The sequence below is a fragment of the Dipodomys merriami genome, unplaced genomic scaffold (genome assembly GCF_024711535.1).
Source record: "Dipodomys merriami isolate MVZ:Mamm:240054 unplaced genomic scaffold, mDipMer1.0.p SCAF_233, whole genome shotgun sequence".
NCBI lineage: Eukaryota > Metazoa > Chordata > Mammalia > Rodentia > Heteromyidae > Dipodomys > Dipodomys merriami.
The window spans coordinates 1,489,848-1,618,468 of record NW_027203749.1 but is presented as its reverse complement, the minus strand read 5'-3'; the positions used below and the strand labels follow the sequence as shown (position 1 = coordinate 1,618,468).

At 37.7% G+C, this 128,621-nt stretch overlaps 2 protein-coding genes across 3 annotated transcripts; one reads left to right on the top strand and one right to left on the bottom strand.

Moving 5' to 3' along the window:
* Positions 1-24,042: 24,042 nt before the first annotated feature.
* On the top strand, positions 24,043-92,302 carry LOC138835266 (lamin tail domain-containing protein 1-like). Of its 2 annotated transcripts, XM_070033836.1 has the most exons (11): positions 24,043-24,185; positions 24,261-24,380; positions 40,273-40,511; positions 49,283-49,451; positions 67,888-68,074; positions 68,775-68,894; positions 70,085-70,302; positions 70,826-70,986; positions 79,436-79,499; positions 81,180-81,234; positions 92,158-92,302. In XM_070033836.1, exons 2-11 carry the CDS (start codon positions 24,301-24,303, stop codon positions 92,227-92,229), a joined length of 1,365 nt encoding a protein of 454 aa, XP_069889937.1. In that variant the 5' UTR covers positions 24,043-24,185; positions 24,261-24,300; the 3' UTR covers positions 92,230-92,302. The 2 variants fall into 2 exon arrangements, with proteins under 2 accessions (XP_069889937.1, XP_069889938.1); XM_070033837.1 differs by lacking the exon at positions 81,180-81,234 and having other exon boundaries at positions 92,158-92,246.
* Positions 92,303-101,409: 9,107 nt separating this feature from the next.
* Positions 101,410-126,763, bottom strand: LOC138835290 (vomeronasal type-2 receptor 116-like). The gene is given in 9 exon segments (XM_070033854.1): positions 101,410-102,335; positions 103,428-103,551; positions 105,450-105,677; positions 106,366-107,172; positions 108,577-108,871; positions 121,117-121,280; positions 121,449-121,522; positions 125,434-125,649; positions 126,676-126,763. Coding segments are annotated over 9 exon segments (2,922 nt in total).
* Positions 126,764-128,621: the final 1,858 nt, after the last annotated feature.

The window sequence follows — 128,621 nt, the reverse complement described above, 5'->3', positions numbered from 1 at the left end:
TCTAGTTTTCTAATTGTGCTTTCTCAATCATTTGACTACATTTTCTTTTTTGTTGCTAGTCAGTCCTGGGTCTTGAACTTAAAGTCTTTGTACAGTTCGTGAGTTTTTGTTGTTTTATTTTTTTCTCAAGGCTAGTGCTTCACCTCTTTTGATTCTGTGGTGGTTAAATGGGAATAATATTCTCCTGACTTCTGCACATTTTTCTAAATTTTACAGTACATCATCTTCCTGCTTGTAAGTCATTATTCTTCTTAATCACAGCTCATTAATACTTTTCTCTTTTAAAAGTTCCAAGATATCATATACTCATCAGAGTGTATTTTGCTTAATAGTTGGGTATTTCCATTCTCACATTCACCTTTCCATATTCCTTGATCTGTTTTATTGGAATAGGCTCCCTCACGCTCTCGATTCCATTCTCTTTCTCTCTCTTTGCTTTCAGTGCTTTTCTTCTTCCTCTGACCTCTCTGCTTTCTCTATATTATTTTAGAATTTCGTGAATGGGTTTTATATGCTACAAAAATATATTTCAATTGTATAGAATAATGTATTGGCTTTATGAAATAATAGCTGACAAAAGTAGAGATTCATAATATGTTACTTTCCCATGGCTGAATATACGTTCACCCTATTCTTGTTTAATCACTATAAAATATAATACATAGAAAATTATATATAAAATCTGATTAGATATAGTTTTTCATTGTTTTGTTTTCAATTGGTGTTATGTCTCTTACTAAGAATTAAATATTACTTTTCTAATATTTTAATTTTATAAGAAATGATTATTCATTAATAACAGACTGAATTATTGGTTTGTATACTATGTTTAAAGAAAAACATAACTATTGAAGACATATGGCCACATAATGGCACACTTTTCTGCTCTCTTCTATGGTTCATTTCACCTTCCTTTCTTCTGACATTTGTATTCTGTTTTTGAAATTTTATTTTTATTATCTTTTATTAATTTTACAAATGTTTTCAATTCATCGTGCCAAGTTATGAATGCAGTGACATTTGATTTCCACTACACGAATGATAATATGCTAACAATGGATTTCTATTGCTTTAGCTTTAAATTGAAATCATTAGCCAAAGAAACCTGGCATAGTGTCTAGTTCCTTTGAAAAACATACTACTTAGCAAATATTCTTCGGTTATTAGTATTTTTAATGAGATGGTCAAAATACTTCAGGTTCTATTAAAGTTTATATTTTATCTTTCTTCTTGATTTAATAATTTCATCAATAAAATTGTACAATCATTGACTAGTAAAACACTGATTATGCATTCAGTAGCAAGCAGTTAAGACTCATCACAACATAAGAAATCCCCAACTATATAAAACTTATCACTGTACAGGTGGACCTGTTGCAACAATGAGAAGTACAAGTTGTCATGTCCAAAACGAGCTTTACAACGTCGGTTGGGGGGGGGGAAGGAGAAGGATTGGGATTGGGGGGGAGGGGGGAGGCTGGGAAGGGATGTGAAGGGTAAACCAAAGGAGGAGCCTGCAATGCTTGGTAAGAAATGTACGCATTATCCTGCCCATGTAATTGTAACCCCTCTGTACAGTATGTTCACAAATAAAATTAAATTAAATTTAAAAAAAAGAAAAAAAAGACTTTGGGGAGAAAAAAAAACTTACCACTGCACTGGTGATAACAACATGTACTGGTGGATCACTGAAATGCTACCTATTCAGGAATCTGAGATCTGAGTGTGTTGTTTTAAGGCCAACCTTGGTAGGAAATCCATGAGACAATTTTCTCCAATCAACCGTTACAGCATCAGAAGTGGAGCTGTTGGTAAAATGGTTAGAGTGCCAGCTTTGAGCAAAAAAAAAGATCAGTACCTATATCCTGAATTCAAACTCCATCACACCTGCCTCCCCCCCACAAAAAAAGACACAGATAAGCACTAAGTTCTATTACATGAAATCCTTAAAACCAAGAATAGGGAAATTAATTAATTCAAAACATACAAAGAGGTTTGTTCATACTTGTTTTTTTAATTTTTTTATTGTAAAGATACTATACAGAGGGTTACAGTTACATGAGTGGGGTAATGAGTACACTTCCTCTTGAACATTGTTACCCCCTCCATTGTTTTCTCCCTATCATCCCCTCCCTCCCTCCCTTCCCCAAGGTTCTTTTTTTTTTTTTTTTTGATTGTGATTAAGTGATTACTTAATTTCCGGAAATTCACAGTATTGTGGAATAATGATGCTCATTTAAAGTCACACGTTCATTCTAACTTTCCTGGAGCAAATTGTCTATCACAGTCTGTAATATATAACGGTGTTCACATGTTATATACCATACACGTGATCAGCAGCATGGGGATATTTAGTAGTGGTTCAACCAGATGAGTGGGAGTTCTTTGTTTCTTAAGTCCTGTTAGTTTTGTCATATCACCTAACATTTTGGATTTATCATCCGCTTATCAGGGAGACCATGTACTGTTTGTCTCTTCGTTCTTGGCTTACCTCGCTCAACATGATTCCTTCTAGCTCCATCCATTTCCCTGCAAATGCCATTATTTTGTCATTTCTAATGGCTGCATAATATTCCATTGTGTATAGATACCACAATTTTTGGATCCATTCATCTGTGGTGGGGCATCTAGGTTGTTTCCATATCCTAGCTATTGTGAACAGTGCTGCAATAAACATGGAGGTGCACGTGTCCTTGTATATTGGTTCCTGTTGTTCAGGGTAGATGCCTAGAAGTGGTATGACTGGGTCGTAAGGGAGGTCAATCTTTAGCTTTCTAAGGACCCTCCAGACTGCTTTCCAAAGTGGTTGTATGAGTGTACATTCCCACCAGCAGTGTAATGGGGTTCCTCTTTCTCCACATCCCCTCCAGCATTTGTCGTTGGCTGATTTGTGGATGTGGGACATTCTGACTGGGGTAAGGTGGTATCTCAGGGTTGTCTTTATTTGCATTTCCTTCACCACCAGGGATGATGAACATTTCCTCATGTGTTTCTTTGCCATTTTTATTTCTTCATTTGAGAAGTCCCTCTTTAGTTCCCTTGCCCATTTAGTAATTGGTTTGTTAGGTTTGGGAGGGATTAGTTTCTTGAGTTACCTGTATATACAGGATGTTAACCCCTTGTCTGATATATTGCTGGTAAATATTTTTTCCCAATTAGTTGGTTGTCTTTCTAGCTTGGTTGCGATAGCTTTATCTGTGCAGAAGCTTTTTATTTTAAGGTAGTCCCATTTGTCGAGTCTCTCTCCAATTTGTTGTGACCCTGGGACTCTGTTCAGGAAGTTCCTTCCTGTGCCTATTAGTTCAAGTGTCTCTCCTACTCTGTCCTGCAGTAGTTTCAGAGATTCAGGTTTAATGTTAAGGTCTTTAATCCATTTTGAGTTGATGTTGGTGCATGGTGATAGGCTGGGGTCCACTTTTAGTTTTCTGCATGTGGCTGCCCAGTTTTCCCAGCACCAGCGGTTGAAGAGGCTGTGTTTCTTCCATTGTATGTCTTTGGCTCCTTTGTTGAATATCAGCTGGCTGTAGGCCTGTGGATTTATTTCTAGATCTTCTATTCTGTTCCATTGGTCTTCGGGTCTGTTTTTGTGCCAGTACCATGCTGTCTTTGTTATTATAGCTCTGTAGTAGAGTTTGAAGTTCGGCATGGATAGCCCTCCCATATTGTCTTTATCCCCTAGAATTGTTTTGGCTATTCTAGGTCTTTTGTTGTTCCATATGAATTTTTGGACTGTTTTCTGTATTTCAGAGATGTACGTCATTGGGATTTTAATAGGAATTGCGTTGAATTTGTATATTAGTTTTGGAAGTATTACCATCTTTACTATATTAAGTCGGCCTATCCAGGAGCATGGGAGGTCTTTCCATTTCCTAGTGTCTTCTGCAATTTCTTTCTTTAACTTTTTATAGTTCTCATTAAATAGTTCTTTTACATCTTTGGTTAGGTTAATTCCTAAATATTTTATTTTTCGGGAGGTTATTGTGAATGGGGTTGCTCCCTTTATTTCCCTCTCTTCCTGTACATTATCAGTGTATAGGAAGGCAACTGATTTTTGTGGGTTTATTTTGTATCCTGCTATTTTGCCAAAGTGATTTATGATTTCTAAGAGTTTGGGGATGGAGTTTTTGGGATCTTGGAGGTATAGTATCATGTCGTCTGCAAAAAGGGATAGTTTAACTTCTTCTTTTCCTATGCGGATCCCTTTAATGTCTTTTTCTTGCCTTATTGCCCTGGCTAAGGGTTCTAGGACTATATTGAAGAGGAGTGGAGACAGTGGGCATCCTTGCCTTGTTCCTGATTTTAGGAAAATTGGTTGTAGCTTTTCCCCATTAAGTATAATATTGGCTATTGGTCTGTCATAAATGGCTTTTATTGTTTTTAGAAATGTTCCTTCTATTCCTATTTTCTCCAGAGCTTTTAGCATGAATGAATGTTGAATTTTGTCAAAGGCCTTTTCTGCATCTGTAGCGATAATCATGTGATTCTTGACCTTGGCTCTGTTGATATGTTGGATTACATTTATTGACTTACGTATGTTAAACCATCCCTGTGTCTCTGGGATGAAGCCTACCTGGTCATAGTGAATTATTTTTTTTATGTGTTTCTGGATTCTGTTAGCTAGAATCTTGTTAAGGATCTTTGCATCTGTGTTCATCAAGGAGATTGGCCTGTAATTCTCCTTTTTGGTTGGGTCTTTGCCTGGTTTGGGGATGAGTGTGATATTGGCTTCGTAGAATGAGTTTGGGATAGCTCCTTCCTTCTCTGTTTCTCTGAAGAGCTTGAGGAGTATGGGTATTAGTTCTTGTTTGAAGGTCTTATAGAATTCTGCTGTGAATCCATCTGGTCCTGGGCTTTTTTTTGTTGGAAGACTTTTGATAGCTTCCTGTATCTCATTATAGGATATTGGCTTATTTAATTGGTTAACTTCTTCTTTGCTCAGTTTGGGCAACTTGTATTTCTCTAAAAATGCATCCATTTCTGCCCGATTTTCTTCCTTTAGAGAGTATAGCTTTTGAAAGTAGTCTGTTAGAATTGTTTGGATATCTTGGGTACGTGTGGTGATGTTTCCCGTGGCATCCCTAATCTTATTAATATGGGTTTCCTCTCTTCTTTTTTAAATTAATCTAGCCATTGGGCCATCAATTTTGTTTATTTTTTCAAAGAACCAGCTTTTTGTTTGGTTTATTTTGGTTATGGTTTTCTGATTTTCTAATTGGTTAATCTCTGCTTTTAATTTGGTTATCTGGCTTCTTCTAGTAGCTTTAGGTCCCATTTTTTCCTGTTTTTCTAGCTGTTTTAATTGCAACATGAGATTATTTACTTGGTCTGTCTCCATTCTCTTGATGTGGGCACTGAGGGCAATAAATTTGCCCCTCAGGACTGCTTTTGCTGTGTCCCACAAGTTTCTTTGTGAGGTGTTTTCATTTTCATTGAGTTGTAGGAAATGCTTTATTTCTTCTCTGATCTCTTCTGTTATCCAGGCATTGTTAAGGAGTGTGCTGTTCAATTTCCATGTATTGGAGAAATTTCTGCGGTATGCTTTGTTATTGAGAGCTAGCTTGATTCCACTGTGGTCAGATAGGATACAGGGGATTATGTCGATCCCTTTGTATTTGCTTAAGTTCCTTGCATGAACTATGATATGGTCTATTTTGGAGAAAGTTCCGTGAGCTGCTGAGAAGAATGTGTACTGTGTTGTTTTAGGGTGAAATACTCGGTAGATGTCAGTTAATTCCGCTTGCAGTATGGCCTCTCTTAATTCGGTAGCTTCTTTGCCAATCCTCTGGTTGGTAGACCTGTCCTTTGGTGAGAGTGGTGTGTTAAAGTCTCCTAGTATTATCGTATTGGGATCTATTTTATTCTGTAAGTTTGAGAGCATTTGTTTGACATATCTGGGTGCACCAATATTTGGGGCATATAAGTTGATGATGGTTATATCCTCCTCTTGGATTGTTCCCTTTATTAATATGTAGTGTCCTTCCTTGTCTTTCTGTACTGATTTTAATGAAAAGTTTATTTTGTCAGATATCAGGATAGCTACACCTGCTTTCTTACTGGGGGCGTTTGATTGGTAGATCCTTTTCCACCCCTTCACTCTGAGTTTGTTTGTATGTTTGGCTGAGAGGTGGGTCTCCTGAAGGCAACAGATGGATGGGTCTTGTTTTCTTATCCAGTCCTCAGTTCGTTTTCTTTTAATTGGCGAATTCAGCCCATTTATATTAAGAGAAAGTATAGAGAGATGCATTGTTGTCCCTGCCATTCCGTTTTCCTAAGTTTTTCTTTTTTCCTTTCCTCCTGTGCTTGCTCAGTTAGACTTTGAGTAACGCCTGTTTGGGGCAGGCCCCAGTTCCTGGCTGCTTTCTTCAGGTTGTGTCCCCCCTCTTAGAATTCTTTGTAATGCTGGCTTAATGTTTATGTATTCATTTAGTTTTTCTTTGCTATTAAAAGTTTTCAGTTCTCCATCAAATGTGAATGCTAGCTTTGCCGGGTAGATCAGTCTGGGTTGGCAGTTATCGGCTCTCAGGGCTCGTATGGTGCTTTCCCAGGCTTTTCTTGCATTCATTGTTTGTGTGGAGAGATCTGCAGTAATTCTTATTTTTTTCCCATTGTAGTATAGCTCCTTCTTCATTTTTGCTGCATGCAGGATTGTTTCCTTATTATTCAGATCTATCATTTTTACTATAATGTGTCTAGAAGTGTTTCTCCTGGGGTCTTGCTTGTTGGGTGTTCGATAAGCTTTTGTGATGTAGTTAAGATGGTCGTTTTTGAGGTGGGGAAAATTTTCATTGATTATATTGTTAAATAGGTGGTGCATTCCCTTGCTCTGGAATTCCTCACCTTCGTCCACTCCAATTATGCGAAGGTTAAATTTTTTAGCATTATCTGTTTGCTCTTGAATATCCCTTTGGTTTAATTTGAGTAATTTTTCCATATCTGTCACTTTTTGGTCCAGTTGGTGTATTCTGTCTTCTGTATCTGACACTCGACCTTCCATTTCATTCACTCTGTTGACAGTGGCTTCTATTGTGGTTTGCATGGAGGAAATGGATCCCTTTATGGATTCAATGTTGGTTCTCAGAGTACTGATCTCACCTCTCAATGAGGTATGCATTACCTCTAATTTGGCGTTTATCTCACTTCTTACTGAGGTTTGTGCAGCTTCTATTTTTGCATGCATCTCTTGTTTGATACCCTGTATCTCTTTGGATAGTTCATCCTTGTGCTCTTTCAATTTCTGATCAATTTCTCGCTTTATTTCTTGAGTCATTGCCTCCAGCAACCCTTGGAAGTAGCCTTTGTCTTCCATTCCTGCTTTGCTCCCACTGGGGCTCTCCCCTGTGTGGCTGCTGGCTTTTGAGGTGAGCTTGCTGTCCTGGGTGGTAGTAAACCTTGTGATTTTTCTCTGTGATTTTCGCATGGAGGTTCAGGAGACTGCTCTTCAATTTTGTTTTGGTGTGTCTGTCTTTGCTTGGTTGCTGATTCTGTATTGGTAGAGAGAGTCTGTGCCTGATCTGGGTTCTGTTGGGAGCCTATTTCCAGCTGCTATTCTGACTTACTTAGGATTCTCAGCTCTCTGCTGTAGATTGCTGGCAGTTCCCGCCTTTGGAAGGGTTGAGCAGCCTAGACTGCTTGTGTTTGCTCCTACGGGTGCTCTTGTGAAGAACAGATGCTCTGGATGCACTCTCCCAAATGCTGGAGTCTGCTATGGGCTCCTGATGTGTTTTTGTTTGTTTGTTTTGGGCTGGTTGTGGGCTTGAACTCTAGGTTTGGGTGCTGTCCCTCAGCTTTTCAGCTCAAGGCTGGCACCCTACCGTTTGAGCCACAGCACCACTTCTGACCCTTTTTGCTTTTGTGATGCTGAGGAATCAGATCCAGGGCCTCATACATCCAAGACTATCACTCTATTGCTGAGCCGCCTTAACAGTCTGAGCTCCTGCTTACTATCAGGTGCTGGCAGCCTGTGTTGCCCAATTCCCAGTCTAGGGTATATGGGTGGAGTTTTGGTGGGGTTTGGGCTTCTCTTGTCCTGGGCCTCCAGGTCTTTTGTTGTCACAGGCGTGCTTCCCCGGGGAGTGTTGTTTCCTGGCTTTCTCCCCTCTGTTGAGGCGTATGCTCAGCTTTTTACTTCAATTGGGAGGAGTTGGTTGTGTTGTTCAGGCGCCGGATCCCCGGGCCTGGTTCTGGCCCCAGCCTGGAGCGCGCTTGTTAGGCCTGTGCTGATGTGTATACCACCTAGGTTATGCAGCCTGGAGCGCACTCGTTAGGCCTGTGCTGATGTGTATACCACCTAGGTTATACAGCCTGGGGGACACAGTTCAAATTTCTTCTACTGTTGGTAGTCTTGACCCAGGGGCGGTGTTCCTGGCTTGGGCATTTAAGCTCCCTTCCAGGGGTGCTCTTGCTCTAGCCTGGCCAGCTGAGTGTGCTCCACGGGCTGGTGGAGCTCTCAAACAGTTCCCAGTTTTAGTGGGTCCTGTGGTCCGGGTGTTGGGGTAGGGAGTCTAGGTCAGGGTCTGGGGATTCCCTCCAGCTCTGGTCTCCCTTGAGGGATACACTTCCCCTGTGGGGTACTCACCCTGGAGCTGGTTGTTTCTGTGTGGTGTAGGTCGTCAGTTGTTGTTGCAATCCGGGCTGGGTTGGGCGGTGGTGGCTCTGTGTGATTCTTTTCTGTCTCTGCCTCTGTCGAAGCTGTCGGGTCAAGAGTGTCCCCGCTCAGACAGCTTCTTCGCGGTACCTCTGGGGCCCGAGTGGCCCCGCCGGGTCGTTGCGATCGTGATCGGGCGGGCGGGTGGGTGGTCTGCAGACAGTTCCCTTTGCGCGCTGCTGGCGGTTCTGTTCATACTTTTAAAGACTCTAAAACCTATAAAACCTATACCTGAGCATAGCAGCGCTGGAAGATGTCCTGGCTATGGACTGCAGGACTCCTAATGTTGTTGCTTGTAGATCACTATGATTCATGCTTACTATTAAGCTGTTGTCAAAGAAAAGACCCTGGAAATGCCAATGCATAACTAGAGCTTTCTAAGCAAACATTGGCTGCTACTTGACCAGTTTTTCAAGGAGAACAACAAGTCAAACCATTTCTATCTGATCAAGACCAACTATCACATACTTAAGAACGTGGTTACCAGGAAATTTGAGCAGAGCACACAATTTTTGCAGTACTTATACCCCTGTTTAATATTGTCTGTTAAAATGAAGAATTCACCATATATAGGTATGTTTGCTGGAGGATACTTGTTGGAAGATAAGAAAACATTCTTTATTAGTCCTCTATTCTTCAAGAAAAGCAATGCAATGCAGTGAAAGTATCATTGTAGTTGCTACCCAAATTAGCAGATAGTAAGGGCTTTAGACACAAAAACAATAAGACGAAGCCATGGCAAAGGATTCAAGGCCATAGCAACTACCTGATGAGGACTGAACAAAAGTAAAAAGTTGCCAAGTAAAAGTAATGTATGCATCATACTTACAATCTGGAAGTAAATCCTACATTCTGACATACTTATTTTGGAACACCATTACACACACTCTTTTGGTCATTCCTAATATCCTTTTAAGTGACAACTGAAAAATCTAATCTCACCTCTTCTGCCTCAATTATTCTACCTAAAAAGAAGGAAAGGTAAAAGGAAATATATGGAGTGTACTTCCTTTCCTTACTCCAACTAGTTACCCTGCCTCTCTAAAAGAAAAACCTCTAACATTGTTTTCTTAGAAGAGAGACTTGAAAATCTGTGTAAAAGTTTGGGAGGAAATATGTTATAATACAGTACTAATCAGGGTCTGGAAAATACATTGTATTCACTAGTCTCCCACATTGTACTTACAGTAAAACTGTAATAAAGATTTATGGAGAACATTTCATTCAGAAGTAGTGATTCCTTGGAATGAACTTAAAACTTTCATGTCCAGTTTAAAACTAGGACAAAAAAATGAACTTATGGTCTAAGTTTAGATGAATAGTTTATATTGAATTGCAAACACAAGGATTTTGAACCTTATGTTTTCTTAAAGGTTGCAGCACACAGACTTAAACATCCCTGATTTTAAATAAAAAGTTTTATACTAAGTAAATAATAAAAAAAAATTCTGTACCATGTGGTCACACTGATATACACAGAAAATTACCTGAATACTGACACTAGGGAAAAAAGGAAATGAATCCAGATTGAATATTTGGGGTTTTGCCTAAGTTCTGCTATAAAATGTAACAGATTAAAACCTTAAAACCTTAAAGCCTTTTATGTAACTTGACTCTGGGATTTGATATCTATGAGGTTCAATATGGCACTTGAACAGCATTTAAAGATCCCTTCATTTGCTTCTTTAGGGAGTACAAGATTGCTAACTACTCTTTTTTTTTTTTTTTTTGAAAATACCATACAGAGGGCGTTACAATTTCATGGGCAAGATAGTGAGCACATTTCTGATCAAGCATTGTTACCTCCTCCTTTGTTTCCCCATACCATCCCTTCCCATCTCCACCCTCCCACCCTCACATCCCCCTACCACCCCCTCACCTTCCCCCCCGCCAAAGTTGTAAAGTTCATTTTTGGACAGAACTTCTTGTACATCTCATTATTGTAATGGGTCCACCTGTAACCCTATTTAAAGTTTGTTTTTTCCCTTCCCCTCAACAAATTATATCCACATCAAATACAGTGAAAGCAGGGATTATACCCTGGGGGAGGTACATACAAAGCAACAAAGAAATCATCTTATAAATATGTTGGAAACAATTGCAAGAAAGAAAAAGAAGATTTGTATCCTTATCTTGAGGTTCATTTCGCCTAACATCAACTTGTCTGACACTTTCTGTTTGTCTCAGACATATACTAGTTATTGCAAATAAGGGAAATCATGGGATCTATATTTCTTTGGGCCTGACTTACTTCACTTAATATATTTTTTCCAAGCCTTTCCCTTTCCTAACAAATGGGGCAATGTCATTCTTTCTGATGGAGGCATAGAATTCCATTTTGTATATATACCACATTTTCTTGATCCATTCATCTACTGAGGGACATTAACACCAAATAGCAAAAATGATCCTTAACAGAAAGAACAGTGCTGGAGGATTATCAATACCAAATTTCAAATTTTACTACAAAGCAAAACAGTTTGGTACTGGCACAAGAAAAGACCTCAGGACCAATGATATAGAATTGAAAACCCAGAAATGAACTTACAGACCTGTAGCCATCTAATCTTCAATAAAGGAGCAAAAAAAAAAAATAGAACGGAAGAAAGACAGCCTCTTCAGTAAATGGTGCTGGCAAAATTGGTTAATCACTTGTAGAAAACTAAAGTTAGATCCTTATATATCACCCTGCACCAGAATCAACTCCAAATGCATTGGATTCAAAGCAGACACTCTGAAAACATTACGTGATGGAATAGGAGAAACCCTAGGTCTCTTTGGTACAGGCTGAAATTTTCTTAATAGAGACCAAAAAACACAACAAATCAAAGAAAGGTTGGAAAATTGGAATTTCATGAAATTGCAGAGCTTCTGCATGGCAAAGGATACAGCTAGCAAGCTCAATAGAAAGCCCACGGATTGGGAGAAGATCTTTACTAGCCATACAATGGACAAGGGTCTCATATCTAAAATATACATGAAACTCGAAAAATTAAATCCCCCAACAAAAAATCTTCAAAGAAACAACTGCCCAATACATGTTTTTTTTCTATCTCAAAGGCTACACAAATTCATTTCTTGGTCATCTCTTCTTTCAATTCAAAAAGAATCCACAGGGGAGTTCCAGGAAGATGGCGGAGGAGAAGCTGGAATCTGAACAAGCTCTCGCATAGAAAGCAGTTTTAGAGTTCCAGTGAACAGTCCTAAGCCAGAGAATCACACCAAGTGTGCCATCACAGGACAGAGACTTAGACAAGAGAGGGGAAGCCAAGACAAGGAGACACATCTGAGCGCCTGCCAGCAGCAGCTGCGGCGGCGGCAGGGTCGCAGCGGCGACCGCAGCCGTGGCCATACCTGAGCGCTCACACAGAGAGTCCGAGACAAAGGAGCCAGACGCAGCGGGCTAGAGGATTCTATTCAACACCAGCAAGAACCGACAAGGAGCAGACATCTTCATCCTGCAGTGTGCAGACCAGAGACGACCCAGGATCCAAGACTCACCGTGAGTAGAAGCCTGACGTCCTCACTCCTTCTCAGGGAGCAGAGGAGGGAAGGCTACCCCTCCCCCCCCCAGCACCGGTGATCTCCATCTTGGATACCGACAAAGCTCGGAGGAGCTGCTAGCTCCAACTCAGGCCTTGGAATAAAACGAGTCATTTAGCAGGTCACAAGAACTTAACGGCGAAGTGACCTGCCAGACTCAGCTCCATCCAGGGAAAAGTCACCCAGCTCAGGCGCCAGCCATTGGAGTGGCTTTCCTCACTGGGTAACCAGAGCCAGAGGCTGCCCCTCCCTCTAGCAGCCTCAACAATCAATTGAAACACAGAAACCCTGAGAATGGCTCCAGGCTGGGCTCTGTGAGTTTTTCACAAAATAGCCCCAGGGAAAAGCTACTGTTTATTGAAAGGCCTCAACTCTACCAGAACCTAGCCTCATCACCCCTCTCTTGTGATTCTCAAAGCAGATCACCCTCCCTTTAAACTAACCTGGGAGGGGGATCTAAAAATCTTGGGTAAAGCAGAGCATTTTTCTGCCTGTTCGAACAAACTGACTTAAGAAACCAAGCAAGCCACAGGACCTCAAGCTGACCAGAGACTCCAACAAGAGGCTGGTTACAGACAAAAGGGAGATACAGGATTCTTCCCACCCCTCCCAAAAAAATCAAAAAAAAAATCAAACAACTTTTTTTTTTCTTTCTTCTTCTTCTTTTTTTTTCTTTCGGTACCTTATATATATAAAAAAAATTTTTTTTCTTTTTCTAAAACTTTTATTAATCTTTAATTTTTGCCTTTTTTTGAAAAAATAATTCTTTTCCAGCAAATTTTTCCCTCTTATAATTTATATTTTAGGAATACGTGAATGTACGTTTTCCTTTCTTTTCTTGTCTTCTTTCTCTTTTTCTTTCTTTCTTAATTATCTTTTTGTTTTTTGTCTAGCTCTACTGAACTTCTGATCTTTTTTTTTCTCCCTTTCTTATCCTTGTCACCTTTTCCTCTCTTTTGCTCTTCTGTATGTGACTTAACTCTTGTCCTGCACATCCTCAGATAAACCCATAGTTAACTAATAGACCCTATCCCACATTGTGTACACACTTAATCCACAAATTTATTACTCAATCCAAAACCTCTGAGACTTAAATTCCTTAATAGCAGTACTACTTCTTTATACCTATATAAGATTTTAAGCATTTTTTTAAGTTTTTCACATCTCCTCTATCTCCCTCCTGTTTTCTCAATATATTCACATGCCTCTCTAAATAGATGGTCTTTCAATCTCCACAACTATATTAACTTTTACGTTTCTTTTTTTTTTCTGGTCTCTTTTCATTTCCCTTTCCCTTTCTTCTTTTTTTTTTCTCTCTCTCTCTACTTGCATCCTACCCAACTTATTTCCTGCATTGAGATTAGGACATAGTTAACTCTCCCTGTGCCTCCCCACACCAATCTATTCCTATTTTTTACTCACATCTCTCCCTAACCCTAAAAATTCCTGGTTTTCCAAATTCTTCTCTGCGGTTCGAAGCCCATTAATATATAGTTGTTTGATGTTGAATAGATGTATCTGTTGAACTAGATTGTATCTGTAGACTATTGACTGTATAAATGCAAACGTTGGTTGATGGTGGCCTTAAGATAGTGTTGTAGCACAAAACTGGTGCTATTTTCATCTCAAATGGGCAGAGTAAGCTGGAAAAACACAAGAAAAATGGCAAATCCGGATATCTCAATTCCCAATCTTGATAATCAGGGGCCAGATCAGATAATGAACAATCCAGAGGAGAGTTCCCAAATAGCTCTACAAACACTGGTGGCAAACATGACAAATGAGAAGTTTGACAACTTACAAAGGACTCTGTATGAGCATGAAAGGGAGAGAGAGGAGGCATCCCAAAAGTTTATACAGGAATATCATAAGCGTGAGGAAGCTACTCAAAAACTGATACAGGATTTGCATGAACAACTTGAGAATACTCAAAGAGAAAAGGAGAACTGACGTGAGCAGGCTGAGAACACTCAAAGAGAACTGCAGGAATCCCACGAATGGGAGGAAAGAGAACTGCAGGAATCCCACAAAGGGGAGGAAGCTAATCAAAGAGTAATTCAGGAATTGAGAGACCAGGTAGAGAATACACAAAGATCACTAAAGGCATTCATGGAATCCATTAACAAAGAGGTGAAGGAAGTCAGGGAGACCACAAAGGGAATGCTGAATGGAACCCAACAGAAGGAATGGGAGTCCAAAGAAACCATAACTAATCAACTAAGTGATTTGAGAACAAACACTGAACACCAAATTAAGGAAGTAAAGAAATTCATACAAGACCTAAAACAGAGCTTCAACAAAGAACTTGAAGCCATCAAAGCTGACCAATTAGAAGGAAAAGAGATAAAAAACAAAGTAGAGAGTCTTGACAGCAGGTTAGACCATGCAGAAGATCAAATCTCAGGGATTGAAGACAGCCTAGATATTATAGAGAAAGAACATACAAACATCCAAGACAAGTCCAAGAAATGTGATAGATCTATCCAACACCTGGAAGACACCATCAGAAGGCCTAATCTAAGGATAATGGGTGTAGAGGAGCACCATAGAAACAGAAGTTAATGGTCTAGGAAATTTGTTTAACAGGATCCTAGCAGAGAACTTCCCAAACATACAAAAAGATAGGCCTATTCAGATACAAGAAGCTTTTAGAACCCCAAATAGACCAGACCAGAATAGGACATCCCACCGTCACATTATCATCCACACAGGATCAACTCAGACCAAGGAAAAGATCCTGAAAGCTGTCAAGGAGGAAAAGGGTAATGACCTATAAAGGGAAACCAATTAGAATCACCTCAGATTTCTCAGCAGAGACAATCAAAGCAAGAAGAGCCTGGAATGATGTATGCCATGCCCTAAAAACAAACAACTATCAACCAAGAATACTGTACCCAGCTAAACTCTCCTTCATAACTGAAGGCCAAATAAAAACCTTCCATAGCAAAGAAAAATTGAAACAATACATTTCCACCAAACCAGCCCTACAAAAGATTCTTAACAATGTCCTACACATAGAAAACCAACAAGACCGCAACAAAGGCCAAGAAACTGCACCCAAACTGAGAATCCAAGAACCATAGGAAGAACCCAGTTTTCACAGCCCCCAAGAAGGTGGATAACATGGCTGGAACTCCCAAATACCTCTCAGTCCTATCTCTTAACGTTAACGGAATGAACTCTCCAATTAAGCAACATAGACTGTCTAGTTGGATTAAAAAACAAGACCCTTCTATCTGCTGCCTGCAGGAGTCACATCTTGCCCGTAAAAACAAACACATTTTCAATGTTAAAGGCTGGAACAAAATCTACCAAGCAAACGGCCCCCATAAACAGGCGGGAGTTGCAATCCTAATATCAGATAAAATAGACTTCAAATTAAAATTTGTGAGAAGAGATAAAGAAGGTCACTACATACTAATTAAAGGATCTCTCCTTCAGGAGGATATTACAATTCTAAATATCTATTTGCCAAACAATGGAGCACCCAAATTTATCAAAGAAACACTACTTTCCCTCAAATCCCATATAGATCCAAAGACATTAATTGTTGGGGATTTTAACTTACCACTCTCCCCACTAGATAGATCAACTCGGCAAAAACTCAACAGAGAAACCCCAGATCTAAACAGCTGCATAGATCAACTAGACTTAACAGACATCTACCGAACATTTCACCCAGCAGCATCAGAATACACGTTTTTCTCAGCAGCACATGGAATGTTTTCCTAAATAGATGACATTTCAGGCCACAAAGCAAACTTGTCTACATTCAGAAACATTGAAGTTATACCTTGCACGCTCTCTGACCACAAGGGAATAAAATTAGAACTCAACACCAAAAGCCACCAAAGAAAGTCCGGTAACATATGGAGGCTGAACAACACACTGCTGAATCAAGAGTGGGTCATGGAAGAGATTAGAAAGGAAATTCAAATGTTCATGCTATTCAACAAAAATGAACACACAAATTACCAGCTCCTCTGGGACACAGCAAAGGCAGTACTCAGAGGCAAGTTTATAGCTCTGAGCTCCTACATCAACAAATTGGAGAGATCTGAAACTAGCAATTTAATGACACATCTAAACCTCCTTGAAAAAGAGCAGCAAGATAAACCCCAATCCAGTAGACGGAAAGAAAGAATCAAAATTAAATCAGAATTAAATGAATTAGAATCCAAAAAAACTATAGAAAGAATCAACAAAACAAAGAGTTGGTTCTTCGAAACACTTAACAAAATTGACAGACCCTTAGCAAATCTTATCAGAAAAAGAAGAGAACACACCCAAATTAAAAAACTCAGAGATGAGAATGGAAACATCACCACGGAAACAACCAAGATTCAGAACATTATAAGGGAATACTTCTCAAAACTTTATGCTAATAAGTTTGAGAACTTGACAGAAATGCACCTTTTCCTAGCAATATTGACATGCCAAAACTAAACCAAGATGAGTTAAACCAGCTTAACAGGCCCATATCAAGCATTGAAATAGAAACAGCAATAAGAGACCTCCCAGCTAAGAAAAGTCTAGGATGAGATGGTTTTACAGCGGAATTTTACAAGGCCTTCAAAGCAGAGCTCACACCAATACTCCTCCAACTCTTCAATGAAATTGAAAGAGAAAGCTAACTCCCGAACACATTCTATGAAGCCATCATAACCCTCATCCCAAAACCAGGCAGGGACTCATCAAAGAAAGAGAACTATAGACCCATTTGTTTGATGAACATTGATGCAAAACTTCTCAACAAAATTTTGGCCAATCGACTTCAACAATTCATCCAAAAAATCATACACCATGATCAAACAGGATTCATTTCAGGGATGCAAAGCTGGTTCAATATATGCAAATCAATTAATATTATTCATCACATCAACAGGAGCAAGAATAAGATAATAAGAATTATCTCAATAGATGCAGAAAAAGCATTCAATAAGATTGAACACCCCTTCATGATGAAGGTTTTGGAAAAATTAGGAATCCATGGAACATTCCTCAATACAATAAAGGCTGCATATGACAAACCTATAGCCAGCATTATACTCAATGGTGAAAAACTAAAGCCATTTCCTCTTAACTCAGGAACAAGACAAGTATGCCCACTCTCTCCACTTCTCTTCAATCTAGTATTAGAATGCCTAGCTACAGCAGTAAGACAAGATGCAGACATAAAGGCGATCCAAATAGGGAAAGAAGAAATAAAACTCTCCCTCTTTGCAGATGTCATGATCTTGTATTTAAAGAATCCCATAGACTCCACTCTCAAATTACTCAAACTGATTCAAAACTTTGGCAAAGTAACAGGTTATAAAATTAACCCCCCCAAAATCAATGGCTTTTCTGTATGCCAACAATGAGAAAAGTGTGGCTGAAATTAGGAAAGCAATTCCATTCCTAATAGCCCCACAAAAAATAAAATACCTAGGAATTAACTATAGAAGTGAAGGACCTCTATGATGAAAACTTTAAAACTTGAAAAAGGAAATCATGACAGAACTTAGGAAGTGGCAAAACTCCCATGCTCCTGGATTGGAAAGATTAACATCGTGAAAATGGCAATACTTCCCAAGGCTATCTACAAATTCAACGCAATACCTATCAAAATTCCAACCTCATTCTTCAAGGAAATAGAAGAGGCAATCCAAAAATTCATATGGAACAATAAAAGACCCCGAATAGCAAAAACGATCCTCAATGGAAAGAACACTGCTGGAGGAATATCAATACCAAACTTCAAACTCTACTATAAAGCCATAGTAATCAAAACAGCTTGGTATTGGCATAAGAACAGACCTCAGGACCAATGGAATAGAATTGAAAACCCAGAAATGAACCTACAGACCTATAGCCATCTAATCTTCCATAAGGGAGCTAAAACAATAGACTGGAAGAAAGACAACCTCTTCAGTAAATGGTGCTGGCAAAATTGGTTAACCACATGTAGAAAACTTAAGCTAGATCCTCATATATCACCCTGCACCAGAATCCACTCCAAATGGATCAAAGACCTTGAACTCAAAGCAGACACTCTGAAAACATTACAGGATGGAATAGGAGAAACCCTAGGTCTCCTTGGCTCAGGCCGAAATTTTCTGAATAGAGACCCGGAAACACAACCAATCAAAGAAAGGTTGGACAAATGGGATTGCATAAGGTTGCAGAGCTTCTGCAGGGCAAAGGACATAGCTAGCAAGATCAATAGAAAGCCCACGGATTGGGAGAAGATCTTTACTAGCCATACAACGGACAAGGGTCTCATATCTAAAATATACTTGGAACTCAAAAAATTAAACCCCCCAACAACAAATCCTCAAAGAAACAACTGCCCAATAAATAAGTGGGCGAAAGTCTTAAAGAGAAACTTCTCTGAAGAAGAAAGAAGGATGGCTAATGGACACATGAAGAAATGTTCAACATCCCTAGCCATAAAAGAAATGCAAATCAAAACAACATTGAGATATCACCTCACTCCATTTAGAACGGCAAAAATCAAGAACTCTAACAACAACAGATGCTGGAGGGGATGTGGACAGAAAGGAACCTTACTTCATTGTTGGTGGGAATGTAAACTTGTTCAACCACTTCGGAAAGCAGTATGGAGGTTCCTCAAAAGACTTCACATAGAACTCCCCTATGACCCAGCAATCCCACTTTTGGGCATTTACCCAAAAGTTTACAAACAAGACCACACTAAAGCTATCAGCACAACTATGTTTATTGCAGCATTATTTACCATAGCTAAGATATGGAACCAACTCAGATGCCCCTCAGTAGATGAATGGATCAAGAAAATGTGGTATATATACACAATCGAATTCTATGCCTCCATCAGAAAGAATGACATTGCCCCATTTGTTAGGAAATGGAAAAACTTGGAAAAAATTATATTAAGTGAAGTAAGCCAGGCCCAAAGAAACATAGGTCCCATGGTTTCCCTTATTTGTAATATCTAGTATATGTATGAGTCAAGCAGTAAAGGTCAGATAATGTGATGTCAGGAAAATGAACCCTTAGATGTGTATTTTAATGTTTTTTTCTTTCATGCATGTGTTTCTAACGCATTTATAAGATTATCTCTTTGTTGCTTTGTATGTCCCTCCCCCACAGTATAACCCCTGCTTTCACTATATTTGATGTCAGTATAACTTGTGGAGGGGATGGGGAAAAACCAGTTGTTTAAGGATACAGGTGGACCTGTTGCAACAATGAGAAGTACAAGTTGTCATTCCAAAACGAGCTTTACAATGTCGGTGCGGGGGGGGGGGCAGAGGGGGGGAAGGAGAAGATTTGGATTGGGGGGAGGGGGGAGGCTGGGAAGGGATGTGAAGGGTAAACAAAGGAGGAGGCTGCAATGCTTGGTAAGAAATGTACGCATTATCCTGCCCACGTAATTGTAACTCCTCTGTACAGTATGTTCACAAATAAAATTAAATTAAATTAAAAAAAAAAAAGAATCCACAAACATTCCCATCTTGTATAATTAACAATTTCTGAAGTGAAGCAATAAGGAGACCAGGGCAGTGGCTATTGGTGTATCCTTTTAAGTAATCTGATAGAGAACAAGACACTTGTTATGGTTGTTCAGGGCATGATCAAAAGTTCCAAAATAAGCTAAAGGGAATGAAAATTGGATGCTACATGAATGAGAAAATCACCATCCATCATAATCACAGTAACGATGTTTACCACTAGTGTTTGTAGAGGTTTTTGGGAACTCTTCTCTGGATTATTCATTATTTCCCTTAGAAAATCTTATCAGAAAAAGTAGAGAACACACCCAAATAAATAAACTCAGAGATGACAATGGAAACATAACCACAGAAACAACTAAGATTCAGAACACTATAAGGAAATACTTCTCAAACCTTTATGCTAATAAGTTTGAGAACTTGGCAGAAATGGACCTTTTCCTAGCAAATATTGATATGCCAAAACTAAACCAAGATGATTTTAAACCATCTTACCAGCATTGAAATAGAAACAGCGATAAGAGACCTCCCATCTAAGAAAAGCCCAGGACCAGATGGTTTTACAGCGGAATTCTACAACGCCTTCAAAGCAGACCTCACACCAATACTCCTACAACTCTTTAATGAAGTTGAAAGAGAAAGTTCACTACTGAACTCATTCTAGGAAGCCATCATAACCCTCATCCCAAAACCAGGTAGGGACTCATTAAAGAAAGAGAACTATAGACTCATTTCTTTGATGAACATTGATGCAAAACTTCTCAACGAAATTTTGGCCATCGACTTCAACAATTCATCCAAAAAATCATACACCATGATCAAGCAGGTTTCATTTCAGGAAGGCAAAGCTGGTTCAATATATGCAAATCAATTAATATAATTCATCACATCAAGAGGAGCAATGATAAGAACCACATGGTTATATCAATAGATGCAGAAAATCATTTGACAAGATCCAACATCCCTTTATAATGAAGGCTCTGGAAAAATTAGGAATCCATGGAACATTCCTCAATACAATAAAGGCCGTATTTGGCAAAACTACAGCCAGCATTATATTTAATGGTGAATAACTAAAGCCATTTCCTTTTAACTCAGGAATGAGACAAGGATTTCCACTCTCTCCACTTCTCTTCAATCTAGTATTAGACTGCCTAGTTACTGCAATAAGAAAAGATGCAAAAATAAAAGGAATCCAAATATGGAAAGAAGAAATATAACTCTTTCTCTTTGCAGATGACATGATCTTATATTTAAAGTATCCCATAGATTCCACTCCCAAATTACTCAAGCTGATTCAAAACTTTGGCAAAGTAGCATGATATAAAATTAACCCTCAATAATCAATGTCTTTTCTGTATGCCAACAATGAGAAAAGTGTGGCTGAAATTAGGAAAGCAATTCTATTCCTAATAGCCCCACAAAAATAAAATACCTAGGAAATAACCTACGAAGTGAAGGACCTCTATGATGAAAACTTTAAAACTTGAAAAAGGAAATCATGACAGAACTTAGGATGTGGCAAAAACTCCCATGCTCCTGGATTGGAAAGATCAACATAGTGAAAATGGCAATACTTCCCAAGGCTATCTAAAAATTCAATGTGATATCTATCAAAATTCCAACCTCATTCTTCAAGGAAATAGAAGAGGCAATCCAAAAATTCATATGGAACAATAAAAGTCCCCGAATAGCAAAAACGATCCTCAATAGAAAGAACAGTGCTGGAGGAACATCAATACCAAATTTCAAACTGTACGACAAAGGCATAATAAACAAAACAGCTTGGTACTGACACAAGAACAGACCTCAGGACCAATGGAATAGAATTGAAAACCCAGAAATGAACCTACAGACCTATAGCCATCTAATCTTCGATAAGTGCTAAAAAATAGAATGTAAGAAAGACAGCCTCTTCAGTAAATGGTACTGGCAAAATTTGTTAACTACTTGTAGAAAAATAACACTAGATCCTTATATATCACCCTGCATCAGAATCAACTCCAAATGGATCAAAGATCTCGGAGTCAAAGCAGACACTCTGAAATCTTACAGGATGGAATAGGAGAAAACCTAGGTCTCCTTGGCACAGTGAAATTTCCTTAATCGAGACCCAAAAGCACAACAAATAAAAGACATGATGGAGAAACGGGACTGCATGAAATTACAGAGCTTGTGTATGGTAAAGGACATAGCTAGCAAGATCAATAGAAAGCCCACAGATTGGCAGAAGATCTTAACTAGCCATACAACGGACAAGTATCTCATATCTAAAATATACATGGAACTCAAAAAATTAAATCCCCCAACAACAAATCCTCAAAGAAACAACTGCCCAATAAATAAGTGGGCTAAAGACTTAAAGAGAAACTTCTCTGAATAGGAAATAAGGATGGCCAATAGACACATGAAGAAACGCTCAACCTCCCTAACCATAAAAGAAATGAAAATCAAAACAACATTGAGATTCCACCTCACCCCAGTTATAATGGCTATAATCAAGAACTCTAATAACAACAGATGCTGGAGGGGATGTGGACAGAAGGGAACCTTACTGCATTGTTGGTGGGAGTGTAAACTTGTTCAATCACTTTGGAAAGCAGTATGGAGGTTCCTCAAAGACTCCACTTAGAGCTTTGCTATAACTCAGCAATCCCACTTTTGGACATTTACCCAAATAATCACAAACAAGGCCACAATAAAGCTACCAGCACGACTAAGTTTATTGCATCATTATTTACCATAGCTAAGATATGGAACCAACCCAGATGCCCCTCAATAGATGAATGGATCAAGAAAATGTGATATATATACACAATAGAATTCTATGCCTCCATCAGAAAGAATGGCATTGCCCCATTTGTTAGGAAATGGAAATATCTGGAAAAACTTAAATAAGTGAAGTAAGCCAGGCCCAAAGAAACTTAAGTCCCATGGTTTCCCTTATTTGTTGTAATAACTAGTATTATGTCTGAGTCAAGCAGTAAAGGTCAGATAAGTTGAAGTTGGGAAATGAACACTAAGATATGTGTTCAAATGTTTTCTTTTTTTCTTACAGCTGATTGTTTCTGACACATTTATAAGATTATTTCTTTGTTGCTTTGTATGTCCCTTCCCCTTGTATGACCCCTGCTTTGACTGTATTTGATGTCGGTATAATTTTTGGACGGGAAGGGAAAAAACATCGTTTAAATAGGGATACAGGTGGATCCATTGCAACAATGAGATGTACAAGTCGTTAGGTGGAAAAACGAACTTTACAATTTTGGTGTGGGGGGGGCGGGATTTGGTAGGGGTGGAGGGAAAGATGGGAAAGGATGGGAAGGGGAAACAAAGGAGGTGGCTACAATGCTTGATAAGAAATGTACTCATTATCTTACCCATTTAATTGTAACCCCTCTGTACAGTATTTTTACAATAAAAAAATTCTTGGCCATAGTGTATGTAATTAATTTTATTTCATCTCTGATATAGAGCAAAATGGTCATATGTATACTTCCTTCTATCTTGTCCTTTTTGGTGGTATTCTTCTTATATTTTATTTTCCTTACTAAAAGAGTCCCCTAATTCATTATCATCATATCTAAATATTGTTTGTTGTTTCAACATTGAAGCCAATTTCAAATCTAATATATAAGTCATATTTTCATTATTACTTAAATCAAGAATACTTATCCTAAAATCAGTCTCTGGTATTTACAAGTCTCATTAATCTTTGTTGAAGAAATGTACACATTAGTCATAAACATTAATAAGTGGTATTACTGTGTGGAGTCATGTAATTCCATACCTGTGTTTTCATTCTCACCTTATCTTGAAATATCAGATGTAGGACTTAAACACATGGTAGAATCCGAATTCAGTGATTTCTTATCAATCCAGCAGATAGTATAACAAAGGAAAAATTGTTTCCTGCATCTGATTTTTGTTTGACTTCTGGGATTACTTCAAATAAAATGTACTCTAATCTTGCTGCTATAGGATGGTATAAGAGAAATGGGCAGAAGAAGGAAAGAGGGAAAAGAAGTCTAGGGAAGAGAAGAGGCAAGAAGAGTCATGAGATTGGAAAGAAGAAAGAAGAAAGGGAGGAAAAAAGACTAACCAGGATAAAGTCCCACAATTTTAATATACTGATGACACTCAAAAAAAATCATTAAACATTTAGTTGTCAAAACATCTCTGATGAGAGGCACAATTCTCCTAAAAGAAAGATGTGTGGAGCCATATAAGAATCAAAGCAGGTGCAGCATTCACATAAAAACTGTTCTGAGACAAGAACTCTGTAACTATGGAGATATTACCTCACGGTGTTCTAAGAAGGTATCATGGGAAGGGGTGAATGCTGATGTCATAACGGTTACTGCCTTCTCTCAACTATCTTCAGCAACCACTATATACCTTCACTATGGTGTTCTCATCTCAAAAAATATATTTGCTATGTTAGTCCCTACTAATGTTTTTCTGATACAAGTATGGTAAAGAAATCATTGCATCTAGTAAATTGATGATAGCTGAAGTAACAGGTGAGACGATTTTATTAAACTATTCTACCAGAAACTACACTGTAGACATTATTCAATATGATAATCTCTTTACAGAACATAGCAGAACAAAAATATTACATCTCCTCTAGCCAAGATGAAAGACATGGAAGAACCTTTGGGAACATTAGAAAATGAAGCAAACAGTCAGGAAGATAAAGGAGAAGAAAAAGAACTGTAAGAATGGCATGAATGGATATGGTAGAGTCTGAGCTTGGACGGATGATGGTGGAGTGCTTTACCTATTTATTCATAAGTATCCCCTGAAATAGTTAAAGATAGCCCAGATCCAACAACTTTTCTAAAACAGTGAAATTATTTTGGTTATAAGGAACCAGGCACTGTAAGAGGTAAAAATTCATCTACAACCATCACCTCGATATCACATTATAAAGGGAAAGCAAAAGACTAGAAGCACCTTAGAATGTTAAACTAATATGAGGACAAAAACCATACTCATTGAAATTAGATTTTGGAAATGTTGATAAATATATTGTTTGAAATTACAACTTATTTGTATTCTTAATGAAAATCATTCTATCAACTGAGACATTATCATTGGTTCTCTTATACCTACTTAGGAATGAAGTTTGCAGGCCAGGTGCTAGTAAATTACACCTGTAATCCTAGTTACACAGGAGGGTGAGAGCTGAACACAAAGGTCTGGGACATGTTGAGGAAGGAAAGTCCACAAAACTCTTTAACCACCAAAAACACAGGAATGGAGTTGTGGCCCAAGTCATAGAGCTCCAGAAGCATGAGCAAAAATGATAATGGACAATACTCACATGTTAGTTTCAAACACTTGTACTGGTACCATAAAATAAATATTGCTATTGAGTATACAGAATGTAATGTTTGTATTCCATTGAACATATGTGGTCTCATATGCACTAATAACACTAAATCATTCATTTTTTCTTGTTTTAATTTTTTTGGGGGTCCCGTCGTGGGGCCTGAACTCTGGGCCTGGGTGCTGTCCCTCAGCTCTTCAGCTCAAGGCTAGCGCTCTACCACTTGAGCCACAGCGCCTCTTCCAGCTTTTTTCTTTTTGCTTATGTGGTGCTGAGGAATTGAACCCAGGGCCTCAGGCATGCAAGGCAAGCCCTCTACCACTGAGCCACCTTCCCAGCACCCTTGTTTTAATTTTTTTATTGTCAAAGTGATGTATAGAGGGGTTGAAGTTACATAAATAAGTACATTTCTTGTAAAACTTGATACCCTTTCCCTCATTTTTCTCTACTTTTTCTTCTGTCCACCCAACACCCCCAATGGGGTATTGTCTTGTGTATATAGCCATTGAATTGGTCCTCCCTTGTCTTTTTTCTCAACATTCTGTTGTTCCTCCTCTCTTCCCTAATTCAAATAAATGTATATACAATACCAGGGTACCAAAATCAAATACAGTGACAACAGGGAATATACCATTCGGAAGAACATACACAAGGAAAAGAAAATCACATAATACATTAAAAGCAACAACAACAAAGAAAAACCTCTTGTGTCCCTATCTTGGAATTCATTTCATTTAGCATCATTTTCTATGGTCATATGTACATAGCTATTGAATTATACTGCTCATCTGCTAAGATTATCCTAGATGTATACGAATTATTGAAATAAAGGGAAACCATGGGAACTATATTTCTTTGCATCTGGTTTACTTCACTTAATATGATTTTTTCTGAGTCTTTTCATTTCCTTACAATTGTGGCAGTACCATTGTTTCCAATGAAAGCATAAAATTATTCCATTATGTGTGTGTGTGTGTGTGTGTGTGTGTGTGTGTGTTTATATATATATTTCCATTTCCTAACAAATGAGGCAGTGGTGTCATTCCTTCTGGTGGAAGAATAGAATTCCATTACATATATATATATATATATATATATATATATATATATATATATATATATATATATATATATATATATATATATATATATATATGATTTTCTTGATCCATTCATCTACTGGAGATCTGGGTTGGTTCCATATCTCAACTATAGTGCATAGTGCTGCAATAAACATAATTGTGCTGGTAGCTTAGTATGGCCTTGTTTGTGATCATTTGGGTAAATGCTCAAAAGTGTGATTGCTTGGTCATGGGGGAGCTCTATGGGGAGTCTTTTGAGAAATCTCCATACTGCTTTCCAGAGTGGTTGAACAAGTTTACATTCCCACCAACAGGGTGGATTCCCTTTTGTCCACATGCTCTCAAGGATCTGTTGCTAATACATTTCTTGATTATAACTATTCTCAATGGGGTGAGGTGGAAACTCATTGTTGCTCGGATTTGCATTTCTTTTATGACCAGGGAAGTTGAACATTTAATGTATCTATAAGTCTCTAGCCCACTTATTAATGGGTTGGTTTTTTTCTTTGAGGATTCGTTTTTGTTGAATTTAATTTGGGGGTTCTAATTATATTTTAGATGTGATGCCCTGCTCTGTTGTTTAGGTATTGAAGATCTTCTCCCAATCTGTGGGCTTTCTATTGATCTTCCTAGCTATTTCCTTTGCTATGCAGAAGCTCTGCAGTTTCATGCAATTACATTTTTCCAAACCTTCTTCGATTTGTTGTGTTTCTGGGTCTTTATTAAGCAAATTTCACCCTGTGCCACAGAGTCCTACAGGTTTTTCTATTCCTTCTTCTAATGTTTTTCAGGTGTCTGCTTTTACTTCACGATCTTTGATCCATTTGGAGTTTTTCCATATAGATTTTTATAAATATAAGGTTTTTTTTTACTTTTCAAAGTTTTGTAAGTTTAGATTTTTAAAAAATCTCCTGCAGCTGAGAAAGCTGCCTATGCTGCAGAGGGGTGAAGCCAACTCTGTCTGGTTCACCCAATGAAGAAAGTCTCCCCACCCTGGGCAGAGCCTCCACCGCCTGGGAAAAGCAAGTTTCTTCTGGGTTGACCTGAGTCTCAGTGGTCAGGTTTCCTTGCCCTGTTGAAAAATGGCTCCACAATGTCTAGTTATCTACTAGCTGCTCTATTCTGTCAGTGTTCTGTCCAAATTCTGAACTATGCTCATTCATTTGGTTCTCCAGCCTTGGTTTTTTCACTAGAACACTAAAACTGGTTGATATGTGTGTGTGTATTTATATTTGTATTTATATAATGTTGTACACAAGGGTTACAGTTACATAATAGGGTAATGAGCACATTTTGTAGCCAGCATTGTTACCTCCTCCTCTGTTTTTGCCCTACCATTACTTCCCTCCCCACCTCCCCAACTCCCCCCATCCCCACCTCAACTCATGCCAAAAGGAAGGCATAGCATTCAAAATAATCACTTATTTTCCAAAGATAATCCAATTAGTTGGGTGATGGAAGGTAACACTGGCTACATTACCTATGTCTGTTATTAAAATGTTCAAGATTTCCCCAAATTGTGGTTAGCCATTAGATTTTTCTTTTTGTAAGCAAATGTAGAAAGAGTTTATAATTCCAGAATTGTGTTGTGAGTATAATCCTTCTTGGAAAATACATCATCCTTCCTTTATTTTCATCTCTTTTTCCTAACTACAAATTACATGGTGTACGTTCAATACAATGACTGCATTGCTCTCCCGTCTAACTTACATGCATTTGCTTTCCCCTTTAGCCCCCATGTCTCCATTTCCTGGTATGCATGTTGTTTAAGTATACACTAAATATCCTGATGAGATATGCTTTTGGTGTTATTCCCCAAGTATAACATTTATTAGTCAGTTTGTGTGCAAATGCATGAACCCTTTATTTGTTAACATATCTCATTTTATTTTAGATTCAATTTCCACATTCAAGAAGAATCATATGCTGTTTTCCTCTCAGTCTGCCTTACCTCACTTGACATAAATTATTTTAGGCCTATCTATTTCCCTGCAATTGTCATATTATTCTTTATAGTAGATGAGTCAAATTCCATTGTGTATAGGTATCACATTTTCTTGATCCAGATTTCTGTGGTGCAACATTTTGTCTATTTTCATAATTTGGCTATTGTTAATGCAGATATAGTATTTTTAAATAAACTACACAAATATCAACACCCACTGTTCTTCAGAAAGATTTTTCTTTTCCTTTTTCCTTCTTTTTTTGGTCATGGAGCTTGAGCTCTGGGCCTGGAAACAATACCTCAGCTCATAAGCCCAAGGCTAACGCTCTACTACTTGAACCACAGAGCCACTTTGGCTTTTTCTATTTTTGTGGTGCTGAGGAATTGAACCCAGGGCCTCATGTATGTGAGGCAAGCTCTCTACCACTGAACCACCTTCCCAACTTCTAGCTTTCCTGGAATTAACGTTAATTTGGGAATACTATTATTTTGCTTTAGAAAAAATTAAAACTATCACATTGGTGTCTCACACATATAATCCTAGTTATTCAAGAAGCTGAGGTCTGGAGAACCATGTTTAAAAGTTAATTCATACAGAAAACTTTATGACACTCCATCTCCAAAATAACAGGTCAAAAGCATGAATGGGGGCATAATTGAAGTGCAAACAATAGCATGACAATTAAGCACTAGGCCAAGCCAATTTTAGATGCAGTACCAAAACAGAGAGTGAGAAACAGATACAGAGACAGAGACAAAGAAAGAATAAAGAGGAGTTCTGGGAAGATGGCGGAGGAGAAGCTGGAATCTGAACAAGCTCTCGCATAGAAAGCAGTTTTAGAGTTCCAGTGAACAGTCCTAAGCCAGAGAATCACACCAAGTGTGCCATCACAGGACAGAGACTTAGACAAGAGAGGGGAAGCCAAGGCAAAAAGACACATCTGAGCGCTCGCCAGCAGCCGCCGGCGGCAGGGTCGCGGCGGAGAACGCAGCCGGGGCCATAACTGAGCGCTCACACAGAGAGTCCAGGACGAAGGAGCCAGACGCAGCTGGCGAGCGGATTCTACTCAACACCAGCAAGAACCGACAAGGAGCAGACATCTTCATCCTGCAGTGTGCAGACCAGAGATGACCCAGGATCCAAGACTTGGCGTGAGTAGAAGCCCGACGTCCTCACTCCTTCTCAGGGAGCAGAGGAGGGAAGGCCACCCCTCCCCCCCCAGCACCGATGGTCTCCATCTTGGATACCGACAAAGCTCGGAGGAGCTGCTAGCTCCAACTCAGGCCTTGGAATAAAACGAGTCATTTAGCAGGTCACAAGAACTTAACGGCGAAGTGACCTGCCAGACTCAGCTCCATCCAGGGAAAAGTCACCCAGCTCAGACGCCAGCCATTGGAGAGGCTTTCCTCACTGGGTAACCAGAGCCAGAGGCTGCCCCTCCCTCTAGCAGCCTCAACAATCAATTGAAAAACAGAAACCCTGAGAATGGCTCCAGGCTGGGCTCTGTGAGTTTTTTTTTTCACAAAACAGCCCCAGGAAAAAAACTACTGATTGTTGAAAGGCCTCAACTCCACCCAGAACCTAGCCTCACCACTGCATTCCCCTCTTTTGTGATTCTCAAAGCAGATCACCCTCCCAGTAAACTAATCTGGGAGGGGGATCTCAAAATCTTGGGTAAAGCAGAGCATTTTTCTGCCTGTTTGAACAAACTGACTTAAGAAACCAATCAAGCCACAGGACCTCAAGCTGACCAGAGACTTCAACAAGAGGCTGGTTACAGACAAAAGGGAGATACAGGTTTCTTCCCACTCCTCCCCCCCCAAAAAAATCAAAGAACTTTTTTTTTTCTTTCTTCCTTTTCTTTTCTTTTTTTGGTACCTTATATACATATAAATTTTTTTCCTTTTCTAAAAATTTTATTCATCTTTAATTTTTGCCTTTTTTGAAAAAATAATTGTTTTGCAATAACTTTTTTTTCCTCTTATAATTTTTATTTTAGGAATACATGAATGTGCGTTTTCCTTTCTTTTCTTGTCTTCTTTCTCTTTTTCTTTCTTTTTTAACTATCTTTTTGTTTTTTTGTCTAGCTCTACTGAACTTCTGATCTTTTTTCTCCCTTTCTAATCCTTTTCACCTTTTCCTCTCTTTTGATCTTCTGTATGTGACTTAACTCTTGTCCTGCACATCCTCAGATAAACCTGTAGTTAACTAGTAGATCCTATCCCCCATTGTGTACACACTTAATCCACAAATTTATTACTCAATTCAAAACCTCTGAGACTTAAATTCCTTAATAGCAGTACTACCTCTTTATACCTATATAATATTTTAAGCATTTTTTTAAGTTTTTCAATTCTCCTCTATGTCCCTACCCTTCTATTAATATACTCACATTCCTCTCTAAATAGATGGTCTTTTAATCTTCATAATAATATTAATTTTTATGTTTCTATTTTTTTCTGGTCTCTTTTCATTTCCCTTTCCCTTTCTTCTTTTTTTCTCTCTCTCTCCATGCATCCTACCCAACCAATTCCCTGCATTGGGATTAGGACATAGTTAACTCTCCCTGTGCCTACCCACACCAATCTATTCCTATTTTTTACCCACATCTCTCCCTAACCCTAAAAATTCCTGGTTTTCCAAATTCTTCTCTGCGGTTCGAAGCTCATTAACATATAGTTGTTTGATGTTGAATAGATGTATCTGTTGAACTAGATTGTATCTGTAGACTATTGATTGTACAAAAGCAAACTTTGATTGATGGTTGCCTTAAGATAGTGTTCTAGCACAAAACTGGTGCTATTTTCATCTCAAATGAGCAGAGTAAGCTGGAAAAACACAAGAAAAATGGCAAATCCGGATATCTCAATCCCCAATCTTGATAATCAGGGGTCAGAACAGATAATGAATAATCCAGAGGAGAGTTCCCAAATAGCTCTACAAACACTGCTGGCAACCATGATAAATGAGAAGTTTGACAACTTACAAAGGACTCTGTATGAGTGTGAAAGAAGAGAGAGGAGGCATCCCAAAAGCTTATACAGGAATATCATAAGCGTGAGGAAGCTACTCAAAAACTGATACAGGATTTGCGTGAACAACTTGAGAATACAAAAAGAGAAAGGGAGGAATGGCGTGAGCAGGCTGAGAACACTCAAAGAGAACTGCAGGAATCCCATCAACGAGAGGAAAGAGAACTACAGGAATCCCACAAACGGGAGGAAGCTAATCAAAGAGTAATACAGGAATTGAGAGACCAGGTAGAGAATACAAAAAGATCACTAAAGGCATTCATGGAATCCATTAACAAAGAGCTGAAGGAAGTCAGGGAGACCACAAAGGGAATGCTGAATGGAACCCAACAGAAGGAATGGGAGTCCAAAGAAACCATAACTAATCAACTAAGTGATTTGAGAACAAACACTGAACACCAAATTAAGGAAGTAAAGAAATTCATACAAGACCTAAAACAGAGCTTCAACAAAGAACTTGAAGCCATCAGAGCTGACCAATTAGAAGGAAAAGAGATAAAAAACAAAGTAGAGAGTCTTGACAGCAGGTTAGACCATGCAGAAGATCGAATCTCAGGGATTGAAGACAGCCTAGATATTATAGAGAAAGAACATACAAACATCCAAGACAAGTCCAAGAAATATGATAGATCTATCCAACACCTGGAAGACACCATCAGAAGGCCTAATCTAAGGATAATGGGTGTAGAGGAGCACCTAGAAACAGAAGTTAATGGTCTAGGAAATTTGTTTAACAGGATCCTAGCAGAGAACTTCCCAAACATACAAAAAGATAGGCCTATTCAGATACAAGAAGCTTTTAGAACCCCAACTAGACCAGACCAGAATAGGACATCCCACTGTCACATTATAATCCACACAGGATCAACTCAGACCAAGGAAAAGATCCTTAAAGCTGTCAAGGAGAAAAGGGTAATCACCTATAAAGGGAAACCAATTAGAATCACCTCAGATTTCTCAGCAGAGACAATCAAAGCAAGAAGAGCCTGGAATGATGTATGCCATGCCCTAAAAACAACTATCAACCAAGAATACTGTACCCACCTAAATGCTCCTTCATAACTGAAGGCCAAATAAAAACCTTCCATAGCAAAGAAAAATTGAAACAATACATCTCCACCAAACCAGCCCTACAAAAGATTCTTAACAATGTCCTACACATAGAAAACCAACAAGACCGCAACAAAGGCCAAGAAACTGCACCCAAACTGAGAATCCAAGAACCATAGGAAGAACCCAGTTTTTTTAGCCCCCCAAGAAGGTGGAAAACATGGCAGGAACTCCCAAATACCTCTCAGTCCTATCTCTTAACATTAACGAATGAACTCTCCAATTAAGCAACATAGACTGTCTAGTTGGATTAAAAAACAAGACCCTTCTATCTGCTGCCTGCAGGAGTCACATCTTGCCCGTAAAAACAAACACATTTTCAATGTTAAAGGCTGGAACAAAATCTACCAAGTAAACGGCCCCCATAAACAGGAGGGAGTTGCAATCCTAATATCAGATAAGATAGACTTCAAATTAAAATTTGTGAGAAGAGATAAAGAAGGTCACTACATACTAATTAAAGGATCTCTCCTTCAGGAGGATATTACAATTCTAAATATCTATTTGCCAAACAATGGAGCACCCAAATTTATCAAAGAAACACTACTTTCCCTCAAATCCCATACAGATCCAAAGACATTAATTGTTGGGGATTTTAACACACCACTCTCCCACTAGATAGATCAACTCGGCAAAAACTCAACAGAGAAACCGCAGATCTAAACAGCTGCATAGATCAACTAGACTTAACAGACATCTACCGAACATTTCACCCAGCAGCATCAGAATACACGTTTTTCTCAGCAGCACATGGAACGTTTTCCAAAATAGATGACATTTCAGGCCACAAAACAAACTTTTCTAAATTCAGAAACATTGAAATTATACCTTACATCCTCTCTGACCATAAGGGAATAAAATTAGAACTCAACACCAAAAGCCACCAAAGAAAGTCTGGCATCACATGGAGGCTGAACAACACACTGCTGAATCATGAGTGGGTCATGGAAGAGATTAGAAAGGAAATTCAAATGTTCATGCTATTCAACAAAAATGAACACACAAATTACCAGCTTCTCTGGGACACAGCAAAGGCAGTACTCAGAGGCAAGTTTATAGCTCTGAGCTCCTACATCAACAAATTGGAGAGATCTGAAACTAGCAATTTAATGACACATCTAAACCTCCTTGAAAAAGAGCAGCAAGATAAACCCCAATCCAGTAGACGGAAAGAAATAATCAAAATTAAATCAGAATTAAATGAATTAGAATCCAAAAAAACTACAGAAATTATCAACAAAACAAAGAGTTGGTTCTTCGAAAAACTTAACAAAATTGACAGACCCTTAGCAAATCTTATCAGAAAAAGAAGAGAACACACCCAAATTAAAAAACTCAGAGATGAGAATGGAAACATCACCACGGACACAACCAAGATTCAAAACATTACAAGGGAATATTTCTCAAAACTTTATGCTAATAAGTTTGAGAACTTGACAGAAATGGACCTTTTCCTAGCAAATATTGACATGCCAAAACTAAACCATGATAAGTTAAACTATCTTAACAGGCCCATATCAAGCACTGAAATAGAAACAGCAATAAGAGACCTCCCAGCTAAGAAAAGTCCAGGACCAGATGGCTTTACAGCAGAATTTTACAAGGCCTTCAAAGCAGAGCTCACACCAATACTCCTCCAACTCTTCAATGAAATTGAAAGAGAAAGCTTACTACCGAACACATTCTATGAAGCCATCATAACCCTCATCCCAAAATCAGGCAGGAACTCATCAAAGAAAGAGAACTATAGATCCATTTCTTTGATGAATATTGATGCAAAACTTCTCAACAAAATTTTGGCCAATCGACTTCAACAATTCATCCAAAAATCATACACCACGATCAAACAGGATTCATTTTCAGGGATGCAAAGCTGGTTCAATATACACAAATCAATTAATATTATTCATCACATCAACAGGAGCAAGAATAATAACCACATGGTTATCTCAATAGATGCAGAAAAAGCATTCGACAAGATCCAACACCCTTTCATGATGAAGGTTTTGGAAAAATTAGGAATCCATGGAACATTCCTCAATACAATAAAGGCTGTATATGTCAAACCTACAGCCAGCATTATACTCAATGGTGAAAAACTAAAGCCATTTCCTCTTAACTCAGGAACAAGACAAGGATGCCCACTCTCTCCACTTCTCTTCAATCTAGTATTAGAATGCCTGGCTACAGCAATAAGACAAGATGCAGACATAAAGGGGATCCAAATAGGGAAAGAAGAAATAAAACTCTCCCTCTTTGCAGATGACATGATCTTGTATTTAAAGAATCCCATAGACTCCACTCCCAAATTACTCAAGCTGATTTAAAACTTTGGCAAAGTAGCAGGTTATAAAATTAACCCCCAAAAATCAATGGCTTTTCTGTATGCCAACAATGAGAAAAGTGTGGCTGAAATTAGGAAAGCAACTCCATTTGTAATAGCCACACAAAAAAAAATACCTAGGAATTAACTTAACTAAAGAAGTGAAGGGCCTCTATGATGAAAACTTTAAAATCTTAAAAAAGGAAATTAACACAGAACTAAAAAAATGGCAAAACCTCCCATGCTCCTGGATTGGAAAGGTTAACATCGTGAAAATGGCAATACTTCCCAAGGCTATCTACAAATTCAACGCAATACTTATCAAAATTCCAACCTCATTCTTCAAGGAAATAGAAGAGGCAATCCAAAAATTCATATGGAACACTAAAAGACCCCGAATAGCAAAAACGCTCCTCAATGGAAAGAACACTGCTGGAGGAATATCAATACCAAACTTCAAACTCTACTATAAAGCCATAGTAATCAAAACAGCTTGGTATTGGCATAAGAACAGACCTCAGGACCAATGGAATAGAATTGAAAACCCAGAAATGAACCTACAGACCTATAGCCATCTAATCTTCGATAAGGGAGCTAAAACAATAGAATGGAAGAAAGACAGCCTCTTCAGTAAATGGTGCTGGCAAAATTGGTTAGATCCTTATATATCACCCTGCACCAGAATCAACTCCAAATGGATCAAAGACCTTGAACTCAAAGCAGACACTCTGAAAACATTACAGGATGGAATAGGAGAAACCTTAGGTCTCCTTGGCTCAGGCCAAAATTTTTTGAATAGAGACCCGAAAACACAATAAATCAAAGAAAGGTTGGACAAATGGGATTGCATAAAGTTGCAGAGCTTCTGCATGGCAAACGACATAGCTAGCAAGATCAATAGAAAGCCCACCGATTGGGAGAAGATGTTACTAGCCATACAACAGACAAGGATCTCATATCTAAAATATACTTGGAACTCAAAAAATCAAACCCCCAACAACAAATCCTCAAAGAAACAACTCCCCAATAAATAAGTGGGTGAAAGACTTAAAGAGAAACTTCTCTGAAGAAGAAAGAAGGATGGCCAATAAACACATGAAGAAATGTTCAACATCCCTAGCCATAAAAGAAATGCAAATCAAAACAACATTGAGATACCACCTCACCCCAGTTAGAACAGCAAAAATCAAGAACTCTAACAACAACAGATGCTGGAGGGGATGTGGACAGAAAGGAACCTTACTTCATTGTTGGTGGGAATGTAAACTTGTTCAACCACTTTGGCAAGCGGTATGGTGATTCCTCAAAAGACTTCACATAGAACTCCCCTATGACCCAGCAATCCCACTTTTGGGCATTTACCCAAATGTTTACAAACAAGACCACACTAAAGCTACCAGCACAACTATGTTTATTGCAGCATTATTTACCATAGCTAAGATATGGAACCAATCCAGATGCCCCTCAGTAGATGAATGGATCAAGAAAATGTGGTATATATACACAATGGAATTCTATGCTGCCATCAGAAAGAATGACATTGGCCCATTTGTGTGGAAATGGAAAAACTTGGAAAAAATTATATTAAGTGAAGTAAGCCAGGCCCAAAGAAACATAGGTCCCATGGTTTCCCTTATTTGCAATATCTAGTATATGTATGAGTCAAGCGGAAAAGGTCAGATAATGTGATGTCAGGAAAATGAACCCTTAGATATGTATTTTAATGTTTTTTTCTTTCATGCATGTGTTTCTAATGCATTTATAAGATTATCTCTTTGTTGCTTTGTATGTCCCTCCCCCACAGTATAACCCCTGCTTTCACTATATTTGATGTCAGTATAACTTGAGGAGGAGATGGGGAAAAACCAGTTGTTTAAAGATACAGGTGGACCTGTTGCAACAATGAGAAGTAGAAGTTGTCAAAACGAGCTTTACAACGTCAGTGCAGGGGGGGGGGGAGGAGGAAGGAGAAGGATTGGGATTGGGGGGAGGGGGGAGGCTGGGAAGGGATGTGAAGGGTAAACAAAAGGAGGAGGCTGCAATGCTTGGTAAGAAATGTACTCATTATCTTGCCCATGTAGTTGTAACCCGTCTGTACAGTATCTTCACAAGTAAAATAAAAAAATGCAAAATATATAAAAAAAAAGAAAGAAAGAATAAAAGGAAGTAAAAAAGAAAGGAAGGAGGGAGGAAGAGAAGGAAAAAACTAAGAACTTAGAAAATGAGCATATAGTTGCTACAAAGGCTGAATCCTGTGGATCATAGTTCCAATCCATCATAGACAGGAAAATCTTTGATTCTCTTACCTGCAATTAAAACTAAAAAGCAGGAAGTAAAGGTGTGGCACAAACCTTATCATGCCAAACTTAAGTGGAGAAATCTAAAGGAATGTACCCAAGCTCTAATTTCAAGTCTTGGTAATTGTACATCAAGGAAAAATTAAGTGAATGAGCATATTGAAAAAGATATATCCCAATGCAAATGTGACAGATTTAAAGAATGTTAAAGATAAAATCATTTTCAGTAGTTATCCTTTATTTTTTGTCAGTTATGGGACTTGAACACTGGCCCTGAGTTCTGTCTCTCAGCTCTTCAGCTCAAGACGAACACTCTATCACTTGAGTCACAGCGCCACTTTCAGTTTTCTGGTGGCTTTTTGGCAAAGAGTTTCACGGCTTTTTCTGCCCAGGCTGGCTTTGAACTGCAATCCTCAGAGCTCAGCCTCCTTAGTAGCTGGGATCACAGGCGTGAGCCACCCGAATCTGGCTTCAGTACTTATCCTTGATAGTGAGACAAGCATCTCATTGGACCCAATCTTGTTGATTCAACCTCTGGGTTGAATAGAGAGGGAATTCTCATAATTTGACCATCTGCCTCTGTTGTCATATCCTTTGAGTGCCTTCAGGTGTTAGAACTTCTGACAAATATGAGCGTATGGAGGGTCAGCTGAATGGCAAGTGCCCTAGCTTAACTAGGCACTGGGATATGAAATATAATGCTTACCATCATTTAATATTTTTCTTTCAATTTGGATGAGATGGCTCTGGATTCTGAGATGTACATTAAGGAAATTAAAGTGTTCTCCTGATAAAAGTTTCTAATCAAGGAACTCCCACATTGAAGATCAGAATAGTTGAGAACATGTCTTAGCAAACACAGATGGTGAGGATGATAACAACAAAATAGAGAAGTGGGAAGCTCCAAACCCAAATAACCCACAGAAAATCTAACAAGAAAATAAATGTAACTTAAAGACTGGTTGAAATAACTTTTCCTATTGTGCTAATCAGACCTCTGTTCCTGGAATGATTAGCTGAGATAAATGGATTCAAGGAGAAATGACATTTTGGCTTACAATTTCAGAGATGTCAGTCAATAGTCAGCTGTTAGATGAATGAAATAGGATTATGGAGGAAGAGTGTATTGGAGAGAATATTCATCTTATGGGAGCCAGGAATTAAATAGAGGAAAAAGAAAGAGGAGGGTCCAGGTATTACCTCCAAAGTCACGCCCTCAGTGATCTCTTTCACTCAACTAATTATTCTCTTCTGACATTCCACCATATCCCAATAGTCTGCTCAGATTTTGAAGCCACCAACTTATTGAATCATTAAACCCAAGCCTTCATCATCTGATGATCTCTGAAAATGCTTTCAAGGACAACTAAGAGGTGGACAGTGTTACTTACCTAAGATGTCTGCCAATGCAATCAAGTTGATAATCAAGAGTAACAAGCAGGGCTGGGAAGTTGGCTCAGTGGTAGAGTGCTTGTCTCGCATGCATAAGGCCCTGGGTTTGATTCCTCACCGCCACATAAGCAGAAAAAAGTCAGAAAATGGTGCTATGGCTCAAGTGATAGGGTGATAGCTTTGAACTGAAGAGCTGAGGGACAGTGCCCAGGCCGAGTTCAAGCTTCACAATTGACAAAAAAACAAAACAAAACAAAACAAAACAGTAAGCAACATATATGTATATTGGGAAATACTTCAAAATAGATAATTTACAGCATCAAATATCGAACTCCTATAAATAGGATAGCTTTGTCAATGGTTCCCATAAAGGAGATTGTTGAACTGGGTGTATGCCCAGGTCTTCATAGTAATGAATAACCTGTGTTTTCTGCTAAAATAAGCATTAAAGTCCCCGCCTCTCTCTCTCTCTCTCTCTCTCTCTCTCTCTCTCTCTCTCTCTCTCTCTCTCTCTCTATCTCTCTCTCTCTCTCTCTCTCTCACAAACACACACACACACACACACACACACACACACACACACACACACACATACACACACAGACATTGCTTTGAGATTCCTGGGAAAAATATAAATGACTCATAAAATGTGGTCATTAAAACCCCTTCCATGAGAATCAAAGTTCACACACACATACACACACAAATCAACAGTTGTGTAAAGATTATCCATGGGACTAATAATATGGGATCATCAAAAGGCCTTCCATCTTATGAGAGTATTTTTTAACTAATTGTATTGCAGTTACTTGTAATTCAAGTGATTTCATGAGGAATTAAGTGTTTTTATATGTATAAAGAAGAATGATAGAAAAATAATGTCATTGGCAAAATTCAGTTAATTTATTCCCTGAGAAGTCTATTTTTTCAAAATTATGCATTCTTTCTAATATACACTTACACACAGAGATACATACATAGGGACATACATATGTACTAACACACATGCTGTGTGTATTTTCAAGCAGATGTTGAGTATAGAATTGTTGATATTGGAAGATTCATTAAGCAGAGATAGAAACTAAATAATAAATTATAGTGGGCAATGGCACAGAAAAAAAGGAATGATATGTTTTTCATGTTATTGTAAAGAATAAAATTAAGTGGTCAAAGTAGAAAGTGATTTGTGTCAATGTTGCAGTAAAGTTAATATATGTGTTTGTGTATAAAATATATGATATTCTATATAATATATTAAAATATGTATTATATAAGTTATTATATATATTAAATCATTCAGAACAAATTGGTGAAATCTGAGGTTGCTACCATTGACATGATTACTTCATTTTTCTACGTTTATGTGTTTGCAAAACTATCTATATTAAGAACTTGATTTTTTCTTTGGTATGGGGGCTTGTGTTGAGACTTAAATGCAGGAACTGGACATTGTCCTTTTGCATTTTCTCTCAAGGCTACTACTTGAACCCCAACTCAAAATTGCTTTTTGCTGATTAATTACAGATGGAAGATGGCTGGGCATCAGTAGTTGATGCTGGTAATCCTAAATACTCAGGAGACTGAGACCTGGAAAATTGTAGTTTGAAGTTTTTCAGGCAGGAAATCTCATGAAACTCTTCAGTTTAGCACAAAAACAAAACAAGACACACAAAAATGCTGGAAGTAAAGCTGAGACTCAAGTAATAAAATACTTACCTTCAGCAAAATTGCCCAAGAACAGTGGCCATGCCCTGATTGTAAACACCAAAACTGGCACAAAGAAGAGGGTTGAGTGTACATTTTTGTCTGGGTCAGCTTTGGATTGACACCCTGAGATGTCATTTTCCTGAGTACCTGGGATTATAGGTATGAACCACTGGCACCTAGGCAAAATTTTTGTTTTTTTTTAGGTAAAGGAAATAAATAAATACTAACAAACTGATGCCATCATTCTTTATCCAGCTTGTGAAATTAGGATTGTTAAATATTTTGATTTGGGAGAAAGAAGAACCATCAGAAATAAAATAAATATTCCTGTTGTAATCATATCTGTTTTGACTTTCAAATTTTATGTTCATAATTTTTGTCTACAGAACAGAAGACAAACATACTACTTTCCTATCAAGGCAGTCATCCTCACTATATTCTGTCCCAGAATTGTCAGATTCAGATGGTATGAAATTGCTATTATCAGGGTCAATATTCCTTGATAGGATTCGAGGTTACTACCTGTCCTCTTCCCCTCAGAGAAGTGGAATGAGTATATCATCAGAGGAACCAAGGACATCTAAATCTACTGACATGACCTGCTCCAGAGCAGACAAAGATATGGGTAAATATGTAACAAATATTTTAGTCCATTTTTAAAGCATTTCTTTTGTTGTTTTAGAGGTGATATACAGTGGGGTTACCTTTATATATATCAGGTAATAAGTATATTTTCATTCTTTTTGCCTAGTATCATCTCTTTACTCATTCTCTTATTCCCTCCCTCTCATCTCTGCCCATAAGTTGCTTCATTCACTGTCATCAATGTCCAGTGCAGCCAGTAGGCTCCACTGATTAATTTTTAACCTGTTTTCTGATGATGCTGTGCTCTCCCCCAACCTTCCCTAAGATGTGCAAAGGTATACACTATATATGAGGTAAGGAATACAAAGTCTCCTGAAAATGAAAAGGCAAATTAAGAAAAAGTCCCTAGTTTCCTTATCTTTAGAGTTCATTTCAGTGTGTGTATTATTCTATATACATTTGAAGAGGTGCTTGAGTATTAGAACTTGGTGATTATCTCCTAAGACTATCCTCTTTTGTTGTCAATGTATAATTTGTATATAATTTGTATAATTTGTAATATTCTGTTATGTCTTAAATCTGACTTCTGCAAATTGGGGAGAGCATTGCCATTTTTCTCTCTGATCTTGGCTTACTTCACTCAACAAGAGTTTTTCTAGTTCCATCCACTTCCTTATGAATGGCATTATTTTATCCATTCTATTGGCTGTGTGAAATTCCATTGTATATAGGTACCCCACTTTTTGGATCCATTCATCTATTCTGGGGTAACTGTGTTGTTTCCATATCTTGACTATTGTGAATAGTGTAACAAAGAACATGGCTGTGCAGTTGTCTTTATCATATCCTGGCTCATGATATTTAGGGATAATGCCCAGGAATGGTATGCCTGGGCCGTAGGGTAGGTCTATGTATAATTTTTTGAGGAATTCCAAACTGCTTTCCAGAGTGACTGTATCAGTTTTTATTCCTACCAGCAGTGCAGTAGTTGTCTGAATTCATAATATTGGCCGGTCTAACTCTAGTGAGGAGGTATCTCAGGGTTATTCTGATTTACATTTCCTTTACAGCTAGGGATGATGAACATTTCCTCATGTGTTTCTTTGCCATTCTTACCTCTTCTTCTGAGAAGCCTCTCAGCTCCCATGCCCTTTTAATGATTGCTTTATTAGGTCTGGAAGGGGTTAGTTTCTTCAGCTCCCTGTGTACATTGGATATTAGACCATTGTCTGATATATTGTTGGTGTATTCCCAGTTGTTTGGCTGTCTTTCTAGTTTGGTAGTTATGTCTTTAGCTGTGCAGAAACTTTTTATTTTAATTTAGTCTCATTTGTTGAATCTCTTTCCGATCTGTTCTGCAAATAGAATCTGGGACACTATTCAGGAACTTCTTGCCTGTGCCTATAAGTTCTAATGTCTTTCCTAGTTTGTCTTGCATTAGTTTTGGAGTTTCATGTCTGATGATGAGGTCTTTAATCCATTTTCAGTTTGATATCAGTACATGGTGATTTTCAGTGATCCCTTTGTAGCTGAAAGTAGCTGCCCAGTTTTCCCAATACCAATAGTTGAAGAGGCTGTTTTTATCCACTCTATGTCTTTGGTTCATGTCGAATATCAGATGACCATAAATATTGTGGTTTTCTTTCTGGTCTTCTAGTTTATTACATTGATCTTGGTATATATTGTTGTGTCAATAAAACTTGTTTCTGTTATTATGGCTCTATACTAGAGCTTGAAATCTGGTATTGTAATACCATCTGCATTTCTTATTTTGCCTGGGATTGCTTTATCTATTCTAGGTCTTTTGCTGTTCCATAGGAATTTTTGGACTGTTTTCTCTATTCTAGTATAGAATCTCATTGGGATTTTGACAGGGATTGTAATGACTTTATATATTATTTTTGGCAGGTTAGCCATTTTCATAATATCACTTTTACCTATCTTTGAACATGGAAGGTCTTTCCATTTCTTTGTGACCTCTCTAATTTCTTTCTTTAGATTTTTATAGTTTTCACATTATAGGTCTTTTATATCTTTGTTAAGGTTTATTTCTAGATTTTTTGAGGCTATGGCAAATGATTTCATGATTCTCCTTTCTGTTTGTAATTTGTTGGCATGTAGAAAGGCTGCTGATTTTTGTGTGTTAATTTTGTATCCTGCTACTTGTCCCAAGTTGCTGATTAGTTCTAGGATTTTGGGAATAGACTTTTTTCAGTCCGGCAGGTATAAGATCATGCCATCTACAAATAGGATTAGTTTAATTTCTTTCCCTGCCTTATCTTGCCTTATTACCCTGGCTAATAATTCCAGAATTCTATTGAAGAGGGGTAGAGAGAGTGGGCATACTTACCATGCTACTGATTTTAGGGAAAATGGTTTCACCTTTGCTCCATTTAGTATGATGCTGGCTGTTGGTCTGGCTTATTTGGCTTTTATTATTTTAAAGAATGTTCCTTGTAGTCCTAGTATGAATGGATGTCTTATTTTGTAGGAGGCTTTTTCTACATCTATTGAAATGTTCATGTGGTTCTTAACCTCGGCTCTGTTGACATGGTGAATTACATTTATTGATGTGTATATGTCAAATCAGGCGTGCATCTGTGGAGAAGTCTACTTGATCATAATGTATGATTTTTAAAAATGTGTTTCTTGATTCTGTTGACTAATATTTTTGTGAGAAGGTTTGCATATGTGTTCATCAGAGAATTGATCTGTATTTCTCTTTTTTGTACGATCCTTATCTGGTTTTGGAATGAATGTGATATTGGCTTCATAGAATGAGTTTGGGATACTTCACTCTACTTCTGTTTCACAGAAAAGCTTGAGGAAAACTGTTATTAGTTCCTCTTAAAAGTCTTTTAGAATTCCATGGCCAATCCATCTGGGCCTGGGCTTTTCCTAGTTAGAAGACTTCTGATTACTTACTCCTTCACATTGTATGTTATTGGTGTTAGTTGATTTATATATTCCTGGTTCAGTTCAGGCAGAATCTATGTTTTTAGAAATTCATTCATTATGCTAATTGTTCCTTCTTTAGTGAGAACATATTTTGGAAGTAGTTCTTTATAATCATTTGGATTTCTTGGATGTTTGTGGTATTTTTTCCTGTGACAGCCCTGAGGTGTGTTATGTTTCCAGCCACTTCCTTATTTTCCTGTATTTTTTCTAGCCTCTTGATCTAGTGTTTTTTCTGATGTGTTTCCTTGATTTTGATTGTTTCTTCAGATTGTATTCTCTTCTTTAGTATTCTTTGTCGTGAAAGATTTTAGTTTCACCATCAAATGTAAACTATAGATTCGCTGGGTCTACCAATTTGGACTGGCAGTTGATCTTCAGGACTTGGAAAATAGCATTTCAGGCTTTTCTTGCATTGAGAGTTTGTGTGGAGAGGTCTTCAGTGATTCTGATTTTCTTTCCATTGAAATATAGCTTGCTCTTTGATTCTGCATCATTTAAAATAAATTCCTCGCTATTCAAGTCTAAAGTTTTTTCAGTTCCCAAAGTGTTAATTTAATCTTTTAATGATATGTATACTGTGTCTATATTTGTCTGAATCATTTTTTAAAAAGTATTGAAATTTTTTCTTTGTTCTTTTATAAATTAGTTTTATATCTCGAACTTTACTTCATTGATCAATTTTGTCATCATTTCTTCAGTGGTTCTTTTGTCCTCCATTTCTTCTTCACTCTCACTGGAGTTCTTTACTGGATTGCTGTTGTTTGTATGTTGTATTTACTTTATTCTCTTGGTTGTCCATGAATCTTTTAATTTTTTGTTTTTATTTATGCATTTGGATTCAGGGATTGTCATGACCCTGGCCCAATCTTGGCCTATAAGTGCCCAACACTTGGCAGCCTTTTGTTGGCTTGGGCTTGTTCATGCTGGGTAGGTTAATCCACATTGGTCTCCAACTTGTGCCTTTGTGAGCATGCAGCCCCAGGCTAGTTGAAAGGAGCCCAGTCCACTATGCAGTGGGGTATAGAAAAGTTAGGTTTGGCCCCTGAAATAGAACTTGGCTTCAGAAGGGCTGGGTTCCCCACAGGAGCACAGGATACACTTTGTGCCATGGTCCCTGGTTGATTCTTATCCCACAAGTGGCCAGCACTTGATCTGATATCTTGGCACCTGTGTGAGTGTTTTGGCTCTTGACAGGATGTGCTCCATCAATTTCCAGTAGTCACACACAACTTGCAGTTCTTGACAGGGGCCAGGGGATAGGTGCCAGTGTATGCAACTTGTTTTGCAACTAACAACAGGAAGAGTGCTCTGTCAGTGGCTGGCACATACCTGAAATTCCCGGCCTCCACCAGCCACTGAGCTCTACAACCTTCTTTTATGGAAGGCTAGGAATGGATACTTACTCTGGGATGAAGTGATCCCTGCAGGTATGTGGACTTTAGTTCTCAGACCTGCCTACTCATTCTTCCAATAGTCAGAGCTGTGGGTGACAAAGGGTCATAGTGCTCATCAAATATGAGTTTCTGTGACCTCCCACTGGAAGCCAACAGGTGAAGAAGGGCCTGGCCTCTTTGTCCAATTCAAGTATGGTATTCCTTCTTGGGTGGAATGAGAGGAGTCTGGGTAAAGCTCTGTGGGCCACTGTCAGGGCTGTTCTCTTGTGGGGATGAGAGGTACCAAGCAGGGTACTTACTGATCCTGGAACTCGTTGTGAAATAACTAGAGGTGCTTTTTGGCAGATCTCTGTATATTTGCACTGCAGGTTGCTGGTTGGAGATTGTGTCCCAGCTTGCTGTGTTTTACTGCATTGGTCGTGGGCTGAGTGGTTTGTTTGTGCTGTCCAGGTCCAGTACTGTGGGACTATTTTGCAGCAGAGTGCATGGTGGTCCTGGAGTCCCAGGCAGCTGTGGCCACGTATGTGGCTTAATAATGTATGTCAATAGATGCATACCCTACAGACAGGAGAATTTATTATTGGTTCCCCAACGGTTCATTTCTCAATGGTCTATGCCATTCGTGCTACTAGGTTTATTTAAATGCATGTGTCCAATACATCAGGAACCAAATTTACATGTCTAGGGTTATCTTAATGGCATGCATTTGGAGCTGTAGAATTGCAATGGAATGAAATTTCCTCCATATGTAGTGTGAATGGTCACTTCTTCTGAATGCATACAGAAAGACTATGCTACAGCTTGAGTTTTTGTGCCTTTAGGAGATCAATGATTGAAATGAGGGATAGACAAACAGATGAGCCATAATTGCACAGGGAAAAGGTGGAAGCAATAAAGAGCACATGAAGAAGAGGAATATGTAAGCAGTCATGTGACTGCTGTCAGCTATACCCCTGGGTCTTTTTGTTCTCCTTTAAGTTGATATGGAATGTTCATGGCTCCAAGAAGCCATCACTGTTCCCAGGAGTGTAAGACCAACACTTTTTCCATTCTCTACAATGTGAAACTTCAGGGGAAATTATTTAGTATCTCTGGATCTCATTTTACTCAACTCCATAGAGGATTAAAATTTCAACTTCATGGCTGGTGCAGTGGTGCATGCCTATATTCCAGCTATTGGATATGCAGAGACTGTACCACAGCAGGAGAAAATATATTGAAATTTCATTTTAAAGAACTTGGTGCACAAATACACAATGGTAATCTCAATTACAATGCCAGCCACAGTGTGGTGTATGGTGCATGAATGTCCTAGGAAAAAAATAGAAATCTCTACCAAAATAAAAGTGCTAGATGTTTACTCAAGGTATAGAATGACTACCTATAAGCAGAAAGACCTGACTTCCAACACCAGTAAGACAAAATTAAAAAGTTATCTTCAAAAGGGTAAGGATGAAGTGAGATGTTTGAAAATTGGGTAACATGGAATAAGAACTGAATACAATAGTTGTGATTAGAAGCAAACTTTAAAACACATTTTTAGAAGAGTCTAGATTTTGGTTCTTTATTTCAATTAGCAATCAACTACTATGTTTCAAAATGTTTGGCAGAAATTCTGCCTAACTCTTGTTATGCCTCCATTTCTCAGACATGTTATAGGAGTTTATATTCTTAATGCCAATCATTTATGTTTAATGTAGCTTCTGGAATTTCACCTAGACTGTACACAGAGTTATCTATGATTTTGTTCTGCTCAAATTACAGGTATATTCTCTCTTTTCTTGTTTGAGTGAGAAATTTTAGTTTACTGTAGAAGCTTCCTAAGTCAACATTGATACTTTGGAATAACAGAAGTTCAAGCTTGAAAAACTGAAAACAAAATTGCTGTACACTAATTAGTGGCTCAATTCTGTAAGTCAGGCTAATAAGGAGGCTAATATCTGAGAATTGTGGCCAACCTGAGCAGAAAAGACTTTGAGAAATATATCTGTAATATAACCACCAAAAATCCAGAAGTGGATTGGCGATTAGTTGGTAGAGTGCGAGACTTAAGCAAAAAGCCAAATTAAAAGGTGACCCGCCCCTAAAGTTCAAACACTAGAACTAGCAGACATTCACACATACACACAAGTACAAATATAAAATCTATGAAGGATTTTTTATGATTTGGCTCTGTATCCCATCAAAACAAATCTTCCATACCTGATATATATATGATAAAGCTACCAAGTTAAGGGGATAAACAATACCAAGGCTGCTCTTCTCAAGATGATTTCAGATATAACCATCATGTTTATTGCATTTGCTATAAGATATGAATTTTGATTTAATTTTCTCATTCAGTATCTGTAGATTCTGTTTCTGTGGGTAGATGTCTGGGTCCTTGGAGACCTATGGCCATTACTTCATTGCTATGTATTATTCCACATGAACTAAACTTTGTGAGAAAAATTAATTATTTCTTTCTTTTAGGAATACAAGGTTTTCACCCTCACGGTTGACTGCATGTTAGATGTGACATGTTCCCCTTCCTTCATGAATAAGAGGATTAAGTAATACCCTCCTGGAAATGAGCTAAATATCAGTGCTCCCTAAAAAATATGAGAGGAAGCTTTCTTATGAGTTATGGCGTGAACATTCTTGAGGCACTTAGTTCAAACACAGAGCAAGGAATAATAAAAACAAAGACAAAAACTATTATTTCTTTTTATTTATACTGTTGCCCTTGCTTTGGTATTTTTAATTTATGAAAATCTATAGCACGTAATAGATGTTCTTAATCCTCTGATGATTTTTATGAAGTTAATCAAACATTCACCTTGTAATAGCAATTGTAATTTATTGAGTTCAAACTAAATACTAAGTCCACAACTCTGTCATTACTTAATTGTCAGGAAAATTAAATTTTCTAAGGTTCTCACTTGGCTTGATTATGTGTGGTACAACTGCACATCTATCTAAATATAAAATATGAAGTTATTTCAACTACATAATGATTATCCTTTCTAATAATGTAGGCATTATTAGATTAAAAAAGCATGGCTTTACATTCAAAACCATTCAAATCTGTTTTGTATCTAGGTCTTAGCCATAACATTTTCAATTTCAATAATAAAGTTCTTTTTTTACTTTTTTATTTTTTTTATTGTGAGAATACTGTACAGAGGAGTTACAATTACTTGGGCAAGATAATGAATACATTTCTTATCAAGCATTGTTGCCTCCTCATTGTTTCCCCTTCCCACCCCTTCCCATACTCCTCCCCTCCTCCTACCCGATCCTCCCCCCACCCCCCACCAAAGTTGCTAAGTTCGGTTTTTGACATAAAGACTTGTACATCATTGTTGCAATGGATCCACCGGTATCTCTAGTTAAATGATTTGTTTTTTTACATTCCCCTCCACAAATTATACCAATATCAAATACAGTGAAAGTATGGGTTATACTGTGGGGGAGGGACATACAAAGCAACATAGAAATCATCTTATAAATATGATAGAAACAATTGTATGAAAGAAAAAAAACAAAACAAATTTGAATACTTATCTTGGGGTTCATTCCCCTAACATCAGCTTATCTGACCTTTTATACATATACTAGTTATTGCAAATAAGGGACCTATGCAAATGGGACCTATGTTTCTTTGGGCCTGCCTTACTTCACTTTATATAATTTTTTCCTGTATAATAAGAAAAGTTATTTGATAGACAAATTGAAGTCGTATTTTCCCCCAATATTGAAGAATGAACTTAAGGCCTAGGTTCTGTCCCTTAGCTTTTTCAAACCTGGATAGTAGCTATGACTTGAACTACACCTCAACTTCTGGATTTGGGGAATTTAAACGGAGACAAATGTCCTTTAGGATTCCATATCTGAACTGACTTTGAATTTCCATGCTCATATCCCAGATTTCTGAGGAGCTAGAATGAAAGGAATGGGCCACTGATGCTTGAGCAACTGGTGAAAACTTAAAGTCTTTACTTAACTGAAGTACTAACAGGCTATCTGAAGCATCTATCTAGTATCTATCTAGTATCTAAATAAAGTATCAAGGAGTCAAATGTTTAGGTTTTGTGTCATACATGATGAGTGCAGAAAATATAGAACAGACTTTGCATATACCATATCTATGTTTAGCACATGAAAATATTTTACCTACTCAAATCCTCTGCTGAAAGAAATACTTGCATACTCGTATATCTAACAAAAGTGAGCAATCAGTATGCTGAAGTCCTGGAGAATTGAATTAATATGTAAGAATTAAGTTATTTGATAAATATTTCTTTAAGTAATTTTATAGATATTCCTTTCAATTTTCAATTCTAATTGGGCTTGATGATGACCAATGACCATAAATCTTAAAAGAAATATGGACGAGACAAGGAAGAATGGTAATATCCTTGGGGTCTTTTCCTATACTTTTACTCACCTTTTATCATTTGCATCTCTGTTTAATTAGGAATGAGGAACTACTTATCTCCTGAGACAGATGTGACTGGAGAAGGAGAGGATTATTTCTTATCTTTGTTTGGTGATTCAAAAAAAGTTAGTGCACAGTTTATCCAATGCCAGGATCCTAGCAAACAACTTTCTATGATGCTTGAAGAAGTTGGCAGATCTACATCCAGGTATTTATTTTATTTGAATAATGTAGCAGCCTCTACTGAGTTAAAACCAATTAATAATAGAAAATACAGTTCTATTATTTGGATTCATGACTTCTCAAATGCACTAAGCAATTCATTGGAATGTAAATGGTTTATAAGCAAATAAAATTAAACACTGTAGAAAAACAAATAAAAAATTGGTGCCTGGATACTGGAAGATGCTCTGCACTGATGCCTGGCTTGCTTCTGTAATCCTAGTTATGCAGAAGACTCAGATCTGAGGAGAATTGTTCAAAGCCAACAAGAAAATGACCTTCTTATCTACAATTAACCAATATATCAGAAGTTGAGCTGTGGTTAAAGTTGTATATCACTAGCCTTAATATAAAAAGCTTAGGGGCAGTGGTGCCCATATCCTGAGTTCAAGCCCTAGTACTGCCCCACCAAAGTTACTAGAATAATCGAATGATATACATTCTCTACAAATACAATCAACCCAATTATTCATGGACCTATTTATTGTTTGTGAATCCTTCAGATTGACTGATATCTTTTCCTTGTACTAAGCAAAGTGGGAGACATGGGGTTTTACTTTCATGGTACATTTTTATACTGGCAATATCCATTGTAAAAACAAATTGATCATGAAGAATAGTAATACTCAAAGAAAAGAGCTGATTCAGCCAGAACTTTTCTTAAACTTGTTTTCTGAGCAACAGGAATTATAGTTTGGCTTCAGTGGCTCACACTTACAATCCTAGCTCGACCAGAAGACTGATATCTGAGGATCATGGTTCAAAGCCAGCCAAGGCAGGCAAGTCCCTGAGACTCTTACGTCCAGTTAAACACCAAAGATTTGGAAGTGGAGGAATAGTTTGAGTCCTATGGTGCCAATCAAGTACAAAATCTAAAAGACATCATCTAAGCCTCAAATTAAAGCACCATGACATACACACACACACAGACACACACAGACACACACACACACACACACACACACACACACATACTGTGACATATTACAAACAAAACACATTGATGAAAGGTGTGAGATAGCTTAATGAATTTAGCATTCACACTTAATTATCAGGTAAGAAGTTTGTTTTTTCTTCTCCTAATGTTAGATTTTTTTTTTGGTCGGTCATGGGGCTTGAACTCTGGGCATGGACACTGTCCCTCAGCTCTTCAGCTAAAGGCTAGGGCTCTACCACTTGAGCCACAGCACCACTTCTAGCTTTTCTGCTTATATGGTGCGGAGGAATTCAACCCAGTGCCTTATGCATGCAAGAAAACCACTCTACCACTGAGCCATCTTCCCACCCTAATGCTAGGTTTGTTAAAATCTATCTCTCATATCCAATTGGCATTATAATTTAAACAGAGAAAATAAATGTGTTTGTAACCATTTCCAAACATGATTTTAAAGTAAAGATAAAAAGAATTATACCAGGTAGCTTCATTCACACCTACTATGTTAAAATGGTGACTTGTTTTAGGCAAAAGTATTAGAACGTATGGGATCATGATTTTAAATATTTTCAGTCAGTTCAAGGAAGGTGTTTAGGTGAGGTTTGAGGGACTTAACCATGGTTAAATCACCAAGGTTAAAAAGGGAGTTTGCTTCCTGCTGGGGTTATTCTGGGACTTTTATTTTTAGAATAACATTTATAGTAGACTTAAAAGAATAAATTCCTCTTTGCTATGGTTTAATAATGTCACCTGGAGAAGGACCAATAACTTTTTATATTTTAGGGATTTTATTATCTTTAAGTAGTTGTACAATTAAATATTTTAATTTATCTTTATTATTATTATCATTAAATGGTTGTACAAATGGGTTATAATTCAATGTCAGTTTGTGTGTACAGTAAGTCTTGATCAATGTCATCTCTTCCATCATTCTCCCTCATGCTTCCCAACCCCATCCAGCATCTGTATGTGCATGTGTGTGTGTGTGTGTGTGTGTGTGTGTGTGAATCTTAAACCATTCATCCATTGAATGGCATCTGAGCTGCTTCCATTAGTTGGCTATAGTGAATATGCAGCTAAAAACCTAGTTGTACTACTGATTTTTATCATATTCTAACTTTTAATCTTTTAATAAGCAATGTCAATTCATGAACTTAAAGCATCATGATCAATGTCATCCCTTTCATCATTCTCCACATCATTTCACCATTCTTCACATCACCTCAGGCTACTTGAGCCATAATCAGATACTTTGTGGAATTATTGTGTTCTTTGTTAATATTACGGTTGTTGTAAGGCACAGGCAGGGCTGAGAATCATCTTCCATAGAGCAAAGGGTAGCAGAAAGTAAGGGAGCCAGAAGAAACAAGGTTAGATACAAAGAATTGTTACAAGGTAGCTTCATCAAGAAGTGAAAAGAGACATATAGTAGGTATATCAAAGTGACAGCAAATCTTGAGCTCATGATGAAGAATTTAGACCTTTCTAGAGGCATTGGATGATGAAAAGTTTTTTTCTTGGAGGGACAAAACTGATATGCAGAACATATATTTTAGGAAAATGAATATTACATATGGATGCTGAGGTTTGTTCATGCTTCTTTATGTATCCATGCCTTTTTAATCTTTAAGCAATCTTTCATTCCTGGAATGAACCATATTTGATCATATTGTTTATCAGTTTTATTTTTGAGTCAAAAACTGCTCACTAATGACTCATGTATATAACTGTAGCTCCTCAGGTGACTGATATCTGATGATCATTAGTCAAATACAGCCTCTTCTAGAATTTTGTTTCAAATTTTCCTGATAAGTTTGTGAAGAATATTACTCTTATAGTCTTCTTTTCTTGTAATATATTTTTGTGGTTTACAGAAGGGTAATGCTTACCTTACGGAATGAGATGAAATGTATTTTCTTCTTTCATTACCCAGAAGTGTTTTCCTAGGAAGTATGATATTTTCACTGAAGTATTTTATAGAGTTGATCAGAGAAGCGACCTGATCCTAGATTTTTTTGTAGAAAGACTTTTCAATGATAAATTCTATTTTAAATAAATACAAGTATTCGATGTGATGGTATGTAACTGCAATCCCATTACTAAGGAGGTAGAGTTTAGAAGTATCATGGTTCAAGGGTAGCCAAGGGGAATGTTTGCAAGACTACATCTCAACAAACAAGTCCATCATAAAGGAAGATGTCTATGATCCCATTTATATAGGAAGTAAAATTACTAAAGGAAAATTCTGGGGTGCAGGTTAAGTGTAGAGCACCTGCATAGTAAAGGTGAGGCTTCTCAGTTTGAAATCCATTAGTACTTTACCACCAATTAAATTCAGTAGCATCTATAGTAGTGTCCCTTTCCTTTTGCTTCTGATTTGTTATTTGTACCCTTCTCTCTCTTCCAGGTGGACCTTACTATAGATTTCTCACTGATTCAGAGCTTTTTATTTTTTTTTCATTCATCTCTTCTAATTTTGTTTGCTTGCCTTTATTTCATTGAATTGTTACATATATTCAGGACCTGCAGCTTATTTCATTTGTTTCTGTTTTTCAATTTTATTAAGATAGAAGGCAAGATAGGTGAATTGATACTCTTCTCTCTTTTGGTGTAAATACTTGCTGTTATCTCTCAGTTATCTCATCCTATATAATTTGAAATGCATTCGTACTTAGTTCAAATTGTTTTGTTTTTTTTATCCTTGGTGAATTTGGAAATGTTTGTACCCAAATACTGTACTGAATATCTAGTATGATGGTTATTCAAATATCTTGTCATTATTACATCCAGTGTTATTTTCAATTTGATTAATGAATTTTCTTGGTATGACCTGAATTCTTTTAAATTTACTGGTACTTGTGTTTTAAGAAAAGAGCTTTTTTAAAATTTTAAATGTTATCTCTATCTGCTGAGCAGGCTAGCCTCACACATGTAATGTTCCTGCATTTGCTTCCCACATTTTAGGATTATATATGTGTGCTAACAACTTCTTCAAAGCACATTTTATACTCATGATATTGTTTGGGCGAAATTTCTGAGTGTCCTTCAAAAAAATGTGTATTTTGCTGTTGTTGAATGAAATGATTCAAAATTTCTATGCTGGATGATTGTACCATGAAGAATTCTCTGCTTTATTTTCTGTTTATTTTTCTTTTCTTTTTTTTATTGTGAAACTACTGAACAGAGGGGTTACAATTACATGGGAAAGATAATGAGTACATTTCTTGTCAAGCATTATAGCCTCCTCTTTTGTTTCCCCTTCCCATCCCTGCCAATTCTCCCTTCCCCCCACCAAATCCTCCCCCCCCCCACCAAAGTTGTAAAGTTCGTTTATCAACATAAAGACTTGTACATCTCCTTGTTGCAATGGGTCCACCTGTATCCATATTTAAACGGTTTGTTTTTCTCCTTCACCTCCACAAATTATACTGACATCAAATACAATGAAAACAGGGGTTATACCATAGGGGAGGGACATACAAAGCAACAAAGAAATAATCATATAAATGTGTTAGAAACAATCGCATGAAAGAAAAAAAAACATTTGAGTACATATCTTAGGTTCATATCCCTAACATCAACTAATCTGACCTTTTCTGCTTGACTCAGACATTTACTAGTTATTGCAAATAAGGGAAACCATGGGACCTATGTTTCTTTGGGCCTGGCTTACTTTACTTAATATAATTTTTTCAAAGCCTTTCCATTTCCTAACAAATGGGGAGGTGTCATTTTTTCTGATGGAGGCATAGAATTCTATTGTGTAAATATACCACATTTTCTTGATCCATTCATTTACTGAGGGACATCTGGGTTGGTTCCATATTTTAGCTATAGTAAATAATGCTGCAATAAACATAGTCGTGCTGGAAGCTTTAGTGTGGTCTTGTTTGTGAATATTTGGGTAAATCCCCAAAAGTGGGATTGATGGGTCATAGCAAAGCTCCATGTGGAGTCTTTTGAGGAACCTCCATACTTCTTTCCAAAGTGGTTCAACAACTTTAGACTCCCACAAACAATGAAGTAAAATTCCCTTCTGTCCACATCCCCTCCAGTATCTGTTGTTATTAGCGTTCTTGATTTTAGCCATTCTAACTGGGGTGAGGTGATATCTCAATGTTGTTTTGATTTGCAATTCTTTTATGTCTAGGAAAGTTGAGCATTTCTTCATGTGTCTATTAGCCATCTTTCTTTCTTCAGAGAAGTTTCTCTTTAAGTCTTTAGCCCACTTATTTATTGGGCAGTTGTTCCTTTGAGTATGTGTTATTGGGGGATTTAATTTTTAGGGTTCCAAGTGTATTTTAGATATGAGACCCTTGTCCGTTGTATGGCTAGTGAAGATCTTCTCCCAATCTGTGGGCTTTCTATTGATCTTGCTAGCTATGTCCTTTGCCATGCAGAAGCTCCGCAATTTCGTGCAGCCCCATTTGTCTATCGTTTCTTTTATTTGTTGTGTTTCTGGGTCTCTATTAAGAAAAATTCGGCTTGTGTCAAGGAGACCTAAGGTTTCTCCTATTCTATCCTGTAATGTTTTCAGAGTGTCTGTTTGACTCCAAGGTCTTTGAGCCATTTGGAGTTGATTCTGGTGCAGGGTGATATATAAGGATCTAGCTTTAGTTTTCTACAAGTAGTTAACAAATTTTGCCAGCACCATTTACTGAAGAGGCTGTCTTTCTTCCATTCTATTGTTTTAGCTCCCTTATGGAAGATTAGATGGCTATAGGTCTTTAGGTTCATTTCTGGGTTTTCAATTCTATTCCATTGGTCCTGAGGTCTGTTCTTGTGTCAGTACCAAGTTGTTTTGATTACTATGGCTTTGTAGTAAAGTTTGAGATTTGGTATTGATATTCCTACAGCACTGTTTTTTCTGTTGAGCATCATTTTTGCTATTCGGGGACTTTTATTGTTCCATATGAATGTTTGGATTGCCTCTTCTATTTCCTTGAAGAATGAGTTGGAATTTTGATAGATATCGCATTGAATTTGTAGATAGCCTTGGGAAGTATTGCCATTTTCATGATGTTGATCTTTCCAATCCAGGAACATGGGAGTTTTTGCCACTTCCTAAGTTCTGTCATGATTTCCTTTTTCAAGTTTTAAAGTTTTCATCATAGAGGTCCTTCACTTCTATAGTTAATTCCTAGGTATTTTATTTTTTGTGGGGCTATTAGGAATGGAATTGCTTTCCTAATTTCAGCCACACTTTTCTCATTGTTGGCATACAGAAAAGCAATTGATTATTGAGGGTTAATTTATATCCTGCTACTTTGCTAAAGTTTTGGATCAGCTTGAGTAATTTGAGAGTGGAATCTGCTGGATTCTTTAAATATAAGATCATGTTATCTGCAAAGAGGGAGAATTTTATTTCTTCTTCCCTATTTGGATCTCTTTTATGTTTGCATCTTTTCTTATTGCAGTAGCTAGGCATTCTAATACTAGATTGAAGAAAAGTGGAGAGAGTGGACATCCTTGTCTCATTCCTGAGTTAAGAGGAAATGGCTTTAGTTTTTCACCATTAAGTATAATCTGGCTGGAGGTTTGCCTTTATTGTATTGAGGAGTGTTCCATGGTTTCCTAATTTTTCCAAAACTTTCATCATAAAGGGGTGTTGGATCTTGTCAAATGCTTTTTCTGCATCTATTGAGATAACCATGTGGTTCTTATCCTTGCTCCTGTTGATGTGATGAATTATATTAATTGATTTGCGTATATTGAATCAGCTTTGCATCACTGAAATGAATCCTGTTTGATCGTGGTGTATTATTTTTTGGATGAATTGTTGAAATCGATTGGCCAAAATTTTGTTGAGAAGTTTTGCATCAATATTCATCAAAGAAATGGGTCTATAGTTCTCTTTCTTTGATGAGTCCCTGCCTGGTTTTGGGATGAGGGTAATGATGGCTTCCTAGAATGAGTTTGGTAGTGAACGTTCTCTTTCAATTTCATTTAAGAGTTGGAGTAGTATTGGTGTGAGATCTGCTTTGAAGGCCTTGTAGAATTCCGCTGTAAAACCATCTGGTCCTGGGCTTTTCTTATACGAGAGGTCTCTTATTGCTGTTTCTATTTCATTGCTTGATATGAGCCTGGTAAGATGGTTTAAATCATCTAGGATTCGTTTTGGCATGTCAATATTTGCTAGGAAAAGGTCCATTTCTGCCAAGTTCTCAAACTTATTAGCATAAAGGTTTGAGAAGTATTCCCTTATAATGCTCTGAATCTCAGTTGTTTCTGTGGTGATGTTTCCATTCTCATCTCTGAGTTTATTTGTTTTGGTGGATTCTCGTCTTTTTCTGAGAAGATTTGCTTAGGATCTGTCAGTTTTGTTAATTTTTTCGAAGAACCAACTCATTGTTTTGTTGATTCTTTCTTTGGTTTTTTGGATTCTAATTCATTTAATTCTGATTTAATTTTAATTATTTATTTCCATCTACTGGATTAGGGTTTATCTTGCTACTCTTTTTCAAGGAGGTTCAGATGCCTCATTAAATTGTGGGTCTCAGATCTCTCCAATTTGTTGATGTAGGAACTCAGAGCTATAAACTTGCCTCTGAGTACTGCCTTTGCTGTGTCCCAGAAGAGCTGATAATTTGTGTGTTCATTTTTGTTGAATATCATGAACATTTGAATTTCCTTTCTAATCTCTTCCATGACCCACTCATGATTCAGCAGTGTGTTGTTGAGTCTTCATGTGGTACAGGAAATTCTTTGGTGGCTTTTGGTGTTGAAATCTAATTTTCTTCCCTTGTGGTCTGAGAGAATGCAAGGTATAAGTTCAATGTTTCTGAATTTGGACAAATTTGCTTTGTGGCCTAAAATGTGGTCTATTTTAGAAAATGTTCCATGTGCTGCTGAGAAAAACGTGTATTCTGATGCTACTGGTTGAAATATTAGGTAGATATCTGTTAAATCTAGTTGATCTATGCAGTTGTTTCGATCTGTGGTTTCTCTGTTGAGTTTTTGCTGAGTTGATCTATCTAGTGGGGAACGTGGTGTGTTAAAGTCCCCAACAAGGGCTGGGAAGGTGGCTCAGTGGTAGAGTGCTTGCCTTGCATGCCTGAGGCACTGGGTTCGATTCCTCAGCACCACATAACCAAAAAAATTTAAAAAAAAATAAAGTCCGCAACAATTAATGTCTTTGATCTATAATCTATGTGGCATTTGAGGGAAAGTAGTGTTTCTTCGATAAATTTGGGTGCTCAGATATTTGGCAAATAGATATTTAGAATTGTAATATCCTCCTGAAAGAGAGATTTCCTTAATTAGTATGTAGTGACCTTCCTTATCTCTTCTCACACATTTTAATTTGAAGTCTATTTTACCTGAGATTAGGATTGCAACTGCCGCCTGTTTATGGGGGCATTTGCTTGACAGATTTTTCCAGCCTTTCACTTTCAAAATGTGTTTGTTTTTATGGGCAAGATGTGACTCTTGCTCTTGAAGGCAGCAAATAGAAGAATCTTGCTTTTTAATCCAACTAGACAGTCTCTGTCACTTAATTGGAGAGTTAAGTCTGTTAAAGTTGAGAGATAGGACTGAGAAGTATTTGGGAGTTCCTGCCATTTTATCCACCTTCTTGGGGGCTGTGGCAAATGGCTTCTTCCTATGGTTCTTGGATTCTCAGTTTGGGTGTGGTTTCTTGGCGTTTATTGTGGTCTTGTTCATTTTCTATGTGTAGGAGATCTTTAAGAATCCTTTGTAGGGCTGGTGTGGTGGAGATATATTGTTTCTATTTTTCTTTGTTATGGATGGTTTTTATTTGACCTTCGGTTATGAAGGAGAGTTTAGCTGGGTACAGTATTCTTGGTTGATAGTTGTTTGTCTTTAGGGCATGGCATACATCATTCCAGGCTCTTCTTGCTTTGATTGTCTCTGCTGAGAAATCTGAGGTGATTCTAATTCGTTTCCCTTTATAGATGATTGATCTTTTTTCCTTGACAGCTTTAAAGATGTTTTCCTTGGTCTGAATAGAGCCTGTGCGAATTATAACCTGTTGGCGGGATATCCTGTTCTGGATGGTCTATTTGGAGTTCTAAAGCTTCTTGTATCTGAATAGGCCTATCTTTTTGCATGTTTGGGAAGTTCTCTGCTAGGATCCTCTGAAACAAATTTCCTAGACCATTAACTTCTGTTTGTAGGTGCTCCTCTACACCCATTATCCTCAGAGTAGGCCTTCTGATGGTGTCTTCCAAGTGTTGAATAGATCTATCATATTTCTTGGACTTGTCTTGGATGGTAGTATGTTCTTTCTCTATAATATCTAGGCTGTCTTCAATCCCTGACATTCTTCTGCGTGGTCTAACCTACAGTCAAGATTTTCTACTTTAGTGGTATATATACACAATGGAATTCTATGCCTCCATCAGAAAGAACGACATTTCCCCATTTGTTAGGAAATGGAAAGGCTTGGAAAAAATTATATTAAGTGAAGTAAGCCAGGCCCAAAGAAACATAGGTCCCATGGTTTCCCTTATTTGCAATATCTAGTATAGGTATGAGTCAAGCGGAAAAGATCAGATAATGTGATGTTAGGAAAACGAACCCTTAAATATGTATTTTAATGTTTTCGTTTCTTTCAAGCATGTGTTTCTAACGCATTTATAAGATTATTTCTTTGTTGCTTTGTATGTCCCTCCCCCACAGTGTAACCCCCGCTTTCACTTTATTTGATGTCAGTATAACATGTGGAGGAGAGGGGGACAAACAAGTCGTTTAAGGATTCAGGTGGACCTGTTGTAACAAGGAGAATTACAAAATGTCATGTCAAAGCAAGCTTTACAATGTCGGAGTGGGGGGGGAGGGGGGTATGATTGGGTGGGGGGGAGGGGGGAGGCTGGGAAGGGAGGTGAAGGGTAAACAAAGGAGGAGGCTGCAATGCTTGGTAAGAAATGTATGCATTATCCTGCCAATGTAATTGTAACCCCTCTGTACAGTATGTTCTCAAATAAAATAAAATTAAAAAAAAAAAGATTTTCTACTTTGTTTTTTATTTCTTTTCCTTCTAATTGGTCAGCTTTGATGGCTTCAAATTCTTTGTTGGAGCTTTGTTTTAGATCTTGTATGAACTTCTTTACTTCCTTAAAATGGTGTTCAGTGTGTATTCTCAAGTCAATTAGTTGATTGGTTATGATTTCCTTGGACGCCCATTCCTTCTGTTGGGTTCCATTCAGCATTCCTTTTGTGGTCTCCCTGTCTTATTTCAGCTCTCTGTTAATGGATTCCATGAATGCCTTTAGTGATTTTTGTGTATTCTCATCCTGCTCTCTTGATTCCTGTATTACTCTTTGATTAGCTTCCTCACATTCACGCAATTCCTGTTGTTCTCTTTGACTGATCTCAGCCTGCTCACGCCATTCCTTTATTTTTCTTTGAGTGTTCTCAAGCTGCTCATGCAATTCCTGTATCAATATTTGAGTAGCTTCCTCATGCTCATGATATTCCTGTATTATCCTTTTGTTTGCCTCCTCTCTCTCCCTATCATGCTCATACAGAGTCCTTTGCAGGTTTTCAATCTTTCATTTATCATGTTTACCAGTAGTGTTTGTAGAGGTTTTGGGAACTCTCCCCTGGATTATTCATTATCTGTTCTGACCCCTGATAATCATGAGTGGGAGTTGAGATACCCGGGCTTGCCATTTTTCTTGTGTGTGTGTGTTTTTTTTTTTAATCTTTTTCTGACCATTTGGGATGAAAGTAGCACCAGTTTATGCTAGAACACTATCTTAGGGCAAACATCAACCAAAGACTAGTTGCACAGTCAAAAGTCTGCAGATACAATCTAGTTCAACAGATATATCTATTCAACATCAAACAACTATGTATTAATGGGCTGCGAACCTTAAAGAAGAATTTGCATACCAGAAATTATTAGATTTAAGGAGAGATGTGGGTTAAAAATAGGAATAGAGAGATGTGGAAAGGCAGAGGGACAGTTAACTAAGTCCTAATCTGAAAACGGGAAATATGTTGTATAGAATGAAAGTAGAGAGAGAACAAAAAAGAAGAAAGAGAAAAAAAGACAAGAAAAAATAGAAAAGTAAAAATTAAAAAGTGGAACACTTAATTATTATGAAAACTAACAACGAAAAATTCAGAGAAGAACGTGGATTGAATGAGAGAAGGGAGAGCTAGAAGGGAGACATGAAAAACTTAAAAATAAAAATGCTTAAAATATTTTATAGGTATAAAGAGGTAATACTGCTACTAAGGAATTTAAGTCTAAGAGGTTTTGAATTGAGTAATAAATTTCTGGATTGAGTGTGTACACAATGGAGAATAATGTCTAATAATCCACTATGGGTACATCTGAGGATTAGCAGTACAGCAATTAAGTCACACAAAGAACAAAAGGAGAAAAGATGAAAAGAATGAGAAAGAAAGAAAAAAAGGATCAAAATTTTTGTAGAGCTAAACAAAAACAATTTAAAAAAAGAAAAAAAGGAAAGTAACAAGCATACACAATATATCCCTAAAATAAAAATTACAAGATGAAGAAAAAAAGTTAATAGAAAACAATTTTTTTAAAAAGTAAAAAAGGCAAAAATTAAAAATTAAAAAGTTTTAGAGAAAAATTTTTTTATAAAAGGTACAAAAAAAGAGTTCTTTGATTTTTTTTGGGGGGGATGGGAAGATCCTGTATCTCCCTTGTGTCTGTAACCAGTCTCTTGTTGGAGTCTCTGGTCTGCTTGTGATGTTTGATTTTCCTGTGGCTTGGTTGGTTTCTTACATCAGTTTGTTTGAACTGGCAGAAAAATGCTCTGCTTTACCCAGGATTTTGTGATCCTCCTCCCAGGCTAGTTCAATGGGAGGAGATCTGCTTTGACTATCACAAAAGAGGGAGATGGCTGCTTCCTCTAGTTTGGAGATGCCGAGATGAGGCTAGGTTCTGGGTTGCCTTGAGCCTTTCAGCAAACAGTAGCTTTTCCCTGAGGGGCTAGCTTCTGAGGCACTCATAGAGCCCTTCCTGGAGCCATTCTCAGGGTTTATGTTTACTGAATTTCAATTGATTGTCAAGGCTGCTGTAGGGAGGGGTAGCTTCTGGCTCTGTTTACCCAGTGAAGACAGCCACTCCTGGGGCTGGAAGTCCAGGCTGGGTGACTTTTCCCTGGGTGGAGCTGAGCCTGGCAGGTCAGCTTAGGTTCCTGTGACCTGCTAAATGACTCTAGTTTTCTTCCAAGGCCTGAGTTGGAGCTAGCTGTTCAGCCAGGCCTTTGTCAGTATCAAGGATGGAGATCCCCGGTAGTGGGGGGGGGGGGCTGGTGGCCTTCTCTCCTCTGCTCTCTGAGAAGGAGTGAGGATGTCAGGCTTCTACTCACACTGGAGTCTTCGTTCCTGGGTTGTTTCTGGTCTGCAAACTGCAGGATGATGATGTCTGCTCCTTGTCAGTTCTTGCTGGTGTTGAATAGAATCTGTTCACCTGCCACATCTGGCACCTTTGTCCCCGGACTCTCTGTGTTACAGGTATGGCGGCTATGGCCACCACTGCTGCTGGTAAGTGCTCAGAGCTGTCTCCTTGCCTGGATTTTCCCCTCTCTGGCCTAATTCTGTGTCCTGTGATGGCACACTTGGTGTGATTATCTGGTTTAGGACTGTTCACTGGAACACCAAAACTGCTTTCTATGTGAGAGTTTGTTTAGCCTCCAGTTTCTCCTCCGCCATCTTCCCAGAACTCCTCTGTGTATTTTTCTGTATCATTTATTGAACAAATGGAATTCAAATCTGCTACCATGGTAGATTTATTGATTTCTCCCTTGAAGTTCAATCAGTTTTGTTGTGTGTTGTTTGTAGCTTCAGTATTATTTGCAACTCTTAGGAATATTATAACCTCCTATTGATTTGATCTTTTCAGCATAATTAAAGGACTTTACTTATCCCTGATAATATTCTTTGATGTAAAATCTTCTACAGATTTTTCTTTAAACTGGTGTTAGTATGGTGAATGTTTTTTCATCCTTTCCTTTCAAACTCCGGGATTTATATGTCATGCAAATTTATACAGAAGACCTGTTCTGTTTGCTAGTCTGATTATCTCTGCCTTAAATTGTGTATTTAATCCATTTACATGTATTATTAATTATTAATAGGATTAGAATTAAGTCCCCATTTTCCTAGTTTCCTTTTTCAGTATTGTTGTTATTCAAATCTCTCTGCCATCTATTTCCTTTTGCATTAAGTAGTACCTATTAATAATTATATTTTACTCCTGGTCAATTAACTAAAACTGCTATTTTATACTTTCTTTGGGGTTTAAATGATACATCTTGCACATATGACAGCCTAACTTCAGGTGATATTTGCCACTTCATATATAGTATAATAAAATTTCAATTGATGTGTCTGTTCCTCTTTTCCTGAAATTTGTCAATTTATATTATTTTCTTTTTGGAGACACTGATATTTGAGTTTAGGCCCTTTTGATTGTTAGTCAGGCACTCAACTACTTAAGTCACATCTCCAGACCTTTTTCACCTTGTTTTTAAAATAAATTCTCAGCTTTTGTGTAGGCAGGTCTAGACAGAGAGCTCTCATAATTATATTTGCTTCATATTTGGGGTGATAGAAAGACACCTCTGTGCCCAGCTTTTCACTGGTGGAGATGAAGTCTCATAAACTTTTTGTCCATGGTGGATTTGAACCACCATCCTCCCATTCTACCTCTTCCAAGAAGCTAGTATTATAGGTGTGAACATCTGTGATTGATTTCACAGATTTTTCTGTTTGATATAAATTCTATTCTCCATTGTTACTTTTGTCTAGACACACTTAAATATAAATTTAACTAAGAAAAATATCTTTTACTATTGTATTTACACAGCTATGTATTCTGTGTTCTGTGCATCCTCCCTGAAGATGTAATTTGCTCTCAGCATTGTTATTCTATCTTTTATCTGAGCTTGCCTTAATATTTTTTTTTCTATTTATGGGTCCTGGACTTGAACTCAGGGCCTGCTTCCTGTACTTTTGCAATTGTAATAATTGTAAAATAATCATGACTAACTATATTATTATGACTAAATGCAATATAATTTATGTGGATAATTATATATCATTAAATATATACAATTTAATAAAATATATTTTATATTAGTGAAACCTACCAAAAAGCTGTTTGAAAATGGGCAAGTATTTGGGGAGGAAAGGGAATATGATATGGACGGTGAATTTGTTCAATAAGCAATGGAGTGAAGGTATGAAAATATAACAATATTATTTCTCTCTTATTACAAATATATGGTAAATCAAACAGTATAAATTAATCAGAAAAAATCCATTCAGAATCCCCCAATATCTAGGAAATACTTGACCATGGAGGTGAAAGACCTACATAGTAGACACTATAAAATCTTACAAAAGGAAATTGAAGAAGACTCTAGGAACTGGAAAGATCACACATACTCATGGATTAACAAAAGCTATTTGTAGATTCAATATAGAAATATAAAAGACTCAGAATAGCTAAATAATACTAGAGGTGTCACAATACAAGATTTTAAATTAAACTACAGAGTTATAGTGACAAAACAGTATGGGAATGGTATGAGAACAACTACAAAGACCAATGGAAATAAATTCACAGAGATGAAGCAATTTGCTTTTACATAAAGTTGCCTAATACACATGTTGGAAGCACAGAAGCCTCTTCAAGAATGTTGATGGGGGGCTGGGAATGTGGCTCAGTGGTACAGCGTTTGCCTTGCATGCATGAGGCCCTGAGTTCAATTCCTCCACACAACATAAGCAAAAAGAAAAAAGCCGGAAGTGGTGCTGTGGCTCAAGTGGTAGAGCGCTAGCCTTGAGCTGAAGAGCTGAAGGACGGCATCCAGGCCCAGAGTTCAGGCTCCACGACTGGACCCTCCCCCCACAAAAAAAGAATGTTGTTGGGAGTGAGTGAAAGGGTGACATGTTCAAAACCAAACATACTCACTATTTGACTTACATAACTATAACCCTGTGTACATCATCTTTAAAATAAAAAGCTTAAAAATGAATGGGAAAACTGAATATCCGTGTATACAATACTGAATCTGGATCCCTGTGTCTTTCCTTATATTAAGATCAATTCAAAGTCAATATAAGTACGTAATATAAAATCTGAAAATTTGATAGTTTTGTTGAAAAGTACAGAAAAATCACCTTCAAAATACTGCTATAGTATAATCAATAACTTACTAGATAGAATTTCAATAGCTCTAACAATAAGAGTGAGGATAAATAGGGTTGATCAAACTAAAAAGCCTTTACAACATGAAGGAAATAGTAAATAAACTGACAAGACAGCTTATAGAATGGAGTAAAATCTGTGCCACCTCTATATCACCCCCAAGGATTCAGAATTATAACAGATAAGAAAATATAAAGGTCTAAATAGACATAGAATTGGTAAAGATTTTAGCAATAGTAGTTAAGGAAATTATTTGTGTGTTCAACATATTACAGGAAACATCACACAGGATATATAGAAATGTGTTTTCTATGAAAAATATACACAAGATTGGGCAATATGTTACAAGTTTCCCCCATGTGACTCTGAGAATGAGAAGAGTCAGGGAAATGAAAGAGAGACCATAATCCCTGAGAGAAAGAATTAAATAGCACTGAGAACCATCAACTGGCAAAAAGGCAATAGAAAAGCTCAGAAAAACAGAAAAGTGACAGAGAGCAGTAGGAAATAGTTTGTAGTTCCAATCCTGTTTTTGGAGGTAAGTGAGCTAATGTCACAACCAAATGGTTAAACAGGCAGCACTGATTCGAAAACATTGGTAGCTCAACATGCAGGATAAACTCACCATTGTGAGGCTTAACTTTCATGTTAGAGTTTAGTATGAAACTACTCTGTCATGACAGGCCTGCATTGAAAAAGCAAGACATTTTATCCCACACTTGTTATGTCAGAGACTTTTAGCTAGGAATATCCTTGTTTGAGCTTAAGCAATTCTGTGGCTTAATCACAGGAAAATTAGGGCCTAAGGAGCCTAGAGTCAGTATGTAGATGAGAAAGAGTCACAAGACTATCTCAGAAAAAAAAAGATAATCAGAATTTGATCTCCAAAAATATTGAATGGAAAAGAGTTGGGGTCATGACACCACTCGCTTAACAATTTTGAGGTTCTATGCTTAATTCATTATTTTATTAGTATGTATAAATATGTATGTCTATGAATACATATTAAACAAAACAAATAAAACAGATGAGAGTAACACTGAAGTCCTTATGGATGAAAATATTTAAAAAACATGAAGAAATAAAATATGTACTAACTACTTTTACAGAAAAAGTAAGAAGAAATAAAACAGCTTTATTATTAGCTTTAGTAGGAGGTAAAGTTGCCTAGTATAACTGGAATTATTTGAGAGAGGGAAATATTTGATATCTTCAAATTATTAGCTATTGTCCTGATTTATGAAATATCTATGTCATACTATATGATATATCTATGATAGCCAATTATTTCAAATTCAATGTCCACAAATGTGCAAATCTAAGAATCACAACCAGACCAAACACAGGAAATTTGAATAAAGTTATTCCATAGCATAACAGAATCAATATTAGTTAGCATCTTTTAAAGCATCATGAGTGAGATAAAAGAGACTATTTAAAGCAAAGGAAGAAATATGTGGTGAAGATAGCAAACTTATTAGAAAAAATGCAAAAAAATATTATACCAAAACCTGTAAAATTCTGAGGAAGGAAAACTCACCAAAGAATTCTATAGCTGCCAGTACTAGTGGCTCATGCCTGTAAATAGCTACTCATGAGACTGAGTTCTAGGGATTAAGATTCAAACCCAAGCTATGTACAGAAGTTCATGAGACTCTCTCCACTAACCACCAAAAAGCTAGAAGTGGACATATGACTCAAATGGTAGAGCCCAAAAGAATTCTATATCCACTGAAAATATGTTTGTAAAACAAAAATGGAATCAAGAGTTTTTTTCTGAGGCACGCAGACACAGGGAAATGAATAGAGATATGTTTGTGATGGGGTAATTGTTTCTGTGAATACTTTTTTTTTTTCTATAGAAGGATAAATGACTCTTAATATTTTCCTAAATTTGATGGAATATTATAAATTGTATATTCTAGAAAAATCTATTCCCTTCCTAAAATCTTCCACTTTCTTAAAGTAAATTAAATATGGCTAGAAATAATTTTCATTTCTTAGGTGATTTTTTTTTTAGCATTTTTGATTTTGGAACTGTGCATAATTTTTTTTGGAAACATAAGAAAGAGATACAGACATAAAGAGGGATAAAGAGATTCGGGCATTATTAGTCAGATGCCCAGTATCAAGTAAAATAGATTGTTATTATTGTTAGAAATACTTTTAAGATGCTGGTTGCAAACTCCATTATGATTTCCACTAGTGGGTTGTAAATTATTCTGTGGGAAATGGAGTTTTGTAAACGAGTAGCCTAATTGCTAGAGTATGCTAAGTTTATCAACCGAAATTCAAAGTGTATCAGGTATGATCCATGGTCCCACTTTCCATAATTATTTGAATCAGAACTATTAATAATCTTTTTAAAATATATTTTATTGTTATTGTAGAGGTGATGTACAGAGTCATTGCAGATACATAAGTCAGGTAATGAGTGCCTTTTTTTGGAACAGTGTCACCCTGTCCCTCATGCTCTCCCAGTCTTTCCCTCCCGTTCCCACCCACAAGTTGTAGAGTTCATTTTCAACATAGTGTATAGTGAGTACCACTGCTGCATTGGTTCATCCTTTGTCCCGCCTTTTCTGTGCCCCCTAGCCCTCCCAAATACAAATAAAGTAACAAATAAGACAAAAGGAAAAGACAACAAAAATAGCAGCAGCAACAACAAGATACACTCTTGTTTCCATTTCTTGGAGTCCATTTCATAAAATATCATTTTATATGATCCGATGCACATACTTATTGAGACTTTGTGATCCACTCCTATGAACAGTCTCCTTTGGTCTCACTGTGTGACTGTATAATGTATCATGTCCCTGTGTATTTTTTTAAACCAGGATTGATTTGTAAAATCCTACTCTTTTTATTTTATTTTATTTTTATTGTGAAAATACTGTACAGAGGGGTTACAATTACATGGGCAAGATAATGAGTACATTTCTTATCAAGCATTGTAGCATCCTTCTTTGATTCCCCTTCCCATTCCTTCCCAACCTCCCTCCACCCCTTCACCTAGTCCTCCTCCCTCCCCACCAAAGTTGTGTATTCAAATGTTTTCTTTCAGGTGATTGTTTCTAACACATTTATAAGATTATTTCTTTGTTTCTTTGTATGTTCCTCCCCCATGGTATAACCCCTGCTTTCACTGTATTTGAGATTGGTATAATTTGTGGAGGGGAAGGGAAAAAACAAAAAATTTAAATAGGGATACAGGTGGATCCATTGCAACAATGAGATGTACAAGTCGTTATGTGGAAAAACGAACTTTACAACTATGAATAATCTTAATATTCACTCTGTTCATATTCATCTCTATGTTTCATATTATAGCTTTCTTGATGAAATTAAAATAGAGGAAGTCAACATCAGAGGTTTATTTGTGAGAATTGTTAACTCTTCCTTTGACAAAGAACTGCAGATTGGAGATTATACGCTTCTGCAAAATATGAATGGGGAATCGATTTCTTCTTACAAATTTCTTCCAAATATCTCACTTCCAGCCAATTCCACAGTAACAGTAAGAGTTATAAATATTTAAAATAAGATGAACAGAATCTCACTTCAATTCATTTACACACTCAGCATATAGTTTAGCTCATAAAGACTCATCACTTGTTGGTCTGTCCATAAGATGCAATTTTATTGTACTTTGTGCTGGTAGAATTGTTGGTACTTTTTTATCTTGTGGAAGTAAATTAATGCTCATAATTTAATGCTTGAAGATTTCCTCATTTAGATATATGGTATCTTTTGCTTTGGTCATTTTAGTATTAAAGTAAAATTCCAAAAAGTAAGCTGAAAATATTTTAAAGAGAGAAGTAAAGGGATTATTTTATCAGAGATCAATTAGTGAGTTGATGGAGTGTTATCTCCAGATATATCTTGTACATTTTATTAGCAATCTTACACAGTGGCTGTTTGCTGTTCCATGGCTTGACCTAATACATCATAAAATCAGTATATTTAAAAAACTCATCTGAAGGTTATAATGGTGGTGCACAGCTGTAGTCTCAGATGCTCACGAGGCTGAGGAAGAAAGATTATTGAGACCAAATGAGCAACCTAATGAGATGCCTTTATGTCTAAAAATGAAAATGCATAAATAAATTGGATTAAGATGTTTTCTCAGAAATACCAAATCATCACAACTTTATGTCATTACAGAGCTAGGCTGACCCCTAATAGCATTTTTAACTTAACGTAATGCTTTTTGAAAGGTATGGGCAGCAGCATCAAAAGCAAAGCACCAGCCACCATCGGACTTTCTTTGGAAAGAACAAAACAAGTTCAAATCAAGTCCAGATTGTACAACAATCTTGTGCAACTCGAAAGGTGAAGTAAGTATCTGATTCTTTACAAAACTCTTTGTAGAATGGCAAGTTCTCTTTACTTTTTTCCTCTTCTTTTCCATTTTGAAAATGTTTGGTAGACTCATCATTTGATGCCTTAACACTCAGGCACATCATCAATACTCACTTCCCAATGTCAAAGTGCCAAGGAAATACCATTTGGCAGTAGTAATTTTGATATTCCATATTTTCAAGAAGATACTACAAATTCCAAATTATATGAGAGGTTTTAGTTGTGAGATTTGACAGAATAATAAAAGTGCTATATATAGACCTCTATTTCTCAAATAATTATGGAGCTCTTTCTGTAAAGATATACTTGTTACTGTCCAAGATCCTAGCACTCCCCTTAATTTATCTCTTAGAATTGAGGATTAGGAAGGTAGAATAAGAAGAAGATAGAAGACAGAGACAGAGAAAGGGGGGGGGGAAGAGAAAAGGAAAGAGGTGTGAAAGACATAGGAGAGACGAAGGGAGGAAGAGGTAGAGAAGAGAAAGACAGAACCTAATTTTTAACAAGGTTCAGAGCAGAGCCACAATGGGCCAACTTATCCATTATGAGGTTTGATTCAAGAAAAAGAATAGACTTAGGAGCCAAAAGGAAAAAGACACAAACCAAAGGAAAGTATATTGAAGAAAGAGCAAGGCTTCTCCAAAGAAAATGAGTTCTGGTGCTTGGGGACCATTGGTCTTTCACTGGTGTCACTTATATAACATTGGTATGTTCACACACTCATTCCCTACACAGAACCTTACCTTCTCCTGAGCTGCTGAGCACTGTTAGTGGATCACCAGCCATCATCTATCCCTATCCTGCCTTATACTAAGGACTGGCTATTTAACATAAAACTAGGATTCTAATAGAGAAGCTTCAAAATCTTAATTTAAAATGACTATACTTTATTCATTACAAAATTAAGTATACTAGAAAATGGTTTGTGTAACTCATTCCTACTTTTTGACTTTATATTTTCACTCTAACTTTCCCTTGGTGTGACAGAATAGACTGGCATGACATGTACATTACTCCATGGAGCCTACCTTGGTTGGGGAATAACCACGCATGCTTTGCATGAGTAGCATTCACCAATAATTAAAAAATTATTTTACAACATCAATATCACTCAAAATTACATAACTCTAACTGTATTTGGTATTGATAAAGCATCTTTATTTAGGCCGTGGCTTGGTATACTCCTATTCATTGGATGCAAGCTTGGGAAAAAGTAGAGACTGACATTGAATTTGACAGATACACAGTCAGTACTCCCACATCCAAACCACACATATTTTGGAGGACAACCTCAGAAAATACAGAAAACAGAGACTATGAAGATGAGTCAGAGAAAAATGCTACAAAATATCATATGGAAACCACACAACTTTTCCTTAGGAGGTAAAGAAAGTATTATTGGTTTGCGTCCTTCCTATGTGATGTGATCTGCTGAATAAATCATATCTATCATAGTTATTACTATTTTGAATACGATTCACATGAGAAGTATAAAAAATTGAGCATTTAAATATTTATTGAATGTAAAGGCTGATGGTCTTCATTAAGACCTCTGGCTACTACATTTTTCCATGGTGCTGCTTTTCTGGGCAAAAAAAAAAAAAAAACCCAGAGAATTGCCAAGGTGAAGCTGTTTCCATGTCTTCATTGGTGCTTAAATCAAGAGAGAAAGATGGATTACCAAGGAGTTTTATTTTGGATAAAGATATGGCTGTGTATGAATCACGGGATTTCATTAATGTTTACACAAATGCTTCCAGTGATGTAAAAGTCTGCCCACCAGCAGAAAAATCTCTGTTCCTTTGGTATGGACATACATGTCCATTCTAATGGAACCATCAATAACATTTCCAATGCATTAAATACATTGGAATTTGGGTTCAAATTCTGTTTTTTTCTTTTACAGAGAAAAGGAAATCCCACCAATTCTTGTCCCAAATCATAGCCCTTGGTGCAGCAGTCCGGATGTGCCTCCACATCCCTATTGTCCTTTGATTGAGTCTTACCACCTGTCCTGTGGAAGAAGAGAACCCAGGTCTCAAGCAACCAGGACTGATCCAGCCCTGGGCAAGTCAAAGGGATACTTTCTCACGGGGGAGTAAGGAATAATGTTGTGTGTGTGTGCGTGTGTGTGTGATGTGTCTGTCTGTTGTTTCTGTGTATTTGTGTGTGTATCTGTGTGTGTGTGTGTGTGTGTGTGTGTGTGTGTGTTTGAGAGAGGGAGAGGTAATGAAAGAGAGACAAAGACAGTGGAGAGAGACAGAGAAACATGTAAAGACAAACAAAGAGGTAGATATGGAGTAGAGAGATAGAAGCACAGAGATAGAGACAAAAAGACAGAGACAAAGACAGAAGAAGAGGGAGACAGAGATGAAGACACACTGAGAAGAACAGGGAGACACAGACAGAGGGGCAGAGAGACATGGAGATGAGACAGAAAGAGGGACAGATAAAAAAATAAATAGAGTGGCAGAAAAAGACAGAGACAGTGATGAGACAGATGGGGCAGGCAGACAGAGACAGGAGTACAGAGAGCTAAAGAAATATGAGACACAACAGAGAGACAGACACAGATGGAGACAAAGAGAAATAAAGAGACAGAAATGGAGAAAGCCAGAGAGAAAGATATAGAGATGGAGAGAGAGAAAGAGAGAAAGAGAAAGAGAGAGATAAGTCTTAAACAATCCTCAGACTCCAGCAAGGTCCTAAAAGCAAGTATTGAAAATCATTCATTTACTTTTTCTCCAATAAACATTCTTCCAGAGTTAGTTTTTAATAAACATGTGTCGAATGAATAAAACATCCAGGTCAGAAGGATTATACATGATTGGAATCTGGTGAGGAAGGAAAACTGTTTCTAAAATGATATGCTGTAACAAATTATCCATCTCTTTCAAATATTCCTGTGTTAATCCCAAATTAACACAGTTTTTAATCAGAAGTTTGCTAAATCTTATAAATCACTCTTGGTGCTATAAATAGTCAAATCAATAGAATTTGATGTCATCAGCTTGGGTTCACTGAAGGGATTTCCAGGAATCAATGACACAGGAAATATATTCTCAGAAAATATGCTTATCCTATGATATTGAAATTTATACCTCCTTGGACTTCTCCTCAGACTGAATAGAAAGTAATCACTTGGAGAGGAACATAGTGAAATAGTATTCTCTCCCCAGGCTTTGATAAAACGCTGATCAATACTAGTACAAAATTTTGGAATACAAGAATATCATTATTACCCCTTGTATTTGAAAGGCGTCACTTTTCTCTTCTTTTGTTTTCCAAACATTCAGTCTGTAATTTGGTGATATTTTTAGAGGACATTTTTATGAAGTCAAGTGAAAACATCATTCATGTATGTGTCAGCTAAAATGTTTCTTAATGTACAGATAAAGTATATGAAGATATATCTGGATATGGCATGTCACATCTGTAACCCCATCTACTCAGGAAACCGAGAACTGAAGATCCTGGCTCAAAGCCAGCCCCAACAGAAAAGTTCATGAGAATTTTGGTTTGGGGGGCCAGTCCAGGGGCTTGAACTCAGGACCTGTGCACTATCCCTGTGATTTTTCACTCAAAACTGGTACTCTCCCACGTGTGTCACAGCTCCATTTATAATGTTTTGGTGATTGATTGGAAAATAGAGTCTTATGGACTTTCCTGTTGGGGCTCACTTTGAATCATTAACATCAGAACTCAGACTCTTGAGTAGCTAAGACTATGGGCATGATCCATTAGTGCATAGCCCTGAGACACATCTCTAATTAACCACAAAAAGACTTGAAGTGGAGAAATAGACCAAAATGTAGAGTGGAAACCTTGAGCAAAGAGCTAAAATAGAGCATGAGGCTTTGTGTAGGTACTATGCCCCAGACCTTCACAGAGAAAGAAAAAAAGAATTCTATAATAATATTCTTAATAATAAAATAATTAGTTGATATTATATCTGTTTAAAATTCACTTATCATTATTCTAAAGGTAATACCCAGAAGGGTTTTGGTTACATATGCCAGAGAAAGAGTACGTATTTTTACAAAATGTCACCACTTCCCTCACACCCTCCCAGTTTTTCCCTTCCATCCCCACCCACTAATGGTATGTTCATTATCAAAATACGGTATAGTGAGCATCACTGTTGCATTGTTCAACATTTTTTTATCGGTCGTGGGGCTTGAACTCTGGGCTTTGGCACTGTCCCTCAGCTCTTCAGCTCAAGGAGAATGCTCTACCACTTGAGCTACAGCGCCACTTCGGTTTTCTAGTGATTTATTGGAGATAAGAGTCTCACAGACTTTCCTGCTGGGCTGGCTTGAACCAAGATGCTCAGATCTCAGCCTCCTGAGTAGCTAGGATTACAGGCTTGAGCCATTGGCTCAACATTTGTCCCACCAATTCTGTGTCCCCCTTACCTTCTCAAACACACTAACAAACAAGATAAAGGGAATTAAAACATAAACAACAATGAAGGAAAAACAAACAAAACAACAGGAACAAAAAAACCATTTCTCTCATCTTCCTGAAGTTCATTTTGATAACTATTATTTTATATTGTAAGATCCACATAGCTATTTCATCTATGTGATCCTCCCCTGAGCATATTCTCTTTTGGTTTCACTGTGTGTGAATAACTAGAGATCTGTATAATTTAGGATGCCCCAGTATATATATTTTCCCTTTTTCATCCAGTGAGCTTACTTGTAGAGTCTTAGGCATATACAATTACCACAAATGAAGGAAATCAAGCAACCTGTATTTATTTGGGTCTGGCTTACTTCACTTAACATTATTTTTCCAAGCATTCAACTTTTTATTTTTATTGTCAAGGTGATGTACAGAGGGGTTATAAGGTAATAAGTATTTTTCTTGTCAAACTTTTTACCTCTTCCCTAATTTTTCTCCTACTTATGAATGGTAGGAAATCATTCCTGATAGATGCATAGAATTCCATTGTGTATGTATACAATATTTTTAGATCCCTTCTTCCACTGAGGGACATCTGGGTTGATTATAGAAGCTGGCTATGGGAATAAGGCTGCATGAATATGATTGTGCTTGTGGCTTTAGTGTGGTCTGGTTTGTGGTCAAGCATATAAATGCCCAGGAGTAGGATTGATAGGTCATAAGAAAGCTCTTTTGAGGAACCTCCATCCAGCTTTCCAGAGTAGTTAATGAAATTACAGGATAGTTGTGTTCCTTTTTGGCCACTTCCCCTCCAGCCTTTTTTCTTGTTTGTTTCATTGATAATGACCATTGTAACTGGGGTGAGTTAGAATCTTAGGATTATTTTCATTTAATGTCTTGTACAGCCATAGATGTCGTCTCTTCATGTGTTTATTGCCCATTCTTCTTCTGATATGTCTCTCTTTTAGTCTTTAGTCCATTTATTTTTTCGATTGTTGTTTCTTTGATGATATGTTTTTGGGAGGTTTAGTTTTTTTGAACTTCAAATATATTTTGGGTGTTAGGGTCTTGTCTGATGTTTGCCTGGCAAACCTCCTCTCCATTCTGTGAATTTTCTATAAATATTGCTATCTGTGTCCTTTATCATGCAGAAACTTTTCAATTTGATTCAGTCCAATTTATACAGTCTTTCTTTGATTTTTTTCTGTGATTCTGGATCTTTACTTAAGAAGTTTTGACCCATGTTTACGAGCCCTAGTGTTTCTCCTACCACTTCCTATAATATTTTCATGGTATCTGGCTTTACATTAAGGTATTTGGTACAATTTGAATTGACTCTACTATATTGCACAAAGCAGTTTACAAATCCATGCAGTACCCACAAAATCCAGATAACTTTCTTCAATGAAATAGAAAAAGCAATCCACAAATACATTTGGAATAACAAAAGACCCTTACAGGCAAAATCAATCAATACCAGGGGAAGAATGTGTTGGAGGGATATCTATACCAAACTTCAAACAATATTATGAAATCATAGTAAAAAAAAAGCTTGGTACTTGAACAAAAATAGGACCAATGGAACAGAATAGAAGACCCAGATATGAACTCCCAAACTTATAGCCACCTAAAATTTGATATAAAAGCACAGGTTGGAAGAAAAAGAGCCTCTTCAACAAATGGTGCTGGCAAAATTGGTTATGCAAATGCAGAAACTAAACTAGATCATTATTCAATGTTTGGTTCCAATGTGTTGTTCTTTCCTTTTTATTTCATCTTATACATTAGCACATACTTGCATATAACTATATATGCATATTATACATCATTTTTCATTTAATTTTTTATTGTAAAGGTGATATATAGAGAGGTTATTGTCACAAAAATCAGGTAGAGGGTACATTTCTTTTTGAACAATGTCACCCCTTCCTTTGCTTTCTCCAAGTTTTTACCTCCCATCTCCCTCATGTATTACACAGTTCATTTTCAACATGAGGTCTAGTGTGTATCTCTGGTACATTTGTACAATAAATGGAAACTAGAAGTCTTTTGTTGTTTATTACTCCTTTTTTTTTTTTTTTACTGGTTTTGTTTTCTTTACCTTTCTTGTAGGGTAGTCTTCTTCTATTTGGGGGAGCTTAAGGGAGTGCATAGAACCTTATTTATCAACCTGAACCAGGATTCAATTCTAAATGCATCAATGGTTGGATCATTTATTTCAGCACATTTCAGCATTTTTGTACTAAGATTTGAACCCAGGGCTTTAAATTTGATAGGTAGCACTTTATTACTTGAGCCAACCACATCCCCAGGTTCCCCCCTCAATATTTCCAGACAAGAGGTATAGATTGCTGTAAGGTTACAAACGATTATAATATATTTTCACAAATAATTGAAAAAACACTGCTTCCGAAAGTTAATATTCATATTAATATACTAGATGCTAAGCATTTCACCTTGATTCACCCAAGAAATTGACACCAACTGCAGAAATTCAAATGCATAAGCATACTAGGCTATGAGTCAGTAGCTCATATCTATGATCCTAGCTACTCAGGAGGCTGAGATATGAGTATTGCTCATACTACAAAGCCAACCTGTGCAACAGAGTCCATAAGACTTTTAGCTGCAATGAACCATCACCTAAAGCTGGAAGTGAAGGTCTGATCCCAATGGTAGCACACTAGCTTGAGCAAAAATGCACAGGTACAGTTAGTTATGAGGCCCTGAATCCAAGATCCAGGACTAGCACTATTACTACTATTACTACTACTACTACTGTTGCTACTAATGAGAAAGAGAAGAATAAGAAAGAAAACAAAAATTACTACTGTGTATATATGCCCATGATTGAAGTTTAAGAATTTATAGATGGAATTTTCTGTAAATGGATTTTTAGCCCTTAATGAGATTGTGTTTCCTGAGAAAGAACCTGTCAGAGTTCAATTTAAACCTTCATTCTCAGTGAAATTGGAAAGACAGATGCAAAACATTAGTAAAGTCCATATCGTGCCAACATGAAATAAATAGAATGCTTCTGGAAAATAAGAAGTGAGAAACTACATTCATCCAACTAAAGACTGAAAATATTGTGGGAAAGAATTCATCTCTATTAAATTAGGAGATTTTTTTTTGGGTCCAGTCGTGAGGCCTGAGCTCTGGGGCTGGGCACGGTCCCTCAGCTCTTCAGCTCAAGGCTAGCACTCTACCACCTGAGTCACAGCGCCACTTCCGGCTTTTTTCTTTTTGCTTATATGGTGCTGAGGAATCGAACCCAGGGCCTCAGGCATGCAAGGCAAGCGCTCTACCACTGAGCCACCTTCCCAGCCCTAAATTAGGATATTTTCTTCTGTCATTTTCCCTTATACATTACAACTGTTGTATACACAGCATTTATGTTGTCATTACATATTTCATAAGTACACTAGAGATGACCTAAAGTACACAGGAGGATGCTGTACATTATAGGCAAATGTTATTACTTGAATATCTTGGGGGGAGCTGATCCCCATCCAGGACACCCAAGAGACTCAGCAGAAATGACAGGTCAGTCAGCATTGCTTCTTTACCAATATTTATTTATTTTTTTGGTCAGTCGTGGGGCTTGAACTCTGGGTTTAGGCGCTGTCCCTGCACTCTTCAGCTCAAGGTGAACACTCTACCGCTTGAGCAACAGCACCACTTCCGGTTTTCTAGTGGTTTATTGGAGATAAGGGTCTCGTGGACTTTCCTGCCCGGCCTGGCTTTGAACCGCTATCCTCAGATCTCAGCCTCCTGAGTAACTAGGATTACAAGCTTGAGCCACGGGCACCTGGGGTATGCCAATACTTCTATGTTTCCATTCTGAGTTAGCCTGAGTCCTGCCCTGCCCTTCTCCAGCTTCTGTGCCTTTGGGAGATGTGTAAACACAAAAAGCATTTGAGAGCTTGGTAGGAAGATCAAATTATACTCTAAATTTCTGCATTAATCAATTGTAATCACAATTTCTCTTCCAGATGGCTGTTTTCTTCTCAGGATTTTGTCTTAATTTTGTCTTGACAAATAATTTCTTTTCTTTTATAATGATTCACTGAAAACTTGGGATTAATCAAATACCACTTTCAAGTTTTGGTTCAATTACTGGTGTTGACCTAAATGATATGGATTTCCTTTCTAAACCAAAGAAACTCCTCAGGGTGCTGAATTAATGTAATATAAATATAAATAATGCATTTTTTTCAAGGAACCAATTTTTGTTTTGTTGTTTTTGATGTAATTTTAAATCTGAAATTCATTTATTTCTGATATAATTTTACTATTTCTCTCTGTATTGGTTTTGAGTTTGACTAGTTCCCATTTTCAAACACGTTGAAGTGCATCAATGGAGTATTGAGTTAAGATTTCCTCCACTTGTTGATGTGGGCACTCAAAGTTATGAATTTTCCGCAGTGTTCCAGAGGACCTGGTATTTTTTTGTGTTCATTTATATTAATTTACATAAACATTTGAATTTCTTATTTTCATTTCTTCAATGAACCATTGATCATTCAGTAATGTGATCTTTAGTTTCTGTGTTAGCTCTAATTTTATTCTGTTTTGGTCTGAACAGTATACAGGGAATATATTATTTTAACTTGCATGGACTTGCTTTGTGACTTAGGATATTATTTATTTTGGAGAACCTAACATGCAATGCTAAGAAGAATATATATTCTGACACTGATGGGTGAAATATTCTATTGATGCCTAGTAAATCTAGCTGGTCATTATCCACAGACTTGAGAAAGGAACCATTTGGTCAAAGGGCAGTGCAGATTTTGAAGTGATGACACTAATCAACTTGTATTGTACATGTAAATCCCTTTGTTAAAAGACAAAAAAATAATATAAGTAAATAAGGGAAACTGGAGTTTGGAAGAGGTAATGAAAATGTTGAAAGGGGTGACAGTGATCAAGATGCATTGTACTCATAAACTGCTTTGGTGAATGCCAAATTCTTTCTACAATGATCTTATATTTTTGCAATTTTTAAATTGTGATTATGTGATTACATAATTTTACATATTTCACAGTATTGTGGTATAGTGATACTTTGTTAAAGTCACAAACACATTCTAACCTTCATGGGGCAAATTGTCTTTTTCATGGACGACAAAGTTTATGAGTTCTATGAGCTTTGATGATGTAGTCATTTCTTCCAAATCGGGTGATATGTGCATTCCTTTCTTTTTGCTTAGTGTCAGATGTTCCCTCTTTCCCACTGATTCCCTCCCTCCCATCACTGCCATTGAATTGCTTAGTTCATTTTAATCCATGTCCAGTGAAGCTGATGGGTCCTGCTGTATGTTTCCCCATGTTCCCCTCTAGTTCTGTGTCCTCTTCCTAGTATCCCTCCGATGTACACATATATACCATATATGTGGTCAATGGCGAAGGGTCATTTAGTGATGATTCGACAAGATGAGTGGGGGTCCTTTGTTTCTCGAGTCTTGTTTACTTTTTCATACCACCTTGTGTCTTGGATTTAACATCCACTTATCAGGGAGACCATGTGCTATTTGTCTCTTTCCTCTTGGCTTACTTACCTCACTTAACACGATTTCTTCTAGTTCCATTAATTTCACTGCAAATGCCATTATTTTGTCCTTTCAAATGGCTGCATAACATCCCATTGTATATAGATACCACAATTTTTGGATCCATTCATCTGTAGTGGGGCATCTGGGTTGTTTCCATATCCTGGCTATTGTGAACCATGCTGCAATAAACATGGAGGTGAAAGTGACCTTGTTTCCTTGTTCCTGTTGTTCAGGATAGATGCCTAGGAGTGGTATGGCTGGGTCATGGGGGGGGGTGTCAATATTTAGTTTTCTGAGGACCCTCCAGATTGCTTTCCAAAGTAGTTTTATAAATGTACATTTCCATGAGTACTGTAATAGAGTTTCTCTTTCTCCATGTCCCCTCTAGCATTTGTTGTTGACTGACAGGATGTGGGCCATTCTCAGGGTTGTCTTTATTTGAATTTCCTTTACAACCAGGGATTTAAAAAATTTTTAAAAATATTTTAAAAAATCAATGCTTGGAATAATAGACTGACATTCAACCTGTTGTTCTCCTTATTCTTTTTCAGGGACCAAGGGAAAAAAGAAATCTAAGTCACAAAAAGGAATAGTCAATAAACCCAATCTTTCAAAGTAAGCACCAGTATTGATAATTGTGCCTTTCTATGGGAAAATAACAAATAAATTTCCAAAATACCTTTAAAAAAAAAAAACTAGACTTTGAGTTTAACATCTCGCTTACTAGGCAGTGATCTACCAACTGAAGTACCCACCAGCCCTTTGTACTTTCGTTGTTTGTTATATTGTGCCTCAGATTTTTGCCCAAGACAAGCCTTGGGTTACAGTCCTACTGCCTATAGTTCTCAGTAGCTGGGATCATTATTTGAATCACCATAGCTAGTTTGTGTACTGAGATGGAATATCCTGAACGTTTTGTTCAGGCTGACCTATAATTGCAGTCATCCCAATCTCTACCCTCCTAACACAAGTGTCTTTAAAAGCCATAAGTATGTTGTGTGGTGCTACCACCACTTAAACACAAACTTTTAGTTTTCTGGATACTGTAGACAGATTATTTTGTTTTTTTCTGTAGCCTGATGATCTCTTTTTATAATTCCATCTGCTCTGTGATTTTCTCTGGTTTCCAAACGTCTGGATTTCTTGTCTATCCCTATGCTGCTTATACTCATTATTTTCTTTTCCTAAAGGATAAATAGTTCTTTTTTTGTCAGTTGTGTCCCTCAGCTCTTCAGCTCAAGGCTAGCGCTCTACCACTTGAGCCACAGCACCACTTCTGGCTTTTTCTGTTTATGTAGTTCTGAGGAATCAAACCCAGGGCCTCATGCATGCAAGGCAAGCACTCTACCACTGAGACACCTCCCCAGCCCAGAATAAATACTTCTTTTTGTTTTTGTGTGCCGATTTTGTGGCTTGATCCTCAGAGTCTGAGCGCCATCTCTTAGGTATTCTACAACCTGATTCACATCCAGGTTTGTGTTTGCTACTTGGAGATAATAGTTTTGTAGGCTTTCGTGCCTGGGATGGATTTGCATTGAGTCCCACATCTCAGTCTTGTGATTATCAAGAAATACTGGCATGAGACATCAGCAACTAGCAAGCATGTCTACTGTTTTATAGACTCACTCTTCTTTCACATTATATCACAATGCAATTATAATGTCACATAGCACTTATACCATCATATCACTGAATCTCCAACTTCATACAAATGTGATGGCTATACCTTCCCTGTTCAAAGATTTCTCCAATGCTTCCTCATGGGGCACTGATTGGTACTGGACAGCAATGTACTACCCCATTTCAGTTTAAATGAGTAAGTGAACGCTGCAAATATTTTAAAATGACCGCAAAACACACTAAGATATTTTCACAGGAAAGAACTGAAGAATCCAGACTGATTTAATTTCAACTTCCAGACACTTTGAAACTGTCTCAATGAGAATATAATTCCTGTGATTTCCTCTGCCTCTACCATTATGTCATCAAAATTCAAGATTCTACACTCTGTAGACCAATTATCTTCTATTCTCTATAAGCCAAAGCAAATTCTGGGTACTAATCCTGTAATGATAAACCTTGAATACAAGATTTCACACTTTTACCATTTGTGCAATGCCCTGTAATCTTTATGTGTTTACTTTTAAGGTAGAGACTCACACTAATTTTTCTCTGGTGGCCACAGAGTTCATTCATCCTTCTTCCACCTCCTTAGTATCTGAAAACATAGATGTGTGCTATTAGCCAGATTGTTCCGGATACAGGCTCTCATGCAATCCTGTTAAACTTCCCCAGGAAAGTCTCAATTTTAGCCTTCCTACTTCTGCTTCTTGAGGAGCTGAGATTGCAGGTATGTACCACCAAGCCCAGCTAGGCACTATATCCAGTTCTGAGGCTTGAACTCAGGCACTAGGCATTGTCCCTAAGCTTTGTGTGTGTGTGTGTGTGTGTGTGTGTGTGTGTGTGTGTGATGATTCTGGGGTTAGAATTCAACCTTTTCATTGCCCTTAGATTTTTCTACTCTAGTCTAGGGCTCTACCACAGCTCCACTTATAGCTTTATGGTGGATAATTGGAGTAAAAATTCTTATGGATTTTTCACAGGTTGTTGTCAGTCATTATTTAATTATAAACAAATATGATGGGTAGACTGGTTTGTTTGATTTTTTTGGGGGGGGGTCCGGTCGTGGGGCCTGAACTCTGGGCCTGGGCGCTGTCCCTCAGCTCTTCAGCTCAAGGCTAGCGCTCTACCACTTGAGCCACAGTGCCACTTCCGGCTTTTTTCTTTTTGCTTATGTGGTGCTGAGGAATCGAACCCAGGGCCTCTGGCATGCAAGGCAAGCACTCTACCACTGAGCCACCTTCCCAGCCCAGTTTGTTTGATTTTTGAGAATTGTTCCGTGTGTGTGTGTGTGTGTGTGTGTGTGTGTGTGTGTGTGTGTGTGTGTGTGTGTGTGTGTGTGTGTGATTCTGGGGTTGGAATTCAACCTTTTCATTGCCCTTAGATTTTTCTACTCTAGTCTAGGGCTCTACCACAGCTCAACTTACAGCTTTATGCTGGATAATTGGAAACAGTAGTCTAACATTCTTTTCCAGCTTGGGTTGGCCCCAGACCACAACCTTCCAATCTCAAATTCTTGAATAGCTAGGATTAGAAGCTTGAGCTACCATCACCCTGGTTGCAAATGTATTTCTAATGTTGTTGTGTGTATAATAAAATAATTTAACAAAAATCTTGACACCAGGGTAGGAAGGTGGTTCAATGTTAGAGTGCTTGCCTTGCATGCATGAGGCACTGGGTTCGATTCCTCAGCACCACATAAGCAGAAAAAACCAGAAGTGGCACTGTGGCTCAAGTGGTAGAGCAGGTGCTAGCCTTGAGCTGAAGACATGAGATACAACACTCAGGCCCAGAATTCAGACCCCACAACTGACAAAAAAGGCTTGATGTCATTCATAATCTTTCTCATGAGAGCCAGTGGAAGATTATTTGGAAGTTTGATCCTTTTCAGTCTACACAGTCCTGTAAAACTCTATGCCTTTCTGGATGCCTTATATTTATCTTCTCATATGGTTGTATTTACAACTGACCTCAGCATACCCCTATAATATTTTTGAAGTCTTCACTAGTAGCAAAATTTGATGCAATTTCTTCAAGAACCCATGCTGAAAGACTTATTTATTCCATTCAGCTTATGAGTCTGGCTTGTCTGTTCAGAGACAAAATATCATTTTTTGTTTTCATTTCATAATCGTTGGGAATTTATAACAGAGGGTACCTGCATTGAAATTCATGGCTTTCACAGTAGCTTGCCTAAGCATATGGAATAGGTAGAGCTGAAGTATCTGCAGCGTTTGCTGAAGTAAGTTTGTCTCAAAGAGATAACTCACCTAAAGTCACTGAGATGGTAAGTGTCAGAAAGAAGACTAGAAACTGAGGTTAATATCAATGCTATCCCAAAGCCACTCTGCCAATTAAACTGTAAGACTGTCTAATTATTCCTCTCTCACTTTCAATAGGAGATAAAAACTCCTTGTGTTTAAAAGTGGGACTCTTAAAAGGATATTTTTTTTCAGAATCCCAATACTGACAGCAAAAGAAGCAATTCAAAGTTCAGTCTCAGATGTCTCTGCTAATTGTATTTCTTTGCAACAAAGTATTAAAATCTTGTAGTAGGATGATTCATAGCTCTTGGTTGCATCATTAAATACTTTCCTGAAAAAGTGTTGGAGTTCTATTGTGTGATATGGGCAGTGTGGTTGAATGTTATCACATAATACAGCAGAAACAGAACTTTTGACAAGTTGTGGGTTATATACAAGTTATCTTACTTGGCCCTGAAAAATCAGGTAATATATTTCTACGCTGATGACCACCCACTATGAAATCTCAAACTCCCCTTCAAGATGATGTGTTTACTTAGAAACTTGGGAAAGTACCAAATTATGCTAATGCCAGATATTAAATTCACATGTAATAGGAGTTTTTACATATAGAAAGCACTCCCACTAATTGGATGACAGTCCTTTGGAGTGCCAGTGGCTCACACCTATAATCCTAGCTACTAATGAAGCCATATTCTAAGGATCACAGTTCAAATGCCGATTGGGAACATAAGACAGTCCACGATACTGTGATCCTCCAATTCACTACCATAAAAATCAGCTGAAAGTTGTGGCTTAAGTGATAGAGCACTACCTTTTAGCAAAAAGGGTCAGTACAGTGCTCAGGCACACACAAAGACAATTCTAATGCAGTATTGATGAGTCCATTCTGAGAACCACAACATAACCACATAGTGTTGCTCTCTTTTCCTGTTGTTGATTGTGGGGCTTGAACTCTGGGCATGAGTGCTGTCCCTGTACTCTTCAGCTCTTGAGCCACTGAGACACTTCATTACTTGAGCCACTGAGACACTTCTGGTTTTCTGGTGGTTAATTGGAGATAAGAATCTTATGGACTTGAGACGGCGAAAGATGGCGGAGGAGAAGCTGGAATCTGAACAAGCTCTCTCATAGAAAGCAGTTTTAGAGTTCCAGTGAACAGTCCTAAGCCAGAGAATCACACCAAGTGTGCCATCACAGGACAGAGAGTTAGACAAGAGAGGGAAGCCAAGACAACAAGACACATCTGAGCGCCTGCCAGCAGCCGCCGCGACGGCGGCAGGGCCGCGGTGGCGACCGCAGCCATACCTGAGCTCGCACACAGAGAGTCCAGGACGAAGGAGCCAGACGCAGCAGACGAGTGGATTCTACTCAACACCAGCAAGAACCGACAAGGAGCAGACATCTTCATCCTGCAGTTTGCAGACCAGAGACGACCCAGGATCCAAGACTCGGCGTGAGTACAAGCCCGACGTCCTCACTCCTCAGGGAGCAGAGGAGGGAAGGCCACCCCTCCCCCCCCAGCACCGGTGATCTCCATCTTGGATAACGACAAAGCTCAGAGGAACTGCTAGCTCCAACTCAGGCCTTGGAATAAAATGAGTCATTTAGCAGGTCACAAGAACTTAACGGCGAAGTGACCTGCCAGACTCAGCTCCATCCAGGGAAAAGTCACCCAGCTCAGGCACCAGCCCATTGGAGTGGCTTTCCTCACTGGGTAACCAGAGCCAGAGGCTGCCCCTCCCTCTAGCAGCCTCAACAATCAATTGAAAATCAGTAACCCTGAGAATGGCTCCAGGCTGGGTTCTGTGAGTTTTTTTTTTTTTTTCTTCACAAAATAGCCCCACGGAAAAGCTACTGATTGTTGAAAGGCCTCAACTCTACCCAGAACCTAGCCTCACCACTGCATCCCCCTCTTTTGTGACTCTCAAAGCAGATCTGCCTCCCATTAAACTAATCTGGGAGGGGGATCTCAAAATATTGGGTAAAGCAGAGTATTTTTCTGCCTGTTCGAACAAACTGACTTAAGAAACCAATCAAGCCACAGGACCTCAAGCTGACCAGAGACTCCAACAAGAGGCTGGTTACAGACAAAAGGGAGATACAGGATTCTTCCCACCCCTCCCAAAAAAAAAAAATCAAAGAACTTTTTTCTTTTTTTTTTTTTCTTTTCGTTCTTTTTTTTTTTTTGGTACTTTATATATATATATGAATTTTTTTCCTTTTCTAAAAATTTTATTAATCTTTAATTTTTGCCTTTTTTGAAAAAATAATTGTTTTCCAGTAACTTTTTTTCCTCTTATAATTTTTATTTTAGGAATACGTGAATGTGTGGTTTCCTTTCTTTTCTTGTCTTCTTTCTCTTTCTCTTTCTTTCTTAACTATCTTTTTGGTGTTTGACTGGCTCTACTGAACTTCTGATCTTTTTTTCTCCCTTTATTATCCTGTTCACCTATTCCTCTCTCTTGATCTTCTTTATGTGACTTAACTCTTGTCCTGCACATCCTCAGATAAACCCGTAGTTAACTAGTAGACCCTATCCCCCATTGTGTACACACTTAATCCACAAATTTATTACTCAATTCAAAACCTCTGAGACTTAAATTCCTTAATAGCAGTACTACCTCTTTATACCTATATAAGATTTTAAGCATTTTTTTAAGTTTTTCACTTCTCCTCTATGTCCCTTCCCTTTTCTTAATATACTCACATTCCTCTCTAAATAGATGGTCTTTTAATCTCCATAATAATATTAATTTTTACATTTCTATTTTTTTCTGGTCTCTTTTCATTTCACTTTCCCTTCTTTTTCTCTCTCTCTCTACTTGCATCCTACCCAACCTATTTCCTGCATTGGGATTAGGACATAGTTAACTCTCCCTGTGCCCCCCCTACACCAATCTATTCCTATTTTTTACCCACATCTCTCCCTAACCCTAATAATTTCTGGTCTTCCAAATTCTTCTCTGCGATTCGAAGCCCATTAACATATAGTTGTTTGATGTTGAATAGATGTATCTGTTGAACTAGATTGTATCTGTAGACTATTGACTGTACAAAAGCAAACTTTGATTGATGGTTGCCTTAAGATAGTGTTCTAGCACAAAACTGGTGCTATTTTCATCTCAAATGGGCAGAGTAAGCTGGAAAAACACAAGAAAAATGGCAAATCCGGATATCTCAATTCCCAATCTTGATAATCAGGGGTCAGAACAGATAATGAATAATCCAGAGGAGAGTTCCGAAATAGCTCTACAAACACTGGTGGCAAACATGATAAATGAGAAGTTTGACAACTTACAAAGGACTCGGTATGAGCGTGAAAGGGAGAAAGAGGAAGCATCCCAAAAGCTTATACAGGAATATCATAAGCGTGAGGAAGCTACTCAAAAACTGATACAGGATTTGCGTGAACAACTTGAGAATACAAAAAGAGAAAGGGAGGAATGGCGTGAGCAGGCTGAGAACACTCAAAGAGAACTGCAGGAATCCCACGAACGAGAAGAAAAGAGAACTACAGGAATCCCACGAAGGGGAGGAAGCTAATCAAAGAGTAATACAGGAATTGAGAGACCAGGTAGAGAATACACAAAGATCACTAAAGGCATTCATGGAATCCATTAACAAAGAGCTGAAGGAAGTCAGGGAGACCACAAAGGGAATGCTGAATGGAACCCAACAGAAGGAATGGGAGTCCAAAGAAACCATAACCAATCAACTAAGTGATTTGAGAACAAACACTGAACACCAAATTAAGGAAGTAAAGAAATTCATACAAGACCTAAAACAGAGCTTCAACAAAGAACTTGAAGCCATCAAAGCTGACCAACTAGAAGGAAAAGAGATTAAAAAAACAAAGTAGAGAGTCGTGACAGCAGGTTAGACCATGCAGAAGATTGAATCTCAGGGATTGAAGACAGCCTAGACATTATAGAGAAAGAACATACAACCATCCAAGACAAGTCCAAGAAATATGATAGATCTATCCAACACCAGGAAGACACCATCAGAAGGCCTAATCTAAGGATAATGGGGGTAGAGGAGCACCTAGAAACAGAAGTTAATGGTCTAGGAAATTTGTTTAACCGGATCCTAGCAGAGAATTTCCCAAACAAACAAAAGATAGGCCTATTCAGATACAAGAAGCTTTTAGAACCCCAAATAGACCAGACCAGATTAGGACATCCCACTGTCACATTATAATCCACACAGGATCAACTCAGACCAAGGAAAAGATCCTTAAAGCTGTCAAGGAGAAAAGGGTAATCACCTATAAAGGGAAACCAATTAGAATCACCTCAGATTTCTCAGCAGAGACAATCAAAGCAAGAAGAGCCTGGAATGATGTATGCCATGCCCTAAAAACAAACAACTATCAACCAAGAATACTGTACCCAGCTACACTCTCCTTCATAACTGAAGGCCAAATAAAAACCTTCCGTAGCAAAGAAAAATTGAAACAATACATCTCCACCAAACCAGCCCTACAAAAGATTCTTAAAGATGTCCTACACATAAAAAACCAACAAGACCGCAACAAAGGCCAAGAAACTGCACCCAAACTGAGAATCCAAGAACCATAGGAAGAACCCAGTTCTTGCAGCCACCAAGAAGGTGGATAACATGGCAAGAACTCCCAAATACCTCTCAGTCCTATCTCTTAACATTAACGGACTGAACTCTCCAATTAAGCGACACAGACTGTGTAGTTGGATTAAAAAACAAGACCCTTCTATCTGCTGCCTGCAGGAGTCACATCTTGCCCGTAAAAACCAACACATTTTCAATGTTAAAGGCTGGAACAAAATCTACCAAGCAAACGGCCCCCATAAACAGGCGGGAGTTGCAATCCTAATATCAGATAAAATAGACTTCAAATTAAAATTTGTGAGAAGAGATAAAGAAGGTCACTACATACTAATTAAAGGATCTCTCCTTCAGGAGGATATTACAATTCTAAATACCTATTCGCCAAACAATGGAGCACCCAAATTTATCAAAGAAACACTAGTTTCCCTCAAATCCCATATAGATCCAAAGACATTAATTGTTGGGGATTTTAACACACCACTCTCCCCACTAGATAGATCAACTCGGCAAAAACTCAACAGAGAAACCCCAGATCTAAACAGCTGCATAGATCAACTAGACTTAACAGACATCTACCGAACATTTCACCCAGCAGCATCAGAATACACGTTTTTCTCAGCAGCACATGGAACATTCTCTAAAATAGACCACATTTTAGGCCACAAAGCAAACTTGTCTAAATTCGGAAACATTGAAGTTATACCTTGCATCCTCTGACCTCAAGGGAATAAAATTAGAACTCAACAGCAAAAGCAACCAAAGAAAGTCCGGCATCACAATGAGGCTGAACAACACACTGCTGAATCAAGAGTGGGTCATGAAACAGATTAGAATGGAAATTAAAATGTTCATGCTATTCAACAAAAATGAACACACAAATTACCAGCTCCTCTGGGACACAGCAAAGGCAGTACTCAGAGGCAAGTTTATAGCTCTGAGCTCCTACATCAACAAATTGGAGAGATTGGAAACTAACAATTTAATGACACATCTAAACCTCCTTGAAAAAGAGCAGCAAGATAAACCCCAATCCAGTAGACGGAAAGAAATAATCAAAATTAAATCAGAATTAAATGAATGAGAATCCAAAAAAAAACTATAGAAAGAATCAACAAAACAAAGAGTTGGTTCTTCGAAAAACTTAACAAAATTGACAGACCCTTAGCAAATCTTATCAGAAAAAGAAAACAAACCCAAATTAATAAACTCAGAGATGAGAATGGAAACATCACCACGGAAACAACCAAGATTCTGAACATTATAAGGGAATACTTCTCAAAACTTTATGCTAATAAGTTTGAGAACTTGACAGAAATGGACCTTTTCCTAGCAAATATTGACATGCCAAAACTAAACCAAGATGAGTTAAACTATCTTAACAGGCCCATACCAAGCATTGAAATAGAAACAGCAATAAGAGACCTCCCAGCTAAGAAAAGTCCAGGACCAGATGGTTTTACAGCGGAATTTTACAAGGCCTTCAAAGCAGAGCTCACACCAATCCTCCTCCAACTCTTCAATGAAATTGAAAGAGAAATCTCACTACCGAACACATTCTATGAAGCCATCATAACCCTCATCCCAAAACCAGGCAGGGACTCATCAAAGAAAGAGAACTATAGACCCATTTCTTTGATGAATATTGATGCAAAACTTCTCAACAAAATTTTGGCCAATCGATTTCAACAATTCATCCAAAAAATCATACACCACGATCAAACAGGATTCATTTCAGGGATGCAATGCTGGTTCAATATACACAAATCAATTAATATTATTCATCACATCAACAGGAGCAAGAATAAGAACCACATGGTTATCTCAATAGATGCAGAAAAAGCATTCGACAAGATCCAACACCCCTTCATGATGAAGGTTTTGGAAAAATTAGGAATCCATGGAACATTCAATACAATAAAGGCTGTATATGACAAACCTACAGCCAGCATTATACTCAATGGTGAAAAACTAAAGCCATTTCCTCTTAACTCAGGAACAAGACAAGGATGCCCACTCTCTCCACTTCTCTTCAATCTAGTATTAGAATGCCTAGCAACAGCAATAAGACAAGATGCAGACATAAAGGGGATCCAAATAGGGAAAGAAGAAATAAAGCTCTCCCTCTTTGCAGATGACCTTATCTTATATTTAAAGAATCCCATAGACTCCACTCCCAAATTACTCAAGCTGATTCAAAACTTTGGCAAAGTAGCAGGTTATAAAATTAACCCCCCAAAATCAATGGCTTTTCTGTATGCCAACAATGAGAAAAGTGTGGCTGAAATTAGGAAAGCAACTCCATTTGTAATAGCCCCACAAAAAATAAAATACCTAGGAATCAACTTAACTAAAGAAGTGAAGGACCTCTATGATGAAATCTTTAAAATCTTGAAAAAGGAAATCAACACAGAACTAAAAAAATGGCAAAGCCTCCCATGCTCCTGGATTGGAAAGATTAACATCGTGAAAATGGCAATACTTCCCAAGGCTATCTACAAATTCAACGCAATACCTATCAAAATTCCAACCTCATTCTTCAAGGAAATAGAAGAGGCAATCCAAAAATTCATATGGAACAATAAAAGACCCCGAATAGCAAAAACGCTCCTCAACGGAAAGAACACTGCTGTAGGAATATCAATACCAAATTTCAAACTCTACTATAAAACCATAGTAATCAAAACAGCTTGGTATTGGCATAAGAACAGACCTCAGGACCAATGGAATAGAATTGAAAACCCAGAAATGAACCTACAGACCTATAGCCATCTAATTTTTCGATAAGGGAGCTAAAACAATAGAATGGAAGAAAGACAGCCTCTTCAGTAAATGGTGCTGGCAAAAGTGGTTAACTACATGTAGAAAACTAAAGTTAGATCCTTATATATCACCCTGCACCAGAATCAACTGCAAATGGATCAAAGACCTTGAAGTCAAAGCAGACACTCTGAAAACATTACAGGATGGAATAGGAGAAACCCTAGGTCTCCTTGGCTCAGGCCGAAATTTTCTGAATAGAGACCCGGAAACACAACAAATCAAAGAAAGGTTGGACAAATGGGACTGCATAAAGTTGCAGAGCTTCTGCAGGGCAAATGACATAGCTAGCAAGATCAATAGAAAGCCCACTGATTGGGAGAAGATCTTTACTAACCATACAACGGACAAGGGTCTCATATCTAAAATATACTTGGAACTCAAAAAATTAAACCCCCCAACAACAAATCCTCAAAGAAACAACTGCCCAATAAACAAGTGGGGGAAAGACTTAAAGAGAAACTTCTCTGAAGAAGAAAGAAGGATGGCCAATAGACTCATGAAGAAATGTTCAACATCCCTAGCCATAAAAGAAATGTAAATCAAAACAACATTGAGATACCACCTCTCTCCAGTTAGAACGGCAAAAATCAAGAACTCTAACAACAACAGATGCTGGAGGGGATGTGGACAGAAAGGAATCTTGCTTCATTGTTGGTGGGAATGTATACTTGTTCAACCACTTTGGAAAGCAGTATGGAGGTTCCTGAAAAGACTTCACATAGAACTCCCTTATGACCCAGCAATCCCACTTTTGGGCATTTACCCAAATGTTTACAAACAAGACCACACTAAAGCTACCAGCACAACTATGTTTATTGCAGCATTATTTACCATAGCTAAGATCTGGAACCAACCCAGATGCCCCTCAGTAGATGAATGGATCAAGAAAATGTGGTATATATACACAATGGAATTCTATGCCTCCATCAGAAAGAATGACATTGCCCCATTTGTTAGGAAATGGAAAAACTTGGAAAAAATTATATTAAGTGAAGTAAGCCAGGCCCAAAGAAACATAAGTCCCATGGTTTCCCTTATTTGCAATATCTAGTATATGTATGAGTCAAGCGGAAAAGGTCAGATAATGTGATGTCAGGAAAATGAACCCTTAGACATGTATTTTAATGTTTTTTCTTACATGCATGTGTTTCTAACGCATTTATAAGATTATCTCTTTGTTGCTTTGTATGTCCCTCCCCCACAGTATAACCCCTTCTTTCACTATATTTGATGTCAGTATAACTTGTGGAGGAGAGGGGGATAAAACAGTTGTTTAAGGATACAGGTGGACCTGATGCAACAACGAGAAGTATAAGTTGTCATGTCCAAAATGAGCTTTACAACGTCGGTTGGGGGGGGGGAAGGAGGGGAAGGAGAAGGGTTGGGATTAGGGGGGAGGTGGGAGGCTGGGAAGGGATGTGAAGGGTAAACCAAAGGAGGAGGCTGCAATGCTTGGTAAGAAATGTACGCATTATCCTGCCCATGTAATTGTAACCCCTCTGTACAGTATGTTCACAAATAAAATTTTAAAAAAAAAGAATCTTATGGACTTTCCTGCTCAGGCTGGCTGTGAACTCTGACCCTCAGATTTCAGTCCCCTGAGTAGCTTGAATTATAGGCATGAGCCACCAGTGCCAGGCACATTGTTACCCTTCTCATGGTGCATACTGGAAAGTCCAATAGGAGGCTTGCTTCTAGCCCCTAAGCAAGTTCATGGGGATCCTGACCAAAACCTTACATAAAATTTACTACCAAATCCAGTTTTTACAAATAATTAGTTGGGATTTAGTAGTCAAGAAACAGGAAGTTAATAATAATAATAATAATAATAATAATAATAATAATAATATTATTATTACTATTATTGGTTTTGTGGTTGATCTTACATAACTATAGGTTGAACTTTGGGCTTTGCACTTGCTTCAAAATCATTTTACCCCTTTATCCATACCTTCAACCTCTTTGCTTTTATTTTTCAGGTAAGACCTCTCGATTTTTCTCCAGGACAAGCTTTGGACAATAATCTTACTACTTCTATGTCTCCTACATAACTGTGATTACAAGTGGGCACCAGCACACCCAGCCCTACATTTAATACTCTTTACTGTAATACCCTAGTAAAATGTAATTATTACATTTTTCCTGTGAAAGTATCAATGTTTTCTCTACACACTCAATCACATATTCTTTTAGTCTCTGCACTAACGCTTTGTTCAAGTCAGCCTGCAAAACAATGTATAAACATCCAGATTTCTTTAGTGAGATGAAACTTCATGTGTATTTTCTTTTCACAGTTGTCTTCAAAGTTTCTTGCCTTCCCTGTTCTTGTCTGCCAGTTTCGCCCTTCAGGTGAAATCATTCAGTTGTATGGAACAGTGAATACACCTGTAGCCTATACTCCCCATCATTCTGTTGAAAGACTACACTTTGAAAATGCCAAAAGCCTGAGTGAATTCCTCCATAGAGGAGCTTAGGACACTAACTTCTCCAGCCGTTGTGTCATCTGATGTAATTTCTATAGTGATCTCACAGTTGTCATACACAGAACGCCAAGCTTTCAATATGTTTGGTTTCCTTTCTAAGAAGATCATCTGCTTTATTTAAATATGAGATATCTCTTAGATTGCATAAGCCAACTAGATGATTCTCAACTACCAACAAGGTTGACATGGGCAATATGAGCATGGCCTGGGTTAGTAAACTATATCATAACTATTTTGATGTTCATATTCAAGAGCAGAAATAATATTAAAAATCAGCTGGTGAAATAGATAGGTCATTTAGGAATAAATAATTCTCTATCATTAAACCGTCCTTCAAACATTTACCCAAAACAGTGCATACATGACAACGGTAACAAAAGAAATAAAAAGGTCCTCCCTTGTGACTGCTCTACCATATCTGCTAATTTTGGATTTTGAGATTAGTTGGAATGGAAAAATTTCAAATAAATGACATTTTGATTACAATCACCATAATTCCAGTCTGAATTATATATTTCCACTTAGGCTCTTTTAAAAAGTATTATATTTTATTATATGTGTGTGTATACATTTATTTGTATAAGGATAATAATATCCAAGTCTAGAGTAAGCAGGCAGTCTTCATGTCTCAGCCATCCATCATCACTCAGCAGAGATAACTAATAGCAAAAAAGAAAAATCTTTTCTGAAACTTTACTGTATATTACAATTAAATATAGTCACCCTCCTATGCAGAAGGACACCAAAATTTAATTCTCTGACCTCAGTATGACCTCAGTATGACCAACTTTTCTCTGTCCTTCCCACTTCACTCCAGAGTTTCTGGTAACCATTCACACATCTTTCTGAGCACCCAGTTTCACCCAAGTGAAAACTATTTGGTATTTTTCATTCTGTGAAATGAAAAGGTTTGCATAGGAGGGTGACTGTATTTAATTTTAATATATAGTAGTCTCAAGAAAGCCTTTTTTGCTGTTAGTTATCTCTGTTGAGTGATGAAGGCTAGCTGAGACATGCAAGACATCCTGCAGGTGGGCTTTCCAAAGGAGACCACGTATTTTGTATAAACCACTGTTGCATGTGCTGAGGAATAATAATGGGACACACACACACACACACACACACACACACACACACACACACACATTGCATATTCCTGGTCATAGGCACTTTTACTACTTATTATTTCAGCTCCTATCTCCTCATTTTACTTAGGGACTTTGATATGCACACAAAACAATTTCTTTACTCTTGAGACAGTTTATTAAGTGAATCACACTTTATTATTGCTTCTCTGTGAACTCATTTGTTTGAGAATTTAATTTCCTCACATCTGACTACACATTTGAGTTAAAATCTTCTGTGAAACATAATGGTGATAAGCCTGTGTTGGGTATGCACGATGGATTCCCCATAGTCGTCTTGGTTAGGCACAAAACCACTTTTACTTCCAGAAAATGTAGTCTTCATTAATTGGTATTCAGACATCCCTTGTAATAACAGAGATTGATACATATTTTGGTTTTAGGATGTTTTTCCAAAAAACTCAAAATGTCATTTTAAACTGGAAGAAGAGGATAGCAAAATGGAGACACCCAGAAGTTTCATCACTATAAATCTGAAGCAAAGCATCAGATGCAGGACTTCAAGAATATCATAGAAAGACAAGAGAAAAATTTAGACAGAGTTCCACCAAAACCCAGAAATATCTTCATATAGATTTTTAGATGAAATGATAGTCACCAATATAGGATGCTAGGAGTAAGAGTGAGAAATAGGGAGAATCCTTCCAGTTGGGTTTCAGACTAAAGAATTAAAAAAAAACCCTGGCATAGATATTCAGGAGGCTGAGTCTAAGTATTTTGATTCAAAGATACCCTGGCAGGAAACTCTGTACAACTCTTCAATTAATCATCAAACGCCAGAAATGAAAGTGTGGCTCAAGTACAGTGCTTGCCTTGAGCTTTGAGGTACAGTGCCCTAGCCCCGAGTTCAAGATCCAAGGCGACAACTATTCCTCCCTCCCTCCCTTCTTCTCTCCCTCTCTCCTTCACTTTCTCCTCTCCTCCCTCTCTCCCTCTCTCCCTCCCCCTTCTGGACTATTCCACTTATAATTTTCTCAGAAATACTCGTATGGAGTAACTTTGACATCTATTACAATTATCCTAACATCTAGAAAATCTTCACCTACTGACTTGCTGTACTCTAAGAAATGGTTAACTCAAGAAAAATATGTATTAAATATTTATTTGAATTCATAAAACCTGACCAACGTATTCATTTTTTTAATATTATTTTATCTTATTTGAGAACATACTGTACAGAGGGGCTATAATTACATGGGCAGGATAATGCATACATTTCTTACCAAGCATTGCAGCCTCCTCCTTTGTTTACCCTTCACCTCCCTTCCCAGCCTCCCCCCTCCCCCCACCCAATTATACCCCCCCACCGACATTGTAAAGTTGGTTTTGACATGACATTTTGTACTTCTCATTGTTAACTAATACATTTTTTCATATTTGCTTGAGATTTTTCTATCTGATAAAATACTGCTGCTTTTTTAGCAGATTCTTTTGATATCGATTACCATTTACATTTTTGTGAGTTCATACCTCTCCTGCTATGTTTCAGATCACACTCAGAGCCTAGTGGTTGTTAATCAAATCCTCCACCACTTGAAACATGAAATTTCACATTAAATTTGCCCAGGCTATTCTCAAATGAAGATATTTCTTTTGCCTGTGTCCACAATAAGATGGCGTTAAAGCATAAACTATCACCTATTTATTCATATGTCATACAGTACTAGAGTTAGAACTCAGTACCTCCTGCTGTCTTTTCAAGGATTCTACCCCTTGAGCCACACAAAATTTGTATGCTTGAGGTTATTTGAGCTATGTTTGTACCTCAATATTCTTAATTATATCCAGGTATCTTCAAAAGAGGTGCATACCAATACGTTTGCCTTTTAATTGAGGTGGAATTTTTTAAACTTTTGCACATGAGGACCTCAAGCATGAAGCTCCTATTCTCTAGCCCCCAACTAACTAATAATATAGATATACTCCCTGACCTACTAAGTCACCTACTTTGCCCTACGTTTTGGTAGAAAAAATGGTAGATATCCCATTGCCTACAATCTATGGCCCAGTCCTGACCAAGTTTTCAATGGAGCCCTACATAGTTTCCTGATTTGCCACCACATTTTCCCCAGCTAAATACTTGTTCTGATGCAAATGGTTGGCCATCTCTAATGCTTCCTGGAGACCAGTTCCTTCTCAATATTTCAGATGATTATTCAGAGTATAATATCACATGCTACATATCAATTACTCCTTACCACAGAGCTTTCCACAGGCTATTCTATATCATATGGGAACAAATCAGGAATATCAAGGAGGGCCTTATAGAAAACTTGGTCAAGACTGAGTCTTTGCTAGAAGGATATGAGAGAACTACCATATTTTAAGCAGCACAAAGGAAGGAGGAAGTAATCCAAACATCCCAGGAAGAGGGCTGAGGGAAAGCAGATACATAGGGAAAAACTAACTAGTGTAATGTGAACTAGGCATGGTATTGGTGTCCACTTTTAAAATGGGTCTTCAACACGGTCTAATTAGTGTCATTTGTGCATTTCCATAAAAAAATTAACTTTTAGCGATATATAGTTACATGTCACTGATTCAAAGATTCATTGAGCACCAATATTCAATATTCGTTCATCACAATGGTTGCTTATAATGCACACACACACACACACACACACACACACACACACACACACACACACACACACATCAATAAAATTTGTGGATTCCTTTTCCCTTACGCATGTCTTCAATAAGTATTCTGCCCATAGTTGGGCAGAATAAGTATACTGCCCATCAGTTCCGCCAGAATCCACCTAAAATGGATACTCCATATTTTTGTGTATTCTCTCCCATCTCAATCCTTTGGCTTTTCAGAGAGCTCCCACTTGACCATTCTGTGTTCACAGGAAGACCACCAACTTACTGCTGGATTATGGCATATGACCTAAACCCCCTTCTGAATGAAATAAGTTTTACCCTACAGGAGTATTTTTTAAAATGTAGTGGACAGACAACACAGACATTCTATCATGAAGTCAGTAAAAACCTGTCTAGCATGTGTGCCACGGCATAAATATCCTTTCCACGTCCAATTGGATAACTTTCAGGTAGAAAAATCACCACAGTTCTCCAATGATTAGTAACAGCTGAAGGACTGCAAAAGATGGATGACTCCGATATGGAGCAGAAGGAAAGAAGACAATTATGTACAAGAAAAAGAACCTTACCAAGTAGAGTAAAAGGACAAATATGGACTATATCTGGTGTACCACGTTTCAAATTTGGTCAGGATTCCATTGTTGCTCATTGGCTCCAGTATGTCTTCTTTTTGCTAACAAGTCTAAGAGATGAGAAGAGCAGGAAGGTTTCCCAGTCAGGGCCATTAGGGACATTTGTTGAGACACAGACAAGTTCAGAAGTGGACTTGAACACAGTGAAATGACCATGGGTTCATGTTACTCAGCACAGCAAACAGTGAATTTGTAAAAAGCAGGCCTTCATCCACATGTTAGGATATAGAAACAGATATTCCCAGTCAGTGTTCATAGTCTTGTGCAGTGAAGTTAACCTGAAACCCTGGTGTGAAGCCTTGAAACCAGTCCAGAACTATTACTTTCAAATTGCTCAGCACCCCAAGCACCCCAAACTTAGTTGCTTTGTTAAATTCAAGCAGGAAACAGCAACAGCATAGTATTTAGAAGCAGATATTTGCAGGGAGCTTCCATCAACATACTAGGTCAAAGATATCAAAATGCTTCTTAGGAAGACTTGAAGCCAATGAAATGTTGTTATGTTCCTATGGTTCAGAACCTCAAACCCAGTGTGTGTGAAAGAGTTCATTCAGCTAAGAACAACCATTCAATATTTAGAGGCTGATATTTCCAATCAGGTTTCATAAACATGTCTGGTCAAAGAAACCTGAATCCTAGTTCTGAGACCTTGAACACAGTGAAATTATTGTAGTTTCAACTTACTCGGCAAGTCAAAGTGAGTGAATGTTTAAAAGCTCCACCAGTCACCATCCAACTTTTAGAATTTAATGGCAGATATTCCCAATCAGAGCCCATAATTCAATGGGGTAAGGAAACCTGAAAGTTTGGTATAAAGCCTTGCAGCCAGTCCAGGGTTCTTAGGTTCAAATTGTTCCCCACCTCAAACTGCGATGCTTTGCAAAAATTCAAGCAGGTAACAGCAACCGTGTAGTATTGAGAAGCAGATATTTCTAGGGAGCTGCCATTGGCATACTGGTTCAAAAAAACCCCGATTTCTTCCTTGGAATAAATAAAATGGGTAGTCATGGAAAGAGAGCATCACGTAAGTATTCAGATAGAGAAGTTTATTTACTAATCTGCTGCTGCGTGGTGCATGGGTGGAGGTGCACAGGCCAAAGAAGGGAACTGTGTTTAAGTAGGGAAGGCCAGATGAGGGATGGTGTGTCCACACTGGATGCTGATGTGACCTCAGGGCCTGGGACCCTCCCCTGGTCTGAAGATAAGCGAGACTAGGTTTGGCCCAGAATGTGACCTTGGAGGGGAAAGTGACTGGGTCCAGGTGTGCCAGTTACCTAGGTGACAATGATACTGGGTGGAAAGTTAATCAAGATGTGGGGATACCAGGCTTGCATGGACCTAGACCGGGGCAGACCTTACATTCCAGTCTTTTGATAATTATGAAACAGGGTGTAGATTCTCTGGCTAATTCCTGCTGGCAAGGAGCACAGCATTAGGTGTAAAAGATAGAGATCTGCAGCCCCCCCCACCATTGAAGAAGGCATCAGGCAGTAGCTGTCCCTTGGTGGTAGTCTTTGAATGAAGTCTGGAAGAAATCTCATGAGTAAGGGGCTGGGCAAAAAAAAATTAGAGAGCACACACATGACAACAAGGTAAGAATGTAAGTTCCTGTGAAGTTAGAATGTAAACAGGTATGGATATTAGATGGTTAAGTTTCTTATTTCTATTGACCACCTGGCTCTAGTTAATTTTGAAAGGGCAGGCATAAGGTGGTTGATATGGCATCATCTCTTCTTACTCCTCTTCATGGTTCCTTGTTTCCTGGACTGGCTGAGTCCCAGGTGTCTAGGTGCATGTTGTTAGGATGGCTTTTCCCAGTTGGCATCTCTCTTGTCAGTTACAGGGTTTGCAAAACCTGGGCACTGTCCCTGAGCACTTCTGCTTACGGCTAGTGCTCTACCACTTTGAGTCACAGTGCCATTTGCAGCATTTGGCTGGTTAATTGGAGATAATTGTCTCTTGACCCATGCTTCCATGCTGGCTCTTCTTTGCTGGTTAAGTGGGAGATGGAGTCTCAGAAGAATTTATCTGCCTAGGTTGACCTTGAGCTGCAAACCTCAGACCTAACAAGTCTTTGCCACAAAAACCTTTCTTATTTCCAATTACAATAACAATGAGACAAACAGAAATAATGAGCACAGCTTATCAGTAACTCGTTAAGAATTGACCAACAAATATTTTTCACTTCAATTACTTTCTCTTTCTCCATTTCTTCCAACCCCCTACTCTGAATCACATAGCTACTCCTTGTATTTTAGTTGTCATTATGGTCAGTATTCACTACTTTAAAACATGCATTTATCCATTACTATCATTAGATAACACAAAGGTCCCTTGTACCTTAAATTAATGAAAAACCTACTTGATCATTTTTCGACCTTCTGGGAAAGGTTTGAGTGGATTACCAAGAGAAAAAGTCAGCTATGAGTATTTTTTAAAGTATATGCTAGTGTTAGAATTAACGGAATTTTCTAATAATTTGACATAGTTGCCAAATTATTTTGCAGTTCAATGGCCAGTCCAGGAAAAAGCGCTTTGTAGAAGTAATGTAAGCTATGGAAACAACCTTTGTGTAAATTTTACCCCCAAAATTGCCAGCAAAATTACATTTATCCAGTTACTTTATACCGGATATCCTCAAAGCTGTTCATCACCAATTTCTTCTAATTGACCTTTTTATTCATGACACATTCTTTGGAACTGCTCTCATGATGCTAAACAGGGGGTTAAATATGGATTTCAACAATTGTCATTGTTATCTAAAATGAATACTAGTGAATAAAATGTGATCAAAGCTAACTACCTATGTGGCTAAAAATGAATACAGGGAATCCAAAGGATGTTTTCCTCAGTTGTTTTATTTATTTGACTTTAAAACACTTCCAAAATGGTTTATGAACATAGGTGTCATCACTAGAATAAGTAGCTTCCAGAGGCAACTTCGTCGAAAGACAGTATTTAGATATATTTAACATAAGCATGCTGGGTATGGAGGGCTCCATCTGTAATCCTACCACTCCTAAGGCTGGAGATGAGCATGGTGTACATAGTTACATTGTCCCTAACCCATCTCAAATAAACCAAACCCAAATCACAAAATGACAATAAAAATAAAGGAATAAAAACCCAGAAAATCACGAGTGTATAAGGTTTCTTACTCTAGAAAAAACTCAAAGATAACTTTTTGTCTAACACACTATTTGGTATAGGTTTACTATTGGTATGGAAACATTTTGGGCTTACAATCACTGTTTTCTTTCATTCTTCCCCAACACACAATTTACATTATTGTTATGATAGAGGTGTGGTTTACCTTTACATATGTCCAGAAATGAGTGCAATTCCTTTCACATAGAGTCATCTCTTCCCTCATTCTCTCCCATCTAGTTCCACAGATAAATTTCATTAATGTCCAGCAAGCCAGTGTGACCAACATTTCCCTTTTTCACCTTTCACTGTCTCACAAATACAAACTGATACACAGATACTCAGTAATTTAAGTACTATTTAAGATAGACTAGGAATCAAAGATTTGATGCTCAAATATTAGGTGAGAAAAAAGGTGTTACATATTCATATATATATTATATAATATATATTGTGCTATATATACATGTTATATGTATAATATATAATATATTAAATATGATATATGACATATATTATATATATTATTGGTCCCCATTTATTGCTTTCTGTTGAGTAACAGGTTGCCATCAAATTATCATTGCATAATTATAACTGAAATAAACAAGGAACAAACTTGGAATTTAGAATTCCTTGGCCCATTGTTCTTAGCAGCTTCTGTTTTCCACAACTTGGCCAACTCAGATAGGCTTCACAATATTTGTAAAGTAATTACACAAAAATAACTTGAAAATTATACCCAGCCACGGATAAGCAACCTATTATGATTCTCTGCATTCCTTAGCTGTTACTTCATAAAGACAATACAACTGAGTTGTATTTTGTAGCTTATTAAACCAATTCTTAAAATTCTAAAACTAGGCTTTAAGATCAAGACCCAGGATTAGCAACATAAAATAATTTTTTAGGCAAACTATTAAGAAAGCACAATTCAAAAACTAGTAGCAGTTAAAATATATTAGTGGAATTCTAATATATTTTAAGTGTAAGCATGAAAATAAGTGCATGGATAAGTGCAGTGTAGCCATGAAAATCCAAAGATATTGGAACAAAATTCAAATGTAGGTGGCTAAAAATTGTGACTGTACTATCACATGAGAAATGAGTGAGACTCACTTATTCATCAAATTGATTCTAACAATATAAATTAATATCTGATAGAAAAAGAAATGTAGAGTTTATTTGACCTTCTATGTATTTAATCATACATGTAAGTTTCATCTTGAGGGTTTATTTCCTCTGGTACATGTTTTGTCCCGAAAACCATGCAGGAAATTTCTATCTGGCCTTAACAATATGATGTAGCACTTGGGAGCAAAAATGCAGCCCAGCAGCCCTGCACTGGAAGCCAAGATGGAGAAAACCTCTGTAGCCACCATGACTTTTCCTTTGGCACTGTGGTAGACAGGCAGGAAAGTGAACCAGATACTACAGAACACCAGCATGCTGAAGGTCAGGAACTTGGCTTCATTGAACGCGTCAGGAAGGTTCCTGGCCAGGAAAGCACCAATGAAGCTGGCCAGGGCCAGAAAAAACAGGTATCCTAAGACACAATAGAAAGCAGTGAGGGAGCCCTTGTTACACAGGATGATAATGTGGCCATGTTCAGAGTGTACATCTGTGTCAATGAAGGGAGGTGAAGTCCTCAGTCAAAGTACACAGAATGTCACCTGAATCAGAGTACAGATGGGAATGATGAAGTTAGGAGCCCCTGATAGCAGTAACCACCTCATTCTTCTCCCTGGATAAGTGACCTTGAAGGCCAGAACCACAGTTGCAGTTTTGGCTAAGACAGCAGAAACAGCTACTGTGAATACAACTCCAAATGTGGTTTGCTGTAGAATGCAGGTGGCTGTGTTTGGACGGCCAATAAAGAGCAAGGAACAGAGAAAACAGAAGAAGAGGGAGATGAGCAGGATGTAGCTGAGAACTTGGTTATTAGCTTTAACAATGGGGGTGTTCTGATGTTTCACAAAGACTCCAAGAACAACTGCTGTGAGTGTACATAAACATAAAGCCATGCAGGCCAAGGCAATCCCGAAGGGCTCTCCATAAGCCAGGAAACTTACAGCTCTTTGGAGGCACTGGTTTCTCTCTGTGTTGGCATACTGATGATCTGCGCACTTCATACAATGCTCCACATCTGGTGAGGAATTCAAATAATCTTTTCAGTACTTAAAAGCAAATTAGAAAATCCCTACATAGAGAAAATTATAACATGTCAATACTTATTAGCATAAGAACAAAAATTCCCAAGTATTACCAGATATGTTCAGTATCATATTATATCTTCACCATATTCCCATATACTTTCCCACTTTCTCTTCTTTTATCCAGTCCTAGGACTTGCTTTGATGGCCTGCAAACTGTCCCTGAGCTTTCTTTGCTCAAGGCTAGCACTCTGTCACTTGAGCCACAGTGCCCCTTCTGGCTCTTTCTATTTATGTGATACTGAGGAATTGAACCCAGGACTTCATGCATGCTAGACAATCTCTCTATGTCTAATCTACATTCACAATAACTTCATCTTTACGTGTCTATAACACATATTATTCCTTACCATTTCTATTATCCCTAAATTTTTTCCAGACCTCTTCATGTTGCCATAGCTCTTCTCAGTCTTGTCACCACTCAAACACTTCATCGAAAAGTGTGCATCACAGGGTTTGTACTTCCCTCCATGTCTCTGGACAATATAAATAAAAGCCCTATATCCCTTCCTTGAAGTTGTCATATTGTCTGTCCCACTTGCTTGTAATGCAGGGGGCACCATAAAATCAAATCACACTTTCAAGCTCTAAAGTCATGCTGTGCACAACCCTTTTGATTCCTTCTTATACAGAAAACAATCACATCACTTGCTGTGCAGCAACAATATTTTTGGGCACTAGGAAATAAAGATGTGCAAAATCTCTTTTTTCTTTATTTTCTGGTCATTTTGAAAAAAAAAAGGAGACCTCATCCTTTAAGTAGCTTTGCACTTAATATGATGGGCATTAAACTTACATTAGTGATTACTTGAACAAACATTCATATGCGAGAGTAAAAAAATTAGTTCTATACATAATTGACAACCTGTGATCTTTTTCAAGAAGCAAGAACCTCTACAGTCACAATTCATTTATGAGCAAAATGGAAGACATTGGTGCTGCAATCCTAATACACAACTTTTGCATTACATGGTTTGGGGGACACTACTAGAGAATATAAATTTCTCCCCAAGTCATGAACTTACCTGTCCCATTAGCTATCTCATTCTCTGAGCAAGGGGTACAATCATAGCAACAAGCAGCCTTTTCCTCCTGAGGGGTTTTCCGGAATCCTGGAACACAACTTTCACTGCAGACAGAGTGCGGAGGCTGAAGAAAATCAGATCTGTGTCAGTAACTGCTCAGACTTTTACCTGACACTCCAAAAATTTCATTTTTTTAAAGAATAGGATTATTAAATGTAGCATTTTATGCACATAAATCTGGTCAGTTAATTCAACATTGGTATAGATTCCACATCACACCACAAACAACTTATGTTCTATCGGCTTGATCTCTTTCTAGTCTATTGAACTCTTGAGAAGTGTGAGACCTTTAAAAGTGGATTAATGGTGAGAAAGTAAGTCCTATTGTCCAGAGCTATGGAATTTCCTTGAATTCATGTCATAATTTGTTATTTCCCGCTATTTGTGAATGATGATGAGTAAAGAGAAACAAATTTCTTTGAAGCTTGAAAAGTGTGCTGTAAGATATTGCATAGGCCTTCTGTTTTAAGGTTATTTGAATACAAAGATTGTCACATTTATACAGTGGCCATGAGGTGAGAATCATTTTGCTCAGGCTCTTTCACTGATTCATCTCACCAAAGATACCTAAGCAGTAGGCAAGTAATCATTGAATGGAACTTCCACAAATGGGAGCAAATAAACCCTTAAAATATATAACGTGGTTGCTCTGATACTTTGTCACAATGTAGAAACTTGCTAAGAAAAATGCAATTTAATATTCCTTATAAACTTTTAGAAACACTCTGTTAACTTTTTTTGGAAATGATCCTCGGACTTGAACTCGTAGTATGGGCACTGACCTTGAGGTTTTTGTGCTGAAGATTAGCATTTTATTACTTGAGCCAAATCTCCATTTGAGATTTTTTATTGTTAATTAAGATATGAGCATATAAGATGATGTTAAGCGAAATGAACCCAAAGATGGGGACACAAGTGTTTTTTTTCTTTCTTGCTATTGTTTTTAATGTATTTATAATGTGCTATATGATTTTTGGTTTCTCTGTTATGTTCCTCCCCCATGGTATAGCCCCTGTTTTCACGTTATATAATTTTGGTGACCTGGGTCTTGTATGTACATTTTTCTAATTTGGGGAGTGGAAGGTAAAAAACAAAATGTTCAAATAGGTATACAATTTGACCCATTGTAACAATGAGATGTACAAGACACTATGTTGAAAATGAACTTTACAACTTGGTGGGTGATGGGGGAGTTGGGAAGGTGGAGAAGGAATAGATAGTTGGGAAAAACAAAGTAGAATGTAACAATGCTCGATAGGAAATGTATTCATTACCTTACTCATGTAACTGTAACCCCTCTGTATACTATTTTTATAATAAAAAGGAAAAAAGTCTCATAGAATATTCTACCCAGATGAGCTTTTAACAAAACTACCATCTTAGATCTGAGGTAGTCATCCACCTAGGTAGATATAATTAGAAGCAAGAGTACCCTCACCCACGTACTGTTAATGTATTCTATTCCTTTTATAGCCAACAATCAGTCAATCCAATTTCTTAAGTGGGAAATATTTTAAATGTCCACTACTTGGTTTTCAGTAAGAACATAGGGTATATATTTATGTGTGCGTGCATGCATGTGTCTGTCTGTCTGTTTGTATGTGTGTGTGTGTGTGTGTGTGTGTGTGTGTGTGTGTGTGTGTGTGCGCGCACGTGCACATACACGCCAGAACTAAATCTTTCAATGTGAGTCTGGGTTGGGTATCTGAGCTTTGTTGCTTAATGTTAACACTTTAGTGCCTAATCCACGGCACCACTTCAGCTTTATTGATGGTTAATTCGAGATTAGTCTCAAAGCATTTCCTGTTAGCACTGTTTTTTAAACATGATATTCATATCTCAGCCAGCTAAATACCTAGTATTATAGGAGTAAGATACTGGCACCCAACTAGGTATAAATTTTAAGGGTGAAATTTCTTTACTTATATATCCTTAAAATCATTACTGTTAAATCCAACCAACCTCTGTATTTCCTATGGTCCACTCTACTAGATCTTCAGATAAAGTCAGTTGATGACCATGAAGAGTATGTGGAGAAAATTTTCCTACTTTCATTTGAAGTTGAAGACCTTCAGGAAAATTCCAAATGTTTACAATATCATACTCTACCCCCAATTTCTTTTTCTCATCTAAAATCACTTGATCTCCAGCAGGATTGTGAAACTGGATGTTCTTCAGAAAAGGATGCAGCTAAAAGAGAAATATATGGTGAAATATATCCCAGAGTTAAGAAGGAAAACCTGAACCAAGAAAGGCTCATGATTGCCTTAAATTTTTGATTCAGAATTCAAGAATAGTAGAGGCACCTAGTGAGTTGCCTAGAAGAAAACCTATCAGAAAATAAAAATAGTCTTTCGGAGTCCTGGTCACTCAGCAAGGAAATAGAAGGCCTCTCTTCAAGAGAAACCAATTTCATGTAAATAGTCATTAGTGAGAAAGTTTTCATTTGCTTACTATAGCTTTCTACATCCACTAGTTTTGTGATCATCTGTAGTATGAGCTTGGTAATATTTTAATAGATAAAATAGAATAAAACTTGATCACTTATGAAAATTATGCATAATTATGTGCAGGAGGTCATCATTTACACTTACTTAAGAAATACAGATTTCAATGGTGATTTTGAAGTCTTCAAAATATTGGTTATAAACATGTTGGTTTATTTGTAAATAAAAGCATTTTTAGAAATGTCCTTTTTCATGGCTGCTTTTCTTGAAGAGTACTTAAAAACATTCCTAGAGAATCTCACACACAATTGAAGAAGTATAGTATCTTGGGGTTTGAGACAATACCAAAATTTTTTAATTTCATAGAGTAAGAACCTCTCTAAAAAGTAACTTTCTTCCTAATGTGTGATATACAACACAGAAGGCCTTACCTGTGCAGGGGAAGACACTATGCCAATTCTATGTCCCATTGTTTGTGTTTCTGTTTGATAAAGCAGCATATCATGGAGAGCCTGGGCCACAGCATACACAGCATTGTACACACTGTAACTGTCTCCAGACATACTCATGTCAAATATATGCCTAGGCAACCAATCCAAAGAGGCATCGTGAGGACAGTTCTCCCACAGTACACAGCCAGACTCAGAATCTGAGCAATTAAAAGAGAGAAACCATAACCTAGCAAGAAAAAAGTCTTCTGGGTATTTGCAAGGGTTAACTGATTTGAGAAAATCTGTGAATCCAGAAACATCTGGGTGATGGTGTGAAAAAACGAGAGGTACAAGGAATGAACCTAGAATGAAATATCTCTTTCTCATGGTTACATCCCACTCTGAGTTCATAATAAAAACTTTGCCTTGTATTAAAAATTGTTCAACACATATAAATAAATGTCGTAGGAACTCATTATCAGCATACACAATGAAGATATTTGCTGAAGATTTATTTATCTGGTTATAATGTGCCATAATTTTTAAAATATTCGACATGGAATTACTTGGTAATGATAGCTCAAAGGCTACACAAACTCTGTTCTTGGCCATCTCTTCTTTCAATGCAGGAAGAATCCACAAACCATTCTCATCTTCTACGGTCATCAGTCCCACCCAATTCCAGCTGAAGTGAAGTAGTAATAAAACCATGGCACTGGCTATTGAAGTGTCCTTTGGAGCCATTTGATAGAGACCAGGAAACATGTTATTGTCACTCAGAGCATGATCAAAAGGCCCAGAGGTAAGCTAAAGGGAATGACAACAGGATGATGCAAAAATGAGAAGATTTCCATCCATCCTAATTCCAGTCATGATATGTATATCATATAATTATGTGCAATAGTTGGAAGGTAGGTTTTTCATTTAATTTTGGAAGAAACAAATTTAAAAATTTTAAATTATTTGACAATGTATTTATTGTTTTTTTTTTTTTTTTTTTTACAAAATCTCTTAATCGTTGTCAGTGTTTCCATCAACTCCTGTAATCGATATCCACCCCACATATTCACTGACTTTCCTAGTTCCATTTTCACATATATGTACATTGAATATTATATTATTTTCAATACCCATCTACTCCTTTCTCCTCTTCCATATTCCCTGAACACCTAAAAAGCCACCCTCATTGAAGATTTGCTTCAGTTGCCTGGTATTTTTATGTACAGTCTCTTTCTCTGAGCAGTTACATCATTCACTTCTACCCTGATATGTAACATAATTTAGTCATTCTGATCATATATATATATATCTATATATATCTGAGAGTGTTATTGTTAATATTTCCTTTTCCTGTTTTAGACAAAACATTACATATGAGAGATCATATACCTCCTTTCTCTATCTAAGTCTGACATATTGCATTCAATATATCTTACATATGAGCCTGCATATATGTGTGAATGAGTGTGTGTGTGTGTGTGTGTGTGTGTGTGTGTGTGTGTGTGTGTGTGTGTGTGTTAGTAAAGGGCCAGGGACTCAGTAGTAGTTCTTGGCTTTTCCCCCTAAATGAAGCACTGTACCACTTGAACCACACATTACCGCATGATTTTTTCTAATTAATTAGAAATGATTTCTGAGTCACTAGGATTAGAGATGTGGTCCATTATCATCATGCTCAATATATCTTGACATTGCAAAGTCATTTTCCATTTCCTGATTTTTCAAAGAATCGACATCAATTATAAGGCTTAAAATTCTAAAATAATACCTTTTGGCTATAATGTTGTCATCCCCTTTTTAAAACCAACAGGACTATAAATATCACATACATACTCTTTTTTTACTCTACAATTTAAAATATGTTTTTTATTGTAAAAAATACTGTACATAAGGGGTACAGGTACATGAGTAAGGTAATGAGTACATTTCCAATTGAACATTGTTACCTCGTCCTTTGTTTCCCCCTAGCATCCTTTCCCTCCCCACCTCCCACACTCCTCCTGTCCCCCTTCCTCTCTGCCAAAGTTGTAAAGTTCATTTTCACCAAAGTGTCTTATACATCTCAATGTTACAGTGGGTCAACTTGTATACTTATTTAAGCATTTTGTTATTTACCTTTCCCTCCATAAATCAAATCTCTTCCTTTTGTCCTCTTCTAACACCTGAAATGGCACTAAATTAGGCATTCTTAAGATCTCTCACCCCTCACACTCTCACCTGTGGAAAACTATAGAGGTCCAGCAGTGTCCCAATCTGTGAAGATAATGCTCCTGAAGGTCCTGTAAGTACTGCTATAGACTGGTTGTCTCTCATACAATTATAGTTTGGAAGGTCATATTTCCCAAAGAGGCAAACGAAGGGATTTTTAAATGATGTCCTTGATCCATATTGAACATCATAGATACTAAATCCCAGAGTTAAGTTATGTAAAAGATCAGGGTTTTTGTTGATCTCTTCTATAGCAAAAGCCAAGGCCAAAACACACTGGTAGTTCTTGAAGGTAAACCTGCATAATGAGCATAGAAATTCAACAGGAGTATTTCAAAATTATGGCTTTTATGAAAGGAATGCTTGTGTTTCTGCTAATAAGTATGGGAAAATATTATGCCCAATTAGGATGGATTATGAATACAATGTCTTGTGCTTGAATATAGGGTTATGTAAAGATATGAAAGGAATTTGTCATGAATTACACTCAGAAACTTAGTTAAGCCAAGCGCTTGCTTTATCTCCTCTACAATATACATACAACATTTTCCATTAGGCATGGAGTAAGTTGTGATGAGACACAAAATATTCTGTTGCCTTCACCTTGGGTAAATATGGTGAAACAGGTGGAGACCTGTGTGAAAAGCCTTCTGGTTCAGTCGCCCAGCTGCTGTTAAGTGCTTATATTGCAGGTTGAGCTAACTAACAATTCTTCAACTTAATAGCATCTTTCAGAAGGAAAGCATTATTTAATCAAGATTGCATAGCAAACTTTGCTCAGATACCCAACAAAATCAACAGCTCTTCCTGAAATATCAACCACAACAAAAGCTTAATAACAGGTGAGGTAATTTAACTGTTATTTATGTAATGAGAACATAGGTAGTCAACCAACTCCAAGGTACTGAATATGGGGAAAGGAGCCTCCAATGTAGGTAATGAGGAAAGAATTATGAGAAATCTTGACATTGAAATCCACCATCCAAATCCACCATGAGGAATTACACTAACTTTTAATATATTTGCTAGTATATTTATCTTGAGATATAGAAAGGGGAAAAACATAAAGTTGTAAAGAGGATAAAAATGCTTTCCTTTCTCTTTTGTGATATGTATGTGCAATGTTAAATCTGCGTGTGAGAACATTAAAAATTAATATAATGAAATCAATGTACATTGTTCAAAGAAGGACACAATGGAGACAACACGAAAATTCAAATGATTCAAAATGGAGAGAAATAATCCATGAAAATACAAGAAAATGGCAAATAAAGCAAGATTAATTCTTAGAGAAAATGTCCAGACTATGGGTCAGACAATGAAGGACCTAGAATATAGTTCTAAAATGCTTTAAGAACAGGTTGATGAAAATATGAAAAGAAAGAAAATGTACACAGGACAATTCCTGAGCATGATGAAACTAGGTAAAGGTTATTAGAAGAAGTCATGGCATCTACAAAAAAAAAGGTAAATCTATATCGCAGATGAAAAGGAAACTAATAGTACAGATGAAATGAAAGTGTCTTCTCCTGGCATTAGAATATAAGACACTGATAATTCCTGGGGGGAAAAAGTAAAGGAGCGTGCAAGAAATTTAGGGGAAAATGAACTTTACAACTTTGGCGTGGGGCAAGGTGGGAGTTGTGGGGCTGGATGTGGGGGAGATGGGAAGGAATGGTAAGGGGAAACAAAGCAGGAGGCAACAATGCTTGATAAGAAGTGCATTCACTTAATATAATTTTTTCCAAGTCTTTCCATTTCCTAACAAATGGGGCAATGTCGTTCTTTCTGATGAAGGCATATAATTCCATTGTGTATATATACCATCCCATGATTTCCCTTATTTGCAATATCTAGTATATGTATGAGTCAAGCAGAAAAGGTCAGAAAAGGTGATGTTAGGAAAATGAACCCTAAGATATGTATTTTAAATGTTTTTTTTCTTTCATGCATTTGTTCTTAATGCAATTATAAGATTATTTTTTGTTGCTTTGTATGTCCCTCCCCCACAGTATAACCCCTACTTTCACTGTATTTGATGTCGGTATAATTTGTGGAGGGGAAGGGGAAACACAAGTCATTTAAATAAGGATACAGGTGGACCTGTTGCAACAATGAGACATACAAGTTTTCATGTCAAAAATGAACTTTACAACTTGGGGGGGCGGTTGGGGGAGGAGGATGGGAAGGGATGGAAAGGGTAAACAAAGGAGGAGGCTACAATGCTTGATAAGAAATGTACTCTCTATCTTGCCCATGTAATTGTAACCCCTCTGTACAGTATTTCACAATAAAAAAATTTTTAAAAAGAAGTGCATTCATTACCTTGCCCATGTAATTGTAACCCCTCTGTACAATATATTCACAATAAAAAAGCATCTAAAAAAAGGAAATTTAGGAATCAACCAAAAGCCCTACTTTAAGATTACATATTCACGAAGAAGGAGAGCAAGCAATAAAAAAAGATAGAAAATATATCTAATGGAATTTTATTAGAAAAATTTCTGAGCATGGTTCGTAGCCCAATAACATATAGTTGTTTGATGCTGAATCGATGTATCTGTTGAACTAGATTGTATATGTAGACTATTGACTGTACAAATTCAGACTTTGGTTGATGCTTGCCTTAAGATAGTGTTCTAGCACAAAACTGGTGTTATTTTCATCTCAAATGGGCAGAGTAAGCCGGAAAAACACAAGAAAAATGGTAAATCCGGTTTTCTCAATTCCCAATCTTGATAATCAGGGGACAGAACAGATAATGAATAAAAATTCATATGGAACAATAAAAGACCCCGAATAGCAAAAACACTCCTCAACGGAAAGAAAACTGCAGGAGGAATATCAATACCAAATTTCAAACTCTACTATAAAGCCATAGTAATCAAAACAGCTTGGTACTGGCACAAAAACAGACCTCAGGACCAATGGGATAGAATTGAAAACCCAGAAATGAACCTACTGACCTATCGCCATCGAATTTTTGATAAGAGAGCTAAAAATATAGGATGGAAGAAAGACAGCCTCTTCAGTAAATGGTGCTGGCAAAATTGGTTAACTACTTGTAGAAAACTAAAGCTAGATCCTTACATATCACCCTACACCAGAATCAACTCCAAATGGATCAAAGACCTCGAAGTCAAAGCAGACACTCTGAAAACATTACAGGATGGAATAGGAGAAACCCTAGGTCTCCTTGGCTCAGGCCGAATTTTTATGAATAGAGACCTGGAAACAACAAATCAAAGAAAGGTTGGATAAATGGGATTGCATGAAGTTGCAGAGCTTCTGCATGGCAAAGGACATAGCTAGCAAGATCAATAGAAAGCCCACAGATTGGGAGAAAATCTTCACTAGCCATACAACAGACAAGGGTCTCATATCTAAAATATACTTGGAACTCAAAAAATTAAATCCCCCAACAACAAATCCTCAAAGAAACAACTGCCTAATAAATAAGTGGGCGAAAGACTTAAAGAGAAACTTCTCTGAAGAAGAAAGAAGGATGGCCAATAGACACATGAAGAAATGCTCAGCATCCCTAGCCATAAAAGAAATGCAAATCAAAGCAACATTGAGATACCACCTCACTCCAGTTAGAATGGCAAAAATCAAGAACTCTAACAACAACAGATGCTGGAGGGGATGTGGACAGAAGGGAACCTTACTTCATTGTTGGTGGGAGTGTAAACTTGTTCAACCTCTCTGGAAAGTAGTATGGAGGTTCCTCAAAAGACTCCACATAGAGCTCCCCTATGACCCAGCAATCCCACTTTTGGGCATTTACACAAATGTTTACAAACAAGACCACACTAAAGCTACCAGCACAACTATGTTTATTGCAGCATTATTTACCATAGCTAAGATCTGAAACCAACCCAGATGCCCCTCAGTAGATGAATGGATGAAGAAAATATGGTATATATACACAATGGAATTCTATGCTTCCATCAGAAAGAAAGACATTGCCCCATTTGTTAGGAAATGGAAAAACTTGGAAAAAAATTATATTAAGTGAAGTAAGCCAGGCCCAAAGAAACATAGGTCCTATGGTTTCCCTTATTTACAATATGTAGTATATGTATGAGTCAAGCAGAAAAGGTCAGATAATGTGATGTTAGGAAAATGAACCCTTAGATATGTATTTTAATGTTTTTCTCTTTCATGAATTGTTTCAAACCCATTTATAAGATTATCTCTTTGTTGCTTTGTATGTCCCTCCCCCACAGTATAACCCCTGCTTTCACTATATTTGATGTCAGTATAACTTGTGGAGGAGATGGGGAAAAACAAGTCGTTTAAGGATACAGGTGGACCTGTTGCAACAATGAGAAGTACAAGTTGTCATGTCGAAAAGGAGCTTTACAACGTTGGTGGGGGGGGGGATTGAGTGAGGGGATGGAGGGGAGTCTGGGAAGGGATGTGAAAGGTAAACAAAGGAGGAGGCTAAAATGCTTGATAAGAAATGTAGGCATTATCCTGCCCATGTAATTTTTACCCCTCTGTACAGTGTGTTTACAAAAAAATAAAATAATAAAAAAAGAAAAAAAATTCTGAGCATGGAAAAATAAAGACATATTCAGGAACAGGGAGTAATAGAAGCCCAAACAGTCCAGACCAGAAAAGAGCATCCTATTGCCCATGGAAAGGGTACTGGAAGATATTATAGAGGAATAATTGATTATTTATGAAGCAAACTGTCAGAATAAATACAACTTTCTAATATGGGACAGTGAAAGGAAGAAGAGCTTGAAATGATGTATGCCACAGTTTATAGGCAAACATCTACCAACCAAAACCAGCGTACCCAGCAAAATAGTCCTTCATAAGCAGTGAACAAATATAAAATTGCATAACAAGAATAACTGAAATAATGGTCCTCACCAATCCAGCAATAGAAAAATAGCTAAGGAAATACATATAGAAAATCAATCAGAATGCCATAGTGGTGGAAAGAATATTCCTTATTAGAGAGCCAGCTAAACATTATAGGAAAAGATGAGGCACAACCACCAAGCAGGTGGATAACATGTCAGAAGTTACCAAGCACTTCTCAATTTTTAACATTAATGGCCTTAAATCTCCAAATAATTGGAACAGATTAGAGAATTGAATCAAATAGCAAGACCCATGTATGTGCTGTCCACAAAAGACCCATCATGCCAACAAAAATGAACATTTTCTAATTGAATGCCTGCAATAATATATTTCAAGCAGATGCTCCCATAAACAGGGTGGAGTAGCAATCCTAACATCAGATGAAATAGATTTCAAATTAAAATTAATGGTAATAAACAAAGGAGGGCACTGCAGAAAAATAAATAGAACTCTCCCCCAAGAGCATATAACAATTCTAAATATCCATGCACCAAATACTGGACACCCAACTTCATTAAACAAATACTTCTTAATCTAAAACTTATCTAAAAAAATAAATGCAAACACACTGATTGCTGGTGACATCAACATTTCACTGTTGTAGCTGGCTAAATCATCCAGACAAAAATTCTGCATAGGACCATTATACCTAAACAACTGCATTGATAAAATAGAATTACCATATAGCTAGTAAATAATTAACCCAGGAGCATCCGATTATACATTCTTTTCAGCCACTCAAACAACATTCTCCAAACTAGATCATCCTGTAACTCAAGCACATCTGTGCAAATTCGAAAAAAATTCATGATTTCCTACATCCTGACAGATCATAATGGAAGAAAATTACAACTCAGCAGGAAAAGCTATTACAGAAAATCCCTTAAAACTGGTGACTGAACAACATATTGCGGAATGACCAGAAGGTTATTGATAAGATTAGAAGGTTGAGTTTAGTTTTTATGAAGCAACAAATATGAATACTAAAAAAAAAAATCAGCTACTTTGGGACACAATGAAGGCAGTAGTCAGAAGAAAATCTATACCTCTAAATGCCTACAGAAACAAATTGGAAAAATCACAAATTAATAATTTAATGATAAGCATTAAGTTCCTTGTACAAAAGGAACATGACCAATTCAAAACCACTAAATGGAAACAATAAAATTAAAACCAGGGGCTGGGAAGGTGGCTCAGTGGTACAATGCTTGCCTTGCATGCTTGAGACCCTGGATTTGATTCCTCAGCACCACATAAGTAGAAAAACCTGGAAGTGGCCATGTGGGTCAAGTGGTGGAGTGATGGCCTTAACCTGAAGAGCTGAGCATCAGTGCCCAGGCCCAGAGTTCAGGCCCTACGGCCGACAAAAAAAATAAATAAAATAAGAAATAAACAAAATAGAGAAGAAAATACCATAGAACGTATAAAAAATGAACAGACTGGTTCTTTGAATAAATTAAAAAATTGAGAGACCCTTAGCAAATCTGAACACAAAAGGAAAAGAACACACAAAATTATAGACAGCATTTCAATGGTGAAAAATTAAACCAATTTCCTCTAAAGTCAGGAAGAAGAAACAGATGCTCATTTTCTCTTCCTTTTCTATATTGCAGTGGAATTTCTAGCAAGAGAAATAAAGCAAGAGAAAAAAATGAAGTGGATCCAAATAGGAAATGGGAGGTATAACAATCCCTATTTGCAATTTTTTTCAGGGGACCAAGGCAGTTATTAGTCAGCCAAACCTTCATGGCTGTCAGTTAACACTTGGTACTAGAAACTTCTTCCCCAAGAAGCCCCTCTTCTGCCACAGAGCCCTCGTGTTTCCCATATTCTCTCCTGCAATACTTTCAGGATGTCTGTGTTACATTGAGGTGTTTACAGATGGCATAACCCAGTATTGAAAGATACCTATAGCTTCCTCCCCCAAACTAATCCAAAATTTTCGAAAAGTACAGAATCAAAATTAACCCATTAAAATCAGTAGATTTCTGGTGTGCCAACAACGAGAAGTTTGTGACTAAATTCAGGTAAACCACATTTTTGTAATAGACTCAAAAAATTGAAAAGACACAGGAATTACCTTAACCAAAGATGTGAACAAAACCTGAAGAAAACTTTAAATGTCTGAAAAAATTAAAGCATTTATAAGCAAATGGAAAACCTTTTTTTTTTTTTTTTTTTTTTTTTTTTTTGTCGGTCGTGGGGCTTGAACTCTGGGTTTGGGCACTATCCCTGCGCTCTTTAGCTCAAGGCAAGCACTCTACCGCTTGAGCCACAGCACCACTTCCGATTTTCTAGTGGTTTATTGGAGATAAGAGTCTCACAGAATTTCTTCCCAAGCTGGCTTTGATTCGTGATACTCAGATCTCAGCCTCCTGAGTAGCTAGGATTACAGGTGTGAGCCATTGACGCCAAGCTTAATGGAATACCTTTGATGCTCCTGAATGGGAAGGATTATCATCGTGAACATGGCAGCACTGCCCAGTTATTCTACACATTCAATGCAATGCACATTGAAATCCCAACAACATTCTTGAGTGATATAGAAGAAATATGAAAATTTTTACGCAAAAATCAAGACAAAGAGCAAAAATGGTCTTTAACATCAAGAACAGTACTAGGGGAATAACAATATCTATCTTCAAATTCTGAGACAAAGCCTTAGTAAGAAAAGATATTTGGTAGTGACCCATGAAAAGGCCTGAAAACCAATGGAATAGAAGACCCAGAAATAAACCTGCATATCTATAGCCATCTACTGTCTCATAAAGAAACAAAAAACACAAAATGGAAGAAAGAAGCCTCTTCAATGAATGGTGCTGGCAGAATTTTGTATACATGAGCAGAAAACTACTAGAATCATTTCCAGATGGATCAGTGATTTCAATGTAAGGCCAGATTCACTAAAGTTATTACAGGAAGAGATTGTGAAACATGAAGGTTACATGATGGATATCACAGATTGAAACATCTTAGTCAAGCTCCAGAATCACAACAAATCAAATAAAATCTAGGAAAATTGTATTCACACCCAAAAATATTTCTGCATGGCAAAGAACATATTTATCAAGATAAATACCTGAGAAAATTGGAGAAAGTCTTTCTAACATGTATGATTTTATGCATGATATTAGAAAACGTCATACATAAAATCTACTCACAGATCAAAAATTTTAAAAATACCCCCAATAAACAAATCCTCAAAGAAACAACAACTCCATTATTCATAAATGGTCTAAAGACATAAAGAGAGATTTCTCCAAAGAACAAATAAGAATAAATATATGAAGAGATATTCAAAGTCTCTGGGCATAAAAGGAATGCAAATCAAAAAACATACCGAGATTCCACAACAACCAAATGAGAATGTCCATTAGCAAGAAAACTAACAATAGCAGATACTGGCAGGATTAAACACCTGCCAACTTTTAATTTTTTGAAAATATTTAACACATGTGCAGATCATACTATAGTAATGCTAGACTTTAACAAGCAAAATATGCCCAAACATAAAACCAAAGGACTTCATTTTCCAACAATTATAAAATACTTAAATAATAATTAAAGTATTAAATGTAAGTAATTAAAGATTAATGTGTGATAAAGTGAATTTTATGTTTTTGGTCATGGGGGCTGAACTCTGGCCATGACGCTGTCCCTCAGCTCTTCAGCTTAAGGCTAGTGGCCTACTACTTGAGCCACAGAACCACTTCTGGCTTTTTTTCTGCTTATGTGGTGTAGAGGAATCGAACGCAGGGCCTCAAGCTTCGAGGCAAGCGCTCTACCATTGAACCAACTTCCCAGCCCAAGTGAACTGTTTTTTAACAAAATATAAGAAATAAAATGATCCTTAGCACAAATGAAAATAACAAGAGCTTACAATAAATCTATGGATATAGAAAATGGACAAAAGAAAGGAATATAACAACCCTGCTTAAATGAAGAGAGAATATTGTGGAAGAACAACTTATCCTACAACTGAAGGAACTAGATATCCAACCACCAAATTAGTACAAGGAATATAATCAAACAGAAAAATAAATAGAGAATAAAAATAGTAACAATAAGCAATGAATCAAAATCAGCTTGTACAAAAACAAAAGGTTGATAAGACAAGTAAAAGTCATGAACAAGGGATGGGAAGGTGGCTCATTGGTAGAGCACTTGCCTTGCATGCATGAGGCCCTGGGTTCGATTCCTCAACACCACATAAGCAAAAAGAAAAAAGCCGGAAGTGGCATTGTGGCTCAAGTGGTAGAGTGCTAGCCTTGAGCTGAAGAGCTGAGGGACAGCGCCCAGGCCCAGAGTTCAGGCTCCACAACCGGATCCCCCCCCCTAAAAATAGTCATGAACAATCACAGCAGAAATAACCACAATCACCATATGGACACATATCTCCCAGGATTCTGGATGAGTTAAATATGTATGGTGAAAAAGTCATGTTACAGAAAACTATCTACAGTTTAGTACAGCCTCCATCCTATTTCCTATCAATTCCATTGCAGAAAGAGAAGAGTCAAGACTAAATTTTATGAAAAAGGAAATTGTCAATTATATAGACCTATCTTAAGGCACAAGAACAATATTGTAATGTCACTACAACTATCTTTATTTTATACTAAGGAGACAAGTAGCAGAAAAATTATTGTGTTGAAAACAGACAATATATCAATGAAATATAAGGCCCAGAAATAGTTGTAATCAAATACAGTTACCTGATTCTTTGAGAAGTTCACAAAAAAATGTCTGGCCTGGGAATGGGACCCTAAAAAAGGCATGGCACTGTAAAACTGGGTATGCATTTGTCCAACAATTAAATTTGACCCTATTCTTCAATCTGTATTTTTTTAAAATTCACAAGTTGATTGCTTATTAGTAAGGGATTAGAACTTTACAAGTAATAGAGAAATCGAGGGACAACATAACTTTAATAGAAGTCAAACTGCTCATAAAATAATAGCAAGAATAAGCTCTAAATTTCACTGAGTGGCAGAAAGTTTTTCATTCACAAGTCCCCATATTCCACCCAACACTACAAAACAAAGTAGCTGTGGTTGCATCAAATTGAAAATTTTCAGGTCAATGGATGAAACAGTGGGATATCCAAATGAATGGTTGAAATTACTGGTACCTATTGATCTCACAGAGGATTAATAGCATAAGATAAAACAACTCTAAATTTTAAATACCAGTAGGAAAAATGCAGTTAAGGAACTGGCAGATGTGCTGACACATTAAAATTGAAAAATTACAAACGGAAAACCAATACTGAAAAAAAGTTAAACTATTTGAGCAATCAGAACAGTAAAAATAAAAGATAAAATGAGTTACCCATCAAGCCAGACAAAAATTGCAGTTTCAATTGAGCTAAAATGTATGTGCGTAATGAGGGAATGTAAAATATTAAACTGAACATTTAGGGTCAGAGAAGTTTAAGTTGAATTGGAAGATGGCAGTGTGGGCAGAAGGAATATGCATTTTTAAATCATGGTATCAAGATATAATACCTCAGTAATGAGGTGTGAGCTGGAGATACATGTTAGAAATATAGTATTTAAATGTTGCTCCTCTGGGGCAGAAGTTAAGAAGGAGCTATGTCATGTATGCTAATTTGTTAATTAATTAAATATCTGCAAGATACAGTAGAAAAAAACATTCTGTGAGGCAAGCACCTGCATATTAGTGCCTTAAAGTGTTCTATTGTGATAGAATGAGTTCATATTTTCAGTGCTTATTACTGTCTCAGTTACGTTTTCATAATGCCTTGGGAACTAGAGGCTTTCTCATTTAGGTGATGAATTTTCAAATGTAGTCATGTGGATAATTTAAATTCCTATTTATCCTTCATGCACATTTGTACCTGGATCTACCTTTGTACAAAACAAACAAGCTATTTCTTCACAGAGATAGTCTGGAACACAGAAATAGTTTCTGAAAATCATTCCTGAATTTCTTTAGTAGAAAAACCAAAAGGAGGAAGTAAACATAAAAATGGTAAAAATAGTGTGAGTGACCATAATCTAATTTTGTGATATGCAGGGTGGAACTACAATATGAACCAGTGAGAAACATCATGGTAACATCAGATATCACATCCTGATATCTAATGGCATTTATCCACGTATCTACAATAAATACTTCATGAATAAATATTACTATCTATTGTCAATATCATGCATAATACTTTACTAACCCAGACTGTAATTCTCTTTATGTCTGTAGATAGCTATGAAAGTATATTAGCAAAGTAACAAAAGTAGCCAAACATGTTTTGGGAAATGAAGAGAAGGAAAATCAGCTAACCATGGGTAAATAATGAGGTAAATATTGGTGCTCATGCCTGCAGTCTTAGGCACTTAGGAGCCTGAAATTTCAGGATCATGTTTTGAAGCCAGCCTCTTATCTCTAATTAATAACCAGAAAGTTCCAGAAGTGTAGCTAGCTTGAACAAAGAAGCTCAGTGACAGTGCCCAGGCCATTAGTGCCTAGGACAAGTACAGAATAAAAAACGATAATGAAACATACTAGTGGCATAGAAAATAAGGACAGATATATTCTATAGTAAGGAAGAGAGTAATTGCTATTGCTGCCATCTCTGCTCCCATGGGTGAGCAGGTATCTCAGGCTTTATTTCTCATACCAGGATTTGGAGAGGAGTACTCATGATAGAGACAATAAGCATTTCCTCTTGGAATAGGTATCAAATAGACTGCTAGAGTTCCTTTGAGTGTTGTAGAATCATTTTTCTTTCTTTTTTCCTTTTCTTTCACAGCCATTTATTAGTGATAACTTCGGATAGAGAAAATAGCCAATAATATGGATGTGCACAAGTAAAGAAGGTCTCATCTTGTATAGATAAAGTTCTCCCATAAGGGACCTTTGATAGTGTTTTCTAACACCTCGATGTGACATGAAATAATGAAACAGTGCTTAGTTTGAAAGTCACTGTTTGTCTAAAGTGAAAGATAACAAGAGAGAGAGAGAGAGTGTGTGTGTATGTCTCTAAGGGACTGAAATCAGACACTGGACACAGTCCTTGAGCTTTTTTCTCAATACTACCACTCTGTCTCTTGAGTCACATCACCGCTTACAGGTTTGGCTGAATAATGGCGATAAATCTGTCATATATTTCCATGGCCTGGGCTGACTTCAAACACTGATCCTCAGCTTTCAACCTCCTGAATAGATAGTATTACCATAAGCCAGCAATCCACAATAAGAATGTGTTTCAGAGACCTCAAGATTAAAATGATACCTAAACAAAACGTCTGAGACGATCTGCCTATGGGAAAGGAAATGTGTCTTTAGTCTTTTAGCACAGAACTCATGAAACTGACTCAATTTGTTTGTAATAATATCACTTCATCAACTTCAGTGAGATCTGGCATGGAATAAATGCAGGAGTAAAGTGAATGAAATACTGTTTCCCCAGGAAAGAGGAGTTACATGGAAGGAAACCAGATACATTTTCTACCAGCATGTAGAAATTTACTCAACAGTAGATAGAAGAGGAAATAATGAAACTGAGCCATTTCTGGTGCAGTATGGATGGATTTTCAGAGTAGAAAAGAGACAGCACACTCATCAGTACACCCGGAGTTCCCTCAGCAGTTGCCTATCCTGACAAAAAAACAGTAAATAAAAATTAACTGATGAGTTACTTACGGCTTATTCTCTTCTTGTCCAGAAACATCACTGCTACTGAGATCTGTTCCTAAAGTGTAAAGGGGGAAAAACCCAGCAATCATCACATCTCCATTCGTGTGTGCTCGTTTCTTCATTGTAGAAAAGCAGTTCGTGCTAGGCAAACACCTGACAAGGAGCAGAAGCTGAAGGAGAAAGAATATGAAAGTCAAAAGAGACATTCCTGAAGCATCTGCCAAGCTGAAATCCTGACTGGCAGTGAGGCCAACAGTTTCAGGTATATATACATTCATGTATTTTCGTATATATGTATATGTGTCTTTTTATTGACAGAGATGAATACTGTAGCCCACAGTTCTTGGAAAGCTCTTGCAAGTCCCCAGGCAGAAAGGGTAAAACTCCGCCATGGGGCTCTGCATCTGAGACCCTGCATTGAGAAGGAAAACATAAGTTGGAAAACATGTTTACAGATTCCCCTTATTCAACCCAGTTGCTAAGATTTCCTCTAAGAGTCTCTAGGGGTAAAGTTAACTTTGATATATTTGGTCCAACATCTGTGACAAGAAACTATTTGCATGAAAGCCATTTAGGATGATGCAACTGGATTGCATCAGAGGATGCCTAATCAGGTGCATGGTGAAATGGCCAGAAAAAAATGTATGCCACTGGGATATCAACAAAAGCTATTAGGACATCACACACAGTGGGTCAGTTCACAAACTCAAGATCCAGAACAGCCGCAGAACATTGCTTCTTGATCCAGGCAGGTTTCCATGAGAATTCCATGTGCACAGTCCTCTGCAAATGTACCTACTTACTATTCCCTGGGAAGCAGTGCTGCTGCTGAAACAGCAGCCTCATATTGAAGGCTCTACAAAAAATTGCTTCTTATGTATTTTGACAAATTCACAGATCAGTTCATCAAAAATAGCCTCAATGAAATAGCCTCAATAAGTCAAGCTCAATGCCCAAATTGAGTTTTACATTTACATTCTGATATTTCACCTTCACATAGCTAATTTGTACTGAACATGATCAAGATTTTTTTTTTTTGTCAGTCGTTGGTCTTGAACTCTGGGCTTGGGCACTTTTCAGCTCAAGGCAAGCGCTCTACAGCTTGAGCCACAGCGCCATTTCCAGTTTTCTTGTGGTTTATTGGAGATAAGATTCTCATGGGTCTTTCCTGCCCGGGGTGGCTTTGAACCACGATCCTCAAATCTCAGCCTCCTGAGCAACTAGGATTACAGGCGTGAGCTACCGGCACCAGGCTAAGATATTATTTTTAATGATGTACTTGTCTGAGAAAACGTGGTTGTGAAGGTTGTGAAGACTCGAGGTCTATCTTGAGCGGGCAGAATGATGCAGGCTCCAGCCTCAGGATTATCTGAGGACTGTGTTTGGGATTAGGAAAGCTCTTGCAATGCCAGGATAGAAAGGGAAAATGCTCTCTCTCCCTATCTCAAAACACATGTCACAGACTCCTGGGAGCTGAGGAAGTAGCTCTTCTGCTTGCTTAAGCATAGATGAACAGCTGGTCAAGCATTTTCCTGAGATTGGAGAAGTGGTTTGAGCTTGCTCTAAAATAGTTTAGATAATAATATACCTAGACATTGTCTCATAGGTTAAGTAAAAATGCATCTGTTGAAATTTTTGTGTGAATGTTTTCTGACCAAATGGTGGCAAAGATCATGCTTGCTTGTCTTTAAATACCCACTAACAATAAAGCACAGCATGCAGTGGCAATTGCTGTTTGCACTCTGCATCCCCTGTGTCCTGGTGATTTTGTGACCTTTACCCAGGGACCCCAGCGCACTAGACATTGACACGTGGTAATACAGGAAATTCTTGCTATGTCAAGTATAAGTCAATATGAAACCATCTGTCTGTTTTCTACTTGTCATAATGTTAGACCCAAATTCCATGCAGAGACCTCAATAGTAGGGCTACTTCAGAGTGGTGAGCACACTCTGCACAAGGCTGCCATGTTTCATACACATACACTCACAGTATAAATGAAGCTGAATATGTACTTTAACAAGCAAGAGGAAAAAACCTTTCTCATGAGGTTTCCAGTGTATTTTATACTTGTATACTTTTAAAATTCTTGGTACTATATGTTAGCTCCACTGAGGCTTTATTTATACTTGTACATGTATGTGTAGAGTGAAACTCAGTCTCACAAAAAGTGGCAATGGTTCATGTCATAAATCTATTAATAGTTTATTGAGGAAATCACATACATTTCTGTAGTGGTTGCATGAAATGATATTGACATGAATACGTGCTCCCTTTCACTTCATTCTTGCAATAATTTGTTATTGGTGTTCTTGAAGATAGACATTGTCACTGGAATGTGATAATCACTTGCCAGATGTTTAGCAGTCTGACTCTATAAGCAATCTATTCACTCTACTAACTGTTTCCTTTGTTGTGCTGAAGGTTTTAATTCAGTGTAATCCTGTTTGTCAGTACTTGTTCTTATTTACTGAACTATTTGAAGTTTTAATCAGGAAGTTACTGCCTAAACAAAATGATTCACTGATTTTGTTAACTGTAGTGTAGTGTTTTATTTTAAGTGTTAGCTCCAACATTTGTGGGATCTAGTAAAACAACATATATTCACAATTTAGGTCCTACTGGAATACCCAGCCACAGAAGATGTTTGTAAATGTGGTCATAAGAAGAGAATCTGTGCATGAAATATTTAATAACCACATATGTTGCCCTTCTGTATGCACATGTTGATCCTTTGTAGCCAGCGTATTCCTGCAAGGCTTATATATTAGAAGTCTACTTACAGCCAGCATTTGTTTCCAGGACACAAAACGGAACATTGTAATGTGACATTCATGTATTTAGTGTTTCTAAGAATTTACCCGGTATTGAATAGTTCAAAAATTGTCCACATAAACTAATAGGAAACTCAGTGCATTTCTGATCACAATAAGTAAAACAGGAAAGATTTTTACCTGTTATTTGAATAACAGAGGCAGCACCTCTATTTCGTTAAAATCATTGCATGTATATACTACTGATCCCATTTGGGTGTGTCAGAAAAAAAAACACGGCACACAGGTGAGCATTTTGCAAGGTTCTCTAGAACTAGACTTCAATCATTGGAATTCATGAAATGATTCAAAATATTCAACTCACCCATCCTGTCCATCTGCTGGAAGTTTGTCAATACCAAATAGGCACTAAACTGTCTTTTCAATTTCTAATAACAATTCTAATAACATTTATGTGTAGGTGAAGCCTAGTAAATAGATCCTGATAAGTGGAGTTATTCAAAGAATCTCCCGAATTTGCTATTACCAGCTCTATGTGTTAGGTGACAGAGAGGTGCTAGCTTAGGCTGGTCCTGTGGAGTTTGATGTCCATGGCCGTTGGATCTTTTCTGTGCCTTTATTTCTTTATGAAGACAAAGTTCTCTGATCCAGCTTCAATCATTTGATGCATGAGAAAGTGAAAAATTATTTATGAAGGGACACCAAATTCTGTCTGAAAGGAATATCCCTAACCTACAAATATACAGCCCAAGGATGGCTTAAAGCAGAGTGAGAGACTCCAGTCACAGAACACTACTGTAAGGGAACTGGTTGACATCATATATCACATAGATATGAATCACCTATGGAGTAACAACTTGGAGTAACTCCATGCACTGAGCATTGTTTACTGAGATGATGAGGAAAACACAAGCTCAGCTGGGCTCTAGGCAATTGAGAGTTGGTCATGAACACTAGAAATCCTATACAGGTTCAGTATTTGTGAAGCTCTCATGGATTCAGCATGATGAAATTAATCTGTATTCTGGTTTGAACTTCACACCACTAGAGTTTGTTTTGGTCTGCAGAGATGGTACATTTTTTTCATCATGGTGATATTTGGGATGTTTCCTAGGGGGCTGAGGTATAGGGATTTCTCTATGGGAGAAAGAAGATACAGGAGGGTAGGTATTGTTTTGAGTTCTGTAACAAACCATTATCATGCCGGAGAAAGGAGGGTAAAGAATATTCAGAAAAGAGTAGGCTACCAGCCCCCTCTTCCCAGAGTTAAGTGCAACTCCTAACCTTCAGTCACAATTGGGTTTTCAATAATGTCACTGACTAGCAGCCAAAGGGCCTTAGTTTGTGTTGTACTAGTCTTTGAACGGACAGCAGAAATCACTGATCTCCAGGACTCAGAGTGATTGTGGCAGATGAGGGGAATTTATAATCTTTTGGACTCAGGTTCCCTCCTATCTACCTCAGTTGCCATTTCCTATATCCTGGTCAGGTGGCAGGATGACTACTGAGAGATATCTCAATGCCTACCTGAAGTGTAGGGAAAGTGTACCTGAATACTGGCTCAACTGAAATTTGTAAGTCTGTCTAAGACCTGGAATGCTGTGCTCTCTTTCCCTTGGCCCAAATGGAGGTCCAAGAGACCCGGAAAGCCAAGCCTGTGGGTTTACATCCTCTAGGTGAAAAAGAGTACATTTGGTCTTTGAGGATTTCGGTCTCCACTGGGAGGAGATTTCCACACTGCCCTTGGGCGAAGAGTAAGAGGATCCTGAACTCAAAAAGGAGAAATTGAAAATTTTTCTGTATTGAAATTTTCAGATGAATATTATAAGCAACAAGCCATTTCTTTGTCTTTGTAAAGACTTAAAACAGTAATGTACAGCATCTTGTTCCCTCATGCAGCTCTATACCAGCCCCAATATTCATTCTGGACCAAAGGCCAGAGATGGATTTACCTATATCACTGACTCTGGCACTTAGCCTAGCTATCTCTATCACTTGGTCTTGTCCTAGAGGCTGATGCTGTTTATGAAGCCCATGTACACAAAAACATCAACAATATCTATTTCAGAGAAGTAGCTACACAATATATGAATTGTGTTAACCAGTCTACCATCCCCAAGGAAAGTTTTAGAGGTCTCAGCCATTAGCCCCTAGCCTTACACCATTTCTTACCAAACTTGTGTCTTCACCTTCACCCAGTTCTGCAATCAACTCAGTTTAATCTACCCTTGGCAGAGGAAAGCAATAGTTTTCCTCCTTAGAATCCTCTGGGCTAAAGGGAAAGTTTAGAGATTTTGCTGAACCCAATATCCTGCAAACCAAGCCTGAGGCCACTAACCTTTCTCTCACTGAGATATTTTATATAGGTGTATTCATTCTTTCTCTAAGGTAAAGTCTTTGTATGGGGATGTATAGAAGTTTGTCCATCTTTGGGAGTTCTTAAGATGCAACATTTGCCATGGTTTTTGTATTTACCCTACTTGACATCTACTCCTGGGCTATTGATTTATACAAACTAATTTGCCTTCAGCTCTCCTTTTCTATGAGACATTTATGAGTCTAGTTTTTTTTCTTTTTGGGTCCGGTCGTGGGGCCCGAACTCTGGACCTGGGCGCTGTCCCTCAGCTCTTCAGCTCAAGGCTAGCGCTCTACCACTTGAGCCACAGCGCCACTTCCCACTTTTTTCTTTTTGTTTATGTGGTGCTGAGGAATAGAACCCACGGCCTCAGGCATGCAAGGCAAGAGCTCTACCACTGAGCCACCTTCCCAGCCCCGAGTCTAGCTTTTTTACGTGAGCATTCATTCAGGAAGTCTAAAAGGTAATGGTACCCCATTAAAATTTTAAGAGTCAAGAGCCCTTCTTCATCTTCCCACCTCATACCTATTGGCTTCCAGTGGGAGGCCACTGGGACTCATATTGGTGGACACTAGGACCCTGAATCCCCCACAGCTTTGGCTATTGGGAGAGTGAGAGGGCTGGTCTGAGAACCAAAGTCCACATCATGTCTCCTGCTCTGTGTATTTTTTGTGCCAGTCCTGGGATTTGAAATCAGTACCTAGGAATATGCTAGGGAGTTAGCACAGAACTTAAATGGAATCTCCTGGCTTTCTAAAACCAAATAGATAATTTGGGTTCCAACACGGAGTTGTCCCAAGAGATAGACAATAACAAGGAAATGAGCAAGCCAATAATCACAGGAAGTAAAAGAAATCTCATTTGCATACACGAAGATGGAAAATCACAAGGTCTCTCCACCATTTCTTCTTGGCAGTGTGTCAAATCTACAAAGTGGCCCAGGGCTGCTTGGGAGTCAGGACCAGGAGATTGCAGAACCCAGATGCAGAAAACACATACAATGACTTCAACATTTCAGATAGAGAGACTGGTGCAAGGCATGTTGACACCCAGACCCAGAGAGCTCCAATGGCCACATAGTCCAGCCAACAACCAAGTTGACGATATGCAGTGGTGGTCCAGCAACTGGCTACCTGCAGCATGCAGATACAGAGATCTGCCACAATTCCACTGATTGGCCCAAACTGAGTTCCAGGATCAGTAAGTACCCTGCTGGGAAGGCACCACTCCTGGGAGAACTTAACTGGTGATTACCCACAGAACTTGACCCAGACGCTTCTCCCTTCCACCCAAGATGAAACACCACACTTGAAAAGGACAAAGAGTCAGCCCTTCTTCATCCTCACCCACCACACCTGTTGGCTTCCCATGGGAGGCAACATGGACTCATATTGGCAGGAGCTAATGCCCTGTATCCCCCACAGCTTTGGCTATTGGGAGAGTGAGAGGGATGATCTGAGAACCAAAATCCATTCACCTGTGGCAACCAGCCACAATAACAGACATGCCCAAATGCACAGAAAATGGTGGAGGGCTCTCCGGTCAGGAACCAGGAATGGCATGCATGCTCCAAAAGCTGGACAAATGTTCCCCAGCTGGAACCCACCAAGCAAGAGCACACTCCAGCCCTTGACTTGCCCGGGCACCAGCCCCTGGCCAGAAGGTAAGCCCCCGAAGCACTTGTGCATCAGCCCCGGTCAGGAAACACAACTGTAAGGATGTGCAGCCACGGAGAGAACACACCCCTGTTGTTAGCCCCCTGTCGGAATCAACTTGCCCCTGTCTGGATCCATGAATCATGTGAGTGCTCCAGCAGCAGAGGGAGCACCCACACCTGGGCACAACATGTAGTGGACAAAGTGCCAGCCAGTGGTGGCCAGAGAACGAACCCATGGCCAAGGCATAAAAAACTGTGTACACATGGGAAGCCTAATAGTGTTCAAACGAAATCAAAACAACAAAAGCACCACAAGCACTATCTAACAAATCATACATAACATTATGTAAAAATTAAACATTCCAAAAAGTTGAAATATGACTAAAAGGAGAACCATGCCACAATCATTAATGGTAATACTAAATACCAAGGAAGTATTGATTCCGATGGAAGCAATCTATACACTGAATTCAATTCCATGAAAATTCAGAGATTTTTATAATTCTGAGGCAGGATAGATTACAGAAAGTGAGACCTGGTAAATGGCAGTCAGGACTCAGAAAGAATACATTTAAATACATGCAAACATTATCCTTTTTTGTTTCTAAATACAGTCTGAGAATCAACAGTATACATTCCTCATCTTAATGATAAGAATCTGTTTTATAGTAAAATGCATGTTTTCCTGGAAGAAATGCACTACAGTAACAAAGTAACCAAGAAC

What these genes read in the sequence shown, in the direction of transcription:
- LOC138835266 (XM_070033836.1), top strand. Translation starts at nt 24,301, where the DNA reads ATGAAAGACATGGAAGAACCTTTGGGAACATTAGAAAATGAAGCAAAC. An exon ending in GTTGGCAGATCTACATCCAG is followed by an intron (nt 49,452 to 67,887) that starts GTATTTATTTTA and finishes TTCATATTATAG; the next exon opens with CTTTCTTGATGAAATTAAAA. An exon ending in TGTGCAACTCGAAAGGTGAA is followed by an intron (nt 68,895 to 70,084) that starts GTAAGTATCTGA and finishes ATCTTTATTTAG; the next exon opens with GCCGTGGCTTGGTATACTCC.